At 34.8% G+C, this 131,146-nt stretch overlaps 3 protein-coding genes across 18 annotated transcripts; 2 read left to right on the top strand and 1 right to left on the bottom strand.

Moving 5' to 3' along the window:
* The first annotated feature begins 12,829 nt into the window (after nucleotides 1–12,829).
* On the top strand, nucleotides 12,830–120,041 carry LOC128228352 (uncharacterized). 16 transcript variants are annotated; one of them, XM_052939620.1, is made up of 10 exons: nucleotides 24,342–24,356; nucleotides 34,403–34,467; nucleotides 65,292–65,319; nucleotides 73,410–74,810; nucleotides 108,253–108,434; nucleotides 111,294–111,513; nucleotides 113,355–113,444; nucleotides 116,830–117,129; nucleotides 118,017–118,043; nucleotides 119,283–120,041. In XM_052939620.1, exons 4-10 carry the CDS (start codon nucleotides 74,726–74,728, stop codon nucleotides 119,402–119,404), a joined length of 1,026 nt encoding a protein of 341 aa, XP_052795580.1. In that variant the 5' UTR covers nucleotides 24,342–24,356; nucleotides 34,403–34,467; nucleotides 65,292–65,319; nucleotides 73,410–74,725; the 3' UTR covers nucleotides 119,405–120,041. The 16 variants fall into 16 exon arrangements, with proteins under 16 accessions (XP_052795583.1, XP_052795579.1, XP_052795582.1 ...); XM_052939619.1 differs by lacking the exons at nucleotides 24,342–24,356; nucleotides 65,292–65,319 and adding an exon at nucleotides 12,849–12,906; XM_052939615.1 differs by lacking the exon at nucleotides 65,292–65,319 and having other exon boundaries at nucleotides 24,280–24,356.
* LOC128226417 (uncharacterized protein DDB_G0287625-like) lies at nucleotides 56,848–57,840 on the top strand. The gene has a single exon (XM_052936294.1). The coding sequence runs from the start codon at nucleotides 56,848–56,850 to the stop codon at nucleotides 57,838–57,840; it is 993 nt and encodes a 330-aa protein (XP_052792254.1).
* A 488-nt stretch (nucleotides 120,042–120,529) lies between the features above and the next one.
* On the bottom strand, nucleotides 120,530–121,354 carry LOC128226416 (histidine-rich glycoprotein-like). The gene has a single exon (XM_052936293.1). The coding sequence runs from the start codon at nucleotides 121,352–121,354 to the stop codon at nucleotides 120,530–120,532; it is 825 nt and encodes a 274-aa protein (XP_052792253.1).
* Between the last annotated feature and the right edge of the window lie 9,792 nt (nucleotides 121,355–131,146).

The raw sequence follows: 131,146 nt of genomic DNA, 5'->3' as shown, positions 1-131,146 counted from the left end.
CATTATCCATTGGCGTTGTGCCATTTCCATAATATCTCCTTATTACAAGCTGCGATTTGAAGCTGTTATATTGAGAAGGGATTACATTATCATCATTTCAAGAATGTTTGTCCATTGTTTGTCATTATTTTGAACGGCAGCTCAGAAAGCACCATACCAAGATTCCAAGTTACCAAGTTTATTTAATATCACCCATGTCATCAGTACATAACAATAAGAGCATGAGTACATATACAATACAACATAATGAGACATTACAAACTATATTAGATATAATAATACAGATTTTCTAAATATGAATATGTTTTATGTTATTGAAATATTAATATTAAGCATATATGAATATATGTGGTGGAGAACATAGTGTTACAGTCTTATACTTAATATGGTAACAATACACTTGTGGAATTTGCATAATTTTATGACATTTATATCATAATTGGGATTGATATTCATAATTTCAAAATATTAGGAGATCGGTATAATTGTCTGTCAATAATTATTATTCTATATTCGGCAAAATAGCTACATTCTAATTAATAATGAAATTCATCACCAATACAGTTTTTAACACAAAGTTCGCATTTTCTATCATTCAGTTCTATATTGTACCTGCTGCCCTGAGTTCAGTAAAGGGTTTTCTTTTAGAATTTTTATGAGTGTTTTTGCGCAAAAGTAGATAAAAAGTTAATATCCAAAGAAAAACTGTTCTTCATATCAGCATGTACTAAAGACTTATAAAGTTTGTCAAAAGAGAGGTCAGACCTTTTTGAGGTACTAGGGCCTTTAGATTTATCTAATTATGTATCCTTTCTTTTCGCACTACTATCATTTGAACTGAATGATACTTAAGATCAAGTTGTTCGATTTATTATGTCAATCTGCACAACCAACAAGGCTGTAAACGCCACAGGAATGGCAGTAACGGTAAAATGTCCTGCAAATACATGAATTACATCGCCTTACAATACTGTAGACATAAGTAAATAACTTATTATTTTTAAGAACAATAAACAATGACATCAATGTTAAAATAGTTATGGAATCATTAGGAGTGTTAAAACTAAGAAAACAAAAGCTTGAACCCTTCAATAAATGTTGATATTTGCTCAATTATCGTCTTAAGACCACACTTTTAGTTAGCGTTAACAGCGCTAATAATCATTTACTTACAGCTTGTTGTTTCGTGATTGGTTGATAGCCATTATCACGTGATGTTATCAATGCATTGTTAAGAGGTCAAAATATCTACTGTGTTTGTAAAAGTCCCCGGTGTCCTTTAAGCGTAGGTTTTCTAAAAAAAATCTTGACTTTACCGGCGTGGGTCCAAACCCCACTAAAATCAAAGAACTTTTTTAAACTATAAGTGTATTTGTTTCTGCAATTTCGATAACATAGAGCAAACTAATGATAAAATTAGTGCTTTCAGATGCAATTCCGGAATAACTTATTTTCAGTCCAAAACATGGGCGAGTATCTTTAAACAGTGGTATTTTTATAACAACACATGTGAATGTAACACAAAATAAAATTAACGCGTCCTTAAGGGAAACCCACAGAGCAAAAGTCGTTTGAAGGAAGACAACCAAAAATGTTTAAAAAACAATTTTTATTTCGTTTAGTGGTCCAATATTTAGCTACATAATTCAAATGACCTATGGAGAATGTGTAGCTGTAATAAGGATGTAATGTATGTTTTGCTCCCGAAAAAGATTGCTCCTCAAAACTAAATAAAACATAAACTAATGAAAGACATGAAACGTTTTAATTTTTGGCCTCCACACCAAATTTTGTACTGTGGAAGACCCTTGATGTAGTCGAAAATCTTGTCTAGACATTAAGTCAGACATTTTATACTGTATTTATCTTTTGTTTCTGATTCTGTTTCCTCCATTTCTGAAGAGTTTAACATGCGCTATATACACATTATACAGTGAAATTCCTACCTACTAATTAATATCACTTATTTACAATTTTCTGGCATAAGTTACCTTCTAATCATGTGACAAATAAACTTATGGCGATTTTTGAGCAAATATTCTCTCGGTTTTCATAAATGTTCTGATAAAGAATGCCATGCAAAGACACAACTTGAACAGATTTGACAAAGGTATACATCATATAGTGATTATTCTAACGCCATAGATGAAGTAAATAACTATATATTCTATTTAAATTTCAAACCTTTAGCCAATGCGGGACCGACCTTGCACGAACACGACACACAAGACAGATATATGGCGGAAAACAAGGCATTTCTATTGCGTTATAATATATTATTGGAAAATCATGTAGCACCATTGTTGACATAACAAATAAAATAATACTGGCAAATTTACAATCCACTATATTAAATGTACAACATCCATAGAAATATGTAACTAACCAACCTAGAAAAACGACCCTAACATTACATAAACAAATCACATACGGATTCCATCAATTAATAGTAATAGTTGTAGTGTGTACTATGTTTTGTAACTGCAACTGCATGCGATATCAGACTTTTACTTTTACGACCCTTACATAACAAGAACACATCACATATGGATTTCATCAAATAATAATTGCAGAGTGTACTATGTTCCGTAACTGCAACTGCATGTGGTACCAGCCTTTTACTCTTTTCTACAAACTGACAAAATGTATGTAATGACCTCAACTAGCACGCCAATGCCCTTTATCCGGGCCTTCTCCGATTTATTACAATACCAGATTCTAAGCTGTCTGTATACTGTCCGCTTTTGTTACATGACTGACAGACTGCTTGTAATGGTCCAGCTAAATAATCTCAAAACCTTTGACAGATCGGAAATAATACGGGCGAGGTTCTAGCCCTCTTCCATATAGGGCAAGGTTTTTCAGACTCAATTTTTGGAGGCAATGTTACGCCCATTTGCTCCTGCACCCGGGCTGAACGAATTTGTTTGTTAAGTCTCTTAACATTCTTTGGTTCAAAGACCTGAAAATATAACACTGCTCCTATACTCATTAAATACATGAGCATAGCTGTATTTTTTCAGTAACCTAAATAAATCCAGTTCAAAGCCAAACATTGTGCTTTTTTACCAAAGCGCACCAGTCTTTGAACGAATATTTTCCGGGCAAGGAACTTAATTAGTGGCCTGCATTATAGACCTTATAACTGTAATTTATTATAGTCTACAATTTCTTGAACAGATTCAATATTCAAGCAGGCCAAGGCAAAGTCAGTGTTTGTGGTTGCACTTATCTGTTAAATTTGTTCAATACATTCTCTGTGTGCAATTCCAATAAAAGAATGCCCGTTCTCGAATTATTGGACCAAAGCAGTGAATCATAAAACGCCTTTGACATTACAATATTTCATGAATTGTTCTAGTGACTTCGTTATGAGCGATCCAGTTGACTTGCGCTTATCGCACACTAACCCGAGGTGTGTGTATGTCTCGACCTCTTTTATGCGTTTTGGTCCTAGCGCCATCAATCGTTTCGGTGCATTGCGACGCCTTTATTTAAACAATTAGCACATATATTGATTATTTGTAATCGAAGCGCCACATATAGCAATACTGGAAGCATATTTGCAACATTGTCTGTAACGTGTTCCTTGATGAAGCAATCAGAATCCTATCGTCCGCAACTGAGTTCTGAGGCTCGTCCATGCATGACGAAACCAAGTCGTGACTGTTCAAGGTTTTTTGCGAGCCTGTTTATGTATACAAGAAAGCACTGCGGGGAACTTTTTGCCACCCCGATTCCCCTGTCGCACCGGGAACCAGTTCGATGTCATACCACGATTTTTCACACAACCGGTCATGTTTGAGTAAAGTTTCATGAATGCCAGCAACGACTTTCTGTCAATTTCGGAATAAAGTTTGTAGAAGAGACCATAATATAACACTCGATCAAATGCCTGCATACCATCCAATTGCATTCGTACTTTGTTCAACTGATAAGCGATCATATTTCGCTAGTTTATTTGAATTTCCCGAAACAGCTTATATGTCTTATAACCGGATAAAGCTAAGCTTGCTTTTTCTTTTCGGGATAATTTATGTAATATATACATTTTCAGATTTTTTTTCGACTTTAAAAGGAAATTAAAGACTCGAAAATACACTTAAGAAGGTTCGAGCTATTGGGGCCAGTGTCACGATGTGGGATCGATCGTACAATTCACGAACAATCGGATTGAAAATCGTTCGCTTTGAGAGGAAAAAGGTGCATTTCTATTGAAATCTTTTGCCATTAAACAAATTATGTTGCGCACGGAATGCGCGTTAATGAAAGCTTTCATCTTATACCGCGTTTGCTGTCAGGACTTGTTTAGTGAGGTCCTGCAAATCGAAAACAAAATACCCGATTTCGACAAATAAGACGAATACAATTCACAAACCTTTGTTGTTTTTCTTCAATTTATTTAATTAAGGCAAATCGATATACTGCAAAGCCAATATCAAATAACAATAACATTGCGATTTGTTTCCGATTTGTATTGGAGACTGAACATTGAGCATGCCAAGGTTGTAACATCATGAGGCCGCAATGTTTTGGTTTGTTTAACCAAAGATCTGATTTCTGTTTTCTCATTCTAAAATTGGAAAGGAAAAAGAAAACATAATTTGTATTAATTAACTTATGATTCAATCAACTATTTAAATAAGCTCGACGAAATCAACAATGATCTGCATATGAAGCTAAATTGAAAATACTCTTCAAGAGAAACAACCGTATGCGAAAAAATAGTTGCAACTTAAATCCATGTAAAGTAGACTGCCGGCAGGTAGATTGAAAACTATTGTTTTTTAGCAATTTATTTTCTATCCGTTAGCCGTACTTACTGTAAAACATTTTTGTGTTTGGATATATTGAAAAACTGTTTCAACAGACAACACAATGGCGAACGGAATAAATACTGCAATATTCGAACAAGACGTGTTTCAAATCAAACTGTTCGCATACATGAACGGAAAACGCATATATCAACGACGAGTGATCACTGTTGGATACGGAAAAGGGAGTTGTAAGACGTACTCGTACTTCAACACGCCGTCTTGTAAACACCATACCACGCAACCCCGTACTCTGCTAATGCCGTTTGTTCAGTGCTACCCTTTTACTTCTGATATATATTTTCACGATATTTTCATTAAATCAGGGACTGGTCTTGCTAAAAACATTCCAATAGAATTTTACTACTGATTTATATTTACGTATCCGGAAAGAACATTCCGAGAAATGTCATGTAAAAGCTAAGTGCAGTTTTATTAGTTAAAACCACGGACAGTGCATTAAAACATGGAATAAAAGAATGCATATAATAAAAGATCTATTGGGATTTAACGCTTTTATGACGACCTGTTCGTTGTATAAACATGCCCGACCACTACGAGACTTTGAAGGATGCACTGGTTCATAGAAATTATTAATGTAATAGAATTGAAATCAGCATTAAATCAATGACATCATCTTCGACATAACATGACGTTGACAATACAATTAGGTGCGGGTTTTTTTTCAGATTAAATACTATTGGATGCTTTATTAAATACATAAGCATATTCAAAATAAAAGTTGATTATATTTATATATTATTTTTATTTAAGTTGATTTTTTCACGAATCGCTTTCTCGAAAATATACATGTCGGTGTTCACTCGATGAAATATAATCGATATCTCATGAAAACTAGCAATTATCCTGCACATCTTACACTGAAACAAACAAGAATCCTCTATATGTTTCTGATGTAAATATCAATCAAATATATTTTTTGTATGTTTTCTTTATTCAATAAATGACCGTTGAAAATGTTTTTATCTTTTGATAAAGGATCATGAATATTTATGTATTCGATTAAAATAATTTAGTCATCTAAATACTAAAATAAAAAGCTAATGTTGAAAAGAGCGACACTTTCCTTTGGACGTTAACATTTAGCTTTGTTTATAGCCCTTTAAATTTCAAATATGGATATATGTTCATTAAATTCTAACACAAACATATCGCTTTCACTAGTCGATATATCGTATTTACCATTACCAACATCATCATAACAAATATTTTCAAAACTATTTTTCAAAAATGTTCTTAGGATTGGTATCAACAGAGTCGTCATTCTCCATTATTATATGACATTATTTATTTGTCGAATGAATAATTACATTTCCAAAATTGTTAAAAAATGTATTTTGGTAATGTTTTTGCAAACGAAGTGTGCCGGGTGATGGCATGGTGAATGTGACAACGCATTTAGTACTTCCAAGTATTGGTCATATCCTTTTCGTACCAGAATGATATTTTAATCAATGATTACAATTCATATTACACTGCTTACATTACATGTATTTAAATGTAGTTAAATGCACGCGATTTCAAGCTCATCCTAATCACCTAATGATTTCTAGACTTTAATTTTACATGTGCTTATAGAAAAGCAACGTACATAAGTTTGTTCCCAATTTGGGTCTTTTTATTATTTTTTAGCTATATAACCATAGTCTATATATTTCTTATTTAAAATTCTTTCAATCCGCTGATTGCAAAACATGTTCATTCAATAAAATGGTTGCTTTTAAAAAGTGTTTAAGTCACTTGTTTCCAATACAGGATTTCAGCATCAGACATGTCTCCATATACAGGACATCATCATCACACATGCCTCCACTTGCAAAGCCTCATCATCACACCTGTCTCCACATACATGGCATCACCCTCACACATGTATCCACATATATGGCCTCATCCTCACACATGTCTCCACATACAAGGCCCCACCCTCACACATGTCTCCACATACATGGCCTCACACATGTCACCACATACAAGGCATCACCCTCACACATGTCTCCACAAACATGGCCTCATCATCACACATGTCCCAACATACACGGCCTCACCCTCACACATGTCTCCACATACATGGCCTCACACATGTCTCCACATTCAAGGCCTCACCCTCACACATGTCTCCACATACATGGCATCACCCTCACACATGTCTCCACCAACAAAGCATCACCCTCACACATGTCTCCAACTACAAGGCCTCATCCTCACACATGTCCCCACCTACAAGGCCTCACCCTCACCCATGTCTCCACATACATGACCTCGCACATGTCTCCACATACAAGACCTCACCCTCACACATGTCTCCACATACATGGCCTCACCCTCACACATGTCACCACATACATGGCCTCACACATGTCTCCACATACATGACCTCACCCTCACACATGTCACCACATACATGACCTCACCCTCACACATGTCTCCACATACATGGCCTCACACATGTCACCACATACATGGCCTCACCCTCACACATGTCTCCACATACAAGGCCTCACACATGTCACCACATACATGGCCTCACCCTCACACATGTCACCACATACATGACCTCATTCTCACACATGTCACCACATACATGGCCTCACCCTCATACATGTAACAACATACATGGCTCACCCTCACACATGTCACCACATACATGGCCTCACCCTCACACATGTCACCACATACATGGTCTCACCCTCACACATGCCTCCACATACATGGCCTCACCCTCTCACATGTCTCCACATACATGGCCTCACCCTCACACATGTCACCACACACATGGCCTCACCCTCACACATGTCACCACATACATGGTCTCACACATGTCACCACATACATGGCCTCACCCTCACACATGTCTCCACATACATGGCCTCACACATGTCTCCACATACATGGCCTCACCCTCACACATGTCACCACATACATGGCCTCACCCTCACACATGTCTCCACATACATGGCCTCACCCTCACACATGTCACCACATACATGGCCTCACCCTCACACATGTCTCCACATACATGGCCTCACCCTCACACATGTCACCACATAAATGGCCTCATCATCACACATGCCTCCACCTTCAAGGCCTCATCATCACATATGTCTCCACATACATGCCTCACCCTCACACATGTCTCCACATACAAGGCCTCATCCTCACACATGTCTCCACATACAAGGCCTCAGCATCACACAGTCCTCCACATACAAGGCCTCATCCTCACACATGTCTCCACATACTTGGCCTCATCCTCAGACATGCCTCCACATACATGGCCTCATCATCACACATGCCTCCACATACATGGCCTCAGCCTCACACATGTCTCCACATACATGGCCTCATCCTCACACATGTCTCCACATACAAGGCCTCATCATCACACATGTCTCCACATACATGGCCTCATCCTCACACATGTCAACACATACAAAGCCTCATCCTCAAACATGTCTCCACATACAGGACCTCAGCATCACACATGTCTCCACCTACAAGGCATCACGCATGTCCCCACATACAAGGCTTCATCCTCACACATGTCTCTACCTACATGGCATCACCCTCACACATGTCTCCACATACATGACCTCAGCATCGCACATGTCTACATGTCTCCACATACATGCCTCACCCTCACACATGTCTCCACATACAAGGCCTCATCCTCACACATGTCTCCACATACATGGCCTCATCCTCACACATGTCTCCACACACAAGGCCTCAGCCTCACACATGTCTCGACATACAAAGCATCACCCTCACACATGGCTCCACATACATGGCCTCATCATCACACATGTCTCCACATACATGGCCTCATCCTCACACATGTTTCTACCTACAAAACCTTTACCTTACTCATTACAAGTCTCCAAATTTATAAAGACAAAACTAACCTTCAAATTAGAGCAGATGAATATTATATTTATAGTATCGAAGTTCAAAGTTAATAAATGAATAACAATTAATCTTACACATATAGAAAATATAACCAATCTTTTGTTAGACAATTGCTTACAAGAAACAAAGGCGCTGGTAAAATTGTGCAATGCCTTTCATAAAATTTAAAAGCAGATCGCAGTCGTAAACGATTTGGACCCATTTGCAATGCAGGAGTAAATGTTTTATGCCTGATGCGATTTATGTGTTTACATCATGTGATTGCTTTGCGCTCGTCTGCACATATCATTTGTCATGCTTGGACCTCACAGATGTACCTGTTTTTATGTCAAGTAAATAATGTAGTACTTTGTCATTTCGCCCAAATAAGCTTGTAAAACGTATTGTAGTAAATGAAACTGTCATACTTTTGTCTAAACGTTAAATTATAAAAAAAGAAGTTATTTTACAGATTGGGTATTTAAGATATCAGATTAACATATAAGCTTGTAATTATATTGAGCCATTTATATCAATTTGAGAAGTTGATACCCGGTGACCCTATACAATTTTGATATCATGTGAAAAGTAATTGCTTACTGATCACTTTTACAAGAAAACACTTTATAGAAAGAGTTATCGTTTTCCACCTATATTTTAATTGGAATCGGGCGTGAAATGTCCTGTTTTGTTTGATGGCCAAAACAACATAAAATATATAGAATATTTGTTGTTTTCAGTACTACATTGTATTTTATTTTACGAGTGTCAAAGAAAAACATATTAAACTTTGTTTTTTCTACAGTCACGAATCTTACACTATAATCAATAATTTTCTCTTTCTTTTATGTTTATTTTTGGAGTTTTTATTTTTTTAAATACTCCATTTTTGAAAAAGAGAGTTTTTATGGCACTACCCGTGGGACCGCCCTTACGCATTTTTATTATTAATTATAGCTGATGACGTGATCGCAATTTTCTGTTTCCGAAAATAGAGGATATCATTTTAATAGCTTATTATTCACTTGTTTTAACATACATATTATGAATCTTTGTTCCAAACAATGGCGAAAACACTTTTAAGATAAACAGAGACTGAAAACATGACCAAATTACTACCCCGATATTTAATGAATGGAAATTTAAAAGGTAGATCGTGTTAGCAAAACGGTTGCGGATCATCATTTGATAAAAATATTTTTCTTAGTTTTAGATTCTGTTTCATGGTACATGGGAATTCAGTCCTCCCTCACAATGTTCGAGCAGTTTGTTTTCATCAGTAATTTGTTTTGTATGAAAGCAAATGTTCGAACACTTGGCTTCAAAATTCCAGAAAACGTTTTAAAAACAGGGCTACATTTTTGTAATAATTTTGTTAAAAACGGTATGTTGCATATTTCCAAATATATATTTATTTTAATTCAGCAACATTTTTTTTTTTATTTCAATTATTACTTCAAAAGTTTTCCTTTCAAATTGATATTTTAAATTCTTATTTTGCAGTGAAAATATTTTCACTTTTGTTTTTTCACTGATACTGAGTCCATATTTCATCGAAAAGCATTTATTCAGCATTAAATGTTAAAACATTCATAGCCATGAGACATAACATATGAAACAAATCATATACAGCAAATCATCGTGAAGAGCAAAGACACAGTCAATAGAGAAGTAAATTATTTAGTATCAAATTATTCTTAACATTATTAAGTTCTCAATCGCAATAAAATGCATGAAATAAAAAAAATAATTACATTTCGCACAGTTCTTCTGCTGCCTGATGACATTAGTGTTATATGTGTGTTTGTGTTAAATAGCCATGGCAAACATATGGTTTTAGGTATTATTTTCGTAAATATTTTATCTTGGACATACCAAGAGCAAATGATATCCATTTTCGAGGACATTCATGTTGCAAAATGTACATTGCCTATTTGTCCTTTATATTATGGTGTCTTCCTTTTTCGATTAAAAAGTCACTTAAGACACTCTAAATTTCGTGAGGGCAATTCTAAAATCATCATTGTGTATAATATCTAGATATTTTTCTTGCTTAAGTTCAATTTTGAAACCAACTTTATGTGTCTAGTCTGTTCGATTCATTAATATCTGTATTCCATGACTGTTTATAGATATCATTATTCTTTGTTTTATTTTTTTAGATCGGAATGGTTTGTTTATCTTGATTCAACCAGATCTCTGACATTCCAATTTTCATCTAATATTTTCTTTATCTGATGCATTGTATGTATTATTGTTTTCAACGTTACTTCTTAACATTGCATATGTATTTTTAATTAGTGATATATTATGAGATTTTATTTTTTTATCCAAAATATAATTGTTTGCTCAATGGGTGCCTACCTAATTTACTGTATAGAGCGGATAGATTGGTATTTTCTGACGTTCTGAATTTTTATCATGATAAGTTTGCATTTAATCTTTGACAATGTCTTTTGTTGGATGATATCCAATGATTTCTGATCTGTTATTTAGAATTGATCCAATGAGACTGTCAAAAAGATTCGCCTTCTATTTGATATTTAAGGTTTAGTTGATTATAAACAAAACACACATTGTGAAAAGCATAAAGGGAATGTTGTGCTATGTGTCCCTGTGTCCTGTTCCAGTTTGAATTCTTGAATAACGTTATACCCAAATATATTTAAATGTTTCAATTATTTCTGGAGTTGTGTTATTTAAGTTGAATGTGTACTTATTTCTCCCTCTTACGAATATCATTATTTTAGGTTTCGATGTATTCACTTTTAGGTCCCATACTCAACAATAGACCATTGAGTATTGATTGTAAGGCTTGTAGTGTATGAGCAAATATGACAGTGTCATCGGCAAATAGAAACATACGTAATGGCTCATTGACATCATTGATGGCGCAAATACCTTCAATAGTATGATTCATATTTGATAATACATAGTTCACGAAAAAATAAAATACACACTTGCTTACTCTTCGAAAACCTTTTGGTTTGAAAATATTACGAGCTACAAATACTTTTAAGTGGTAAATTGCATGTACGAACTACTTCACAGTGCTAACCAATAAAACCAAATCAATCAAATTAATTACACAACGTCCCATAACATTGCAAAGAATTAACTTGTTCATGCCAAGCTTTTTATTAAGGGTGTTCTCAGTGTAACCAGAGAGTCGTTGATTGATACAAAGCATACTCAAATGATAAGGTACCCCACATGCCCTGTAGAAACCTAATTAATGTTTTTCAAAAGCTCAAGCAACTGTGTGTTTAAACATTAACATTTTTCATTAGTTGGAAAGGCGAAATAGCAAGAGTAAAGCCTATGTGTACAGAGTAATTAAGTTCGACAAAAAAGAGGTCATTGCTTATTTATAACAACATTTGGACATTTATGTGAGCTGTGTCTGTCATATGGCGGTGAATGTATGTTGTCTTGTGGCGATGGATGCCTGTTATCTTGCGGCGGTGTATGTCTGTTGTAATGTGGTGGTGTATGTCTGTTGTCTTGTGACGGTGTGTGTCTGTTGTCTTGTGACGATGGATGTCTTTTGTCTTGTGACGGTGGATGTCTGTTGTCTTGTGACGGTGTACATCTGTTATCTTGTGACGGTGGATATCTGTTGTCATGTGACACTGTCTCGTTAAGTGTCTGTCTAGCTTTCAGCCTTATGCCTTGAAAGAAGCTAGTTTCTATTATATTATTTCAATAATATTACCTAAATTTGCTTGTTTTTACATTTCATACTCTTATCCAAGACCCCATGTCAATAATAAAAGAACATCTTCAGTTTAAGTGATTTAAATTAGATATTGACCCTGGTCGTGTTTGCACTTCTTCAACTGAACTAAATTGAACTGGCATTGAATGATTGACTCAACAATCCCGAAATAAAACATTTCCATAATTGGTTTAATTGTTTACTGACATGTTTGTTGAAAATCTTAGTAGTAGGTTCTTTCTTTTACAACTGCACAAAACGTAATGAAAATATGTATACAATTAATTGGATCGTTAAAAGCACATCCATTATTCATGACATTAATCTTCTTAACAAAGGCGTTAATTATCAAGACATTTAAAGTTAATGCTGTTGAAATTCAAAGCTGTGTTTCGGGTGAAGCTCTACGGTAGATATAAAATATTATTTCGACTAAATGTGTATGTGATGTAGAATTAAATTTACAAGGTAAGTTAATGTTGTCATATTTTACTCATTTTGGTTTTGTTCGTGCGTATGTGTGTGCGGGCTTCCGTGTGAGTGCGCGAGTGTTCGTGCGTGCGTGCGTATGTTTGTGTGCATTCGTTCTTGCATTTTTTCAACACATTATTTTCATCATTTGTGTACACTTAGCATTAAACAAGATCATGATAATTATTAACCAAAACATGCGTCTAGATTTACGAGGATATTTTAAAATATAATGTTATATGGTAAATAACATAAAAACCACAACATCATTATATCGTTTTGTTTTCACCGACAATAGATTTAAATAAACTCAACAGTACTTTTAAAAACCATCAACGAGTAATTAAGAGTGGTCTGACCCCAATATTACTTAAGTCAAATCTCAATCTTATCGCATTTTACCATAATACATGAAAAGTTATTAAAACTTATGTATGTTTTTAGACTATTATAAGAGCGCATTGTATCATAGAATATGTTGATTTAAACCATCGGTCAAGATTCCAATTGAAGAAAATCAATAGCCAAAACAGTTTTTGAGTACAAATCATTATTTTTAACAATTGCTGAGGTATTTTTTGCCCTTAATTCATTTTTTCTTTGGAAAATTTACACCTATTTATCAACACATTCCATTAAAAAAGAACGGATAAAAACATGCAAGATTTTGAATCATACTATGCCTATATGTATTAAAATTAGATGAGTCTGAGATTAGGCATTTTCGTGATTTTGTGGTCTGTACGAGGTATCCGTTTAAGGCCTTGGCACATTGTGTTCCAAATGGCATTTCTCCATTAACTTCTACAAAAACTTAACATTATAAATCAATCAACGTATTTATCGTAAACGATAGTTTTCAAACATAACGATTGTACATATAAACCATGGTAATTTACACTATTTATGGAAGTATCCATAACGCTGAACCCACTTTATTAACAGCGTTTAAAATATTTAGTTACATTCGGTCGTTGTTCTTGTTGTTGGCTTCCAACACGAAAATCTGATACTTGTGATACGAGAAAAGCTGAACGTTAGGTACAATCGCCACAATTTCTAACATAACTTTATTCATGTATTGATTGATCTTGATATTTAAATCAGTTTTATTCCTACCTTGTTTCATTCATTTAAAGCGACTGCATTGTAGTTGTCATACATTTAACGTATTGAATGACATACGGTCGTTTGTCTTGTGGTTTGCTTGCAAAACGAAAATTTGATACTTGTGTTACGAGAAAAACTGAAAAACAACGCTATATTTAGTCGCCACCATTTACAACATAACTTTATTCATGTATTGATTGATCTTGATTTTTAAAATCATTTTCATTCATTTCTTTTTTCATTCGTTGAAAGTAACTGCATTATGCCACTTCCTGAAAGGATTGCTAGCTACGATTCGTAGACGCCATATTGAGAAGGGGTTATGTCATAATTTCTATAAAGTTGGTACTGTAGTTTCCATGAATTTGAATTTCAGAAGTTGCGTTCATGAAGCATAATACCTGCTGATCTGAGTTCAGTAAAGGTTTCTTTAGCTAGCGTCCCCCCCCGAAATGTATTTGCTACAATACATAGGGAATATAAAACAAACAGTTTGATAAGGCTAGATAACGTTAGCCCTAACTTAACTCAGGGCAGCGATTATATGTTGCTCGCGTCATTTTGCAAACTGAAATTATGCGTTTGTAATTCTTTATCCTTTCTCATGTGTTTGGGACGTGGGACAATACTCGTCAGTGTTCACAGGTCGACACAAATAAACAGAATGTGTGTTGCTAGTGTATCCAAATGATATATATTAATACGCTTTAAGAAACACACTTAACGAAAAGCTCATGTACATTGAAAGTTAAAACGTGTATAGAATGAAAAAATATAGGGTCTTATCTTACCAAATTACACCTATCATTACTTTTGTTCGACGCAATATATTGGCATTTTAGTTTGAGCGATTAAGCCTTTTCATATATTCAGAGTATAAGTATATTATAAGTTCATCTAAGGCATTACACTGTTGTCAAAATATAGTACAACCTTTTTAAATTAGTCTTCCTTACGTAATTTGAGGCGAAAAGGTATTATCTTCCAGTTTTAGGATCAAATCCAGAAACTTTACAATGAATCTAGTTGCCTGATATATCGCGTCATAGTATATCGAGTAATGGTAATGGAAAAAGGATCAAATCCCGAAGTTGTACAATGAATCTAGCTCCATGATATTTCCAGTAATGGAATATCGCGTAATTGTATATCAGATGCTATTCTAGGTTGAAGAGCTTTTAGATTTTTAAAATATGCATCTTGTTTAGTAGAGCTGCACTTGTGTTTTTACCTTTTGGGATTGCCAGCGGAGTTCTGCAGTCAATATTCTGGACAAAGAATTAATACTGCGTCATTCATAAAATATATGTATTTTTGTGATGACTTTATGATATGTATTTCGATTAAAACGAAATTCAGTAGCAACTGTAGGTATGTTAAGGAAAACGTGGTGTACCTACCTTATATTTTAATAATGATTCTGTTTGAACATGATTTCGCCTGTCACCATTTTAAAAGCGATAATAAATTCACTTGCAAACGTTCCGCAGGCAGACACAACGATAATCGCATTCGGCCCTGGCAGCAAAATTGATAATCTTCGATTCATTCAAATAATAGCGCAAACCCTGAACAAAGTTGTTACTAAACAAGAAGTCAACATCTTTAGTATATGATTTATACATTCAAAAATACACTTAACCATTAAAGCGATTGATTTAAGACCGCCCTTCCGTATACATTCTGGGAAATGTCGTGTAAAAGCTTAGTGCAGTTTTATTGGTTATGACCACGAACAGTGCATTAAAACATGGCATTAATTAAAACAAGCATTTACTCACTCAATGTACTGTAACGACTGAAGCCTTTTCTAACGACCTGCATCACGTCTGTAATACAGTATAGTTGTTGTTTTTTTTCAATGGAATATCGATTAAATTTCATTTTGTGAGTTGCCGAAAGTTGCTATTTTCACGAGTGGCTATCTGAAAATATACATGTTGATGCTCCCTCGATGAAATATAATCGATAACTCATTAAACTTGCAATAATTCTGCATATCTTACACTGAACACACACTATCCTTTTAGTCTGCTGTTTATAACATCAAGCAAATATCTTTGGTGAATAAGTTTTGTTCTTTACTTGATAAATGATTTTACAACCCCGTTAAAAGCTTTCTCAATTCTAATTTCAAAGATCATGAGTACATGTGGAATCGATCAAATACTTAATTTAAAGATGAAAATGGTATTTCGAAAAAAACATACTGTAACCTACCTGAAAACATGTCAATAACAGGTCTGGTTACATTAAATCAACATGATTCCCACACCTACGATCTTCATCATCTTGTCTATTGCGTGTTTAATTTGAACTTATACAAAGATGAGGCTTTTGAATAGATGGATAGATGTTCTGGAATTTATTAATTAAAACAAATAAACATTGGGAAATGTGTTTGCTTGATAATCTTTCCAATTGCGATTTGTATTCCGCAGAGGCGGTTTTTTCAAAGGGCGTGTGCCGAGAATAAACAGTGTTTAAACTCGAACGCACCTCAATAGCGGCATAACCCCTTTTGTACTTGAAATTATTGATACTATCCATTTGTTTATTCATCTTAAAATAGCACAATGCTATTTGAATGAATGGTTACACTTCATATATTTCCTGGAATCAAATGCTCGTAGTTTCATGCATATCGAAATTATGTTGATTTTTTAAATCTTTATTTTACATGTCAGTAAATAAGACTATGTATTTCTTGTTTTACTTTAATTCACTCCTCCGATTGCAAAATGAGTCTTATGTTATAACTCTCAGTCATGGAAAAGTCGAATTGTTAATTAAAGGGACATGTTTGAATTGTGTTTGTTTCAGCCTTTTTGTTCTTATCCAGAAAGAGACTATGACTATCTCCCTCTTCGAACAAATACTTCATAAGATCTATATTTTGTCATGTATCTGTGACATGAGTATTGGTAACAAGTAAGAAAAAATACAGGCATATTTTTAGTCTTTCTTTTAGCCATGTCAACTACATCAAACTGAATTTGTAAATACAAGAATATTTTATTTTTGTATGTATCATGTTGTGACCTTTTACCGCATATTATGAAAAGGGTACCATAAAGTCTAAGGCATTGATTATACATGTATTTAATAAAGGACTGAATCTGGACAAGTGCTTAATTTTAAATAAACTAAAAAAATGTTACAGAAACTGTATTACAGTTGAATACAGTTGCAATAATTACTGAATTACTATATAGTTCTTATATAGCTCGTTTATTTCTCTAGCAAGGCCCATAGCTTTATTATTGGCTTCAACTGAAAAAGCAACAACAACACAATAAAAGACGAGTGGTCGGGTTCACTCCGCGGCGCTCTTGGCTAGTTTGTGATCTTTATGTGTAAAATATAAACAATCTTTTATTAAACATTTGCTTCCAAGATACAAAGCTCTTGTAAATCTTTACAATGACCTTTATACTTTTTAAAAACAGATTTGTACTCATTAGCAATGAATGAGTAAATGTTTATGCCTAAAGTGATTTATGTGTTAACATCATGTTATTACTTTACGCTCGTCTGCACATATCATTTGTCATGCTTGGACCTCACAGATGTACTTGTTTTTTATGTCAAGTAAATAATGTAGCACTTTGTCATACTATCTGATCACATATTCCAAATTATAGAAAAAGTTATTGTTTTACCCGTTTTATTTAGTATCTCTTTTGTAATTGTTTTACGACGAAAGCAAATTGTTTGTATTATTTTCCTGCATAGTTTTCTATATTCCATCAATACAACACGGACACCCCCAGTGGTGAAAATGTCAAATATTAAGCATGTATTGAGGCACAATATAAAGGCGGTCCAAGCGACCCTGAACGAGAGACACAAACGTACCAATACCCCAAGCACACCACACACGCGCCAAAAAAGCTTTATCAAGTCTCCGCATGAAATCCTTTTAAATGATACCAAAATAATATGGGGTCCCTCGGCATCAAACATTTTCATTATTATTACGCATATTATTATTATATACCCTTCACAATTGCAACTAAGTAAATGTAATACATCCAATTTAAAAGCATCCTTTTTTGATCTGAAACTCTAAGTAAGGGAAGATAAATTGAATATCAATCTTTATGATTAACGTGATTATTTTAATTTCATAATATTTAGTTACCCTTCTTTAGATGGAGATGTTCCTAGTTCACCATCATATTGTGTTTTTATCGCAAAGTTGATACGATGCGCTAGTATATGTACAGATGTCAAAAATTTCAGCTCTCGCAGTAAACGTATGACGGAAAAACTTTTAAAACAGGGTTTCAGAAATCATAAATTAAGGAAAACGTTCTCAAAATATTAGATCAAAGTACAATAGTAGTCTTAAATCGCTTATTGCTTAAAGTATTGCTCAACCCGATTTTTATGGTGATGCTTTAAAGAAAATTGGTAAAATTAAAATGTTTTCAGCAGCTTCTTGTACAGATAGACTCAATGAATGGCTTAGATTTTATTTAAACCTTTGATATAGCGGCAATACTTTGATGAGTACTTGCCTTCTAGTTTTTGATAATGAATTCGTCTTTCAAAATATAAGGTTGAATATGACGACCTTACATAACTTTCAGTGCTTTGATTTCATGGAAATTTTGCAGATTTTTTATATCTTTAAAATTGTTTTTGTCTTGCTAAGAATGTTCCAGCGTGTGGCGTCTCTGTCTTTTAAAACTTTACTAAGGTAATCACTGGAAGAAAGTTTTAGCAAATATATGTCGTGTTTTTATTTTTAATAGTGTTTTCTTTGATTGTTCCCAGTTTTAGTATAATGATGATTTTTTTTTATGAAACTCTTATAATCAAACAGTTTTAAACCTTTTGTTTGCTAAGACAAACTGTGTGTGATGTTCATAGTTTAAAACAATAACAGCATCGTATCTATGAATTATATTCCTTCGTTTGCAGAAAGAGTTGGGATCCCTAATCATTGAAGTACTTGGGGTTCACCGATTAGTTTAGTTTTATTTGCTTTATTATGAATGTTCCTCAAGTTAATGCAAACTTTATGATGGTTTCCTTTTAAGTTTGTTTCTTTAATCGGGATTTTTGGGATAAGTGTGAGGTTGTGCACACTATCTGGTTTAAACCACCAGTAAGTTTACATTTTACTGACCGTTCCATTTACCCTGTGCCATTAAATGGGGTTTATGTTTAAACTTTTAGCTTGTTACCTTGTTTCTGTAGTTTTTCACATACAAATTGATAATATTACGGGCTACAAATCTTTGCCAAGTGGTAAATAGCATGTTCACATTACATCAAAGTGTTAATCAATAAAAGCAAGTCAATCAAATTAATTACATGATATTGCGAAAAATACATTGTTCATGCCAAGCTCTTTATTAAGGGTGTTCTCAGTGTAACAAAGCAGTCGTTGATTCATACAAAGCAAACTCCATTGATTAGGTACCTTATATGCCTTGTAGAGACCTTAATTAATGTGTTCTGTAAGCACAGGCAACTGTGTTTTTTAAGGAAGAAAGTCAACATAGCATGTTCCATTCGTTGGAAAGGGGAAATAGCAAGAGAAAACCCTACATATACAGGGTATTCAGTTCAACCAAAAGAGGTCATTGCTTAGCTATAACAATATTTAGACATTTATGTGAGCTGTGTCTCTTATGTCGCGGTGTATGTCTGTTATCACGTGACACGGTCTCGGTAAGTGTCTGCCGAGATTTCAGCCTTATGTCTATAAATAAGTTAATTTCTATTATGTTATTTCGATGATATAACTCAATTTTGTTTAGATTTCTTACTCTTATACCATGGCAATAATAAAAGTATATTGCTGAACACCGTCAACTTGTGTGATTTTATTAACAACCTTAAAATTAAAACATTCCCATATTCGATTTTAAAGTTATCTGACGGGTTTGTTGAAAATCTTAGTAGTAAGTTCTTTCTTTTACAACTCTACAAATCATAATGAAAATATATGTTCTGTTCATGGGATCGTTTAAAGCACATCTATTATTCATGACATTAATCTTCTCAACACAGGCGTTAATTATTAAGACATTTAAAGTTAATGCTGTTGAAATTCAAAGTTAGTATTGCGGGTGAAACTCAACGGTAAATATTAAATATTATTTCGACTAAATGTGTTTGTGATGTGGAATTAAATTTGCAAGGTAAGTAAATGTTATTTTTGTTTCATTGATACTGTTTCTCTGCGTGCGTATGTGAGGGCGGGCGTCCGTTTCAGTGCGTGCGTAGTTGCGTGCGTGCGTGCGTGCGTGCGTGCGTGTGTGCATGTGTTCGTGCGTGCATTTTTCAACTCATTAACTTAATCATTTGCTTACCTTAAGCATTATACGTGATCATGAGTATTATTGACCAAAACATGCGTCTAGATTTACGAGGGTTTTTCAAAATATCAAATGATATTGTAAATAAGTTAAAATAAAAGACAAACCACAACATGATTATATTGTTATGTTTTCACCCACAATAGATGCACATATACTCAACAGTATTTTGATAAAAAAAATACTCAACGAGTAAGAGTGGTCTGTACTCGGTGTACGTTTAAAGCATCTGCAGATTGTGCTCCAAATGACATTTCTCCATTAGCGAAAACAAAACATTACAAATCAATCAAAGTCTTTATCGTAAACGATACTTTTCAAATATAACGATTGTACATATAAAGCATGGTAACATAAGAAGAGACGTTGACTATTTATGTGGGTATCCATAACGCTGAACCCACTTTATCAACAGCCAGCGTTTAACGTATTGAGTTACATTCGGTCGTTGGTCTTGTTTGTTTGCTTCCAAAACGAAAACGTTGATACTTGTGTAACGAGCAAAACTGATTTGAAAACAACGTTATGTTTAGTCGCCGCCATTTCTAACATAACTTTATTCATTTATTGATTGATCTTGATATTTAAATCAGTTTCATTCATATCTTGTTTCATTATTTAAAGCAACTGCATTATGCCATTTCCTGAAAGGATTTTTAGCTTTGATTTGTTGACGTCATATTAAAAAGGGGTTATGTTGTCATCCATTTCTAGAATGTCGGTTCTGTAGTTGTTATGGTTTTGAAGAGCAGTTACGCTCATTAAGCACCATTACCTGGTTATCTGAGTTCCGGAAAGATTTGTTTGGCTAGCGGTTGCGATTTGGTTCCCCGCTACAATAGATAAGGGATATAAAACAACGTTAGCAAACGTTAGCCTCAACTTATCTAAGGGCAGCTTTTATATGTTTTCCGGTCATTTTGCATATTGCAACAATGTGTTTGTAGAGCTTTGTCCATTCTCATGTTTAGGACAATGCTCGTCAGTTTTCCTTCCACAATTCAACACGAATAGGCAGATTTTGTGTTTCTATTGTATTAAATAAACGCCGCATTCCCTCTGTTCGACACAATATATTGGCATTTAAAATTTAGTGATTTACCCTCTTCTTTGCATTAAAGGTAAAAGTGGATTTAAACTAAATTTAAGTTATTTAAATGTTGTCAAAAGATAGTACAGCTTTCATTTAGGCAGGAGGTCTGTTTTAAATTAGTTATTCGTACGCTTTTCTGCACTAAATTATCAAATATATTGGCGTGGGGGGTGTATAGGATGAAATCAAGACGCTGTCCAATGAATCTAGTTGCTTGATATTTCAAGTAATGTTATATCTAGTAACTGTACATCAGATTTTAATTTTTATTTATGTTGATTTTTTTTAATTATGTATCTGGTTTGGTAGTATTGTGTTTTAATTGTGTTTATATTCTGATATTGGAGTCCTGGTTTATTTTGAATTGTTTGCCTAGATCGTTTTTGGTTTTAAGTACCGATTTTTTTTCTTTGGATTCTTAGTTATATGCTATAAGATTGATTGAGCAGACTTGTGATTACAAAATAATGTGATTTTCTTAAAGAAAGTGTGTTTGTGTGTGTTGTTCCTTTTGAAAGAATGTTTACGTTCAAAACAGGTAATGTTATCAGTTTCACGCGTTCATAATAAATTTAGATTTTATTGTATACAAACAGTATAACAGTTTATACAGAAATATCTATTTTCATGATCACTAAATTATGAAATGAAATTCGATCTTAAAGAGCGAAATTCAACAGCATTTATAGACATTTAAAATGAATTGTTGTGTCCCTCCCTTTAAATATTTAACCCTTTTTGCTTAAACATGAATTAGCAATTTAAAGGCGAAAATTGAATTCACCTGCGAACGTTCCGCAGACAGGCAAAACGATTATCGACAATCGGTCTGGCCGCAAAGCTTTTAATCGCCGAGTCATTCAAATAATAGCGGAAACTCTGTACGCATGTGTGATTATATTAGAATTCAACATCTTATTTGTGTTTATATATTCTAAAGTGTAATTAATCAGTCAAGCGACTGATTTAAAACCGCACTTCCGGAATGAACATTCTGGGAAATGTCGTGTAAGAGCTTAGTGCAGTTTCATTGGTTATGACCACGAACAGTGCATTAAAACGTGACATTAATTAAAACAGGCATAAATGTTGTTTGTCTCAATAAAATATCGACCATATTTCATTTCGTGAATGCCGAGAGGTGATACTTTTACGTGTGGCTATCTGAAAATATACCTTAAAGTGCTCACTTAAATATAATCGATATCTCATTAAATCTAACAGTTATTGTGCAAATCTTACACAGAAACAAACTAGTATCCTTAAAGTTTCCATTAAGAATCTTTGGTTATTAAGTTTTGTTCTTTACTTATTAAATGAACGTTCAACCCCATAAAAAGCTTTCTTAAATCTAATTATAAAGCTCATGCATATTTTGCTAAATCGTTGAAATCCTTAATTTGTCTAAAACCTGAAATAAATAGTTTATATACTAAAAACTAGACAAGACATTGATTATACTTAAAAAGGACTGAATCTAGAAAAATGCTTAATTTTAAATAAACTGGAATAAATGTTACAGAAACAGTAATACAGTTGAATGAGTTAACAAACATATCTAAAATTTATATATATAAAGCATGTTTTGAGGCGCAATGTAAAGGCGGTCCAAACGATACTGAACGAGAGACACAAACGTACAAACACCAAAAGCAGACCACACACGCATGGAAATATCTTTATCAAATCTCCTCATGAAATCCCATCAAATAATACCAAAATAGTATGGGTTCACCAGCCATCCAACATTCACATTTTTGCGTATATAGGATACCTTAAAGCAAGATTAAAACACAAACCGTTAATTATTTTAATGTCTTAGTCACTTTTTAATTCACACCGATAACAAATACACACTTGCTGGCCCTTCGAAAACCTTTGGTTGGAAAATATTACGAGCTACAAATACTTCTAAGTGGAAAATAACATCTTCGCATTACATCAAAGTGATAATCAATAAAAGTAAATCAATCAAATTAATTACACAACGTCCCATGATATTGCAAAGCATTAACTTGTTCATGCCAAGCTTTTTATTAAGGGTGTTCTCAGTGTAACAATAGAGTCGTTGATTGATACAAAGCATACTCCATTGATTAGTTAACTCTCATGCCTTCTAGACACATTATTAAATGTTTTCCGAAAGCTCCTTCAACTGCGTCTTAAAGCAGAAAGCCAACATAACAATTTCCATTAGTTAGAAAGGGAAAATAGCAAGAGAAAATCCTATATGTAAAGAGTATTCAGTTGGACAAAAAGAGGTCATTGATTGTTTATAACTATATTTTGACATTTATGTGAGCTGTGTCTGTTATGTGACGGTGTATGTCTGTTGTCTTGTGACACGGTCTCGGTAAGTGTCTGCCGAGCTTTCGGCCTTATGCCTTTAAATATATTTTTCTATTATGTTATTTGAATGATATAACTCAATCTTGCTTAGATTTCACACTCTTATCCCATGGCAATAATAAAAGTATTTTGCTTAACACCGCCAGTTTGAGTAGATTGTATTAAGGTCCTGACCCTGGTCATATATATACAATTAATAGTTGTTCAACTGAGCTTAATTGAATTGGCATTGAATGATTAACTCAACAACCTCAGAATTAAAACATTCCCATATGATGTATAATATAGTAAACTGACGTGTTTGTTGAAAATCTTAGTAGTAAGTTCTTCCTTTTACAACTTTACAAAACGTAATAAAAATATGTATACAAAATTAATGGGATCGTTAAAAGCACATCTATTATTCATGACATTAATCTCCTGAACACAGGCGTTAACCATTAATACATTTAAAGTAAATGTTGTTGACACTCAATGCTTTATTTTGGGTGAAACTCTAAGGTAGACACAACAAACTATTTCGACTAAATGTGTTTGTGATGTAGAATTAAACTGGCAAGGTAAGTAAATATTATCATGTTTTATTGATATTGGTTTTGTGCGTGTGTATGTCTGTGCGGGCTTCCGTGCGCGTGCGTGCATGAGTGCGTGCGTTAGAGTAAGCGTAAAAGTGGTTTGTACTTGTTATACGTTATAGGCATTGGCACATTGTGTTTCAAAAAAATCTCCATTAACCTCTATGAAAACTAACCATTATAAATCAATCAAAGTATTTTTCGTAAACGATACTTTTCAAACATACCGAACATTCTTCACCATTTTAAATGAAACAAATGGCATTCAATGCTTCTTAAATAGCCCCTCCTTCGTTTCATTACCAGACTTTGATTGGGTGATAAGTTTCATCAAACACTTCGACAAACCGAAAATAATACTTTAACAGTGCTCCGTTAGGCGGCCGTTTTGTGCAAAGGTTTGTCAAAGTGTTTTAAAGAACTTAACTCTCAATCAAACTCTAGTAGAGGACAGAATGTGGGGCTCTGTAAGCGGCATAGACAGTGCTATGTTTCATACAAAATGGTGAAGAAATAGTGAAGTTATTTTTGTTTTTTTAAAGTCTTGATTAGAATGAAAATATTGTCTTCCGAAGTAGCATTTATGATGTAATAAATCACGTGGTAAACACGCACTGTCATGTGTGGGACAATAGTCGTTAGAGATCCACACGAATAGGCAGAGTGTGTGTTGCTATGGTATTAAAAAGAGAGCCTTTAGTATTAAGACCGCTTTTGGAAAAAAACACTTAACTGTGCGCTCAAGTGGCAGTGAAAGTAAAAAATACGGTGTTATTTAACCACACACACGCCAAATTTTTCCCATCATTCCCTCTTCTCGACACGATATATTGATATTTTTTCAAATTTAGTGATTTACCCTCTTCTTTGCATTTTAGGCACCAGCAGATTAAAAGTAAATTTCCGACTCAAAAGGTTCTCAAAAGATAGTACAGCCCTCATTTAGATAGGTCTTCTGTTTTAAAATAGTCATTCTTACGTATTTTGAGGCAAACACGTCTTTTCTTCCTGATGTTTTTGCACTAAATTATCAAACAAATTGAGAGGGGGGGGGGGGGTATAGGAATATATATCTATTTTAGGTTGATGGCCTTTTAGATTTATTTAAAAAAACAACACATTTTGGTTGGTAGAATTGTGTTTTAAGTGTGGTTACATTCTGGTATTGGAGTTCTGGTATTGAATTGTTTGCTTACGTATTTTTTCGTTTTAAATACGGATTCTTGTGTTTTTTGGGGGGATTCATAGTTATATGCTTTAAGATTGATTGAGCAGACTTGTGATTACAAAATAATGTTATTTTATTTAAAAAATGTGTTTGTGTGTGTGTGTTATTCCTTTAGCAAGATTTCTTAAGTACAATAAAGGTAATATGATCAGTTTCACGCGTTCATAATGACGTTTTAGATTTATTCTGTACACATAGTATGACAATCAGTAATATATCCATTTTCATGATCTCTTTCTGAAATGAAAATCGATCTTAAAGAGCAATTATGCAGCATCTGTAGCTATGTAAAATGAATTGTGGTGTTCCTCCCTCTTTTTCTGCTTGAACATGATTCTGCCGGTCACCGATTTATAAGCGAAAATTGAATTCACTTGCAAACGTTCCGCAGGCAGGCACAACGATAATCGGCCCTGGTCGCAAAACTGATAATCACCGAGTCATTCAAATAAGAGCGGAAACCCTGTGCAGATATATGATGATACTATAATTCAACATTATTATTTGTATTTATATATTCAAAAGTGCACTTAATCATTAAAGCGATTGATTTTAGACCGCATTTCCGTAATTAACATTCTGGGAAATGTCGTGTAAAAGCTAAGTTCAGTTTTACTGGTTATCACCACGAACAGTGCATTTAAACATGGATTGAATTAAAACAGGCATATACTCAAAGTACTGCTACGAATAAACGCTTTCTAACGAACTGTATTACGTCTAGTTCTATGTACGACCACTGTGTGGCTTTGATGGATACGTATTTACACTTGTTTATAGAAATTATTAATGATAAATATTTGAAATTATCATTCAAATTATTACGTCATCTGCGAAAGGACTTTGCGTTGGCAAATCATTTTGGCGGCCCACTTTTCAGATTAAATACGCATTTATGTTATTTTAAATGAGATTTTAGTATATCATAAACAAAGTAATTGTTTGTCTCAATGAGATATTGATCATATTTCCTTTCGTGAATGCCGAAAGTTGATATTTTCATCTGTAAATATAGATTTTAGTTCGCACTCGATGAAATATTATCGATATCTCATTAAAACTAGCAGTTATTCTGCATATCTGACATTGAAACAAACAATTATCCTTATAACTTATAACACTCACTATCTGTGGTTAGTAATTTTGTTTTTTTACTAAATTAATGACCGTTCAACCCCATGAAAAGAGTTCTTAAATCTAATAATAAAGGTCAAGCGTATTTGTGAAATGGATTAATTTGTCTTAATAGTAAATATGAATAGTTTATATACTTGAAACTACCTTTATAACGTCTCAATAACAGTTCTGATAAAATTAAATCAACATGATTCCTACAACTACTATCTTGATATTCTTGTCTATTGCGTGTTCTATGTGAAATTATACAAAGATGAGGCTTTTGATTAGATGGATGGCTGCTCTAGAATCTATTAATTAAACAAATAAACTTTGAGAAATGTGATTGCTTGATAATCTTTGCAATTGCGAATTGAATTCCGCAGAGGCTGTTTTTGCAAACGGCGTGTGCCGAGAATAAACAGTGTTTAAACTCAAACGCACCTCAGTAGTGACATAACGCTTTTAGTTCTTAAGAGTATTGATAATATTCCTTCGTTTATTCATCTTTATATACCACAATGATATTTTAATGTATGGTATAACATGCATGGAATCAAATGCTAGTGTTTTTATGCTTATCAAAAACGGTGTTTTTTTAGTTTTTATATAACATGTTAGTGAAGAAAATAATGAACATAAGTTTTTGTTTTTTGATCTGTAATATTTATGCGTAAAGCTACAGAAACAAGCTTAGTAGCAAAAAGTTTAAACATAAACCCGATTTAATGGCACTGGGTAAACGCCAGAGACATAGAACATAAAATCACAAACAAGAAACATGGAAGAACAGCACAAAACTCCACAAACAGCACAGTGCATACATACTATATATAAAAAGCAAGGTATGTTTATCAATGATTGTTAGGTACCGCCTTGGAACAGTCAGTAAAATGTAAATTTACTGGGGGTTTAAACCAGTTTATTTGCACAAACCTCACTCTTATCCCAACAATCCTTAATAAAGATAAAACGCAAAAGGTAAATCTTATCAAAGTATGCATTAACTTAAGGAAACAGGAAACAATAAAACAAATAATATTTAACTTATAGGTAAACCCCAAGTACTTCTATGATTAGAGATCCCAACTCTATCTGCAGACGAAGGAATACAATTCAGAGCACCTAATGCAAAAACTTTTCAAAGATACGATGCAGTCATTGTTTGAAACTATCAACATCAAACACAGTCTGCCTTATAAAATAAAAGGTTTAAAACTGTGTGAGCATAGAGTTTCATAATAAAAAGCATCAATGTACTAAAACTGGTAACAAATAAAGAAACCATTATTAAAAATAAAAGCGACATGTATTAGCTAATCTTTCCTTCCAAATGATTTGAAAATCTAAAATATTTGAAGAAAATGAAGTCATATGCCAAAACACTCCGAGTCAGCAAAAAACGTGTTCGCCAAAAAAAAAGTTTTAAAGATGAATTAGCAAAATCTTCATAAAATCAAAGGACTGAAAGCTTAGTTATGTAAGGATACTATATTCAACCTATATTTTGTTTCAGGTATTCATCTTCAAAAACTAGAAGGCAAGTGCTTTTCAAAATATTGCATTTATATCCACGGTTTAAATAAAATCCAAGTAATTCATTCAACTACCTGCTGGAAAAAATTTAATTACGAATTTTCATTAAAACATCACCATAAAAATCGGGATAAGCAATACTATTAGCAATCAGTGGTTTAAGACTACTATTGACTTTGATACGAGATTATAATGACTATTAACAATTTTTGAGAAAGTTTTCCTTAATTTATAAAATCTGAAACCTTGTTTCAGAGGTTTTTCCGTCATAAGTTTACTGCGATAGCTGTATTTTTTTTTACATCTGTACATATTCTAGCAAATATTATCAACTGTGCAATAAAAACACCATTTGGTGGTGAACTAGGAACATCTCCATCTAAAGAAGGGTAATTAATTATTTTAAAATTAAAATCATCTCGTTTATCATAAAGATTGATACTCAATATATCTTCCTTTACTTCCAGTTGCAGATCTAAATAGGATGTTTTTAAAACGGATGTATAAGATTTATTAAGTTGCAATTTTGAAAGGTATATCGAATGAATATTATCTGTAAACACAGGATTATCTAAACTTGGAATATCATCAATATATCTAAAAGTGCTATTAAATTTATCAACAAGAGCCAGATCTCCAGATTTAGATATTTTCAACATATATTCACTTTCATAGCAAAAAGAGGTCTGCAAGTAAAGGTGCATAATTGGCACCCATTGGAATTCCAATTGTTTGCTTATATAAACATTTAACGAATTTTAGAAAAGAATTATTAAGTACAAAGTTTAAAACTTCAATGACATCTGTGCATGTTCAATAGATATATTTATCTGAGCGATCATTAGTGAAAAAAAGCTTTTTTAACATTAACTGCCACGTAAGTAGTTTTCTCCCTCGCAAATGTTTTTTCGATAAGCGGAGTCAATTTGTTTGTTACTAAAGATTGTGGAATAGATGTACAGAGCGTTGAAAAGTATTAAGCAATTAGACCTTATACCGTCTATTTTCAAAATCATGAACTAAATCTAAAGAATTATGAATAGACCAAAAGAGATTAATTCCAGAATTCTCATAAACTTTACTACATTATTTTTTCACATGAAACTTTATAGCAGTTAAGCAGGATGTTAGTAAAATTGAAACTTAATTTAGTAGAACAAGAAATGGAATTAACAATAAATCGTGATTTATACGGATTTTTATGCATTTTAGGCTAACCCTATAAACCAAAGGTGTCAGTATCTAGGACTGTAATTACTTCTTTTTTAACTCCATTTCCATCCTCCGATTCGAAAATGAGTTTTAGTATAAAACTCTCTGACTATAACTGTCTTCCTCTTCGAACAAATACTTCCTATGATATATTTTTTTTCATGCATCTAAGAAATAAGTATTGGCAACAAAGACTTGAAACCAAACATATAAAACTAGGTTATTTATCATACTCCACAAGATTGTAATATTTCTTTTTGTTAACTAAGAAAAAGTAAAGGCCTAGTTTTTATAAAATTTTCATTGCCATTTCAACTTAATCGAACTAAAATTATAAATACAAGCATACTTTATTTTTGTATGTATAAGTTATAACCTTTAAAGCATGTTATGATAAAGTTCCCATAAAGCCTCATGGCATTTGTCATACTTAAAAAGGACAGAACATGGTAAACTACTTGATTTTAAATAACCTGGACATTTTGTTACAAAAACTGTACTACAGTTGTATGAATCTAGAAGTAAGAACTGATACATTATAAATAATTGAAGAAATAATATAAACACCTTTCGTGCATAGATATATTTTCTGAACAATAATTAAAGAAATAATATACAGTTTTAGCTCGTCAATTTTCGAAGAACCAAAACACACTTGTATATCAAGGCCCATAACTCTGACTTCCAATATTGTTTTTTTTTTTTTTTTTTCACATAAACTAACACAACAATAGACGAGCGTTTGGCGATCAGTCCGCGGCGCTCTTGGCTAATCTGTAAGTTGTATGTGCATGCGGAACATAACAATACTAGAAATGAACCCACATTTACAATACAGATTATATATTTTACATAAATATTCATGACATTTCAATAAAAAAGCGATAGTTTAGGACTTTTAAATGCTGATTGAGAGGTTGATTGAAAGGATTTGAGTGTCATTTTGGTATATGGTATGCATTGGTAAGAATGTATAGAAATTAAAAAAGATGCCTTAATAATATATCTTAAAATCTTAAAAAAGGAATTCATCAGTACGCATTTGTTAAGGCAACCTCGATGTTTACTCAGGATATAAAATCTGCACTAAAAACCCACACCTGATCTTGTCTGCAGCTATGAAATTGATTGTTTACACCAATATCTATAATTCTGCAGCCAATCGACACAATTTTAGTAAGAGAGCGGGAAGTCGACTATACTTCACATTAAACAAAACCAAGAGAAGAATAATAAAGCATCTATAACTTATGCATAAATTACACTACCTGTTGTAATACTTATCTTTTTTTTTTCGAGAAAAGCTAAAATAACAAGACCTTAATCGAAATTCCGCCAAAATGAAGCAACGTTGCCTCTTATGAGAACATTACGAGGAAGAGTTATTGTTTGAGTCTTTCAAAGTACCTGGCAGAAAATTTAAACAGTTCCCTACCTCGGTTTTCCGCTTGATGACTGGGCATCGCATTCAGTCTGAGTAAAAACAATGACTTTAAAGAAGAAAACTCAAAATTCATGTCATAATTTGAACCAGGGGTCAATGTTTGTCTGGATGCGTCTGTGAAAATCAGTGGTTTAAGTGCTTGGCCCCAGCGAACATGACTCACGTTTCAATATTAAGCGCCACCTGTTGTAATTGACACCTTTATGTTCGTTTAAAACTAGATATCAACTTATTTAAGAAATGTGTTTTTAGGCTGTTATGCGGTTAATATGGTTTGGAAACGCTGCGTTTTTTGTAATATAACGCAGTTGTTATATATGTTGATATCGGCGAGTTACAGAAAGCCATATAGAAAAGCATAATCCGCAAATAGTTGCAAAATGAACACGTACTGAATCCAATAAATACATGTATTGTATACCTGTGTTTAGATTTTGCTTCGGCCGGGGACCGATCATATCTACATGTACAATGTAGTTATGAATAGAATGTGGGTCATCGCATTCAGAGAGGTTTATTCCCCGGAAAAAAAACTCTGAGAAGTCGTTAAAAGACGGAAAAATGTGGATCGTATTATGATGCTATAAATAAATTAGGCGTAAGATATCAAACCATAATGTTTTAAATGAAATTATCATACTTCGTTTTAACCTACAATCAGTTTTTTCATAAGTATAATTTCTTCGTTTTAAATTGCCTAAATCGGCTATTACTTGACATTTTTATTGAGATTGTTAGTTTTTAATTGTGTTTGTAAAATTTTTGTCGCATAAAACCATTCTCTTACAAGTGTAAGTACATACTAACAACCTTTTAACCATTTACTAAATAAATATCAATATATATGCAAAAAGCTACAAAAATAAATATTATACACTTTTACAATTCAAATCAAACCGCGTAAAGCGTTGACAAGCTATCGACCTGCTACAATTTTTGTCATAGTCATGTATTGCCGAAATAAACGGAAAGTATGTGAATATTTCTAAGTTTGTCTCAGTTATTTCAGTCCAATATCTTGAGCATGTAGCATAATGCATATGCATATTTAAAAACAAAACTGATATAGATCTGTTCATTTCGTCCACGAGTGACATATGATGAGGGCATTATTAAGATACATGTACATAAAGCATACAGGGAAGAAATAGTATGTGGGTGATTCGACCCAGAGGTATTTGGCGTTGTAAAAAGAAGTCTTAAATATAAACCTAATTAATATGTCCAATGAATTTTGTTAAGCCTGCATACCCTGTAAGTAAATTAAATACGCCTCAAGTCAAGTTTGAAGTGTAGAGTAGATTTGACTAAAAATCCCTTAATGCTGTATCCGTGTCAGTGCATTGTTTATGAAACAAAAGCTCCAGATAAGGTTTTATATGATTTTGAGTAATACTCCATACCTTATAAGTAACTATTTGACGTATTCGACATTTCAAGTGACTTATACTTCATGATCTTATTGAGAATCAACATTAAACATAAAGGTTTTTGCGAAGGAAATTATTAGCGAGCATATACTATCTTTAGATGTTTATGTTAATACATATGTTTTACAATAACATGACTATACTCAAAACATGTTGCAGGCCGAAAGCCATTCAACGCTTTAAACGCTTTGATTATAGTTCATCATTGCATGTACTAATTAAGTAAAAAGGTTTTCCCAAGTAATGGAAACATAGTTTTATATCCCTTAGAATAAAAGTTAAAACAACTGGTTCGTATTTACTTAGTAATGTAGTTGAAACCGAGGTAACTTTTATCTTGTATCCCAGTTAAGTATATTGCTATCACGACAAAAACGCCATATTAGAGTTCACATATTGAGGGGAGATAAATGTGCCTTGCATTTTCTTCAGTATTGTTCAAATGTGATGATCCTTATCGTTTGAATTGTTTTAATTTTTACACTTATTGGATTAAATCTATCAACGATGAGGCAACAATGTTAATTAAACATCAACCCATTTATTTTTACACAATACATAGTGTGTAATTTGAGCTCTTTGAACAAAGATTGATTGGCCTTGAGGGGGACAGTGCATCTCGTCAACCCTCGGCAATCTCCATCGACCTCTGCTAAAGCCTCAGTTGACATTGTTCCCTTGGGTTGAGAAGATGCACTGTCTCCCTCCAGGAAGTAAATAATTATATAGTAATTTCCCTTGACTAAAGACGTATTGGAAGGTTGTCACGCACATAAAACAATGTACGGTACAATCTTTAACGCATATGGTTCTGTTACTGCCATATTTTGATCACACTTGCATACACGTTGAAACACTTAAACATTCTGGGTGCTGTTTGCATAAAAGCGTTGGCACAGTCAATACTAATACTTGATGGAAAACACATTGCAAAATGAACTGCTCAGTGTGTTCGTGGCCATGAGAAAGAATCCTTGCTTTAGCAGTTTTAATAGCAGTCATTAATTTGCTACGGTTATTCCTACCATAAAGATGTTTTTCAGGTCCTCTGCATTAGAGAAAACACCTTTGATGTATTCTTTGGGCATAAACACATATGCACTGACACTAAGCTGGGAATACACATTAAATTGTCAGCAGACCTTGGATGTTTTGTATGGTTGATGCATAAAACATTTATTTTACTTTGTCCGAGTTTTTGTCTTATTCCTCCGTAAATTTCTTTCTTTGTCTTTTTGACTTTTAGGACATATATACATATATACCAAACCAGTATAAATACGCATGCAGCAAACACGTAGAGAAACGACAACGTTTCTAAACTATTATCACTGAGGAAATAATCAGATATATTTAAAGAAAAACATACCTCTGTAACATTATTTCTCTGTAACGATATCCATATCGTGAATACAGCAGTGGTGAATATTCTTATAGTTGCTTGCACTTATGATATGGTAGTGTTGAGTATAAAAAGGGTAAAATAATTTCTCAACAAGCCATTAATGAGTTTTTAATAATCGGAATGACGATGGACCATTATTCCTTCCACTGAGGCAAATAACAAAATGCTATGGTCAACCATGTATTATTCTATAAAAGACACATCAGAAAACAGTAAGATTTATTTTCTGTACCATTTATTCCTCAGTCACAACTGTAATATCGCATATATAGACAGGATGCACAATTTCTGATTCCAGATTTGTGTTATCAACACACTGTACTGTAATATATATAGCCAATGCACATTGTTTCAACTATGCAATGATCATTTCACTAATTTAAAGAGTAGAGTGTTGTTTGCTATTCTACAATTTGAATTAACATGTATATACAATGTTACCTTATTCAGTTTTAATATTAGGTCAATTATCGCTGGAGAAAGGGCTATACACTATGATTGTAAATTGTCAGTGATTTCCTCCGTAGCGGGTGATTGACTGTTGCTAAATACGGACCCATAGTTAGTTTACTCCCAGAATGTTGTGAGCCATATATAAATATTAGGTTAGGGAAACATGTTTCATTACTAATTTAAAGGTATGAACGCCTCTTGTTTCAGATGTTTTCAACTGTTGTGATGCCACATAATGACCAACACTCGCGACATGACGGGACATGACAAACGTAAATATAACCCTGAATATAATACCAATTTACATACCTGTATGCAAACACTCAAGACTTTATTACAAATCACAGCTTAATCACTTTAATCACATGCTTAAGCTTGTTTACGATAAAATACAACCAATACGCCTTTTTTATAGTTCACATGTGTAATGACTCTTAGCTATTTCTATTGGCCAGGGAATATATTACTCCGCATATTCGTAAACATTTTAATTGGAAATAAACAGTTGCTTAATTGGTAACATTCAAGCAATTTGTATGTTAATATGTCATTATTTTAAGATTAAGGTTTATTTGAAGTAGTTTAATTAACATCCGAATGATAGTAGGAAAACGTAATAGTTCCTCCTGCGTCGCTGGTAATGATTTTTAAGGCTCAGTACTTAATGAATTTATGAAGAAATGGTGACATGAACATTACATAATGTTACTTTGACGTAGAAAACGAATTTATCACGATTTAAAAAAAATCACTTGAATGCTTTACTGTTAATGTTGTGATTCTTACAAATATCATCTCAGTGTGTTTCGACTTATAACGTGGAATTAAATTGATCTGATATATCATTTGTTTTAAAAGATTTTCGGTGCCACATTTCTGCCATGCACGGCATTTTTTGTAGTGTTAGGCTCATAAGCAGCACAGGTGAAACAGGTACGTATGTTTCTTTTTTTGAAGGCAAACTCATATGATAACAGAATCTGACACTCGTCATCATAAAAATACACAATTGCACCAAAAGTTCGCTTACTCAAATATTTTTCAAACTTGTTGAATAAAATTGTCTGTAATACGACTACTCCAGACAGATCCTATTTTTGGGCCTCGCTTAATGCTGGGAATCAAATTGAATTATTGTCGACAATGGATACATTTCAATTGATATATCTGACATCTTTCGGAATATGTTTTCTCAGGAGAGGATTTTCTTGAATTTATGATACGCTGTAGCGCGGATTTCATTTTTGATGGAGTCGTTTGTAATTGATTTAGCACATCTAAAATCTCCTCATCAATTATGGCTTGCAAAGAACAATTTAACACGCAGCTACGTAGTTGTTCTATGATAATCGTATAAACTGAAACGCGCTATTTGACCGGTTTTAGGTATCTATGGAGCATAATTTTGACATCATCATAACTAGATCGTATATGTGGCAAATTATATATTTGTATTTTTGTTAATTATTAAAAAAAAAACTTAGTGTGATTTTACATGTATTTAAATGAACTGTCAGGGTATTTTTTCATTGAAGATACTGGTTGCAATTTCCAATAGAAAAAAAAACACAATTAAATTTACAATGACAGGTTTGTAAATTTGCTAAATTAAACAAAAATTCAAAAGCATATGCTTACTGTATATGATGCTTGAAGGTATTTAGTTTTCAAATAAATTGAATGATAACGTTCGATTTCTTTTTTAGCGGCATTTGTTGTAAAGGGACGATTGGTATGCCTACAAAGATACCTTGTTTATGTTTTAGGAAACACTGATTAAAAAACGGGCTTCTGTATTCTACGTAAGTCGCTTTTCACACATTTATAGTGTTATCAAAAAGTATTCACTTTCCTGACAATCTCATTGTCTTTCGGGCCGCGCCTTAAACTAATAGTTAACAAGAGACACTCATTACTGCAAACACAGACAATGAACAAGAGACAAACACGACTCCAAACACAGGCAATGGACGAGAGACAAACACGACTCCAAACACAGGCAATGGACAAGAGACAAACACGACTACAAACACAAACAGTGAACGGAAGACATACAATACTACAAACACGGACAATGAACGAGATACACAATAAACTACAAACATGGCAATGAACAACAGGCAGACAGGACTGCAAACACAAATAATGGACGAGAGGCACACAAGACTACAAACACAGAAAATGAACGAATTACACACTATACTACATACACAGGCAATGAACGAAAGACACATACGGATACAGACACAGCAACGGACAAGAGTTAATGAATGATAAAAACAAAGCAATGAACGAGACACCCATTCGACAACAAACACAGCTAAGATTTATATTAAAACATCGTTATGAGTAAATGTTTTAAACTAAGGATTCTGAGGAATTCACACTGGGACAAAAGTATTCACAAACATATTCGCTTTTTGTATGTATACCCATGATAAAATGTCATAAATGCTTTATTCCTGTAAATGAAAACCGCACAAGTGCACTTATGTGCTATATTTTATCTACTTATTTCACACGTTTTATTGTTTATAATTATATTTTCATCAAGATATATATTGGTCTCACAGTGACATATAATGTATAGTCAGTGATACAATGACGAAATAATAGTTGTTGACAATTACAAGGTGCGATAAAAACATCCAGATCTTACCCTTCGCAATGGTTTATAACTAGGCCTTCTAGATCGCTAAACTCATCTGCATCAATAAGCAAAACATACTGGAAAATTATTATTATTATATTATTATGCACAAGTCTATTTACTTAGGTTGTTACATGAACTCCAAAGATTGGGACTTTGTTGAAATTTCCGTTCTCAACATTTTTTTCATTCTTTATAGACGAAATGGAGCGAACACAACGAATATGCACCATACATACGTTCATAAGACTCTCCTCATACCAGTGTTAACGAAAGACTTGCCTCAAACTTGCTTTGACGATGGCATTACCTACCCCGCACTTACGGTTGCATTGACGTTGTTGGTAAAACGTGCCTCATACCAGCATTGACACTTGTAATACTTACCTCATACCAGCATTGACAACTGTAATACTTACCTCATACCGGCATTGACACCTGTAATACTTACTACCGGCATTGACACCGGTAATACTTACCTCATACCGGCATTGACACCTGTAATACTTACCTCATACCAGCATTGTCACCTGTAATACTTACCTCATACCGGCATTGACACCTGTAATACTTACCTAATACCCGCATTGACAACTGTAATACTTACCTCACACCAGCATTGACACCAGTAAAACTTACCTCATACCGGCGTTGACACCTGTAATACTTACCTCATACCAGCATCTTCGTTGGTTATACTTTCCAGAATCAGTTAATGTCATACAAAAACGGACAAAAAGTGTTCATGATTTCACATTCTCGTTGCAATAAAAACACAAATTTGTCTACTGAAAATTGGTGAAAGCGTGATTTTTATGATCGAACGTATGTCGCCTCGATGGGAAATAACTCCATGAAGAGATAATCAATTAACTTTGTGTTGGATAATCTAGATAAATCGGATCTGCTCAGTTACATAAGCATTCAGTGAGGCGTTACTTGAACTAACTTATTAGAAGTCGATAGAAAACAAAGGTTATACATAAAATAGTGTAGCACATGTTGTCGAAGAAGTCTTTAGATTCTCTTTCTTTATCTTTGATTGGAATTCTTACAAAATGTACGTAAACACCGTGAGCGTTGTAATTGTGCTTTGTTGACTCTTCGTCATTTTACGTGACTGAAATACTATGTTACAAACGCGTGTTGTCATTGTGTGGTAAAACACGTCATGTTTTGTTTCTATCCTATAACAATGCACAATTGTCCTCATTTGTTCAAATATGATGTGAAATTCGGCGTCGTAATACGTTTCAAGATAAACTAGATGATCAAAGAAGTGCACCTTATCTATCTCAAGCACGTATTCGAAATCATTTTCAAAAATAAATAGAAAATCATGACTGCTGCACATTGTATATATATCCCGATCAAATAGCCTCTAATTGATCTCACACAAGATATGCTCAGAAAATGTTTGAAATGCCAACGAAATAACACTCTTAAAACGGAACACATCAGTCAGCTAAACCCAAATCATGTTCACACTTCCTGCTAAATACGCATGTTGTGGACGCTGGTAAAGAACACAGATTTGGTTGATGTGGCCGTGCTACAGGTAAAATGTCTTAACCATTTTGCATTCGCGCTTTTCTTAAACAAAGCTATTTGACTTTAACAGGAAAACCTTTGAGGTTATTTTTAACGCTTTCTCCGAATTTTTTTTTTAAAGAAAAGGACAATATTTATTTAGACATGCTATTGGTCATCATGATAACAAATGTTGTTGTTGTGGTCCACTACTGTGATTTCCCGATCAAGAAAAAATGCTGTTGTTGTTTTTACCATAAAATTGCCCAGTGCATAAGGATGTGTAACAGAAGCATAAAGCTTAAATCCTACCGCTCAGATTTATTCTTAAATTTCACTATATTTTAGATATCCAGATTTTTTTCGAATTACTTATTACGCAATCGGGAAGCAGACCAAATCAGGCAGTGAAAAAAAAATATTCAGTGTTTCAGGAAAGGTAGCAAGTTTCCACTCCAAATTAGCAAAAATGCGTTATGTTTCTCGAACAGGCAATACATTAAAATAAGTTAGCCGATCCATAAACACTGAAACGCCACCCAACTTGTTTCCAGATCAGGCGATTTCCTACACTACGTTAAGTAGAAATAATATATCATGAGTGTCTTCAAACTATATGTCTGCCACATGTATACTCACCATTGTCTTATTTTACAATAGTATTTGGAATTTAACAGTGCTACTTTATTTTGTCCATTTCTTCTTGTCGATCGAAATGGTTGGTTGTCTTCCATGTATGGTTTAGGCCACACCAAATTAATAACTTGTTCATCGGATTTCCCGCACCTATTTCTTCAGAAAAGCAAAAAAATTTTTTTTATTTTTTTATCACTTGCGCCCACACCATCTTACGAGCGCTAATTTGTTTAGTAGAATGTAGCATTTTCCCTCGCGTGTTTCAATAATTACAATTATCCAAAGTGAATTTGGTTCGGACATGTTTGACGGGAATTCGGATGAACCTTACAGTGAAAAGACAGTTTCCAATCTGTCATCTATACCTACTACACCTGTTCAGGTAAAAACTTCAGATGTGTATTTTAACTTCTTTGCTGTTAGTATAGCAAATATGATGTAGTTTTTGCATTATTTGTTTCCTTCAAAAATACAATATACATTTGATGATTTATGCATGTTTGTTTTTATTTTGCTACAGATTTGAGTATAGTGTTTATTTAATTCATATGCAATGCATGTAAAGTAATAGAAAAATAAAGTTTGGTCAAGAAGCGAGCACCACCTTTCTTGTGTTATCATCAAATTGTTTCAGTAATGCATACTACATTATACTACAATGAACATTTATGTATAATATTGCTTATTAAAATTTCAGATTCCTCCGACGCAGCGGATCATGAAATTCCTGTCCCCATGAGGCAACGACGGCATGCTTGGGTAGGAGGCCCTGGTCACCAATGAGTCAATGTTCGTGGACAGTAGGATGACCCTAAAAATAATCTGACTGACATTCATATGTGCTTCATACAATCCCATGAGTGTTACCATTCACACAAAAACATCAAACAAGCCAGATTGTGTATATTTTGTAATTATTAGTCAAATAGGAAAAAAAATGGTGTCAGACTGTGTGATTGGAAAAGGTATTAATCACACTTTGTGTTGCTGCGAATAAATGTTTGTAGATTTTTAGATGTTCATTTGTATATTTAAACTATATATGGAAATCATTCAAGTGTTAAATATTTATGCTGATTGTTTTTTTTTCTATTAAAAAATATTGCATATTCTTGTATTTTCTTGAAATATTTTTTTGCTTTATATGGAAATTGACACAATCAGTATTTGCAGTACAACAGAAGTAAAAGTGTCTTTAAATTTTATATATATGTTTATGTTTTCTTAAAAAATAAGGAAAATAAGGAAAATCCGCAAGTTTAAAAAAGATAGGCGTTAAATTCTGAAAAAGCCTAATATCAATCTGGCGCTGGCTGGAATTTTCTGTGACATATTTTCAGTTGAAATAATTTACAATACAGTGTAGGTTTTTTGTAAATTCTCTTCCAGAACTTAGATGGCTACCAAGGCCAATCATGTAGTCAATGCAAGAATGATAGCTGTAGTTTTTATTTAATTGCAAATGCCTATATTCATTTTGTGAGTTATTTTTCAAGTCACCTTGTCTAGTCATTTCCATGGCATGAGGTATGAAAATGTATTTTAATAGAGAATTATTTGTAACCAAGTTTTCCTAAGGAAAAGTGGAAAACCTAGTTAATAGATTTGGATATGCCATTGGGCAGGCAGGTGGCTGTGACCATTGGTGTTTGTGTCCAGGCTTCAACTTCGCCATGCATAGGGTATTTTGAAAAAAAAACTTTTAAAAAAGGTTTAAAAAACTGGAAAACTGGTTTTAAGTTCTCTCATTTATGAAATAGTTTAAAGAAATACATTTGCTTGATCTCAAGTAGCATTTGTTTGATATCAAAACTAATATTTGTATAGAATTATCTTTTAGTGTTATCATTCTTTCACTGGATGTTATCCATTTACTATTTAAAATATCATTGTTTAGTTAATAAGTGAATAAAATGTGAGCAAAAGTGAGTTAAATGACTATATATATTTGTTCGCTCTTCACTCGCTCCTCTTTTTTGCAAAATGCAAAACAAATATTTTTATTATTATTTCGCTCGCTCGCCCCACTAATTTTCGGAAAAATTCCGATGAACAAGTTATCAATTTGGTGTGGCCTTATGCTAGAACTTAAAATGATCTTTTTCTTTATAATATGCTGTTTTGTTGTCGCATAAAACTTCATCTGTAAATGGTGCGATCTTAATACTTGGCGATCTTGCTCAATTACGTATGACGAGACATTTGAGTTGTTAAAGTTTATAGGAGTATAACTCCCCGAACATATCCCCAGAAGCAAGACGTATGATCCTAACTGTTGGACATCCGAACAAAAGTTGAAGCCACTGGTCGTAATATCTTCCAAACAGTATGTGATTATTGTTCAGTAACAATCAGAACACTACAGGGACAAGCCCAGTAGCTTTTAATGTAAATATAAACCCTGTTTAAAGGTTCGAGGTAAGGTCCAAATTGACACTGAATAAGAGAAACACGTGACCTATTTTATATTGCCATTACCTTACGGCTGTCCCTTCATTTATCAATAATTACCAATTTAACAATAAAAGCCTCATCAGAGGCAACATCAACTTGAACAAAATGAAAACAAAACGTACTCAACAACTGGATACGAATGGGCCAAGTTGGAGCAAATGTGCTAGTTCTTTATGGGTAAAGTCTTTCAAAAACAGCCATCCGTCATATCCCGTTCTAGGAAGGTTTAAATCTATGTCTTTATATATATGAAAGTATCATTGTCCAAACGAGGAGAAGGAACACAATGAAAATATAATAAAATGATTCAAATATATACATATAAATGGTTTGCAATTACGATTGAAACTTATCGAAAACAGCCTTGTTATTTGTGGAGTTTTGTGCTGTTGTTCAATGTTTCTGGTTAGTGATGGTTTGTTTTTGTGTTCTATGTATTTGGCGTTTACTCTGTGCCATTAAACTGGGTTAATATTTAACCTTTCGACTACTGTACTTGTTTCTGTATTTTTGTCATGTTTATATTTTTATTTGAGACGACGGACATCAGAAAACGGTTTTAAAGATAACTCTATATTCCAAATGCTTTCCCTCAGTTAAAAACGGCGGTGAAGAAATAGTTTAAAATCGGAAAAAATAATTTGAAGCAAAAGTTAAAAAGGATATTTTAATCCAGAGTAGGGGCTTTGGAGTTCCAACTTAACTCTTTCGGAAAATGGTAAAACAGATTTGGATTCAGATCTTTGATATTCTTTTTCAAACACTGACGATCATCGGTTGAAATAAGGTTATTTAGTCAATCAGTAAGATTTATTGGAGGATGCAATTTAACTTTATATAGCTTTTTGAGTGTATGGTCTATAAATAAGGATGAGAAATATCATTAGTGATCAGGGATTTACGACTGTAATCATATTAAGAGAGAACGTCGGAATGCGTAATGAAGAACTTGGAAAAGGTTTTCCTTATTTTGTAAGATCTAAATCCTTAGCAGTCATTAATTTACTTCAGTAATTCCCCTCCCATAATGATCTTTATCGGGTCCTAACACCTCGGGGTTGTCATTAACAATAGAAACAGTTGCACTGACACTAAAATCAATTGAAATACACAGGAAATTGTCAGCAGAACTTGCATGTTTTGTATTGTTAATGCATTAAACACTTTTGTTTGTCGAGTTATTTTCAAATTTCTCCGTTACGCTTTCCTTTCTTTGACTTCATGATAATTCATATACTAAACCAATGTGCAGCAGCTATAGACGAAACGACACCCTTTCTAAAATTTTAAAAGGCAAAAAATAAAAAAAAAAATCTAATCTAACATTATTCCCCTGTTACGATATCCATATCGCCAACACAGCAGTGTGGTAAATATGTTAATATAAATATACAGTAGTGTCGGTATTGTATAAGATTTTGTCTTTGTGTTTTTGTTTAAATGCACTGTACATGTGATTTTTATACTTAATTTCTTATGGACAATCCAAAGGCATCTTCGTAATGTGTGAGTTTCAAATAGTTTTTGCAAATGATCTGGATGCCAATCTGGATGATCGGGATGCCAATCGGCTGTATTAATTGCATCACACATGAGATAACATTAAACATTATTTGCTATATTCCTCAGTCCCTTTGGTAATATTTAATATTAAGACAAGATGCACAATTTCCAGATTTAAGATTTGTGTTATCATGTCTGTACTGTAATATTCATAGCCAATGACACATAAATTGAACTTTCCAAAGCAGATAACTCAATCAAAAAGCCGAGCTAGTCTACACATTGAACAAATATGTACAAAAACTCCACAAACAGCACAGTGTATACATACTATATATAAAAAAACTAGGTATGTTTATCATGTTTATCAAGGATTGTTAGGTACTGCCTTGGAACGGTCAGTAAAATGTAAATTTACTGGGTTATGTTGTCTTGTCAATTAAATAAAAAATGAAGAAAAATATCATTACTGCATATAATATTCAATGATATTGTTTCAATCAATTGAATTAAAACGTTCAATTTCTCTGGGGACGATTGTTGTTTTAAAGAGACACTATTTATATTTTAAAAAAAACAACATTGATTAAAAAAACGGGCGTCTGTATTCGCTGAGTTCGATGTTCACACTTTAATTCAGAACTATCGATGATTCCTGAACGATGACTGTGTTTCGTTGTTACAAATGCAATATGCAGCAGCCTGATTGTATTATGAGCAGATTCAATCTGAAATGGTTTAACTATTTGACGCAAATCAAGACAAAGTCATGAGTAAGGTAATTATTCATTTCGTATGCGTCATATTAAAGTTACTATAAACACGTATGTCACAAAACACAAGCACACAGCAGAATATAAACTTCGAGAACTCCATTCAAAACATCCTAAAGATTACTGGAACCACTTGAACAAGGTTAGCAACGTATCTAAACATAAGTCACCCCCTATAGACGAATTTTATCATTATTTCAAAAATATCAATGATGTCGTTGATGCGAATGATCATATATCAGATAATAACCACCCTGGCTTCTCTAGCGCCGAAACCGATATGTTAAATAGGCCTATAGAACATGACGAAGTTAACAAAATGATACTGAAAAGTAAGAATGGTAAAACATCGTTGCAGTTGGATAATAGTATCAATGAATACATATAAATCATGCGTTTCCATCAATGGGCATCTGTCTCCTATGTTCCCAAGCTTTTAAGGTGTTTGTCAGGGAGAAAACCTTTCTCCGATTTTATTTTCTATTTACCTTAACGATTTAGACGAATTCCTTAAAAGAACATGTTCTAGTGTTTCTATAGAAGTAGATGCAAATGAGACAATTATGTACCTTCAGTTACTTATTCTCTTGTATGCTGATGACAATGTACTCTTTGCAGACAATGAACGTGCTTTTCAAAAAAGTCTTAACTGTTTCCAAGACTACTGTTTGCAATGGAAACTAAATATTAACCTCTCAAAGACTAAAATAATTGTCTTTGGTTCCAGAAATCTGAAGAAAGTTTGCATTGCTAACCAAGCGCTAGAGATAGTTAAGGAATACAAATACCTAAATGTATATTTCTCGTCCACCGGTAGCTTTTTATACTGCCGTAAATATTTAATAAGCCAGACTAACAAAGCAATGTATGCTCTATTTCTTAGAATTAATAATCCAGACTTGCCTTTGGACATACAACTGAAACTTTTTGATTCCAAAACTGTCCCGATTCTAACGTACGGATGTGAAGTATGAAGTTTTGAAAAACCTCGATCTTTTGGAGCAACTTCACTGTAATTTTTTTGCGGCGAATTACATATACTTGAAAGAGTACTCCAAGTTACGTGCTCTACTCGGCACTTGGTAGATACCCCCTTAATATCATAGTTAAAACCAGAATGATAAGTTACTGGAGTAAACTCGTTTCATCCCATGACTCGAAAATAAGTTTCTTGATATATAAAGACATTTTACATAGAAATAATTCTGTCTGGGCCAGTTACATCAAGTCAACACTTGATTCAACGGGTTATTCATACGTTTGGCTTATTCAAACAAGAGTACATGTAAATCATGTCAGTAAACTTGTGAAATCTAACCTTGTAGACCAATTTCCGCAAACTTGTTTTGAACAATTTAATCTTTCGTCTAACGGTAAAATGTATTCTCTGTTTAAGTCCGCTGTTAAAGTTGAGAAGTACCTTAATATCTTACCGAAATCTCTGCGTTTTACATTCTTGCATTTCCGCACTAGCAATCATAAATTCCCTATTGAAGTCGGTAGATGGAGACAGAATGCTGTACCACATGTCAATAGAAAGTGTACGTTTTGTAATCTAAACGATATCGGTGACGAAGTGCACTATAAACTTAAATGTCCATTTTCAATCCTACCAGAACAAAATACATACAAAGTCGTTTTTACTCAAGACCTAATGTCTTATATTTAAGTGAGGTTTTAAATTGAACCCGGATACCTTAAGCAAAAGAGCATTTTTTGTTAAAATCTTAGTTAATCACTTTAAACGAATGTGACTATGTATTTAATAGTTTTTCATTTGTTATCTCATAACTGTATCGATTATATTGTATCCTTATTAAAATAAATGATTTTTTGTCATAAAAATAATACTATTTAAACTAACCAATTTCCCTTACTAATTATATTTGTTTTGTATAATGATAAACTCCAAACTTGTTGTGAAGTCGCCATTAACCCACCTCTTTATACCTGTGTTTACATATATATATATATATTGCGTTTTCACATGCTTTTACTGAAATGTAAACTGTGATATAATAGAAGAATATTAAGTTGAGTTGAGTTGATTAACTTTAATGCCCAGTGATGACAAAAAACTTTTAAAATCGAAACCATATCAGAATTCCAAACATCAGATTTGCTTAAGAAAACAGATTGATTATCTTCATACAAAATCATGATTTACAATATCTACCGCCTTCATGGCCACTTGAACTGCCCCTACTAAAACCACAACAATCACAACAACTACTACTACCACCAGCAGCACCACAACCACCATCACCACTAACAGCACAACCACCACGAACACTTCCAACATTGCCACTTCCACCAACAATATCTCCAAGTCTACAACAGTCACTACCACCACCATCACCACTAAAACGTCCATCACCATTTCCTTTACCACCACCAAAAAAAACTAACACCACAACCACCACTTCCTATTCCGCAGACGATGACCGAAATACTCACAAGACCCTAAACGCAGATAATGAACGAGATATACACAAGAATACAAACGTAAACAATGAACGAGATACACACAAGACTACCACCACAGATAATGAACGAATTTCACACAATACTTCACACATAGACAATGAACGAAAGACACACCACAGGATAACAAACACAGAATATGAACGAAAAACACACAAGATTACAAACACAGACAATGAAAGAGAGACAAACAAGTCAGCAGACACGGACAATACATGAGAAACTCACAATGCTACAAACACGGGCAATGAAAGAGTTACACACAAGGCTACATACACGTACAATGGACGAGATACACACACGACTTCAAGCACAGAAAAAAAACGAGAGACACACATGACTACAAACACAGACAATGAACGAGAGACACACACGGCTACAAACACAGGCAATGAACGAGTTACACACAAGGCTACATACACGTTCAATGGACGAGATACACACACGACTTCAAGCACAGAAAATAAACGAGAGACACACCGGACTACAAACACAGACAATGAACGAAAGAAACACAAGGCTACAAACACAGACAATGAACGAGAGACACGTAGGGCTACAAACACGGACAATAAACGAGAGACACACACACAAGACTACACGCACGGACAATGAACGAGAGACACGCAAGACTAGAAACACGGACAATGTACGACAGACTCACAATGCTTCTAACACTGACAATGAACGAGAGACACACAAGGCTACAAATACAGACCATAGACGAGAAACACACAATACTACAAACACAGACAATGATCGAGAGTCACACAAGGCTACCAACGTTACAGTGAAGGAAAGTCTCACACGACTTCAAACACAGCAATGGACGTGAGACTCATATGACTTCAAACACAACTAACATTTATATTTAAACATTGCTATCAGTAAATTTAGAGTTCCCCGCAAACTGTGCCCCATAATAGGCACATATTTGACATGCTTCATAGTTTAAAATTAGTTTTCATCAATCAGTTCATTGGTATCATTGTTTTAATGTAGTCAGTGAAGCAATGGGGAAATTAAAGTTGTAGTAATTAACATGGCACGATGAAAACAGCCAGAGTTTACCCTTCGCAAGGGATTACATCTAGGCCTTCCAGATGGCTAATATTATCCGCATCAATGCACAAAACAGGCTGGAAAAGTAGAAATACTTAACAAAAGTCCATCTTAATTGGTTGTTACATGAGGCTATGTTTGGATTTCGATTCACGATATGAATGCACTTGTTTATACATTGTATTTAAAAAACGCAATGGAACGAACCAAACCAATGTGCGCGATACTACCATTGACGATGGTAATACCTGCCTCATACCAACCTTGACAATGGTAATACTTGCCTCATACCGGCATTGACGATGGTAATTCTTGCCTTATACCAACCTTGACAATGGTAATACTTGCCTCATACCGGCATTTACGATGGTAATACATGCCTCATACAAGCATTAATGATGGTATTACTAGCCTCATATTAGCATTGGCAATGGTTATACCTGCCTTATAATTGGAGATGGTAATACTTGCCTTATAACGGCATTGACGATGGTAATACTTGCCTTATACCAGCCTAGATGATGGTAATACTTGCCTAATACAAGCATAAATGATGGTATTACTAGCCTCTTATAAGCATTGGCAATGGTTAAACATGCCTCATACCGGCATTGAAGATGGTAATACTTGCCTTACACCAGCATTGACGATGGTTATATTTTCTTCATACCAGCATTTACCACAATAGAACTTGAAAATTAGACTACTGAAAATTGTTGGAAGTGATGTTTTTTTATGATCGAGTGTATGTCTTCAAGATGGCATAATAACTACATGGAGAGATATATAATCGCTTCTGTATTGTACAATCAGGATAAATCGGATTTGTTCATTTCCATATGCGTTTAGTGGAGCGTTGCTTGAGCTAATTTATTAGAAGTCGATATCTCCTGAAACGAAGGTAATACATATAATGTTGTAGCGCATGTTGTCGAAGAAGTCTCTTGATTTTCTTTCTTTATCAAACATATTTGGTTGAGATTCTTACAAAATGAACGTAAACAGCTTGAGCGTTGTGATTGTGCTTTGCTGACTGTTCTTCATATACATGACTTAACTGCTTACGAGTTGGCAATGTGTGGTAAAAAAAAGTTTTGTTTCTGTCCTATTACAAATACACCATGGTCCTTATTTATACCATAATTATGAAATATGGCGTCGTATTACGTCGCAAGAAAACTTGATGATCAAGCACGTACTCTTTTATGTATCATAAGCACGTTTTTGAAATCACTTTGTAAAATAAAACATTGTATATATCCCCGACCAAATAGGCCCTAATTGATCACAGGCAAGATGGCGGCTGCACATTGTATATATCCCCGACCAAATAGGCCCTAATTGATCGCAGAAAAGATGTGCTCAGATCATTCTTGAGAAAAAATCAAAATCGGGAAACAAGAGTGTTCTGCTTCATTGATTTCCTGATCAGGGACCATATGCTGTTTTATTGTTTCTAAAATTGCCAAGTGCATATGGATACTAACGATACGGACAATTGTGTACCAGAAACATAGTTATAAAATCCTACTGTTCAGATTTTTTATATTTTTTCATTTCACTTTTCTTGTGATATCCAGATTTGAGCCAGATGTTTCCCGTTTTCGAATTATTTATTACGCAATCAGGAAGAACAACCTACTAGGCAGTGAAAAAAAATCTATTCGGTATGTCCCGATCAGCTTCAAATTGCTAGTGTTTCCACTGTAACATCCGAAAAATTAGCAACCCAAATTTGGGTTAGGACACAAGTTATGACAACATTAGAACATGGCCCATCCCGAAATGTGTCCGATAATCGTTAAAATTGAAAGGTTATGGCAATATCGATTTGCATGTGAATAAATAGATAAGTAACTCATCATGGTAAAATACTTTAGGCTCGAATAAGTACGATTTGACTTAAGAACTTAATAAATGGATGAAAGAGAGAGAGCGAGAGAGGGAGAAAGAAGGTGTCTGAAACTTATCTGTTGATGCAATATTATATGTATGCACTCTTTGATGTATGTATTATGTTCGTCGCTCAGATAACTGTAGCCGTCTAGTAATGTATGGGCATTCAGAGGGTGATATTACCTAGTCTGTAGGAATAACTGACACCTTTGTATAGTAAAACGATCACATTTGAAAAGGAAGTGTTCAGCATCTTCGATTTCTAGACCACAAACATAGTTAGGGGATGTCACGATATGATTATTCTAAAGAACTAAACTAGAGGTAATATTACAAGTTCTACAAACTATATGTCTGCCACATTATACTCACCATTGTGCTGTTATATAGTGGTATTTAGACTTGATATCAACAGTGTTACTATTTTCGTCCATTTTTCTGGTCGACTGGGTGGTTGTCTCCCATGTGTGGTTTAAACTAAAAATTTAATTGATCTTTATCCTTATGATATGTTGTTTTGTGTTTGCATAAAACATATTCTGTAAATGGTGCGATCTTAAGACTTGTAAATGTTTGGAAAAATATTACTCCCCGAACACATCACCAGAAGCAATACGTCAGATCCTTACTGTTGGACATCCGAAGAAAAGCTCCAAGCCACTTTCCGTAATACCTTTCAAACAGTATGCGCTGTTCAGTCATACACTGAAAAGTACAGGGACAAGCCCGGTAGCCACCAATCTAAATATAAACCATGTTTAAAGACACGAGGATACGGCCTTAACGACATTGCACGAGAGAGATACACGTACAAAAACCTACACTATATTATATGGCCTTAACGACATTGCACGAGAGAGATACACGTACAAAAACCTACACTATATTATATGGCCTTAACGACATTGCACGAGAGAGATACACGTACAAATACCTACACTATATGATATGGCCTTAACGACATTGCACGAGAGAGATACACGTACAAATACCTACACTATATGATATGGCCTTAACGACATTGCACGAGAGAGATACACGTACAAATACCTACACTATATTATATGGCCTTAACGACATTGCACGAGAGAGATACACGTACAAATACCTACACTATATTATATGGCCTTAACGACATTGCACGAGAGAGATACACGTACAAATACCTACACTATATTATATGGCCTTAGCGACATTGCACGAGAGAGATACACGTACAAATACCTACACTATATTATACGGCCATAACGACATTGCACGAAAGAGATACACGTACAAAAACCTACACTATATTATATGGCCTTAACGACATTGCACGAGAGAGATACACGTACAAATACCTACACTATATTATATGGCCTTAACGACATTGCACGAGAGAGATACACGTACAAATACCTACACTATATTATATGGCCTTAACGACATTGCACGAGAGAGATACACGTACAAATACCTACACTATATTATATGGCCTTAACGACATTGCACGAGAGAGATACACGTACAAATACCTACATTATATTATATGGCCTTAACGACATTGCACGAGAGAGATACACGTACAAATACCTACACTATATTATATGGCCTTAACGACATTGCACGAGAGAGATACACCTACAAATACCTACACTATATTATATGGCCTTAACGACATTGCACGAGAGAGATACACGTACAAATACCTACACTATATGATATGGCCATAACGACATTGCACGAGAGAGATACACGTACAAATACCTACATTATATTATATGGCCTTAACGACATTGCACGAGAGAGATACACGTACAAATACCTACATTATATTATATGGCCTTAACGACATTGCACGAGAGAGATACACGTACAAATACCTACACTATATTATATGGCCTTAACGACATTGCACGAGAGAGATACACGTACAAATACCTACACTATATGATATGGCCTTAACGACATTGCACGAGAGAGATACACGTACAAATACCTACACTATATGATATGGCCTTAACGACATTGCACGAGAGAGATACACGTACAAATACCTACACTATATTATATGGCCTTAACGACATTGCACGAGAGAGATACACGTACAAATACCTACACTATATTATATGGCCTTAACGACATTGCACGAGAGAGATACACGTACAAATACCTACACTATATGATATGGCCTTAACGACATTGCACGAGAGAGATACACGTACAAATACCTACACTATATGATATGGCCTTAACGACATTGCACGAGAGAGATACACGTACAAATACCTACACTATATTATATGGCCTTAACGACATTGCACGAGAGAGATACACGTACAAATACCTACACTATATGATACGGCCATAACGACATTGCACGAGAGAGATACACGTACAAATACCTACACTATATGATATGGCCTTAACGACATTGCACGAGAGAGATACACGTACAAATACCTACACTATATTATATGGCCTTAACGACATTGCACGAGAGAGATACACGTACAAATACCTACACTATATTATATGGCCTTAACGACATTGCACGAGAGAGATACACGTACAAATACCTACACTATATTATATGGCCTTAACGACATTGCACGAGAGAGATACACGTACAAATACCTACACTATATGATATGGCCTTAACGACATTGCACGAGAGAGATACACCTACAAATACCTACACTATATTATACGGCCTTAACGACATTGCAAGAGAGAGATACACGTACAAATACCTACACTATATTATATGGCCTTAACGACATTGCACGAGAGAGATACACCTACAAGTACCTACACTATATTATATGGCCTTAACGACATTGCACGAGAGAGATACACGTACAAATACCTACACTATATTATATGGCCTTAACGACATTGCACGAGAGAGATACACGTACAAATACCTACATTATATTATATGGCCTTAACGACATTGCACGAGAGAGATACACGTACAAATACCTACACTATATTATATGGCCTTAACGACATTGCACGAGAGAGATACACGTACAAATACCTACACTATATTATATGGCCTTAACGACATTGCACGAGAGAGATACACGTACAAATACCTACACTATATGATATGGCCATAACGACATTGCACGAGAGAGATACACGTACAAATACCTACACTATATGATATGGCCTTAACGACATTGCACGAGAGAGATACACCTACAAATACCTACACTATATTATATGGCCTTAACGACATTGCACGAGAGAGATACACGTACAAATACCTACACTATATTATATGGCCTTAACGACATTGCACGAGAGAGATACACGTACAAATACCTACACTATATGATATGGCCTTAACGACATTGCACGAGAGAGATACACGTACAAATACCTACACTATATTATATGGCCTTAACGACATTGCACGAGAGAGATACACGTACAAATACCTACACTATATGATATGGCCATAACGACATTGCACGAGAGAGATACACGTACAAATACCTACACTATATGATATGGCCTTAACGACATTGCACGAGAGAGATACACGTACAAATACCTACACTATATTATATGGCCTTAACGACATTGCACGAGAGAGATACACGTACAAATACCTACACTATATTATATGGCCTTAACGACATTGCACGAGAGAGATACACGTACAAATACCTACACTATATTATATGGCCTTAACGACATTGCACGAGAGAGATACACGTACAAATACCTACACTATATGATATGGCCTTAACGACATTGCACGAGAGAGATACACGTACAAATACCTACACTATATTATACGGCCTTAACGACATTGCAAGAGAGAGATACACGTACAAATACCTACACTATATTATATGGCCTTAACGACATTGCACGAGAGAGATACACCTACAAATACCTACACTATATTATATGGCCTTCAAATACCTACACTATATTATATGGCCTTAACGACATTGCACGAGAGAGATACACGTACAAATACCTACACTATATTATATGGCCTTAACGACATTGCACGAGAGAGATACACGTACAAATACCTACACTATATGATATGGCCATAACGACATTGCACGAGAGAGATACACGTACAAATACCTACACTATATTATATGGCCTTAACCTCACGCTTGTCCCATCAACTATAAAAATGATTAAATAATAACAATATAAACCCAATAAGAGGCCGCATTAACTTGAAAACAATAAAAGCAACACATACAAAATACCCAATAACCGAATACAGCACCTGTAAACGAGTGAGTCAAGTCGGAACAAAAGTGCTAGCTCTTAAAAGATATGATTAAGACGATCAAAGACAGCCATCCGACATCGCCCGCCTTAGGAAGGTCTTAATCTATGTAATAAATTTTAATGAAAGTATCATTGCACAAACAAGGAGAATGAACACAATGTAAAGATAATAAAACGATACAGTCCTAACATCTCGGGGTTTTCATTAACAATAGAAGCATTTGCACTGACACTTAAGTTAATTAAAAATAAAAACACAGGAAATTGTCAGCAGTACTTATTCTTAACGTATAAACGTATTCTTTTGTATGGTTAATGCATTAAACACTTTTTTGTTTGTCGAGTTTTTTCTTGTTTCTCAGTAATGCTTTTTTGTCTTATTTCAAAATGCAGAAAATAAAAAATAAATACGATAAATTTAAAGAAAAACGTTCCTCCTGGAAAATTATTCCCCTGTAACGGTATCCATATAGTCAACATAGCGGTGGTGTACATATGTTCAAATACTCTTACAGCAGCTTGCAGTTATACTATATAAGTTAAGATATTGTATGATGTTTCGTCTTGTGTGATAATGTATTTGTTGAAATGCACTGTACATTTGATTTTTATACCTTATTCCTTATGGACAATCCAAAAGTATCTACGAAATGAATGAGTATAACAGGTTTTATTGCAAAAGATGTGGATGACAATCGGGTGTATGAATAGGATATAACATATGAGAAAGCACTTACTATTCTTTTTTGTAACATTTAATCTTTAGTCACGGTTGTAATACTGAATATGTAGACAGGATGCACAATTTCTGCTTTCATGTCTGTGTTATCATGTCTGCACTGTTATAGCTATAGCTAATGGCACAAGAATCACAGAATGCAGGAAACTAGATTAGAGATTCGAGCTAGTTCACAATATGAATAAATATGTACAAAAAGAGTTTCTATGTTAAGTCAATTATCATTTGGGCAAGGGCCGTATATTGTGATTGTAAATTGTATATGTGGTAGCGTAGGATATATCATTTGTTTAAAACTATTTCGGATACTACATTTCTGCAATGCATGTATAGAGTGATATTTGGCATCTATTATAAGTGTTCGGCTCATTAGCAGTACAGGTGGAATAGCTAGGCATGTCTCGCTAGTTTTAACAGCAAAATTATGTGATAAAAATGATCAGACACCCGTCTGTGATTTTTGTGCATCGCTTTAAAGCAGGGAATCAAATGAATTATTGTCGACAATGGATACATTTCGGTTGATACATCTGACATATCTCAGAATATGTTTTCTCAAGAGAGGATTTTTCGTCAATTTATGAGACACTGCAACGCCAATTTCATTCTTCACGGGGTCGTTTGGAATTGATTTAGCACATTTAAATCTGTTTATCTTTCAATTATAGCTTGCATAGAACAATTTTAAACGAAGCTTTACCGTTGTTCTACGATCAAATTTGTAAGCTTATAAGCATTTGGGAGCATAATTTTGCTTTTAAATCAACATAGCTTTATTAAATATTTGCCAAATTATTCATGGTGTTTTTTTCTGTTAACCATTTGGAAAAGTGATAATTTTATTATACAAATAATTTTTCAACGTCTTATTATTAAAGTGACACTCTTATCCAAATTCAATACATACACATGTATAACCAACATCAATTTTGACTGATATACCTTTTACTACTTACTAAATACTGCATCTACGGAAAATATTAATTACTGATAACAAGATTGTAAACGCGTTTTAATAGCAGGGAGCGCAAAAAGATTGGTGAATTCTAAAAGATTTACTGTGGTCTACTATAGTCGCATAAGGTAGAAATACCGTGTTTTCTGCTTATTTCTTTCAAATTAAACTCGGTATCCTTCATAAGGACCATTGATTTCGACATTAATTCATTTTTTTTTTGAATATTAAAACAATATCATTAATTGTGGTAAATCTTATTTGGGAGCAATAGTGCGTCATTAAAGAAACAGGTTGTAATTTACTATAATCTTGGTAATAATACATTGAAAACTTCAGGGACAATTTTGTTATGTTGTCTTGTCAATAAATTAAAAAAAAGAAAAGGATCATTACTGTATATAATGGTTAAATATATTGTTTGAATTAATTCAATGAAAACGTTCAATTTCTTTTTTAAAGCGATATTTGTTCTCAAGGGACGATTTGTATTCCTACAAAGGGACACTGATCGTATTTATAGAAAACATTGATTAAAAACGGGCATCTGTATTCTAATGATGTCGCTGTCATACGTTAATTCAGAAACATCGAATATTTCTGAACGATGACTGTGTTTCTCGATGTTACAAATTAACGCGATATGTAGCAGCCTGATTGTATTATGAGCAGAATCCATCTAAATGGTTAAATTATTTGATGCCAACAGAAAGACAAAGTCATGAGTCAGGTCATTATTCATTGTATATGCGTCATCTTAACTATAATGCCCAGTGATGACAAGAACACTTTTAAAATCGAAACCGATTCGAACTTTTCAGACATCAGATTTGCTTATGAAAACAAATTGATTATCTTTCTACAAAATAATGATTTACAATATCTACCGCTTCCGTCGCCACTTCAACCGCCACAACTACAACCACCACACTCATAACCACTACTACTACAACCACCAGTCGCACCACCACAACCATCACCACTAACACCACCACCACCACGACCACTTCCACCATTGCCACTTCCACCAACAATATCACCAAGTCTCCTAGAACCACTACCACCACCATCACCATTAAGACTACCATCATCAATTCCACTACCACCACTAAGAAACTACCGCCACAACCACCACTTCCTATACCGCAGACAATGACCTAAATACACACAAGACAATAAACGCAGACAATGTACGAGATACACACAAGACTTCAATCACAGATAATGAACGAATTCCACACAAGACTTCACACAAAGACAATGAACGAAAGACACACCACAAGATAACAAACACAGACAATGAACGATAACCATACAAGACTACAAACACAGACAATGAACGAGAGACAAACAAGTCAGCAGACACGGACAATACATGAGAAACTCACAATGCTATGAACACATGCAATTAACTAGTTACAAACACAAGGCTACAAACACGTACAATGGACGAGATACACACAAGACTTCAAGCACAGAAAATAAACGAGAGACACACAAGACTACAAACACAGCCAATGAACGAGAGACAAGCACGGCTACAAACACAGACAATGAACGAGAGCCATGCAAGACTATGGACACGGACAAAGTACGACAGAAAAACAATGCTACAATTACAGACAATGAACAAGAGCCATGCAAGACTATGAACACGGACAAAGAACGACAGACAAACAATGCTACAAACACAGACAGTGAAGGAAGACATGCACGACTATGAACACGGACAATGTACGACAGACAAACAATGCTACAAACACAGACAATGAACGAGAGACATACAAGACTATGAACACGGACAATGTTCGACAGAAAAACAATGCTACAAACACAGACAATGAACGAGAGACAAGCAAGACTACAAACACAGCCAATGAACGAGAGACAAGCACGGCTACAAACACAGACAATGAACGAGAGACATGCAAGACTATGAACACGGACATTGTTCGACAGAAAAACAATGCTACAAACACAGACAATGAACGAGAGACATGCACGACTATGAACACGGACAATGTTCGACAGAAAAACAATGCTACAAACACAGACAATGAACGAGAGACATGCAAGACTATGGACACGGACAATGTACGACAGACAAACAATGCTACAAACCCAGACAATGAACGAGAGACATGCATGACTATGAACACGGACAATGTTCGACAGAAAAACAATGCTACAAACACAGACAATGAACGAGAGACATGCAAGACTATGAACACGGACAATGTTCGACAGAAAAACAATGCTACAAACACAGACAATGAACGAGAGACATGCAAGACTATGAACACGGACAATGTTCGACAGACAAACAATGCTACAAACACAGACAATGAACGAGAGACATGCACGACTATGAACACGGACAATGTACGACAGACAAACAATGCTACAAACACAGACAATGTACGACAGACAAACAATGCTTCAAACACAGACAATGAACGAGAACCATGCAAGACTATTGACACGGACAATGTACGACAGAAAAACAATGCTACAAACACAGACAGTGAACGAGAACCATGCAAGACTGTGAACACGGACAATGTACGACATACAACCAATGCTACAAACACAGACAATAAACGAGAGACATGCACGACTATGAACAAGGACAATGTAAGACAGACAAACAATGCTTCAAACACAGACAATGAACGAGAAACATACAATTGTACAAACACGGGCAATGAATGAGAGACACATAAGGCTACAAATACAAACAGTGAACGAAAGACAAACATTACTACAAACACGGACAATGAACGAGAGTCACACAATGCTACAAACGCTACAGTAACAGAGACCTCTCACACGTCTTCACAACAATGGACGTGAGACTCATATGACTTCAAACACAGGTAACATTTCTATTAAACCATCGTTATCAGTAAATGTAGGGTTACCGGCTAACTGTGCCAAATACTATTTGACATGTGTTTTTCGTTAATAATTAGTTTTTCATCAAAAAATATATTGGTATCTTCGTTTTAATACAATCAGTGAAGCAATGAGGAAATTAAAGTTGTAGTAATTTACATGGCACGATGAAAACAGCCAGAGTTTGCCCTTCGCAAGGGTTTACAACTAGATCATCGAAATGGCTAAAAACATCGGCATCAATACACAAAATGGACTGGAAAAGTAGAAATACTCAACAAGGTCTATCTTACTAGGTTGTTACATGTGGCTATGTTTGGATTTCGATTCACGACATGAACGCAATTGTTTATACATTGTATTTCAAAAACGCAATGAAACGAACAAAACCAATGTGCGCGATACTAGCATTGACAATAGCAATACCTGCCTCATACCAACCTTGATGAAGGTAATACTTGCCTCATACCGGCATTGACGCTGGTAATACTTGCCTCATACCAACCTTGATTATGGTAATACATGCCTTATACAAGCACTAATGATGGTTTTACTAGCCCCATATTAGCATTGGCAATGGTTATACCTGCCTCATTATTGGAGATGGCAATACTGGCCTTATACCAGCATTGACGATGGAAATAATATCCTTAAACCGGCATTGACGATGGTAATACTTGCCTTATACCAACCTAGATGATGGTAATACTTGCATAATACAAGTATAAATGATGGTATTACTAGCCTCATATTTTCATTGGCAATGGTTAAACCTGCCTCATACCGGCATTGAAGATGGTAATACTTGCCTTATACTAGCATTGACGATAGTAATATTTTCCTCATATCAGAATTTACCACAATAGCACTTGAAAATTAGACTACTGAAAATTGTTGGAAGTGATGTTTTTATGATCGAATGTATGTCTTCACGATGGCAAAATAACTGCATGGAGAGATATATAATCACTTCCGTATTGTACAATCTGGATAAATCGGATTTGTTCATTTCCATATGCGTTCAGTGGAGCGTTGCTTGAGCTAATTTATGAGAAGTCGATAGTTCCTGAAACGAAGATTATACATAAAATATTGTTAAGCGCAAGTTGTCGAAGTAGTCTTTAGATTTTCTTTCTTTATAAAAGGCATTTGATTGGAATTGGTACAAAATATACGTGGACAGTGAACGTTGAGATTGTGCTTTGCTGACTGTCTTCTTTTACCTGACTGAACTTGTGTTGCCATTGTGTGGTAAAACACATCCTCTTATGTTTCTCTCCTATAACAAGTACGCCATGGTCCTCATTTATACGAGTATTATGTATAATACGGTGTCCTATTGCGAAGTGCTCTTTTGTCTATCATTAGCACGTTTTTGAAATCATTTTCAAGAAGAAAGATGAAACTATGACTGCTGCACATTGTATTTATCTTCTATCAAATAGCCTCTAATTGATCTCACACAAGATGTGCTTGGATCATGTTTGAAATGCCAACGAAATAAATAAACATTTTTATAATGGAACACGTCCGTCAGCTGAACCTAGATCTTATTAACACTGCCTGCTAAATACGGATGTTGTGGACTCTGATTAAGAACACACATATGGTTGATTTGTCCGTGCTACAGGTAAAATGTTTAGATCCATTCTATATCTACGCATTTCCTTTGACTTTAAAAGGTAAAACTTCAAAAGGTTATCTTAAACGTTTTTTTTAAAAAAAAATCAAAGAGAAAATACAAATTTGTTCAGAAAATCATATATCCTTTGAGTCATCATGAAAACTCCTTTTTTGCTTTTTCAAATACCATAACATCGCCTGTAATAAGATAAAGTGTATATACTCGTTTCTATACACTGTTTGTTATTATGCATACTCGTTGACATTGATCATTATAAAGTATAAACATATGTGTTGATGACGATGTACACTGTTCAAGACGAAATAAACTGTCAGTCAGTCATTCTGTCTGTCTGTCTGTCTGTCTGTCTGTCTGTCTGTCTGTCCGTCCGTCCGTCCGTCCGTCCGTCCGTCCGTCTGTCTGTCTTAATCCTTGTTCGTTTATATGAGTGCACATGACAAAATTGACTGTATCGGGAAACAATGCTGTGCCACTTCACTGATTCCAGATCGGGAACTATTGTCAACCTATTGACTGATCGTGAAAAAAACGCCAAATGTCCTTAGAATTGTTCTCTTCATTAGGACACTTCGTCTACGGACAATCTAAAACAATGATGTTTGTGTACTAGAACGATATAGCTTAAATCCTACCGTTCAGAATATTCCCCATTCTTACGATATCCAGATCTTTTCGAGATGTTTCCCGATTTAAAATTACTTATTTCGTTATCTGGAAGCAAGACCAACCAGTAAAAAAAAATCCTGATCAGGAAACGTAGTATATTTATGTTCGGGCGGTTTCATCCACTGTGTAATTTTAAATGATGTTTCTACACACTATATTTCTTTCACATGCATATTGAACATTGTGTTTTCAAATAGAAGTATTTAGACTTGAAATCAACAATATTTGCATTTACGTCCATTTCTTCTTGTCGATCATATTGGGTGGATGTCTTCCATGTCTAGTTTATGCCAGAACTTAGAATGGTCTGTATCTTAATGATAATCTTAATGGTAATGGCTCATTTATGGCTGTTTTGTTTTCACAAAAGCCTCTCCTATATAAAAAATCTAATATCGCTGCTATTGGTAGAAATAGGAGGCCCGGGTCTGCACGCGGGCCTGCACCAAATCTTTAGGTGATCATTGCTCAGCAACGTATGAGAGGCATTCAAGTAATAAGAGCTTGGATGATTATGACTACGAACATATCACTATAGCCTAACTGTCGGACATCCGAACCAAAACATCAAAGCCACTTGCCGTTATACCTTTCAAACAATTTGTAAATGATGAACCAAGGTGCCATTCAGACTTGATTAGTATATTTATTTTTAATAGTTTTTCTTTATTTGTTCCCAGATCGAGTATAATATCATCAGTTTAATTATGAAACTCTATGATCACACAGTTTTAAACCCATTATTTTCTAAGGCAGACTGTGTGGGATTCTAATATATAGTTGTAAACAATAACTGCATCATATCTTTGAAAAGTTTTTGTGTTAGGTACTCTGAATGTATTGCTTCGTCTGCAGATAGAGTCGGGATCCGTAATCATAGAAGTACTTCGGGTTTACCTATTAGTTTATAAGGTTTTTGCTTTATTATTAAGTTTCCATGAGTTAATGCATACATTAATAAGATTTACCATTTACGTCTTTACTTTACTCAGGATTGTTGGGATAAGAGTGAGGTTGCGCACACCAACTAAACCCCCAGTGAGCTTACATGTTACTGACCGTTCCAATGCGGTCCCTAGCAATCATTGATACACACCCCTAGTTATTTATATATTATATATCATGTAGTGTGTTGGTTGTGAAGTTTGTGCTGTTGCTCCATGTTTCTGTTTAAACTATCGACTACTGTACTTGTTTCTGTAGATTTTCATAAAATACTTATATAATATATGAAAAAACAAACAGTTGTACAAACCTTTTTCCTGTAACAGTTTAAGAAGAGGCCTATACGATGTAAATTTACAAAACAGTGCTTGTTCAACAAATAAAACATTATATTTTAAACCTCGGAACACCCTCACTGATTGCATAACCGTTTAGAGCGAGATTGTAAGAAGCCGAGCACTTGGGAAAACATAACTGATTATTTTGATTGGCAGCAAAGAACAGATCAAGATTTTAATACAATCAAAACGGATTTAATGTTACATTGATGATGTGAACAAACACTTCATGTCATGTGAGGATAACACTGCTGATATGAGAAATTTGGATTCATTTTGACGTGAATTTTTTTAATCTTTTGATTTATGAATCTTTTCCTTAAAGTACATAAAATCAGGACCACAATGTTCGTTACATCAAGTCTGCACTTTAAAAAACCAATATGAAATATTATTTCATGTTCATTAAGTAACGTAAAATTGTTACATGATATAATGATATGCAATCAACATTGTTGTTTCACATAACACAAACATCATTTCTAAAAATAAATAAATAAATACTTTGAGTATATTAGTGAATGGGAAACGTATATAATAACCATACTTACCACATACCATATGATTACAAATAACAGTTACTAAGACAACGTGTGATCATGAGGCCATACTATTCAGAAATAAAATTATCCACGATTAAAGTGGAATGAGGTAATTATTTGAAATAGGCATATTCCGATAGATGGACATAATATAGACATATTGAGTATATATATGTTTCACGACAAACCGTCGTATATCACATGTCACGTTGATTTTTAAATATGTTGCTGTTTCCCGTACCACTGTGTACAGCTTACGATCAACATAGCTAGTTCATTTTACAATTGTATAAGATATACAGTTGTTCTAAACATGTTGATGCTAGAGCATATTGGCTTAATGTCGACAATTCGGCATTATATCGATTATATGGACAGTGAAATGTTGAACTCGTTTTAAATGTTTGCACTTTCGAAGTGCAGCCATAAATGACCGTATCGTAAATGGTGAAAGATGACTGTTTATGTATATGAATAAAAATATATAAAAAGGTATCCAATATCGTTTTCAACTTTTGTCTGATAAACCTGAAATATTTAAGTAATATTTTTTTTTTTACTTTAATTGACAAAGTTGTTGCGTTTTATTGGTTGGTAGTACACATAGCTCGTGCAGGAATTTATAAATGGTGCGGATTATCTTGGACCTATAACTCCCAGTGAGTATGTAGAATGTATGAGTTATGAATAATGGACATTGTGAAGCATTGAGATTCAATATATAGCAGTCTCATTACTCCTGTAATTGCTCAGGGATGGCTTTGACATTTTACACGAAACATTACTTTTTGATGTCAAACACTTGTTCATTGATGGTTCGCCACCGTCGGAGTTCCAGAGGGGTTAGTATAATGTTGCTTTTTGATACTTTTCCAATAAATCATGAAATCTAAAAATCTGTGCCAATTTCTTTTGGCCCGTATTTATGTCGCCCTCAAGTGGTAAAGGTTTTTTCGAAATAAAATTAAATTTGATAAAAGTTACAGAACGGAACAGAACAGAACAAACATTTTATACAGACTTGTAAAATGTACATCATCAACATATACGTTTTCATATATGCATACATGTTTTCATATGTAATGTCAACGTGTATATACAACGTGCAATGTTCAATTTTACTTGATGTTATAATTAGTCACACGAAAGTGTTCACATACTTAAAACATCATACTAATTGTAACAATAATTAGAAGCTGAAATGAACATTTATCTTTCAGCATTCAATAAACTATTCCAAATAACAAGAGCTTCTTTGATATAAAATGTTATTTTAATTAAGTCATTTTTGTCACTCAATTTCAATAACTTGTACACAGAAGGGTGCATAAGTAAATACGTTTAAGATTTATTTTTCTAACATCAGAATAACATGGACATACTCAAATAAAATGAAACTCATCTTTAAAATTATTTATATTACAAATTAAACAATATGGGTCCTCTCTAGGAGTTCTGTTTTTAGCATACCTACCAGATGGGAATACTTATAGTCTTAGTCTGGAAAAGTATAAACATAGTCTTTTGGGCGAAACATCAAAATGGTTCTTATATTCTAATGAAGTTTTAAATTCATTATATATAGTTAAAACTGAACTTTTATTTCGCATACCGAGACCATTATGTTTAAAAGTATGTAAAAGTCCAGTTAAAGTTACCGCTATTACAGTCTGACAGAGCTTGCTCATATATAGTTTTTATAATTATATTATCAGTTGTAATTACTTTAAGCCACTATTTTATATTGCTTATCTACCTATGCATATAAGGAGGATATCTTCCTAGTTTACCATAGATACAAGCATAACATGTATTTTTCCTAACCCTCAAATTAATTGAGTAACACAAACAATACCTAACCCTCAACAATCTCTTGCAACATTTTAGGTGCATTCTCTTTATATCTTTTGATTTAGAATTTCCCCAAAGCTCACAAGTATTTGTAAAACAGACAAAACAAAAGCGTCAAACAATTAAGATAGCGTTTGCATAGTGAGTTCATACCCTTGATATTTACATAATAAGACATTAATGGCCTTAAAAGCTTTACCAAACAAGTGTTCTTGGTTCAGAGTAAAGTTACCGGTGTAATTGAATATATTTCCAAGGTAAATGAAATCCTTGACAACGTCAATGAAGTTACCATTGTAGGTCCAATGTGCAGTGTCTAATAATTCACCACGCCTACGATAAACCATAATTTTACTTTTAAAAGTGTTGACTTTAAGCCCCTATCTACTACAATACTCATACAAAGCGTCTAAATGATGTTGTAGTTCGGTAGGCGTTTTTCCGACAATGGCCATATCATCTGCAAACAGTAATAAAATTAATACTATATCATCTTTTTGCAAACCTGAATTAATTTTATTTTTTAAATGCAACTCAAGATCTTCAACAATGATAGAAAACAGAGATGAAATTACCTCCCCTTGGTGTAAGCCAACAGCATCATTAAAATATTCAAAATAATGAGAGCATAATTTAACATTTAGGAATTACTTTTTAGTACATGTTACGAACAATTCTAAGAACTTTGCCTTGGATATCACATTTACACATTTTCAGCCATAATGCAATTTTATAAATAGAATCAAAACATTTTATCATATCAACAAATATAACATACAGACGTTTGTTTTTATTTAGGTTCTTTTGCACTATTGACATAAGTATAAATATCGCATCAATAGTAGACTTTCCCTAGTGAAATCCGAATTTTGCGTCCAAAACAATGTTATAATCGTCATAAGTACGCAGATAATATATCTATACTTTCTATGAAATATTCATTCAATAAACTATCATAACAGCGTGCGTTTTCTCGTTTAAGACAGTTTACATCATTTAAAAGTTCATTAGCATCAATAGGTTGATCTAGTTCTGGGAAAGTAATATTAGGCTTATGAAAGTCGTTATTTTCACAAAAGTCATCCGCTTCATCATTAAAACAATAAAAAACACCACTTCCACGGCTTTCAAAATATTCACGAAAAGCGTCCACTGTGGTTTTATTTGTAGTAGCTTTACTGTTAGTCTTAAAATATTTCCAAATTTCTTTAAGTTTACTTTTCGTAAACGCATCTATTTCACACATTTTGTGTTTATAACAAACCTTTTTTTTCTTTTTAGAACATGCTTCTTCTTGTGATCACAGAAGGTAATTCGATTTAGATCAGTTTTCTAACAATTAAACAAATTCAGGCTTCTAAATAAGTTTTTTTTTTAATATTTATACATTCTTTATCGAACCAGTTTGCTCTTTTCATCTATTATTCTGTTTCGAAAGTAGGAGATTACTAAAAGCATTTTTTTTAATAAAGGGTCAGCTACTCTGCTAACAGTATCAGTCAACTGATTAAATGTGTCGTTTGCAGACTGATTCGTACAATTTTCCAAATCATTATTTATGATATTACTAAAAGGTGGTATTTTAGCTTTAAGGCCAGACCGAAATTGGTCTCTATACATATCATTCCGCTTATACCGTACATCAGTTAAACACCAGTTTAGATTTAATCTGCTAGACTAATTTGTCCAAGATTGAAAAAAAATCATGCTATTAACTAACACTATTTACAAAACTATCAGTATCACGTTTCTCGCTTGTAAGCCCATGCCCATTCCATGCCAGCACGGACAGTTCACCCTCGGCGTGTCCCTAGTCCCGGACTGGGCGGCCGTCGACGTATAACGTGTCGTAGGCAATCCTCAAAACGGAAAAATGGTTATTATAAACCTACAGACTTGGAATTCAATCGCAGCACATAACATTTCCTGTAGTGAAAGGTTTTTACAAGTTTTCAAACAGACAATAAATTTTTAACGGAAGGAATCGAGCAAAATTTCATTTTCCAAACCAATTGACGTTCGAAAAACGACACAATGTGCCTTGCACCGTTTCCCTTTAACAAAGAGCTAAGCATGTCCATCAAATATCCAGTTGCAATTTCCATTGCTCGTTTGCCACAATGGCCTTGTCAACAGAAATGGTGATTAATTGCTAATCAAACTGGCGAGTGTTTGAGTAATTGACCGCTCAAATTCAATTATTAAGAGTTGCAGTGGGCCATGAAGAACTATCGGGTGATAATTATGGGATTTAATCAAAGATTTCCCCTCTAAATTAGTTTTAGCCATGAACATGCAATTGCTATCTCAAGTACAATTATTAAGAATTCATAGCGTTAGCTAAATGTCAAAACAAGAACTTGGTGGCAGAATTTAAAATTTACGTTCTGCAGACTAGCGAGATTGCACGCCGACAAGTACTATGTACGACGTATAAACTCCAGATGATGCGCGAATAAGTTGCAACAACTACAACAGTTACCTTTATTGCATTGACGATCAAAATATCGCAACAATGTGCATTTATACACACAAACGAACAGCAACAGCATAACATTGGCAGTAAGCATGATTTAACCCTTTTATAATTACCTTTTTATGAACTTGGCTGACAACATGGAAACGCCTGGTACAAAACTATGTAGCAAGTTAAAACAAGTATTTGTAGTGCAGAAGTTTTTCGTATGTGCTGTTATGTGTGTTATCAAACCATGTTCAATTTAAAACACTTAAAGCAATGGTATAATACCTGTATGCATTAAACTTGGATTTCTTTAATAAGCAAGTGCTTGTATATCATTGTAATTTTAACGACAAAATAAACAGTATTTCTAGACTTAATTTGTTTACAGTTTATTGCAAATTGTGATAATACTTGGAGGAACTGTGTTTCGTGGATAACAGTGTATTGTTTCACAACGGTGGTGTTTAATGAAAAGTGGGTACATATTTGTATAGATACAGCAAAATTGTTAAAGTCAAAACTAAACTACAGCCATCTAACACATAATCAGCCTTATTTTAACTTCAGATATGATATAAAAGTAGAGTTATATCAACAAATAGTAAACATAGTGGAATGGATAATGATAAGGGAATCACGCTGCTGGGTCAAAATCAATCGTTTTTGGAACAGTATTACAAATCTATATATAAGCAAACAAAACAAGCTGTTGTTGCTTGTTTTAACTAGGCCCGAAGGGGGCTGTATTAGTTGACTTTTCCCGTCTTAAGAAACATTATTGTATTGCCTGCAACTATGTGGCATGCTTTTATTTCCTGCTTTTATTACCATGTCTAATTTAAAGAACACAAGTGAGTATACTGGTAATCTGATCATGTGCTCGAAACTGTTAAGTAACTTTCACTGACATTATACCTGTTAAGTCTTACTTGAGTGTATATATGGCAAACATGCTAAATTTCAGAAATCCACAGAGATCTTATGTATTGTTAAATTGTACCAAAGCTTTTAAAATAAGAGACTTGAATGTATAAATCACTCCTAAAGACCTCCTCACATTCACTTCTGCTAAATTAGTATTTTTAAGTTTGCTTTTTCTCTCTCGTGGTATTGTGTAACTCGATTGTAAGTAATAGAATGCAAATTATTCTTTTTTGTTTTTTCATGCATGCAATATTGATTTGATTATGAATATTGAACTGATTAGGTGTATTTATTTTTGTGTTTATAACGATGAGCTGTATATGCTTAAGTTAAATAAACATTTTGTTCTGTTCTGTTAAATTTTGTTTTCGTGTTAACACTATAAATAATTAGATATTGCACTATGGGTTCGTCTACTTCCGGGTTCATGTTCTAACCTTGACTCTAAACATGAGAATGTCTTCTTCTTTCTTGTTGTTGCTTTCTTTCAAATAGTTGACAATAAATTTGTAATATTTATATTAATGTTACAGCATTTAACTGGTTGTATCATACATATCTTCAAAAAGTGGAGGGAATAATGAATCAAACAATAAAACAATTTTAAAATTACGGTTTCGGTAATAATGTGTCTTGGCCGTCTTGGTCTATCGCCAAATACCAACATTTTCGTTTGATGAAAAGAGTCCATGTATCAAAACTGTTAAACAAATAATACAAGACAGGAGAGAAGATTGCCCTTGTCATACTACATAATTGCAAAATAAATATGTAGTAGTCTTATTATTTAAACTAACAAAGTCTTTGTACAGATTTTTCATAACATTTCACAGGCTAACAAAGGCATTGTACTTCATACATTCAGATTATAGACCAGTCGCATCAAAGGCCTTTACTCTGAAAATATGTATACAACACAGATACCATCAACAGTATTTTGTTTTTAAGTTTCCTTTTTAACAGAAGCTCATTGTCCGAACACTATCATTAGTCATGCTGCTCTCGCCGCGCCTTCGGCGTTTGTATTTGAATATCTCATATAAAGACCCGATTTCAGTCTGTCTTCCACTAGCACTTTGTTCAAATGTGTCTAATAGACCGGCTAATTACCATGTTAAAAATCCCACAGAATACTTTGCAATGGGTGGTGCTTTTCTCATTCCTTCTTATGCTTATTATTTTGTCAGCATAAGCATGAGACATTACACACTCAACAAGGCAATGTAACAGAGTGATGCTATGCCACCAACAGTTATCACACACAACAATATGTTTGCACAGATATTGCAATGGGTTAAGCCCAACAGCAGAATGTTTCGTGTGAAATTGTTGAAAGAACGAAGCAAGCAGACCAAACAAATTATTATCAAGAGACACACAAGTCAACAGTTACAAAATATACAGTTGAATTGTCGAAATTAAAACGGTCAGCGAAACCGCAAAGGAATTTATTGACGGGAGAGTGCAACCTGGATTACCAGAACTCAACCACACTAATGCCAAAGATTAATCAGATTTAATACAACTAATATACATAAACGAAGCAAATTTGCACTGATTCAAAAACGAGTATAATGAATACAAACAAGTAATCTCCCTTGATAAAATACCAGTCATTGTCCTCGGCTAAGAATGAACGGATCCAGGTGTAGAAATACAATTACGTCGACAGAAGAAGCAATACACTAAGTTTGGCTCTTTAATTACCCTCGCATAAAGACTGAAATATGTGTTGTTAAGAATATTACATCTTAGCAAACAGCATATTGTTCCCATAAAACTGAACTATTCTGAACGGACATCATAATTATTATACAAAGTATACATAATTAAACTGATGTATACCAGATAGTATAAAATGAACGGAATAAGCAGTGATCACCAACTATCAATGGAAATAACTTAATGAAAATGTCCATAATACAAGCAGAGAAATACGGACAATAAAACTTCACAAACTATAGATATATGGTCAGTATAAGACAGATGATGCGTTCCATACATTGTAACGTTGATTATCTAGATGTCCGACTTCTTACTTGGTCATGTTTAGTACACGGTTTCAAATGTGTTAAAATTGTTTCTACACACTATATTATTTCCACATTTTTATTAAATAGTGTGTTGTTTTACTAGCAGTAGTACTTAATCTTAAAAACAACAGTGTTCGCATGTTCGTTCATTTCTTCTGTGTCATAGTGTGCGGTTATCTGGCATTTATGTTGTATGTCGGAACTTAACATGATCTTTATCTGAATAGTAATGGTCCTCGGTTTTTTTCGTATTTACAAAAGCTTCCTCTTTACGAGGTTTTCATGACAGACAGAGACAGACAGACGCACAGACGCACAGACAGACGCACAGACAGACAGACATTAGTATTTGGTCGACGTGTACATATTACATCGTCAATACACAACATGCATAGTACATTATATACAAATTTTATAACACATGTTACAACACTAACACTAATGAAATATATACTACAATAATATATAACTAACCAAATGATCAAAGCCACAATACCTTCTAAGACTTGGTATCAAGAGATATTAAGTGGCCACTCAGACTGGATATTACATAATCGTATCAATAAACTCTGTTTTAGTATTGACAACTGAAGAATTCATATTGCATTTATTCAAGCTAATTTTTGTAAAATCTATTTTATTGTAACACATTTTAAGCAGAAGCCTATAATACGATGTAAGTTTACAATACAGTGTTTGTTCAACTGATAAAAGCAGATAGCTTAAACCTCGGAACACGCACTCTGATTGCAAAACCGTTTAGAGCGAGATCGTAACAAGCTGAGAGCTTGAGAAAACATCACTGATTATTTTGATTGGCAGCAAAGGAATATATCAAGAATTTTATACAATCAAAACGGATTTACTGTGAACTGTAACATTGATTATGTGAATAAACGCTACATGTCATGTGAGGATTCCACAACTGATGTGAGAAAATTGGGTTCCGTTTGACGTGTGATTAATTAAACTTTTGATTGATGGATCTTATCCTTAAAGAACATCCAATCAGAATCAAATAGTCTACGCTTTATAGTTATAATACCATTCAGAAATAAACATTTGTTAGAAAACAGTAAAACAATGGTACCGTTTGCAATAGGCATCTCCCGGCGGATATTGATTGACCTTATTATTGTGTTTGTATCGAGTTGATGAACAATGAAAAAATGCAAATCGTCGTACATTTCGTTTACTTTTAAATCTGCAGTGCTTTCACTTTCCGTTGTGCACCATTCGGAACTCCTCGGCCATTTTCCATCGAAAACTACGTCGGACGTATATGAACGGTTTACAATGTCAAAATTATATACAGTTTAAATACGCTGTAAGTAGATCGCGTAGTAATTTCAATTTAGCAAATAAACTTTATGACTTGACTCTTGGGAATCTTTATTATTTATGCAATTATACACCTAACTTGCAATAGATTTAAACTTATTAATAAAAACAACACGTTGATAACTACCATTATTTAAAACTGTTATTTAAAAGTTTACGAACTACTTCTACCTATGTACTGGCATACATTCGGGGCTGTTTTCGATGGAAAATGACCGAGGAGTTCCGAATGGTGGTGAACAGCTAACCATTTAATCAGCTAGTGTTTTTTATGCATTTAAAGCTACACTCTCACAGATTTACCATTTTTACCACTTTTATATTTTTTGTCTTGGAAAGTGCAAATTTTGGCGTAAATATCTGCAAACCAGTAAAATAAGATTGCTGACAAAATATCAGATCGTAGATTTTCACATTTCCGTTCGAAAATCAATGTTTTGTGGCCTAAACTAACGGTTTAAGAAAAATGCATAAAACTTCAATTTTTTTACTTAAATACAAAAATCTGCTATCTAACTTTTTGTCAGCAGTCCTTTTTTACTAGTTTGCAAGACTTTTCGCAAAAATTGACTCGTTCCAAAACAAAAAATAAAAAAAGTTGTCAAAACGTTTAATCTGTGAGAGTGCAGCTTTAAAAATACAATCTAAAATATTCTTAACATGTTTACCACGTTGATTGATATTGGCCTAATGTAGACAATTTGACATTATCTCGATATAAGTGGAATCCAGTCATTGTTAATGTTTCTATTGTAGGTTTCAGTTTTAATCCGATGGATATTTCCAAACTGCTGTTTTCATCAGTATCTGTCGTGTTACGACGCTGCTTACCAATAACGCTCGGTATCTTTCGAATGTTTAAATGACTGTCCGTTAAAAAATATTGTTCGTACTTTCAGGATCTATGTTTATTTTACAAACCAAATAGGGTCTAAAGTCAAGTGAGTACCTTACACTGAAAATAGCTTATATCAAATGTTAAACTTAATTGTGATTCAGTCCCTCCTTTAAACCTGCCGTGTGACATAACTCTCGGTAGTGTTTGAACGCTGTCCGTAAACGACTTTTATATTTTAACTGACCCTTAAAGAGCTGTTGGGGCGTTTGGAGTTATGATGTGTGCACGCTATCATTAATTTAGCAATCAAATTTGGTTTAAGTATCTTAAAAGCATTTTAAAGATTGCTCAATATAACTATTTATAAAGTTCACATTTTGAGGGATCCAACAGTAATATTCATCCATCGCAATAAATTTTGAACTAACATGCTACAATGTTATAAAAAAACATAAAGCGCCCCATCGGGACTCGATCTTCTAATTAACAAAGCGGCACATATATCCTCTAATAATTCCTCCAGTCGGCATTCCAAGGCAATATACCTTCATAACATCATTCAAGATTAAATATGTGCGGTTCAGTCTTGACAGAAGTTGCATTCACTGAGTCACTGATACAAAAAGCATTCATTATGCACAACCTTTTATACATTACATTACATGTAAATTCATCCACAAGAGAGTTGGTTTCCAATTTAACTTAGAGATAAGTTAAATTGAAAGAAAATAAACGTGGACGAAATCAGAAATCTTTTCACTTAAATTTCAAATGCTAAAAGCAGCTATAGAAAAGTGATTTGTCTTTCGTAATTTTTTTTATCTGAAATATATGTAACAATTAAGTTGTTCTGATAGCTAGCGTTATCATATTCTTGAATAGTTAAGAAATATTAATCCCTTGATGAATGATGGTGTTTTAGGGATATAGATTTTGTCTAGAATGATTTCCAGAGACCAAGCATTATGTACATATTTGCATGAGGACGTACTCATTATTGTTTGTATTGAATACCACCGGTTAAGAGCTCGTAATTTTCTCTTTAAACTCGGAATGGTTTACATATATCATGATGAAGGCTTACTTATTCCTATTCCCCAACTAAGACTACAAAAACATCAAGTTATCTACTTTGATATGAAAACCTTTTTTATTCATTGCATTTTATAAATACAGTTCGGTCATTAACGTAATAACTGTCATTAGAAACGGATGTTTCAAGATACTTTCGTGGATTTAAATATTGTATACGTATGAAGGTAATGACGACAGTGTGTTCGAAATAACTTAAAGCGTCCCACCGGGATTCGATATTCTGATTAACAAAACTGTAGACAAATCCTCTAATAATTCCCCCAGTCGGCGTCCCAAGACGTTCAAGAAAATGCAGTTTGCCTTCATAACATCATTCAATATAATTATATTTAAAACGGCATTTAATTATTCTACAATTAAAACAGTTTCCCGGCAGCAAAATTTATTACTAAAAAGTTTGAATTGGTAGTTTAACGGCTAGTCTCACCACGTGACAGTCTGCTAGAGTTAACAAGGACGTGCCAGAGAAACGGTCAAGTTAAACTAATAAAGATGCACGAGCATTTAATTTGAATAACACACATTTATAAATACAGTACTTGAACATCAAGATTTATAACGAATTATACTTATAACGGCCCTTATTGATATTGCAGATGGTTGCGGTACAAAACATGCGATATTCTGTTTTGAAGTCGGTTTTGCATCATTGATTGACGTTGCTGATGAAGTTCATTATACTCAATTTCCCTATTCAATTCCAGACTCAACAGACGGTGGCGTGCGCGCATGGAAACCCGCTCATTGAAAGACAAATTGTGCTATCCTGTCAACAGATGCGGGGAATTGATCTTGGAGCCCAAACTGGCCCCTAGACGCGCGCTTACAGGGAATTGGAACATGAATGTCGTCGCGATATAATCCGATATTCGTTTTAAATCCTTTTAATGATTCGAATTGTTGAATAATTTATTATCTCATTGTGAATCATAGAATTTGTCATCAGCAAATGTGTTAGTTATAGAAATAAAACTTCATTCCTCAGAACTTAAATTGGAAGAATTTGTTAGTTAAAAACCAATTAATGACGTTATGAGTTAATATACATATCCTTGCACATTAAACGCTTATCAAGATGGTGGTCTAGATTAAATCATGAAAGCATTAAGAAAATTATTGGAAAAAGTCGCCCATGCCTAGAAAGTGTTAGAACCCATCGTGTATGCCTGATTTCCCTGACATTGGATGGAAGCTACAGTAATGGACAAGTCAGTGGAGAGTTTAAAGAGTGGAAATCTAATTGTTTCAAGATAATAAAGCAGCAATTTGTACTTCGTTGAAAGAACGGATAATTGATAAGCATCCACTGATAGATAATGAAACAACATATAAAATGCATTACAGTTGAGAAAAGGAAACAATAACAGCCTTACTTAAAACACAAATGCAGTTGTTGATTAGTTTCAACAGATATTTTACTGTTTGCGGCGGTGAGGGGGAGAGGCTTTGTGAAGGACCTGGTTACAAAATGAGATGCAAGCTCTGGCACAGGAATGTGGCTGGCGGGAGTTTGTGCTATTAAGCAGGCATAAACATTCTCTATTGTGGTTTAACGCGTCAGTAGCGTAAAGACACGGGCGTTTTACATGTTATATAGTGTTTTGAACTCAGTAAAAATGAGATTATATGAATAAGAACTATCAATAAGTTCAATATCATTCTACATTCGCTAGAACTTGGATATGTTTTTGTAGCTTCCTGGATAAAACTCGATGGGAATTTCCGAATACCGGAGACAATAATGCCGGTAATCGTAAGGATTTGTTCAATAAAACATTGAAACATTTTGACAGTTATATTTGAAAGTTCTGAAGATGTAATATCACATTTGCCGAACAATATCGATTAAAGCATGGAATAAAAATTCGTCTATCATAAATTCTAGTTTTAATAACTGTGGATGAAGGAAGTCTTGGAAATACATTGTCGTAAAATGACAAAACTGGCAGTTTAAATGTCTTGATACTTGTAAAAGTGATATTACAATGTGACAGTGTGGATACTAACGGATGGAACTATTATGTTTATGGTGTGGATTCCAGTTCCTTACAGGATGAGACCGGGAACTCTCCTCCCTCTCTTCCTTATATGCATTCTACATGGTGGTAAGTACCAGATTGGCAATCTTAGTTTAAGCGAGTTCTTATACATAATAATACGAATTTTCGCGATTTCAAATTTTTACGAATGATGTATGCACGTGCAAATTTAAATCGCCATAGTGACACAATACGAAAACCTTTTGATCTAATATCAAAATAAATTGCGTCTTTAGAATGATCTTTGTTTGTAAACGGACCGCTTAAGAATCTTTCCTGCATATTTTGTGAGTTAATAATGTTCATATAAATAAACTTTAAAATGAGTTCAATTGGTGTAAAACAGTATAATTTGAATAAAAAATGAGTTTCGATTACAATTGTGTTTTAAGAAATATAAATGAGTTATGAATATGATGAAAATATGGGACGTTCAATGCCACTAACAACCAACCATTAAGTTACTAACATTGACCGAAATATTACCATAGTTACCATATGGGCACATTCGTTTCAGTATGTATGTGCAGATGGCTCTGTTGTTGTTGTTGTTTTAATGTTGTGCAAGACATTTTCTAATCATTGAATATTTTTATATAATGTTAACGCTATTGATCATATCGATACAAACATGGCATTTGTATTCATTTGCAGCATGTGCTTGAACTATACCAAAAGCAGTTATTTTATTTTATTAAATAGAAACTTCAGCAATGTTGAATACAATTATACAATCGAAATTACAGGGGCAAGCCTACTAGAATAACAATAATTATAAACCACTGACTGACATGGTAATGCCATTTAACTAGCATCTTGTAATCTATTACACAAGTGGTAAATTGATAAAGCATGCGCTGGATATAACCGCAGGGATTAAACTTCAAAATACAAATGAAGGAAAGCGCCGCTCTGTTATGTATAAGATTGTAACTTGTGAATGAAAGCTGTGTTATCAAAATATCTCATCGCAGACATGATATATTAATTAAAGCACGAATGGAATAAATGGCATATGTTTTTTTTTGTTTGTTGCTTTTATCTTATCGAGTTTTTATGTTTCCGTTTTATAAAGAGAAGTTAAGAGAAACCTAAGAATAAAATGAAATTATCAAGTTTCTACTCAAATTATCCGCTCAGCTTGAGATTTTGTCAGCCATGTTTCCGTTTTGACTCATTTTCATCAAAAACCTCGGAAATGTTGTGGTTGAAGAGGAACATGTCAGTATAATAGTTTATCCTGTCACTTGCATGCCATTCGAACCGGTAACAGAGTGCCTCAAAACCTTTGCTTTAGTACGTTAGTTGACCATGTGATTTCTATATACCGTCAGTTGGTCAGGTGAACTAATTTATAAATAAACAGAGAAAGTTTGTAGTTTCTACTTCCGGTAAATAACGGTACCTAGCAATAAGATTCAAGAGTTTTATATAACCCATGTTCTATTTTTTAATTTTACATTGAATTAATAGGTCAATGTCGTCATTTAGATGACGCAAGAGTATCAGAGGTTATCTAGAAAAAAATCATTCGGAAAATGATAATTAATTGCGTTAACTATACGAACGACCCTTTTTTATTGATAATGTACGTATGTGTATGTATAAGTAATACGTCTATGCTTTTCCGCCACGTAGAAATTGTCTATAGAAGGTCATTTTGTTAAAATACAATGTCAGTTCGTTGAGAGATTACACTGGGCGGTGAAGCGAAATCAGCAGTGACCATATAGTGTCATAGCACAGCCATATAATGGAAGCCGAAAACGACGACATTAAACATTAAAGTAAAAAACACCTCTGTACATGTTCTATCCTAGTTTAACTGTTTCTCGCGTCGCCCATTCCCTCTACCTTGTCCTCGGGGCTGGTATCCCTTTGATCGGATGTACCGTAGTTACACGCACATACAATAAACAGGCTTATAAATATTGTATCAAACAGTCAAAGAGAAAAGCCTACCTCTGTGAGTCCATTTTAATTAGTTTTAACATGTATATAATTACAGATCGATTATATTGTCTTTTAGTGAGTTGCATACAGTTGTTCCCAGCCTCATGTATTCCACTGTCCTGTAACTAGAACATTTGAAAGTGTGTCTTACTGACGAAAATGTGCATTACGTATAGGATATGCCACGAATCGTCAGATATTGCACATACTATGACGACCAGTGTTTCATTCTTTCTATCATCGTCGGCAACCACGGTACTTTCTTCCGTTACACTTCATACTAACCGTGGAACAATTGACTGACAAAATCTCGTTTTAATTAATATGCATTAAGTATGAGAGACAACTCTTCTTCCGACAAATTCACGTGTAGAAGTGTCCGTTGCCGTGTGGTGTTGACTATTGTCAAATCTTATTGTAGAGTGAGGGCGGACCCGGTATAACTCCGGCAGTCGCCAGAATATTTTTTAACCGTAAAGCGTTTGGTACTTTGCGGAACCAATGAAACTGCCTCATTAATTACGAGATTTCCCTAGCCAAATTGCCCAAGGTACACAACGAAGCATAGCGTAGTGTGTATCGGTTTTTTTCCGACGATATCTTTCTATCAGATGTATTTTCCTATCAAAATTAACGAAACAGCCTACGTTTCTTAAAATCCTTAAATAACAAAGCAGATCCTGCTATAATTCATTTAATTTTCAAGTTATTTTGTTCAATACTAAATTAATTTACTAATCTGATACAAGAAAGATTTATCATGTACCCATAATGAGAAATTAACGAATAACTTGCACGAATGTTACAAATAATTATTAGTTGCGAAATTAGATTGTTTATAAATATTCGGAGAACAATGTATTTTGACTTAAAGAAATACGAGAATGTACGATATTATGCAGGAATCGAAATGGTTGTTTTCAACTCGGAATAGCGCATTCAAACTGATAGAACTATTATTTGATAATTTACGCAAAAAGCCTACCGGACAGATGAAACATTGTCGAGGAGAAGTTTTAAAATGCTTTCGCAGGCTGGATTCTGGTTTTCCCATCATTAAATGATTTCAATACGCTGAATAAATCGTTGCCGAAGAACATAATAACATTTAAAGCCATGGAAGAGAGTGATTAAGTATCAGGCTCTGTATGCTATTCCTCATCAGAATGATAAGGTAATGCCAACCGCTGGTAGACTAAACCTTGTTGAAATGATGAGATAATGTCAACCGCATGTAAGCTAAATCTTGATGCAATGGTGAGGTAATGTCAACCGCTGGTAGGCGAAATCTTGTTGCAATGGTGAGGTAATGTCAACCGCTGGTAGGCGAAATCTTGTTGCAATGGTGAGGTAATGTCAACCGCTGGTAGGCGAAATCTTCTTGCAATGGTGAGGTAATGTCAACTTTTGGCAGACGAAATCTTGTTGCAATGGTGAGGTAATGTCAACCGCTGGTAGGCGAAATCTTGTTGCAATGGTGAGGTAATGTCAACCGCTGGTAGGCGAAATCTTGTTGCAATTTGAGGTAATACCAACCGCTGGTAGGCGAAATCTTGTTGTAATGGTGAGGTAATGTCAACCGCTGGTAGGCGAAATCTTGTTGCAATGGTGAGGTAATATCAACCGCTGATAGGCGAAATGTTGTTGTAATGGTGAGGTAATGTCAACCGCTGATAGGCGAAATCTTGTTGTAATGGTGAAGTTATGTCAACTGCTGATAGGCGAAATATTTTTGTAATGGTGAGATAATACCAACCGCTGGTAGGCGAAATCTTGTCGCAATGGTGAGTTAATGTCAACCGCTGATAGGCGAAATCTTGTTGCAATGTTGAGGTAATACCAACCGGTGATAGGCGAAATCTTGTTGTAATGGTGAGGTAATACCAACCGCTGGTAGGCGAAATCTTGTTGTAATTATGAGGAAATTTCAACCACTGATAGGCGAAATCTTGTTGTAATGTTGAGGTACAGTCAACCGCTGGTAGGCGAAATCTTGTTGTAATGGTGAGGTAATTTTCACTGCTTGAGTGTTAAATCTTGTTGTAATGGTGAGGTAAGGTCAACTGCTTGAGAGTTAAATCTTGTTGTAATGGTGAGGTAATGTCAACTGCCTAAGTGTTAAGCATTGTTGTAATGGTGAGGTAATGTCAACTGCTTGAGAGTTAAATCTTGTTGTAATGGTGAGGTAATATCAACTGCTTGAGAGTTAAATCTTGTTGTAATGGTGAGGTAATGTCAACTGCTTGAGTGTTAAACATTGTTGTAATGGTGAAGTTATGTCAACTGCTTGAGAGTTAAGCATTGTTGTAATGGTGAGGTAATGTCAATTGCTTGAGAATTAAACATTGTTATATGTTGAGGTAATGTCAACTGCTTGAGTGTTAAACATTGTTGTAATGGTGAGGTAATGTCAACTGCTTGAGTGTTAAACATTGTTGTAATGGTGAGATAATGTCAACTGCTTGAGAGTTAAGCATTGTTGTAATGGTGAGGTAATGTTAACTGCTGGTAGGCGAAACCTTGTTGCAATGCTGAGGTAATGTCAACTGCCTGAGAGTTAAATCTTGTTGTAATGGTGAAGTTATGTCAACTGCTGGTAGGCGAAACATTGTTGTAATGGTGAGGTAATGTCAACCGCTGGTAGGCGAAACCTTGTTGCAATGCTGAGGTAATGTCAACTGCTTGAGAGTTAAACATTGTTGTAATGATGAGGTAATGTCAACTGCTTGAGAGTCAAACATTGTTGTAATGGTGAGGTAATGTCAACTGCTTGAGAGTCAAACATTGTTGTAATGGTGAGGTAATGTCAACTGCTGGTAGGCGAAACCTTGTTGTAATGGTGAGGTAATATCAACTGCTGGTAGGCGAAACCTTGTTGTAATGGTGAGGTAATGTCAACTGCTGGTAGGCGAAACCTTGTTGTAATGGTGAGGTAATGTCAACTGCTGGTAGGCGAAACCTTGTTGTAATGGTGAGGTAATATCAACCGCTGATAGGCGAAACTTTGTTGCAATGCTGAGGTAATGTCAACTGCTTGAGAGTTAAACCTTGTTGCAATGGTGAGGTAATGTCAACTGCTGGTAGGCGAAACCTTGTTGCAATAGTGAGGTAATGTCAACCGCTTGTAAGCTAATACTTGTAGCAATGGTGAGGTAATGTCAACCGCTTGTAAGCTAATACTTGTAGCAATGCTGAGGTAATGTCAACCGCTTGTAAGCTACTACTTGTTGCAATGTTGAGGTAATATCAACCGCTTGTAAGCTAATACTTGTTGCAATGGTGAGGTAATGTCAACCGCTTGTAAGCTAATACTTGTAGCAATGTTGAGGTAATGACAACCGCTTGTAAGCTAATACTTGTTGCAATGTTGAGGTAATATCAACCGCTTGTAAGCTAATACTTGTTGCAATGGTGAGGTAATGTCAACCGCTTGTAAGCTAATACTTGTTGCAATGCTGAGGTAATGACAACCGCTTGTAAGCTACTATTTGTTGCAATGGCGAGTTAATGTCATCTGCTGGCGTGCTTGTTGCAATTAGTTCGTTGTGTGAAACAGGTTGTGCCTCATGTGTTGACTCGCCTGCCTTGGCAGACAGCTTTGGATTTGCCCTCATTGTTTGTCGGAGATCCGAAACCCCTCCGGTAACTGCGGATTAGACAAGGCCAGAAATTCCAATTTCCCATCCAGTTCATTAACCACGAAACAGTCTCTCGAGGATTAGCCCTAATCTAATGACTGATCCTATGAAGACGGCTAGCCTTCCATGGATACTACCAAGAAAACTGTCAAGTGCCCCCATAAGTCGTTCTGTAGCTACTTAAAGCTTGTTGCTGATGATAGATTATCTTTCAAAAGAGTCCCCTCATTTGTGTCTTTTATTACTTGAGGGATTTTGAACAGCAGCTTTCAACATTCAAACACAGACGACTTTTTTAAACAAAACATATCCTAATCGTAAAGAATAAGAAAACCGTATTGTCTCGCAAGAGTTCAGAAAAGCACTATATTTTGTTAATTAGAAATGGTACTTGACGATCCATTCGTTTTTCTTGGTATCATTATCCTTGTTATAAGTTAATAACATACTAATTTGCTTAGTGAAACGGACGTACACCCGTGATGTTAACACCTATACAAACCACTCGATCTCAAAGAATCGTAATTAAATGAACTAAGAACTTTGGCAACAAACTGTCTTATGTGACTCGTTTTATTGAAATATACGGTGTGGTTGTTGCTGGGAGGCATGACGTGAATGCAGCCAACCTAGGCCTAAAAAAATACATTTGGTTCGGGTTACCCGACCCTACCTACGGAATAGGCTCCGACCCTACTGTTTTTATAGTCAGTTTAAAAAAAAAATGAAAAACTATGAAAAATGATTTTTTTTTCGTTTTTTTTTTTTAATTGGTTTTCAATATGTAGTTTAAACCTTAAATGCTTATACAGGAGATAACTTTAACACCATTCTCCAATGATGAAAATGAAATTCTTATATAAAGCATAATAAAAAAAAATAAAAAGCCTACCTACCCTACCTATTTTTGAAAAGGATGTAACTCTAACCAAACAATTTTTTTAGGCCCTATTTACATTGTTGCGTTGGTGAAGTCACCGTCATGTGCGAGCGCGAGAATGCGTTTTATTATAATGTCTGTCATTCCGTTCTGTCATCAGCACATGTGCTTAACATAGAAAGTTATGCACGGAGTTGAACAAAGTGTAGGAAAATAACAGATTTAACAACAGCAATTGTTCACTGGTAGAATAATGATCATTGCGTGAAATTGATCATAAACGGGTTGTTGTACAGTGTGTAGTGCAAAAAGCTGACATTCCGAATAAATGTGACGAAATCACGCTCTTGTAGAATGGTGTAATGGTCAATTATGTACAACACTTAATTGGGGTCGTTCACGAGGTTTATGTGTATAAAAATGTGGACAATTAATTAAAAACACTCGATTACCTTAAATTTATTTTTCTGTATAAAAACCTGACATCTATTTTTTTTTGATTATCGAAATATGAATATCCGCTGTTCAATCACATGCCTGGCAGAGAATTTAGACGTCACGGCAGAGCAAAGAGATCACGTGGTGTATATAGAAGATGACAATCTGACTTCTCATTTAAACAGTGGTGTTCGATTCATTATAAGAACAACGACTGGTGGTACATTTGCGCTCTTGCCTCGCAAAACAATAATATCCAACATATTGAAAATGCAGCTAAGGCGTTGTATTTTCTTAATTTATCAAATTACAAATTCGCTGGTTCAGATATCTATATAGATATTGTATATTTAGCATATTTTATTTATCTTGTTTTAGTTTTTTTCGCATATTTTCCCACTGGAGTTGCCTTATCTTTATCATATCACATAATCACCTGCAGGATTTTTATGTAATTGGTGGCAGATTCGTTTTAGATATTTATCAAGCTTTGCCGGTTTAATACTCCATGAACGCACCTTCAATGCTTCTGTCAGATAACATCATATAAATGCTTGCAATTCAAGTGACAAAAAGTGTAACATTCTGTCATAAAATATTCAATAATACTTAGACACGTAAACGACTATCAGGAGATTTCCGTTTCGGTTAGATGTATGCAGCTGCGTAAGACAAAACTCTTTTATTTTCCCATTCAAGCCAAAAACTAACCAGTACAAGAAGCCAAATCGATCTTCTTTGAACAGCGCTCAACTTTGGCAGAGCTCATGACGAATGTATACATTTTTACGGACCCATTGTTATCTGTATAATTGACTCAGTGTCTCTGGCAACAAAAAGATAAGGTCTTGTCAATTTTCATCACGGTTTTGCCAACCTCTTGTGATATGAGGTGTTATTAATGCTGACACTTTGCTGCCACTAACGGCACCTTTTGGCTCGAGTTTCCCGTCGTTCTGTTTGTAATTATTGTTAACGTCGTGTATGCTGTTGGACAAGCAGATACCATTGGCGCGAACAGTAACATATATATCCCTTCCTTGTCAATTCCACATCCATTAACAACTGTGCCTGCAACTTAAGTTTGTTCTGATATGTCTGCATTTCAACAGTATATTGGTTATGTTTTAGACTACTTGAAGTCTGTCACTTTTTTGTTCATTTTTTTAAATGTTTTATAATATGCTTTTTGTTGGTATATAGATATTTATCAGTAAACTAACAATCACATTCCACTGGTTTATACAACAATATATAAAGTTATAACAAAGAGAATAATTGTTGGTTTTAGTTTAAGATGGTAATAATTATATTTCACAAAGTGACCACCAAAAATATATTCACGAGTGGCGTAGCAACGAATGAAATATTTAGTTTTAGTGTTCACGAGAATTATCCTCATTTCGTCATTATTGGTTTTTGGACTTTCAAGAACGTTATCATTAATATTCACCTTAGTTCCAACTACGTGGACACTTGACAATTTAAACATGAATGATGACACGAAGTTCGACCATTATATGACCGATGGCAACATGATTGGGCAACTGTGTGGTGGACCACGAAATAATGCTAGTAGACGATATAGCAACTCACTGGCCATGCTGGCATGAACATAGATTTGTTTTAATGATGATGATGATGATTTTTATTATTATTATTTTTTTATTATTATTATTATTATTATTATTATTATTATTATTATTATTATTATTATTTTGGTAGGTCGCTCTTTATTCCGCGGGGAAACCCGGCACCATTATGTCACATAATAGAAATAATATTTGAAAGTTGTTTGTATCAATTTCCATGCAAACTTGAACTCTTCATAGACTACTAACAAATGAATGCCTTTCAAAGAATGGTAATTCATATAAAGTAAGAGAGAAATAAGCTGAGTGATTCCGGAAGAAAATGTTATTGAAGCACAACGCACGAAAGGACTTCTCGGCCGGATTAAAAAGTGATACAACGTGTTGTAAAAAGTAGAAAATGAGCTCACACAGCTGACATTCATACCATTGAACTGATATTGTACCATATTTCCCGAACACTATAAAACAGTTGGGCTCACAACATTCACGGAGAAAAGTTTTGCAGTCCATTCTCAAGTGATAATTGAGTAAAACCTATGGTTAAGAAATAATTAATACACATGCAATTAGGGTAGCATACTGCTTATACTTCAACACGCTGTACTCGCTATAAGTAATAGTAAGATTACATGAAGTAAATTCTTACTGAATAATAATGGGCGGAGTGAGCGTAGCGAACGGGCCCTTATTTTTCATTAAGAAATTACTTCATGGCATCTAACTGACCTAATATACAAACTCATTGGCTGACATATTGCCAACGCAAAATCTGACACAGGGATTGTGTATCGGACGAGTGGCTGTCGGTGGACCTTTAAACACCCGGGAAAGCTGAAATTTTTAACGATCAAGCCTAGTACTTAATCATTGCCTATCTGCAATCTCTGTCTGAAAATGTAGTTTGTATTCTAACCATGTTAACATGATTTAATGGTGTAAAGTTTATTAATTAATTAGTTCGTTTGGAACCGACATGTGTGCTTTAAGGTAAAATGTAATGTCCTTATAACATGTATACCCGTCAATTCAACTGTAATCTTAACAGTGGTTTACAACAAAAACGCATAGAATAACCTAACAAATGTGCGTGTACACGATCAAGCATACAACCACAGAAAACATTTACATACAAAATGATTACTGTAATAAATTGCTTATATAGAAGCTCAGTTTTCGTTTTATGCCAGATGCATTCAATATGCACTGTACTTTCGCTTGTGTTTAAATACTACTGAAACATTGGCATTAGTGCATGCATTACGTTAGCTGATTATGTTTATATTATATGTTCATACAATCGTCCTTACTATGTCACCAATATTGTGTTTGACTTGAGCTCACTGTATACATGTGTGTATTATTCTCATGTTTCTTCATGCATGAAATATCTATTACTTCTAACATAATGATTAATGATTATATATATATATATTATATTGTGTTTAAATTCCCCTCGCGGAGGATGTGTTGAAATAAATGAAATGAATGAATGGACCATACCCAGTTCCGGGGGGAAATAATGTGGCCTGTTATCAATCAAAGTTTTGAAGAAATAATGCCAAATAACGTTCACCAGCAGCCATGTGCAACAATGGCAATACTTGATTAACTTGGTCAGGCAGTCTTTAATTAAATTCTTTCAAAATTATTTCTCAACATTGTATGCATATATAAAAATTTAAATGATACTACACAAATACACGACATTCGAGCCTTTAATTTAGTTATGTAGTCATTGAAAAGTTAAATCAATGTGCCATTGGCTGTACATAATAGAGTACAGTGTTTATAAAACCATATCTGGAGACGGAAATTTTGCGTCGTGTCTAAATGTGCAATATTACAACATTCACGGAGGAAAACATAATACAGAAGAGAACGCTTAATGCTTTCCTCATGTTTAATATCCTATAAATGCAGACGATCGTCATTTACTGTATTTGCTAAAGTCATTAATAGCATGTTTCACCTTTTTATACTCATTCATTACGAAGTTTCTTTTTGATTATCTAAGAACTTTGGTATTCAACTGAAATCTGCAGTGAGTGTTAGCTAACATTCAATCACATGAAGGCGAAACTAATCAACACTATAATATCATATCTGCAATCTACTGTCAGAAGGTACATTTTAACATTTTTACACCGATTCTTTGCCGATGATATGTATATTATTACGGAGAAATAAGTTACGGAGGAATAATTTCCTTTAAATTAATCCGATTTATTTGTAATGTTTGCATTATTGTATTTTATAAAGTGAATCTTTTGATTGTTAAGTGTCTGTTGCATGTATATCAATTCTGGTTTGGTGTCTGTATGTACTAAAAGTCAAAGAAAATACCGTAACAGAGGAGTACGAACAAACTGGGACAAACGGAAATGTAATTGATGCATTAGCCATTCAAATCTACATATTCTGGTGAGACGTCAAGTGTATCACCATTCCCTTTGGTGTCAGGGCTTGTGTTTCAAATCCTAAGGGAATCCCAAGAATGTGGTCTGTGTAAAGAAACTGCTTAGCACTGTTATTGGAGGAATATCCATTTTGAGCGGCAATGGGGAATGTGATTTGACCAAGTATGTTAAAATAATAATAAACTTGTTTACTGATTAATTTACAATTTAGAACCACATGTATTATATTAACAAACATTTTATCTGTGGTATGATAATTATTTGTTAAATTGAACAGCGTATCAATTTTATAATTATCAAACCTTTAAGTCACTTTAAATATATTTAGTATTTTGCTGATGCCAGATATATAAATGGCGTTACTGTATTTTCAAATGTGTGTTATATTTTTTAATCTGCCTGTTCACTGGGCGGGTACATCGTGCTTACTTGAGCTTATAACTGGCAAGGATATATGCATGATAATGTGCATCTAATCATAGTTAAAAGTAATATACAATCAATTGTGTTCCTAACCGAATTTTCCCGTATGTAAACTCAGCCTTCATGTAAAAAAGAAAAAAATGAAGTACACATTTCTATTGAATGAACTGGCCTTCCTTTCAAGATATTTTGTTGTGGACATATAAAGCATTACGTTCTTTTATAAAAAAATAAATGATTTAGTATTTAAGAATATTTCCATTTTTAAAAGAAACAAAAAATGAAGCAGAAAAGAAAACTCAAGTTTTCGGTTTAAAACCTTGTGTTCAATACCATATTACATTGTTTACAGCGTCAAGTGACAATCTAACCCTTGAAGTCGGAATAACAGAGGAGCAAATAGAAAACAACATAATTCATTGTTGCATAGTAAAAGAAAATCTTAGTGTACACTATATAACTATTGTTTTGAATAGATATGTTTCCGTTCATAATTCTCGTAATTACTAAAGCAATTTTACACCACACAGTGCTGCTAGATATAAGCAGTATTTATATATAGCCGTAACGTGTCATAAGTAACTTTTGAATGCTAAGCTTATTCAATTCGTAATTATGACTAATCCATAGACTATCTTAATTGCTACTTACATAATATTTTCAAAATCGGAACATTTTAATGAAAGGCACCTGTTAATGTTCAAGCATTCTTACCTTAATTATGTCGGAAAACAATATAATACAGTTTTATTTGCATTTCGATATAATTGATCTCTCCAGATATATTGGCTGAAAACGTTTAACATTCAGAATACAACTCTTAAAAATACAGATCACGCTACATCAAGATGTGTTTGAGATGTTATCCTATGAAACTACGATAAAATAACATTGTATCAAAAATGCTAGATTAAAACTTTAACAAATCTATCGTATTTGTCTATCGTTCTTAGCGTTTGTTGAAGGAATTTGTAGAGTATGAATATAACTGAAGTAAATCTCAACTCTAACAAAACCTTCACAAAATGTATCATTTTATAAAGGACAAGACAATATCCTACCAATTGCGTCGTCTCTTAATCGAATAAAAGTCATTTCACTGATTATTGACAGTTGTTACCAGGAATACACACTCAGAACGCCAAGAACAAAATTTCTGGTCATTCGGGATAATACATTATTAATTAGTGATTCTTAAAAATTGACGGTGTTCAATTACTAGTGCTTTCAATCAACTGTCTCAATTAAATTGTATGCTTCAGATTGATTTTGAGGTTTAAAAGGATATCCCTTCATGAACATACTTAGTATATAACTTGACGTCCCTGTCAACTGTCAGCGCAAGTGGACACACTGTAGTAATCCTCGGACTCTGTCTAATTGTATTTCCAATATGGAGTTTTGGCCTATGCTTATTCGATTACCTCTCATTACGTACCGTGGTTGATCAATTTCTCGTAATTTGCCGGGTTCGCTGAGATCACCAAGTACATTTCAACTTTGACAAGAAAAGACTCCGTAATTTATGACAATTTGGTTCAGAAACATTCCGTTTGTAAAACAAAGGTATTTAAGAGAGAAACGCCAGTTCTGTTGATTGAGTGCTTACACCCATGATGTAGAATTCGTTAAAACAAAAGCTTTGACTGTTAGTCAATTTGGCAGCGGAACAAACATTGTTTCACAAAAGTTTCCCTTCCAAAATGTCTGGATTGTGCATGTTCCAAACTTTCACCAATTAAACCATGTGTATTTCGTTTGTTCTAATTAGAAACAATTTAATGAATATTTAAAGTACTACTCATTTTGTTAAACTGTTTCTTTGAGTATGCTGGTTCAAACCTTAATATTAAAGTAATACTTAACTTAGCTCAACTAGTTTTATTCAAGTAAACAAAGGCTACCGGCCAAAATACACAGAATAAACATACATTGCAAGATTTGAACATGCATGCACGCACTATATATAAAATGTTATTTAAATAAGTTGAACAAAAACTTTGATGTGTATCATATTCAATAGAAGATATGTATAATTATATCGTTAATTTAAATATAGTACCATCATTGTCAGAATCTATTAAAGTAAAGAACTCAGTTATATTGCTTCCAGATGTATACCTATTAAAAACATATTGTCTAGGAATACAATTGAATTTATTACATTGACAAAATGCATGATATTTACAATCAATAACTGTCATGCTGTTTTGATGCAGACAAAAATTATAAAGTCTTATCTTGCGGAGTATTTAAATGTTGCCAAGTTCAATGTTTAATTTGCGGTTTAAGCATCTAAATTTAGCAAAAGCAATCTATATCTTAATGAAATTTTCAAATGTAGGTATCTTTCTGTATTCAATAAAGTTTTGTTACATTTTGATATGAACAGTCTAGGATGTTATCGTTTAGGCAAATCGCTTAGGTGGAAAACGCTTGAGTAGTTTCACATTTCTGCCATTCAGAACATCTTTGATAAGATCGGGTGAGAACTGTTTTGAATTGTGCATCAAGTACCTTTTAATTTATATAATATCATAATATAACTATAAATAAAGAAAAGGACTTACAACCGAGGATTCACTTTATGTTAAAAACAAAGAATCGGTTTTAGTGAAATCACCAACATACCTTATTAATATTGACAGAAATTGACAACAGTACGAGTATCACTGAAGTACACAAACTTCAGCGCAAAAAGGTTGATCACTACAATGTTCACTCAAATAGATAAAACTAATCAGCAACTGCTAAACGGATCCAAGGTTTATTTAGTAACAGCCAACTGGATTTAGTCTAAATGTACTTAATGTACAATGCAAAACAGTTCTAGGAACCAATTATCGTCCCGATCTGATCAATTATGAACTGAATGGCAGCAAAAATGTGAACAAAATACAATTTGGAATTGATATGGTAAGAAAATGTGCATTTTTTTGCGATAACAAACCGTTCTTTTCTATTGATTCCTTAAACAGGTATTGGTATTTTTTATACGCAGGTGTGGTAAGGTGAAAATCGGTAAAGACCTGTACGATTTTGCTTTAAGCACAGTATATAAGATAATCAGGAAGTGCATAAACAATGCACTGGTCAAAAACGTTTAAGGGCAATGTTTACTGAGAATTGTGTGCCTTTTACGTTGATTGAACATTCTGTATCATAGTTTTCTGTTTTTATATGCACAAGTCCCATGAACATAATTGTGGCACACTTCGTAACCATCTTGTTCAGTATGTCCATACCAATCGGTCGAAATCTGACTTAAATAATTATGTAAAAACAATGTAAGATGGACAGATATTTACAATAAGCTAAGAAGTTAAATATAATATTTTCTTTCATGCCTTTCGATGAAATATAGAGTTCTATCAGTGAAATAACAACAGTGAAAATATCAATTTGATACTTTCACTGCAAAATGAGGTACTATATAAGGCAACACAAATTTATAAATATTTGTTTGGAAATAAATAAACTTACCGTTTATGAGAAAAATTGTAATCCCGTTTTTCAAATGTTTTCTTGAACTTTGAAGCTGAATGTTCTAACAGTTGCTTTCATACCAAACAAATTACAGACGAAAACAACTGCTCGAACATAAATAGAATGTTATATCATCGTTCAAATGTATTTTGAACTGTTTGTCGTTGTGATACATGACACGAACTTCCAGGAAAATTCACACAACAACAATTAACAGATTTTTTTACCCCACCCACGCCTCCAAATTTGTCAACAACCTAGTGTGTTCGTCACTCTTTACCTTAAAAACGACTGTCTTCAAGCGAAACAGACTGATCTCTGGTTTAGTGACATAACTGAATATCCATGTATCTCAACACACATTCCTAAACTAAGCAAAATGTTTTATATAAAATGATTGTCCACAATTGCGTTGCGAACACATTCGACCATTTAAATTTGCATTCAATGATTGGCGGCGTAGTAATTTGGTTATGTTATAATGCCCTGTTTAATATAACAGTGCTTTCGTTATTTATTTGGATCATAGATCATTTTTAGATGCTCTAATTAAACTTCATTGATTAATGTTCATATAATCTTTGCACTTAAAACGAGCGAATAATGAACTATAAAAAAAGAATATCAGAGAACTTTTTCTCAACAAACCCGAAAAAGAAAATTGACAGCTGCCTCATCAGCTATAATTTTGCGTGAGGGGCGTCCCACGGGTAGCGGCGTGAGGGGTGTCCCACGGGTAGCCGCGTAAATAACACTCTTTCGCAAAAAGGGGGTAATTAAAAAAATAAATTCAAATACTCATAAAACTCAGAAAATAAACATAAATGAAATAGAAAAATTATTTATTTCAGTATAAGATCGTATTTTATTTCACTCGTGGTCATAGAAAAACTATATTTTCACTTTTGGCTTAGCCAAATATCCTCTATGTCTCTACTACCAATTTCGCATAGAGCCGTTTTGGCTAAAATCAGATGCGGCCATGCTACTTTACCATTAGGAACTGATATGAGCATTCGCTGGAACAAGAAATAATGTATTCACTTTGTACTAATACAGTGAAAACAAATATGAACTATTTCTTAAAGGACTCAATGTCTCTGAATATACAAACACATTTACTAGTAACACCCGCCCGTTGACATGTATGCATGTGAATATACAATACAATTTATTATTCGCATTCAAACATAACATCAATAAATATATGATTGAGTAAACATCTACATGTTCTTCTAGAAATTGTATGTTATTTCAAGAAGCAAACACTATTTGCTTACACTAATTAAGATATCGCTTTCACATATTTAAATGAAGAAATAATGTTCCATATCTGAATAAAACTAATAGGTAAATGTTAAAAAACCCACTTTAATTGTGATTTGTCTTTCATATTTGTTTACTTTATCGTTATTTTCTAAACATAATACGTATACTTTACATAAATTTCTCTTATTCATTTTAGTAGTCTTTACGTATTTACTACGCGATTTTTGTAGCAACCGTACTAGACTATTTGGTAACAAATGAACTATTTAGCGAGGTCTGAATGCTAGTAAAGTTTTATAAAAAAATGACATATGGTTTTAGTTTATATACATGTTGTACTTTCTATGACTTATAAACAAATAGTAATGTTCGTTTGTTCTTGAAGGTTTTAAATAGAATGGTTATGTACACTTCGATTGTGAAAAAAATCAAAGTGGGCCTCATCCAAATGTATACATATTTTCAATACTTTTAAAAATGGTAAAGTCCAGGAATAGTGTGCATCGCCTCAGACCATTGAACATTAATTCTACACATAACAATATAACCCGTCCTGACAGGGGTGGCGTTGGAGAATCAGTGTTTTGTGGGAAACAGAAAATATTTCTATCTATATCATCAATATATCAATTTGCTTTTTCTTCTATACAGGAAACCCTGTACGAGGTTTGGGGAATACATCTGCTGACCTACCGTTACTTGAGTCGGTTCATGTCAGGGACTTTCCAAGTAACACTATGGCACCGTGCTATCCTTTAATACCTGTATGCACGTTTGACCGTGTGTTTGAAAATCTTTACTGCCATACAAATTCCCCTATCTTTTCAATCTGTATTGCCAAGTAAATAACTGATATTTACGTTGACTGTGTTCCATGTTATGTCTGTATCTTGTGTTTGGTCTATTTGATCTTTATGCAACAAGACAATATAACTAGGAGTGTGCGTGCAGTTCAACTGCATAACTCAGAAATGCCTTTACCATATGCAGATTATGCGGCTTTCAATGTATTGACATTTACCAGACACTACTGATGAAAAGATATAATGAATTTCACTTCGTACTATTGTTATATCATAAAGTGCCAAAGTTACAAAATCGAATGAGTATAACCCGATCTGGCTAGTGAAACAAATCGTTATAACATCACTACCAACGTAGCAGGTTCGAAAAATCCATTAAAGTTTCAACTTCAGTTTTATTCAATAAACTCATGTTGTATACATATATGACAAACTGAGCATTGCAAGGAACATATCATACATTGAAAAGGAATTAACCAATGGTTATACGATACGCTCGTCGATAAAACGGAACATTACTTCAATGGTTATTCCTATCTTGAATAACATAAAGCATGATATTAAGTTCATTGGTGTTCTGGGTGGGCTATAACTACTTTTGGTCTGCGCCGTGCGTCATTTTCAATTGCTTACAACGACGCCTCCTGGTAAACGGCTTTGCCAATTACAGCCCATCCTCGCAGGCAAAATAATCCAAACAATGGAAACGACGGTTATAGAAAGTACAGGGACAAGCGCAGTAGCCAAAAGTACATGATATTGTTTAGAGGCTCAAAAGCAAAGAAACACTGGTTTCCATGGTGACGGATTGCGAGAAACTAATGGTCCCATTTTAAAATAATTTCACAGAAAAACCATCTCCAGTCGTAAAAATATATTACATAGTCATAGGCGATGCTAATATTCGTTGTGCTGCTACGAGTACAGTTATTTTAAGATATCTTACAATATATTGAAATCAATATACAAAAATATGTTACCTGGATTGCCCTGTACCAAACCGCGTATGTATTTTATATCTTCACTTTAGTTCGATAATAAAAAAATCTGATGGAGGCCGGTCTTTGGTAGGAAAACATGCCAGGGTGTGGGACGCAAGCTTATGGTCCAGGGTGAAAGGCGAAACTTATGGCATCAAATCTTTCAGTTTCAATACCAAAGTTCCTAACCCGTCTTTCTTCTTTCAACCATATGTCTGCCACGGTACTGTCTGGTCTCTCGGTACATGTAATATCTTGAAAATGTAGCATTTTAGATGCGAAAAACATTACGACCGGAAGCTCATATCCATAAACAGACGAACGAGAAACAACTTGCATACATATATCAAAGGGCAATATTAAAGGACATGATATCATCTTTTTTCTTTCTTCCGCATGTTCATATTTTTCCCAGCATATTTGTGTAACTCCTTTATCACTGACAATACATATCTATAAAACTTCTTCCATTTTATTTTTTTACGAACTGATCTAAGATAGAAAACATTTTTACAAAGACGGTGACTTTTAAGGTATCCGATGTGCACAATAGCTTGTCATTTCATCCCGCCATAGGCAGTATTGCTAATTATTGATGCCTGTTGTCCACATGTATTTTATATACATAATTTGAACTGCTACTGCTTGGTGATTGCTAAAATATTTGAACAAAATGACAGATTTGTTCTTTGCCAATAAAGCATTTTTGTGATAATAGGAACTCGGTGTGATTTTTACGTATTTTTTCTCGATACATTGAAACCTTTTCAAATGACGCCAAGTAAACCAGGGATCCAAAAATACATACAACATACTAGTTCATTGGACGCCTTATTATATTGACTTTGATAAAGTAATCGTAATGTCTGAGAACTCAGAGCAGTGTTTTTGCACAATCATTACACAAGTACGTAAACTCCGACAGCAATGGTAAAGGTGTATGATTGATAGATCATCACGTCACGAAACAGCATGTGCTGGCGCGGTTTCACCGTCTTAGATTTTCAATTATCTTGTATGTATATACTTAATGATGCAAAACATCTACACAATAACATCATGACGATTTCAACATTCAAAAAGGAATCCATTATAGCCGTGAATCATGAGAATTCAAACCTTTTCAAATGAACCACAATTGAAGTTTGACATTCATGAACACATGTACGTACATAATACTCTAAAAAGAATAAAAAAAATATCAAAATAAATTCATGGAAGTTAACACAATAGTAACATGAACAAGTACACAAAAGTAACATGTACAATTCAAAATGTATGCAAGTTAGCATAATAACAGCATTGCAATTGAAAATCCAAAGTTGTAAAGACAAAAGTAGCATGACAAATACAAGGTAATACAAGAAGAATACAAGACGAATGTCATAAACTGTGAGGAAAAGCGAGACTCCCCAAGTGGTACATGGACAGCCTGGGGAGGTATATTATACGACGATATATAACGTGGATAATCGTATTATTGAACTCTGTCCAAAGTTTTGTCAGATGCATCAATTAGGCAGAAGGTTTTTATTATGTTTAATGATTCGTATTTGATGTTCTTTAAAATAATGCAAACTTACTGTAACAATAGCCTGAATAATACGTATATGAAAAGGCCCGAGAAAGCTTGCACCAATTTCTGTAGAATGGAAAATAAACACTAACTTATTATCGTTAATTTTGCCATTCATAATAATTTTATTCTCTTTTCAAATATGCTTTTCTGACCACTTTTCGCATGAGGTTTTGGTACAGAATGGTGCTTGCTTGGCTGTACATTAGAAAGAAAATATTAAAAGAAGTAGATGATCTAACGTATATGCATAATTTATATATGAAAATTGTCCCATAAATATCATAATTGTGATAATTATTGTCAATACGATTCGATAGCCGATTACACATATCTTATAAATACGGGGTCATGCGTAAGCTTCAACAGCCTCCAGACTACGACACCCTTAGCTGTCAATCATAGTTACTTCATGCATGTGAAGAGACAACAGGAAACCATGGAGACGAGTGTACCAAATCATGTAGACGGACAAAAAGGAGTTACTGTAATGGGGTAAATCCTCTATTGTCATTAGCACAGACATATGTGCGAACACAATTTTGATATTCATCGAAGTATGAACAATTTTATCAGCTTGTGATCATTCTTTCTTTGCATATTCTTGCACAACATCTTAATTTCACTGATTGTTAACCATTGTTACAAGACCGGTCTGTCGTAAAACTTACAGGTATACGATCGGGAAACTGATGAAAATGTTTGTCTTGGTCTGCTTCATGGCAGTTCACCAGTACATCACCGTCGGTAATTCTGATATATTAATGTACGGTTTAAGGAAACTATTGAAGAAGAAGTCTAATGTAAATGTCATAAAAATTCAATACCCAGTCGAAACATTACCAATTAGTTGTTACAGAATGTAATGAACTAAAACAGTCCAAAGATCTGCAATACTATCATCTATAACTTCATTAACAGTTTCTCAGTTTACATCATAATTGCCACTGTTTACCTCACACGTTTGTAAGAAACATGTGTACATCCTCTGGGGTGTCATTAAAATGACATATGACCCATAGATAATTAACGCCGGTTTATTGAGATTACCAGAACATACGAGCGAGCATACTAGATTTGATACTTAATTTACTGATAGAATGAATGGATCTTTGTTTCCTCCAATTAATGAAGGAGTTAAACAAAGTTTTACTTTACTTGAAACTAATAATTATGTCTGCGGTACAAAAACGCACATTGAATTAAGAGAACCTGTATATTGATGTGTTCTTCAAATCCATTATTAATTTGAATAACCTTCTTTGATTTAAGGTAAAATGTAGATGTATACTATATAGGGAGATGAATAATCCATTATTATGTCCGCACACTTAATTATTTCTTCAAATAATAAAATAATAATACCAAATAACTGTCGGAGCATGTTACAACAATTGCAATAAATAAATATTTATATATTTCAACTGCGTGAGGGACAGCATGTGATATAACGTTCACCAAAAGGACATTAAATAAAGAAACGAGGGACATCATAACAGCACCAGAACAAATGCCACAAATGGAGCAATTGTCTCAAATAAGATACGTACGTAAACGATATACGAATCCATTGAATGGAAAAGAATAATCACCCATAATATTTGACATAGTTTTTACTGTCTCGTTGTATTCAGTCAGAACAAGGTAATGACTGCATGGCGTGTGCGCATTTTCCCCCGCATACATAACAAATAGAATATGATTAGAAATACACCACTGCCTACAGTAACAATGTTAATGTTTGAAACAGAAATTAGCCCTTGCATCAAATTCCTCCTGGGAAATGGAGGTAATTTCAGGGTTCAAAACCTCAATCATGGTACAAACAGATAGAAAAACGTGCTTCCTGAAATTGGTTGTAAAAAAACACGGTTTAACAAGAAGCGCTATTTTTCAAATGGGTTAATTACATCACACACTCAAAATACATCAATGTCGTATTTCAGAGATTGCAGTTCAATGGGAATAGATAAAAAAATCTCTGAATACAAGTTTGCAACATATTGCATGTTAGCCATTTATAGAATACTTTCACAGAAAAACTTCAACTTGATAGTATTGAATGACTTAATTCTAAGGCAAACAGATTCTAAAACATCGCGCTAAAAATGTTTTGTTCATTTCGTGTACAATTGTAATGTGACGTCACAATCTGCATTAAACTACTTTTGTTTGAAAAAATTGTTCCATATAATAGTTCTAAATGTTTGTCTTCCGACTTAACCATCTTCGAGTACATGCTTATCGAAGTGGCCTTTCTCATTTTACACACTCCGATCTCAGATTAGAACATTATTATGACGCGTTTTATTTAGGTAAAATGTTGGCTATCCATCATTAGGAATCAGCAGTCTGCAGGACTGTAGAACTGAGTTGCAGTGTATAGTGCTTTCTTTAAATGTCGAGATAAAGGATCGAAAATATGCCATATAACATATATACGTTTTCGTAAATTATATAAAATTATATTAAATATTATATATATATATAGGCTTGAAATACTCTTCAATAAGTCCTTACAAATGCCGTCAAAGTGAAGAGGACTTGTGCGTGTGAGAGAATAACGCTTAATAACAATGCGAAGAACTTTCTTTGAAGCACGACTTTTCGAGAATGAGGTTATGTATCCGGGCGCGGAAACAAATTTGCTATACTATTAATCGATACGAATCTTCAGCAAACGATAGTTTTCTGTTCTTGCAATGGCTATTTCATATTATTAATGCAAAAGAACAATCCTTTCAGACACAATAGCATCTTAACATGCATCCGTCTTGGAAACATTTTCAATGCGTTGGATACAGCTCATACGTTAATGAAACGCAAATTAAAATTTTGTACTTGTGAACATATTTATAACCCAACAAAAAACTATCATGCGTTATGAAATATTGGTGTCTTTAATCTTTCCCTAGTCAAGTGGCAACATCAGTTCCAGGAGACACGCATATTTGATGCATATATTTCTAAAGTTTTAATACAATGCTATTTGAATACGTATGTGGTTTGTTTCTAGTGTTAGTACATTTGTGTTTTTGTTCAATGTCGTTTTGGGCCCCTATCTTGTGTCTGTTAACATGGTATATACTTGAAAAGTTGACTACTTGGCTAACCCCTGTAGTTTTCATTTTATTACATTGAAATGATAAACACTCTTTCATTCCACTATTACGTCATGTTGTAACATGAAAGGGGCATTCATCATGTAATGCAAATGATATATTGGCTGTAAAAACTTTGTGAAAAGTTGTTCTTTATTCCGTTTTAGTAACGTTTTGGACATTTCTTTTAAAGAATTGACCGACATGTATTTGTATTTGTTTGTCAAAAACTTCTCATTTCAAAACGAATACCAGATAAAATTCCCAAACGTTTATTTAGATATATTGATATAAATATTCATCCGATGCGTCAACTAGCAATACTTTGATTTTTCTGAGGTTTTTACTATTTTAACTGTCGGTAACTAAAACATGTTTTGATATTTATTTTGACAAAGGAAAATGCGCTCTTAATTTCCCATGCCTGAAAACATTGAACACAAAGTCGACGACAAAATATTTAATTTTTTTATGTTGAAACATATTTTCTTTAAATTTAAGAATTCTCATAAAGAAAGAATCCCTTGCAAAAACACATGCTCTTGAAAGTCTGCAAAAGTAGTTAGATTTCCAAAAGAACATTTGACAAAATGCCCCAGATATTTAGGAACATCATACCGAACCAATATTTCTGTTTGAAGGCAATATAAAAAATGTCCGAGATTATCTCTATCGCTGTATTTTATTGTTTGAACACTTAAATAGATATTTTTATTGTCATTGAAATGTTCCGTTTTGCAGTGGCTTTTGGTAGGTACAGATGGGTTCAGAAAAAGATTGGAATTTTATTCGTTTATGAAGTGATATATTTAATAGAGATATGTATCCGTAACATACAGGAAATGGAAGTCATTACCTCAAATATTAATCCTAACTGAGCCTCAGTTGGATTACATATAGAATACCCCATTTTACTAATTACGGGATTTTACGCAATGTTTTCCCGCAAACATGGGCCATATTATCTGATTAGAAACACACAAATACCTACGGTAACCATGCTAATCTGTGAAACAGAAATTAGTCCTTCTTCAATCATTTTCCTCTAGGGAAGGTGTTTTCTAGGTTTAAAAAAGCTCAAGTAGGAAAACATGCTCTCTGAAATTGGTTGTAACAATACACGGTTTGACAGATAGTGGTATTTTACAGGGGGTTAATGACCGTACACACGGAAAACGTTTACTGATTGTAGTTCTATTGGATAAAGATAAGAGAACGTACAATATACTCGTCTTACATAAAACATGTGAACTATTCATGGTTCATTAAACTTGTTTATTAGAAAGTAATTAGTTAGTATGTATTTCCGATATAACTTCGGGTACTAATACCATTTGTTTAAGCTTGTAACTAAGTTCGGCGGTGAGTTATTTTTAAATATATGTCCATGCCGCATATTAAAAACACTTATGTTTGATTAGTTATAGCTTGACACCCAACACACTTATGTAACCATAGGATGCTCGCTCTGTGACCGCGGTATACTCATTAAGACGTAAAACTCAACATGATAAATATAAAGCTGATAGTACATCGTTAGGACTCGTTAATTCATAACCAGAGATCTACAACCAAAGAATACACTTCATTTTAGTATTCATTGTCAGGAATGATTATTCGTTTCATAAGATCTTGAATTCACTAGAAATAGCCCTTTATAAACACACTACAAATGCCCCCAATGTTTAGGAGACTCGTGTGCGTGCAAAGGAATAACACTTTATGTAAATTCTTACATATTTTTTTGAAGCATGATGTATTCTCATTTTTCAAGATTGAAGTTTAGTACCCCGGCACGGAAACAAATTTACTATGCTATTGATTGATAAGAGTTTCCTGCAAACGATGCGTTTCTGTTCTGGCAATGTCTATATCATGGTCGTATTGTTTACAGACACAATGATTTCTTAACCTGTAATGTCGACAATCCTTTCAATGCGTTGGTTACAGAGTGAAAAAATAATCATGGGAAATACATAGTTTACGGCATATAAAACATTTTTACTCATAACATTTTAACTTAATCCAACTGAAGTGAGCAGATGCTGATCATTGTGTATCAGTATACCGGTTTACAATACAATTGCCGTATACCCCTCCCCCACCCCCACGTAGCAACAGCGGTGACAGGAGACATGTATGTGCTGTAATAATGCATCAACTATAAGAAAACTTAAATTTACGATTAATTACTTGCGCATCCATTGTTATACGTGAATTTAAAACAATATATGATGTGATAAATAGCATACTTTCATTACATCCTGAAGTCATGTTGGATTTACAATAGAAGTCCCTACTTTATATTCCTCTGGAGAACTGATTTCATGGTTCAAAACCTAGGAATAACGAATCTGATTGTAACAGCACTTGACTTTACAGGCAGTGGTATTTTCAAAGGGATTATGAACTCGTACACAAAATCTGATTTTGGTTCAATTGAAATTGAGAACAGCTGTTCCTAAAGTTATGCAATATAAAATACATAAACCATTTTTGAGTACATTAAAAGTATTTACTGGAAACTGTACTCCACCACTTGTCCTAAATATTAATATTATAAAATTTCGTGAACAAATCATGATTGTGCTAGAGTGTATATATATATTTGGCTATATTTACGTTTAAGATTACTATTAAGTAAAAAAAAAAAGTTGTTGGAGGCATTATTCTTTCAAATATATGGATGAAAAAAAAAACTGTCTTAAACAAATTCTATAATGAAATGTATGTAATCCGCATACATGAATGGGTATTTATTGGGTACTCCATTCCTTAATAAATTTGTTATGTAGCGCTTGTTGGTTAGGGTGAGTTAGGGTTAGTAGGGCATTAGTGGGTATATTTTTTATATGAGTAATGGGAAAGGTTGATATGTGAAAACGTCCGCTCGGATAGATTTCGAGAAATTGCGGATTTTTAAGAAAGGATATGTTATTGCATGTGAAATGTCTAAACGATGACATTTGAGCACGAGTTGTAAAGTTTGAGGTAATATAACCAAGCACACATCTAAAATTGACACAATCATTTTTTTTCTTTTATTAATCGAATTTCGAAATTATCGGACACACGAGATTTGAACAAAGAAAGTGGGGAGTATCATGACATCGAATGGTACAAAGAAGTGTCTAAGCCTCATTAGTAAAGATCACATGATTTGGGAAAATGGCAAGGTAAATGGGCTTTGTTTAACTGATTTGGCTTATTTTCAAACATTCAATATGAGGAACGCGCATTTCTCGGTAAACATATTACAGAAGTTTTAAGATGTTGGAGACTTGTGAGACTGACGGAGTGATGTTCAATGACAGTTCGTAAAATGTGTTGTCATTAGGTTTATTATCGCGACACTGAAACTTTGATCGATACGAATCTTCAGCAAACAATGGTTTTCTGTTCTGGCATGTCTATATTATATCACGATACTTAAAGGCAAAATAGCTCCTTAACATGCAATCTCGGTTCATTCGTTCATTTAATCTGTGGAATCGTGGGCGAACATTTATTTCAAATGGTGTAATCCAATACAGTTGGTAAGTTCAGCCTGTGTCAAATAATCAGAAAGTTGTGTTGTTTTGAAAAATAGCAACATTTTGTCATAAACCATTTGCTCAAAGAAATGAACTGTTTTACAGTTAGTAATATATGAGTACATGTATATGTATATATTAATATATATATATAGGTGTCTTCCTGAAAGTTAAACATTACGTTTAGTCTGAATTAAAAATACATTGTATTACAAGTTACTCTCCTTTCGCTGTATCTAACTACATGTACATACTATTTATCGCCAACCATATGAATGTATTAACCACTGCATTTTGAATACTTTACTCATGGGCTTATGCCTACTATATATGTTTTCCACATTAAAATTATAAATAGTATATATTGAATGTAGAATATTTGCTAAGCACTATTTATGAAAGTGACGCGTAGGTGTTTATTTACATTTCTGAAGAAACTTTGGAATGTTTGAGTTGGCTTTTGCAATTGACATTTTGTAAATTATCTATTATTTTTGCAATTTACATTTTGTAAATTATCTTGCGAATTCGTTTTTCAAAGTAGTTTTAATTTGATATTTATGCAAAAAGGTACAGAAACACGCTCAGTAGCAAAAAGTTTACGGTTTAATGGCACTGGGTAAACGCCAAAGACATATAACATAAAATCACAAACAAGAAACATGGAAGAACCGCACAAAACTCCACAAGCATCACAATGCATACATACTATATAAAAAAACTAGGTATGTTTATCAACGATTGTTAGGTTCCGCCTTGGGACGGTCAGTTAAATGTAAATTTACTGGGGGTTTAAACAAGTTTGTGTGCTCAATCTCACTCTTATCCCAACAATCCTGAATAAAGTAAAAACGTAAAAGGTAAATCTGATCAAAATTTGCATAAATTTGAGGAAACATAAAATCCGTATAATTGCACATGGTAAACGCCAAAGACAAAGAACACTAAAACAAGAAATCACAAACCCGAAACATGGACCAACAGCACTCAACTCCACAAACAACTTAGTACATATATTCAAACCTCATTCTTATCCCAACACGCCTAAATATAGATAAAACGCAAAAGGTAAATCTTATCAAAGTATGCATTAACTTGAGGAACCTTAACAAGTAAACAAATAATAATAAATTTATAGGTAAACCCCAAGTACTTCTATGATAAGAGATCCCAACTCTATCTGCAGACGGAGGAATACAATTCAAAGCACCTAATGCAAAAACTTTTCAAAGATACGATGCAGTCATTGTTTGAAACTATAAATATCCCAGACAGTCTGCCTTATTAAATAAAAGGTTTAAAACTGTGTGACCATTAAGTTCCATCATTGTACAAAAACTGGGAACAAATAAAGAAAACATTATTTAAAATAAAAGCGACATGCATTAGCTAATCTTTCCTTTCAAATGATTTGAAAATCTATTGCCATTTCTTTAAGGACACGTTATCATTCTAAAGTTCTCACTTTCACGGATGTAAAAGGAAGTTACTTTTTCACATGGAAATTCTAGTGAACATCATAATGAGCACGAATTAAGGAGAAGTGGTTAAAATTTCTGGGGAATTTGGGCTCAGTATTAATTCCTCACTCGCCCGGGGGTCGGCCCAAACAAATAAAACACTGTCGTTAAAATTGCATTTCTTTGTCGTAACTCAGTCTGAATGATTACTCGTATTTTCTACGAACATATTCATCAGAGCAAATCATCAGACACAGCAATTTCTTTGTCTTGGTTAGAATGCAGGATACGAGCTTTTGGGAAAACAGTTTTTCTTGACCTTGGTTGTTTTCACATTTTGATGTCATTTTGTAGACACAGAACTGATCTGCCGTTTATTTTTGAAAGTAAGACAGCAGACATAAAATCAATTCCTTTCTCTGGATAATATGAATACCGGAATATATTCTTAGAGAATAACCTATTTACTTCCATTGATAAAGCAGTTTTCAATAGCATACTATACATATGTAAGGTTATTCAATTTTTGAACACACTTGTGTTACTTTCGGGATTAAATCAACACCCATCTTTGAGGGTGTCGCCACACCCACCACTCGGAATGCAGATTACTGCTTGCATTTGGACCGGAATCCGAAATACGGCTTTATTTTTAACTGCAATCCAGAGAACCATAAAATCAGCATATATATATTGAATAAAACGTCCCTATACTGATAGATTTTTTATGATCTATTTAGTTATTGGCTTATCTTGTCATTTCTTGTATAATTCACTTTCAACGCACGCTTAGCGAAACGAAAATAGAGGCAAGTCATGGTAATATTTTCCGGTGTCAATCCTATTTCCTTGCTATATTGGTAGACATCAGGACAAACATATTTTACCTACACATACAAACATATTTTACCTACACATACAAACATATTTTACCTACACATACAAACATATTTTACCTACACATACAAACATATTTTACCTACACATACAAACATATTTTACCTACACATACAAAAAAATATACATACACATACAAACATATTGGTTTTGCGAGAAAACAGCAAATAATGTTAATACTAAGTGACAAACTATATAAGTGATAAGCGTGCGTATGGAGCACGAACAAAATTGAAATGCGAACGTAATTTAAGCCAACACACACTAAAATGTTGTGACAATTAAGTTGTTATTGCATTATGTTATAATTATCATTATTATACACTTCAGTCATATTCTAGTCTTTGAATAACACGAGCCTACATACCGTATAAGGCTACATATATCTACACTAAACTGGGAAAACTGAGGCAATAAAATTAAGGAATTATGTCTTTTTCTTTATATAGATGTTTATATTTAATTCATAAAAAAGCAGTAAATGGAAGTAAATATTATAACCTTCATTTATATTTGACCGTTTTCATATGGACTCCGAATCAAGCTTGCTCTGTCCGGCGTACTCGACATCTGAAATATGCTCTGTCCGGCGTACTCGACATCTGAAATATGCTCTGTCCGGCGTACTCGACATCTGAAATATGCTCTGTCCGGCGTACTCGACATCTGAAATATGCTCTGTCCGGCGTACTCGACATCTGAAATATGCTCTGTCCGGCGTACTCGACATCTGAAATAACTTTTAATGTTGTCTTGTTTAACGTTTGAATAGGTATATCTTCCTGGTACAAAACAAAAAAACTTCAACTTAATTTAAATATACACAAAACTATAAATCCTTAAGTGCCATGAAAAGTTCTTAATGCGTGAAAAAAAGGCATTTCCTGTAAAAGAAAGGACTAGTCAATTTAACGTATTAGTGTTTGCCTAGACAAATGTCAAACTTGAAATAGACACATAAAAAACAAAACAGTAATTTGAATTTTACTTCAAACATGATGCTATGGCTTTTAACAAAAGCGAATGTAACATTAGCATCTTAGAAGAAAGAGTGTTCCTTTTTATATAGAAACAGGCGATATACTATGGCAGTGATCGAACACACACTCTGGCATGAAAGTAGGAATAAGTACTGTCTGCCACTAATGTAATTGAATTTCTCTGTGACATATTTCCTATGCTATCCAATTACAATACCTCTATGGTATTTACCGTACCCATTTGACCATACTGGAATGGATTTTATTCATTAATCACCGGTCCAACAAACGGTCCACGCCAGTTCTGGTTCCGGCGTTGCGGAGGACGAAAGGCGTCACACTAATGTTTTTACAGAAGATATCGACACAGCAGCGCCTTGTCTATTCCACTTAATGCACCACTGAGATGCCCCTGATCGAGTTAGGATACTTCGTGAGGTAATTTTTGGTAAATTAGATGACAATTGTTAGTGATTCGTCCGAAGTAATTCCGTTAATCCGGACACCATATGTGATAAATTTACGATCTTTTCATCAATGCATGTCTTAGGGGAAATTGGAATAAAGAAGTTGTCGCTGCTTGCATAACTGTCTAGGGAGACATGACAGCGAAATATCAGATCTCTTCAAAAACGGTAACCGTATGTTATCGCACGACGTTGAAAATGGTGATTACAAGCCGTATTTGGAGTGGATAGTGCGTGGTCTGTTGAAGTTTATCTGCACTTCTTTGCATTGAAACTTGTTTGTGTTTAAAAACTTTATTTTTTCTGACTGTTAGAAGTCATAATTAAAGATGTTGGGACAGGTGTGGGTTGACCCATCGTTCCTTAGCCCCGTAGAACATGTGTTCTGAGTTAGCCTTCCAAATCATAAAACCAAGCATGTGTCAATAAGAAACTATTAATTTGACCCTACATATCTTTGTGCTGGAATTTATAACTCGCTGCTTGATGTTCTTACACAATGGCCTCTGTGTGCCATTAAACTTGACTAGTCTTTGTAATTTAATTTGAATAAGTTTCAATAAGACATACACATGCCAGACTCCCGAAAGAGAATTAACATCCTGTCCTTAGAAAGAATGGTAATTTGAAGAAACGAGCAGACTTTTTTCGTGCCAATACCAGTTGTCTGTTTCCCGTGCGTGTGAATGTTTAGAGATGGAAACGCATGCATACCCGATGCACACGCTTCCGGATTCTCGCTTTTGCGTAGGATAGGCGGTTGTTTAATCAATTATTTAACAAAACGTTTAATATTTCTTCGCATGGCATGGGAGTTAAACAAATATCAAATATCTAAATGAAAACCATTGAGATGGGTTATGGTACAATTCAGATCTAGTTCGTCTAAATCACATTCAGTAATTATTTTGTCCATTAACAGCAATGCTTTGGCCACGTAAGGGGAGTTCATATAAGTTATATTTTGCTTTATGTTCTTCCTGGTAACTACACAGCTGATTTACAGTTAGCACAACTGCGAATACTCACTTAGAAATTCAACCAAACGGCTGTATAAACCCTGTCTTGTCAGTGCGGTGACCCCAATTTAGTAATACCAGGGGCTAATCTTACGAACAATCGATGACAAAAATGTTTTCCAGCCTAAAAGAAACGATACTGCAATTAGACAGAATATATAAAACCCCAATTAGATAGCCAAATGGTTCTTGCTTAGCCCATTTTGCGATTTAAGTTCTCAGTGAAACTACGTCCAGTTTTCCATTGGAGTTGAACCAGTGCTCTTGTTTTGATTCAGTTAGCCTTGTCCGATATATTGATGTAATATTAATGCCATCTCCTTAGGCTCATACAGGTTTGTGCTGAGATCACTAGTCCTAGAAGTAAAATCTTGAATATTAAAGGGGACATACGTCCTTCGCTCATTTTGACCATAAAACATACTTAACACTCACATACATACGATGTTATACATATTTTGAAATGTTCTGAAATTCTCGACATTTAATATATATTTAGTTACTTGTTTATTTTACACCAATTGTGAAAAATGTATTAAAACATTGTATTTATCGTTGGCACGATGTTACGCGAGAGTGTGATGTTGTGTTGTGTTGTGGGGGAACCGGAGTACCCGGAAACCCACTTGTCAGGCTTGGTGACCACAAACCAAAGTAATAGTGAGAATTGTGTGATCCAGGTAGTCATGTGATTTGTGTCGACAACATATTTTGCGTTGCGGTACATTCTGCAAGAAAGAGTGTTCCCGACATTGATTTTCTGAATGTTTGTATGGCTATTTGTTGACAGGTCGTCAAATCCCCGCTCTGCGGTTCGCCGTGATATCTTCATCAAGCATTTTGTTACCTTTTCGGGTAACCTGAAAGCGTAGCAAAAACGACTTGCGTAAAGCTTGTTATGTACATTTTACAGTTTGTACATAAAAAAACTTTTTTTTTATTATTAGCATTTCTGTATTACGGTGGCAACTTACTACAGTCCTTTAAATAACATTGGCGCCGTCCGTTTATGGTTATTTTACAATTATACCAGATAGTGCCTGTCATCAGCAACCTTAACGACCGCATATGATCTTCTGTCGGTTACATAATAAAGGGTCTTCTTAGAAACATAAGACGATAAAGGCTTTCTGGCGCTCCTTGGGAAGGTAGAAGCAGTATTTATGCAGACATATCGTATTGCCCATTAAGTACCCTTCGTGTCTGGTCCTTCCATTATCGAGGCGTATTTATGCAAATTTGTTTTTCATTACTATGAGAGCGAAATAATCGAATGTTCATCGTCAATGACCAATGCATATTCCGTCAAAAGTCATATCTTTAGGGCGTTCATTGTTCTACTTGCGGGTGCGATCGGTATGTAATGCCAAGCGAAACGAAACATGATATTAACTCACCAAAGCTCTATCGCAACAATTTGAACTATGCCATAGTTCCGTCAGCACTTCCGTCTTTCTAAAACGAATCTTTTTTTATTTCAAATCGGAGATTAAGCAGTCATCCGGAGTTCACGATGTTCACGTGTTCCCCGTATTAGGGATCTAATACGTTGGGATCAAAATCAGTAAAACAAATGTACATGTATGCAGTATATGATGATCTGCAGTTAACATTACTCTATGACTTCGAATTTTTCTCGGTTTGATTCGTAAACCTTCATAAAGATTCCTATAAAAGCATCGTCATGTGTATCGAATGCTTGATTTCTGAATTATTGAAGTGTTGTAATTAACAATAATATGAACATAATATATAATGTCCTATGGCAAAACTACGTTAGACAGATATGCTGGGAGAGCCCTATTTCAGGCTCGCAACATTAATGGTTTTGTGTAGATTGCTCACATGAAAAGAAAATGTTTACTTTAGTTCTTTCAGCTTGTGACTTAATGTTGACATACCACGGTACTGGCAAGCATAGATATTGTGGAATGTCTATTTGCCACCACAATCCAGTTACTCGCAGCTATAATAATGTCTTTTTCTCTATTTACGTCAATCGGGAATTTGGCAATTTTCTCACAGGGGGGATTTTTATCATGCTAGCGTTACTGCTTTTAGTGATGATTATATTAGCCTCCTTAAATATTAATGCCAGTTATTTTAAGACATCTTTTTGATGCAGTGTGAGATGACAATAACTTGCTAATTTTCACCAAAAAATAACACCACACATTCTCAATACACATGTTTCCGGTTGAAATCACATCTTCATCATATCTTGATACAGTAATTTAAGTTTAGTTTTTGATTAAGTAAACGGTGAGATGTTGTTGGCCCACTTATTCGAACGCCGAATTTGAATATATATATATATATATATATATATATATATATATATATATATGGTGTTCAATTAACACCCAAATGGCACGGATAGTTGATGCTCTGTATGAATACGTATTCAACAGGAAACAGCTATAATAGTTGGACTTCTTTTGTGGGGATACGTATAGTAACGAAAAACAGCTATTATTTATAGGATGTTTTGTGTGGATACGTTTTGTGCGGGAAACAGCTATGGCATATTATTTATGGTGCTACGTATAGTACAGAAACAGCTATATAATACATGTTTTTGATTGGTTTTCAGGGGCAACGTACAAACTCCGGGATGAGGCAGATGACGGTGAACCATACTTCCTCAAGTCCCCGACAAACATTTCTGTCGTGGAGGGCGAAATGGCCGTCCTTAAATGCATTATTTCCAACCTGGGCCCGAAAATGGTAAACGTGGTAGGCTACATATTGTCTTGTGTCTTACAGTATAGCAAGGTTTGTCCATGGTTTACGACTTATTTCTCTTTTAACTTTTCTTGGTGAACAGCTCTGCCATGTCAACTTCAAATGAATTAAATTTGAGTGCTAATTTAGGAGACATAAGCGTGTTGACCTGTGTGGTATTTTATTGTTTCTCCACCTTATATTTTTATTTTCTGTACCATTATTGGTTTACTGATTTAAGTATTGTATTGCATATTCAACGCGACACTGCATGGCAGGGTTTTCACGATCTGGACATATTTATGCGTGCATTTATTCATTATAAATACTTTTTTTGATATTTAACACACTAACATCCTGGAAATAAGGACATTAATAATGTATGGTTTTGGGGCAACGTTTCTTACATAGTAATGATATGATACCTGATTCTTTTTTTTCTTTTCAGATAGTAATGGCGATGTGTCGTAAATTTTGGGCAAAACTTTTATTTTCAATTGATATATCTTTTTTATTTGTACACAATGTAGTATTTAAGTACATGTTTATTTAGTTTAAAAGAGAATAACTTAGTTTCACTTTATAAATGTTTATAGATCAAACGTCCAAGTTCTGAAACGTTCGTAATACGTAAACATGGGTCTTATTGTGGCGCTAACAAATAGTAGAGTGGACACATATTTATGCATGACTCACTGATATGGGAGTACGCATGGCATTCACATTTGATTCAGATGGCTAACAAAGATCTGACAGATTATTGCCAACGATCCATTTGATTAAGCACAAACTATCAATTCTTTCTGCCGTCCAAGTGCCACCGATTGTATAAATAATTCAAATCAAGTATCATACTTTCACTTTAATTGCGATTTCCACCTATTTGTATTCCCTTGATATGAGTTTTCATCGTGTATTCATTACTGTTTTCTTCCACTTCATTAATCAAATCAAGTTTTTTATTTCACAAGTTGCTAGCGCATGCTGAGACATAGCCAGCACATGTCGTCCCTTTGCATATTTGACTACAGAGTACTGTTACACTTTGTACTTGGTCCCTGTTTGTCAAGTATGGTGCAGCCCTTATGATGTAGGTGTTCTTGTATGTATGTATGTATGGAATGTTTAATGCTTCACAGCGAATAGTGCTTGCCATAAGTACAGCCTTGCATTGGGCATTATGAACACCATTGTTCTGAATTAACAAATACCATGGAAAATGATCACACAATTCCTACATTTGTCGTTAAAGGTTAGTTGGTCTGTTGTATCGGTGAGTAATGGATTACCATTTGTCTCTAATGTCACGACAATAACTTCAATGGAAACTCATTGGCATTGCGCGAAAATAGCTTTGGGGACACTTTCTGAAATACCATATTCTCGTTGTAAAATATACTGTATTATACATTATACCGCTGTAGAGATTTTAAAACTGATTAAGACACATAAACCTAGTTCATATTCCGTTGGTAAATTTACCATAAGTTAAATCTTTGGCCGTATGCAATATAAACATGTAAAGACAGCTTTAACCCAAAATGCTTGTCAATAAATAAAAAAAAATGGAACTATACAGATATTTTAGGGCAAACGTGCTATGATATGCATTTATTATTCTACAGTGTATAGTTCCCTTTATCTTATTTATTAGTCAATTTATTGATAGTTAATTGATACTGTGTTGGTTTAAATGAATTGATATTCACACACTGTTAGAATCAGGCACCGGAAACAGCTAGAGGGACATGTACAGCAGACAAAACCTGCTGGGTAAAAGTATTATTTAGAGCAACGGATACTGGCAGTGCCAAACTAAACAGTGAAGCGGATTATTACACACTCGTTAATAATATTTACTTTGCAAATGAAGAGTTTGACGTAGACAAATGACTGCGTATACCAAATATTGACGATGCTTAATGCGCGTCAACGTGATTAATGGAAATCAAACATTACGTCATTACCGTAGAAATCTAGTTCCTTAGTTCTAACATCTTGGATGAGGTTCAGTAAATTTCCACTGATTTCAACATACAATGTTACGTATAAATATGAATTATTCGTAAAACTTGAACGTCAAGATTATTGGAGAACTAGATTACTTATTTTCATTTCTTCAGGCTCAAATGTATCGTAGATAAATAACCACAAATATACAATGTTCTTATGTTCTTTTCGCCGTGTGTATCTAAAATATAAGGTCGTTTCGGCAACAATGCCACATAGACGTCATGTTTAGACATCAGTTCTCCCTTAATGACCTCAGGGCATCTCAGACACTGTAATATTTCCAACGTTAGTGCCATCATTGCCGGCATACAGGCCGACACGATCCAATTATCGTGTTTACCAAGACGGATTTCTCGAATATAAAGAATGATTACTGTAACGTTTTGATTTATTGCTAGTTCTAAGAACAGTCTGAACCTTCCGACATCGCATGATGTTACGTTGGTAATTTTCGATAATCATAAAAAATATGCATACTATGCCGTAATTGACATACGTATCTGATTATACACATCTAAACTTCGAGATTAGTAAATATCAAAGACAGCATCGCTCGTCGTAATGCTGCATATTTAACTGACATAGTTTTGTATCTTAACATCAGTTGTTTTATTACGGTTGTTTTGATGCGCCTTTGATGACATAGTTCTTATCGGTCATATATGTGTACCACGAGTTTAAGTAGGAAAACGAGTGTAAATCAGTACACGTCAAATTATTTGGTTTTCCGAAACATTTAACATTCAATAAGTTACCAAATCACACATTCCGTAAAGACAATAAAGACAATGTACGAACGCAAGGATAAAGTTGTTTGACACAAGTTCCGCTCTGCTTAAAGGCTCGTATGCGCGATAATGAGGCAATCTTGTGATGGAACACTTGTCCCTACTTCAGGTGGTGTGGCGACGGATGAACGAGGACTTCCCACTCACGATCGGCAAGGTTACCTTCTCCCAGGTGGACGACATGTCCGTGCAGCACACAGAGCTCACTGCTACCACAAGCGCCTGGGACCTCCTTATCAAAAACGTGAAACCCAGCCATGCCGGTCTGTACGAGTGCCAGGTCTCCGCCAACCATCTTATTGCTCAATATGTTACTCTCAATGTTATTGGTGAGTAGTATGTTGTTGCTTAGCTGTTGTGGGTAATTAGTCCTTATACCGCTGTCACACAGTCACAATTTGTGCTAAGCGTAACGGTCAATTCACAACTCGTCATGTCACGGGGAAGTCGTAGAAATATCGCTTTATCTCGTATGAACTAGTGCAATCGTCTCTTACATGTTATTGCGGAGTACGTCGTTTTTTAACTGTAAAACAATTCTCGCAGTCCAGAAACGTATCAATTGAATATTGCAACTCACTCGCATGTATTTTGTACCAGGGTCAGAAAAGGCGATTCCTCGTCTACATTTCTTCGGGTATTTTCGAAATCTGCTCGACTCTGCGCGGGTATAAAAGGTTATAGTACTTGTCTTTGGCGTTGTTTCTTGGCTTTTTTTTTTCAACGCAAACCGTGATAACTTATAATAAAAACATTTATTTGTTTTTTTCTAGTATACCATTGTTTGTAATTATACAGTGGAAACTACATGGGCAATACGAGCAGCCAAAACATATCGAAAACTCTCTTCAAAGCCACACAACTAAGGCTTAACGAGAGAGACACACAAGGTACGAAACAACACAGACACAACACGTATACATCAACATATATTGTGTTGTTATAAATTAGGTGATTTCATATTGGCCGAGTTATTTGTCCGAGGTAAGCTGTATTTGCCTGAGCCCGAATTAATAAGTATTTTATTAATCAACTATTACCATTTTCATTTAATCATTTACCTTAAGTTCACATTGAAGACGTATTTATCCCAATCATGCTGTCTGCTTTTCTTAACTTGACATTGCACATAGATGTAAATAAAGCACTGTACAGTGTGAGAAAGCATGTCTTTTCGTCTTAATTTCGTAAAATCGTTGCCGAAACGTTAAATGTTTCACCTTCGTCCTCCATTTTGTTTGTGTACAAAATCATAGGAGTCGTAAAAGTGGTTCAAGTATTTAATAGGTTCAAGAATTCCAAATAGGTTTATACGAAGCAGAAAATTTTCAAAACAGTCGGAAAACGAAAAACATAATGGCAACCTTTTAAAATATTTTCCAGCATATTTCTCATATTAGGCGAGTGTCTACAGCCAATGAAAATGGTCCATTTCTCTTAAACTATATTAGGCGAGTTTTGTAGACAATCAAAACGAAGGACACTCATTTTAGCCAGTTTCGTTGAAATTGGCAGAGTTTGGTCGATATTGAGCGAGTTTTGACATATATTGTCTCCAGTTGTCTGGTATTGGTACCGCGATTGTCCCCGTATCTCGTCAAATACGTAATAGTTGATTAATAAACATGAATAAATGTTGGTGGTTACCGTCTTGGCACGGTCATAGAAACAACAGGTTTCCGTCGATACTCGGTATCCAACCACGTCCGCGTTCAAACATTGAACAACCAAGTGTTTACAATACTTCATACAGAACTTCCATTTTCGTTATAGGTCATACTTAGTCTATGTTCATGTATGCATATGCAATTTATCGAACCATATCGTACAAGTTCTTACATACTAATCTCGGAGAAGTGCAAAATGGTATTATTTCGTATCTGTATCCCAAATGTATTCAAGAGATGTCGTAGAACAACCGAACAAAATTTTAAGAACTAATGGCTCAGTCAACTCCATGTGACGTAAAATTAGGTGACAGTGTGGCAGAGGTAAAGGTTTACATTGGAGCAAAGTTCAATGTTACACAATTATTGTAATACTAATTACTTTGCTATTTCTATTATTTGGTACTGTTGAAATGTGCTATTGATTTTAAAAGTAGACAGAGTGTATTTCGTGTTTATTTTGTGAAATGTTGTAATAAACGAAGCATCATATTTTTTTTCAGAAAAGTCTAGTATGCAGCCAGGTAAAAAGTCTTCTAAGATATCAGGCGTTGCGACATATTCTGAGACAGGTACAATACACGTTGTGCCAGGTTCGTTAAAGGGGAGATTAGAAAGTGTTAGATATTTAGATACTTGTTGATATTTGAATGACCTGTCGCACGAATGACCTGTCTCACGAATAGTTCGCATGAATGTAAGTGTTTTACTTTTCTTTAAATGTGTTATACTTATTTCTTATTTAATTTTAATGCTATTGTTTGTCGGTGTAGTTTGGTTTAATCGTGTGAAGTGCGTATGTATATATTCAAGGGTATATGGAACATTTCATCAATTATTTTAATATATGTTTACCAAGTCAACTTCTATTGGCTAATGCGTGTTCTGTATTTTGCTATTAACGATTAGACACATAATTCACCAAGACAAATCAACATTGTTTCTATATAAAATGTAAACAGATCAATCAATTATAAATTTAACGCGAATAATGTTTAATACTTACTACATATTTTGGTGAAATGTCGTTTAAATATCACTGTGGTGGTGGTAATGGAACTTATTTTAATAAGAAGGTATTGAAAAATAATGTTTTAAATGATAATTAAAGCGTTTTAGTTTTTTGTCAATGTAACTATTTTCTCTTATTTGAAATACGTTAGAAGTACGAACATAGTAAAGCAATTGTTTAACTTTTATTATTGATAAACCCTTGAAAGCCTGGTCCCATAATAACTATCCTTTGAAATCTAGGTTTGAACTAAGACTCAGAAACGGAAACTTTTGTTGAAAAACGTCTTTCAAGAGCAAAGAGGGCAACAACTGTTGTTTAACAAATTACCTGTTCTACAGTCAGGCTCACATTGTATGTCAATACAAGTTTCATCAAAGATTACTTTAAACTTTCAAGAATTAAGTTTTCTGAGCATGAGTGTGAAGCTCAGACTCAAGATGTTTGTGTATGCGGACCCTGTCTTTATACTTTCAAAGTATTTAGTAGAACTCACTCTCCAGAGATCCTGATTTGAACCAAGTATTCTAACAGCTCATAACAATACCATTCATGAAAGCTAATCTGGTTAGATGGTATAGCCGTAAACTTATGGGGAAGAAAGCTCCTGGTGCTGGGGTCGTGCGAACGTTGGTGTCGACCATCGGTATATTAGCACGGGGCGCTGCAGACTGGTCCAACTTGTCTACAATAGTTACACCAAAAACTTGTCATTTTAGTAATCGGTGTGAAAAGAAGCCAAAAATGCACCTACTAAATCAGGATTCTTTTCACGTCTGGTGAAATACCAGAACTTCAATACCCGCAAGGTACCTTAAAATGATATTTTAACAACACTATTTGCTGCAACCAATCTGAACTAAATAAAACAATCCATGTCAACAAACTCATCCCAAACTAACAAGATATAGAATTGCTACAGCTATGCTGGTTTATTGACCACAGAATAAGATATATAATTATGAGAAAGAAGGCCGAAAGTTAATAACAATGCAATAATTTGCCCATGAATAATTCACGTCAGGGAATAGGGCTTTGACACGCTCAATAGAAACATTCTAGAGCAAGAATGGAGGTTTTAACATTAATTGGCACTCAACAACAGGTTTACATGAAAAAGGAAGGCTTTTTCTTTAATTAGTGTTTATAAAGTCCACGAAAAATACACACAAAAAACACATTATTATTAATTAATAAATTAGGTTTTTGAATGGTGACTCTACAAGTAATACATGCAAGATCGATATCACAAACTACTTTTACATGCTACCGCATAATCCACGTGTACGTCCAATTGTTTGTCCAACTGTGTACGTACTGCGTACACAAACGCCCACAAGAAGTACATTGAAACCCCCTTCTTCACTCAAACTTATTTTCATGCTGATTATATGAAAAAACCCACTTCAACAATGGTTGAAGTTTAACTCAACCTTTATATGGTAGTTGTTTATTTAAGTTTTCTCATAGGATTTAAGTCTTCGGGAAAATGGGCATTGACTAGATTTGCTTGTGCAATTCTTCGTTTGAGATTTTAGTTGAAACAACCAATTTGATAAGAAACCAATGAAAACTCCTCTGGAAGCCAATACCGTTGACATAAATAGGCGCAATCGAGCCGGAAGAGTCTTGTAATCAAACGCCAAAATGTCATCAAAGCGACCTCTGGGAGATTAAACGTACATTGGAGTGAAGATATCTCCTTATCTCTCAGGAAAAAGTGACAAACGCTTTGCGCAGGCAATTTTCCGCAATGTCAATTTCATTTCTTCTATCATTTTTGATAAACGACTCTTTTCCAATCCGCGTCCTAGTTGCATAATGCTATATCTATCTCTAGTTAGATAGCGATCCTAATTCGCACGGAAGTGGGGAAGATAATTTGGTGGGTAAATAGTACACGAACAGCAACGACCTTGAGTTTAGTATTTACACCGTTCTATTCTTGATTAACCTGTTTTCAATGGGGTTGCCTAAAATTTAAAATACAATTTATATTTCTTAATAATTTTGTAAAAATACAGCGGTACACTGCTATACATGTAGGTGTAGGTTGTGTACTGTATTAAATTTTAAGGAAATAGCTTAAAAATTGTATCTTTGTTATGTACATTCAAAGATACAATAATGTAATTATCAATTTACAGTTTTGTCTTCTCAGTATAAAATGTCAATTATGTGTCAGAATGCAATAATGCGTTTGAAACTATCGAACACCTAATAGCATTAGCGAAATAGTTTAATGGCATTAATAAAAAAGAACTTAAGTTTATAAATATCAAGAAATCTAATTGTGCAAAAAACATACATGTACTTGTAGTTCAGTCATTACTGAATGTAGCCGGAACTGTTGCCCAGCTTAGCATTCCGTGACAACTTTGACAACAATATATCAGTTAGGTAGCGTTAGCACGTGTTTACATATAGCATGTACACAGTACCTCTTGTTATCACGTGTACACAATCTGTACGGCTATAATATCATACAACGGTTATTTAAATCAATCTTATACAAATATTTTCGAGTCCTCAATACTTCGATGGACATCAAAAAAACACACATCATGTAGAACTTCAAATGAAACCACAGGAATGAATTATTAGATGAGCAAATCGGGGAGTTGTGAGTGACACATAATAGAGAAACAGGGAGAACTTTTTCATTACCACCCCTCAAACTGCATTGACGTTTAATTGAACTGTGATGCCCTCTCTTGTGGCTATATAGTCCACACGGTGGTATTTTTTTGCCATAAAGTTTGGTAACTTCAGCAAAGTAAAACAAGTATGCTTCACTATCCTATTATATTATATATATATATATATATATATATATATATATATATATATATATATATATATATATATATATATATATATGCATGATACCAACTGTAAAATATTGATTTCTATGTCATTATATGGTTATTATGTGTATTCTTATGTATTAAAGTATACATTTCCAGAGTTACGCATCATCGGAAATAACTACGTTAACATGGGAAGTCTTCTGCACCTGATCTGTAACGCGACAGGAGCCCTGCGGACCCCAGAGGCTGTGGACTGGTTCTACGAGGGAAACAGAATAGACCAATCAGATAGCAGGTGGCAAGGGCGGGTGGAAATACTCAAACATGAATCATTCGAGGGGAGGTACTACGTCAGTGAGCTTATAGTTGACAAGACTGACATGGGTGATAACGGTGACTATGTCTGCCGGAGCTCTGATTTAGCTGTCAACAGTGTCAAAGTGCACATTCTAAATGGTAAGCCGATAGTGAGACCGGTGTTTGTCATTCAGGCAATCTTCAGAACCTGGCGTCCTCTTCATTAATGCACCAGTCAATTGTAACCACGGCCCCCCAGGTCCGGTGGTATTCCGGGGATAGCCGGGTAAATGGGCCGTGTTTTTACCTTTCAGATGGCCACGCAGTGTCGGGTGAATGCGGTGGTTTTGTCTTCGCTTTAAATATAGCGGGGAATGGGCCTTACCTAGGGTCCCTGGGGTGCGGGGGCATTGGCGGGGATTTTACCATCTGTTCGTCCCCGCATGGTGGGGATTTTAGCCGGGGTTGGCTGGACAAAAAGTCAAAGTCCCCGCTATTCCCCGGACCTTCGTGGTTACAATTGACTGGTGCATAATGGATCTTAGTTGTTACTTCAATAATCGTAATTTCATCTCACTAATGGCAACACGCTAATTTCTTATATTTCCTCAACTTCGTGTTCATTTTTAATACTGGCTAAGTGTTAAATTCACCCAAAATATGAAGAAAATAATGAAACAATGACCCTAAAATAATTTCCATTTACATCTTTATTGAAACGGTCTCCATACTCGTGAAATTTATATCTTATATATTGTTAGTGAAGGCAATGTACTACGATGATTGCTTAAGATCTTTTTTATATTTATGACTGGCAAATTCATGTAACGTATGGTTTAAGCATAGAAGTGACAAGTTGACATGTGAGCTCAGTAACAAGGGGACGTATAGCTAGTTACCCGACGCATTTTCCCTTTCATAATTACTGTTATAAGAAATTTAAGATCAAGATTCAAGATAATAATATGGAAGTTGTATACAAATGCTGTTACCAAGGAATTCTATACCTATAAGCATCGGATAACTCATCAATATTTCTTTTTCAGCGGTGAAAGATAATCTTACAATCCGAGGTAAAGTAATTTATTTTTCGAATCTCAAAATTAAGATTCATAAATAGGTTCTTTATTCCATTATCTATGAGGTAGATGTGGAATATATTTTGGCAGTTGCTTAAGTTAGGGGTTCAACAGCTGATTATTTTCAAAACCTAAAAAAAGCCAGGATTCTGTTTGAGTTTTAGGGATTTTTGCCCAAAGCAGGGTAAAGAGAAGTTATTTCCAAAGCCATTGGCAATTTATATCATTTCGGAGGTACTTCCTAGTGTTTTAAATGCCCACACTTATGTGGAGATACATATTCTCCCTTGTCCATCCGTGCATTCGTCCGTCCATGCGTCCTTCCGTGATTCCGTCCGTAAGGTTTAGGCGAAATTGTGTCATTTGAAACTCCCAAACTATTTGATCTAGAGTCTTGAAACCTTAAGGGAATGTTGTTGAGATGATGAAGATGCATAAAGTAGAGTTATGGCGTTTGGATTATCAAGAATTGGCATTTCTGTACTTGTGTCGCTCAATACTCCAAACTGTTTGACAAAGCGTCATTAAAGCTTAAAAGGGAATGTTGTTGGTGTGATGACGTCGTTTCCCGCTGCATTTAGTAAAACCAGAGTTATGACCATTGAAGAAGCAAAAAATGGCATTTCTGGACTTGTGTTTATCAAATCTACAAAATTATTTCCCCTAAAGTCATGACACTTGAGAGAATTGTTTTCATCTGTTGACGTTGTGCACCCGGGTTTTTGTTTCCCGCTGCACAATCTTGAACCAGAGTTTCGGCCCTTGAGTTAGCAAAAATTGGCATTTTTGGACTTGTTCAACATAAAGCGCTATTAACTTCAAATTCTTAGTCATGCATTCATCAACTCTTTCAGGAAGGTATTTATGTTATTTAGTTGTGGAACTCATAATGTTGATGCACTTGTATTGGGAATGGACACAATGATGGCCCTTGCTTTTGGTTCAAACGCGGCATGAGAGGGCATCCGTGTCCTATGAACACATTTCTAGTTATGATACAAGATACCAGATACAAGAATCTTTATCGGGTGTATGATTTCATAAATCATTTGCTCAATGAGCATTTTCTCCACAAAGTGCAGTCGCCTAAGCAAATAAAGCAATATTTACATCTGTACAATAGTATGTTAAATGCTCTTATACCTGTTTATGAATTTAGCATGAACTTAAGAACCCATGTACAATATATCACCGATAGATGTATGCTCATATGAATACTTGTTTATTTTAAAGGTTCAGGAAAAGATGCACAGAGTGAATCAATACGAACGAATCCAGCAAGTTCTGCATTTCCGGTTTATATTGAGCCACTTCCGGTGTTGACGTACGCAATTATAGCGCTTGTATGGAGTTGAAATATGGAAACAGAATAAGCGGTGATAGATTGTGCCTTCCCTCTCATCCGTGAATGTACAACTCAATGTCTTGATTTGCAATTCTAATTGTTATCAGACTTAGTGATGAGGAACGAAATTGACTGTACATTCAGGTATCAAAGTGCAAAACGACTTTTACACACATGTAGTGAAACCATTTCGCGTTCGTGAATAAAACAGATTGAATAAACTGAATGTTATGAGGTAACGTGTGGCATAACTGTGATCATGGTCTGGCCATGCTGTTGAACTAATTTGTAAATATGTTGCTGTTCATTCATAGCAATGAAGTTATACGTACTGTTGCCACGTACTCTGATATTTATTATCTATTATACGTGTTGTTGCCACATTTTCTTATGACCATTATTCATTCTTTGTATTGAACAGTTATAACAAAATAAGAACCGGTAACAATGTTCGAATATTTTCCTTAAAACATTCGTTTCATGTGATATTGTATGTGAAATTGTGCAATATCTTTGGGTTTCCTAGCATTTCCAGTTCCAATACCTCAATCCACTCCTTCATCATTCGTGTCCTACGTATAACTGTTTATATATTATATAATGATTGTGGTATGTCGTGGAAATAAATCATTTTATTTCATTGAAAATGGTTTACAAATTACTTAAATCACGTTCTGGAATTTCAGACTGTATTTGATCGTGTGTTTTTGTGTATATTTAATTTTTTTCAATACTGAGAGCTATTTCATATCTTAGCATACTGGTTCGCTGAAAAGTAGGAACTGATCTATATAAACTTTATTATTATGTTAACCAGGAATCTGTCTGGAATAAAACAAATATCTATACACTAGGATGATTTCCTCGTTTTCGATATGGAAAGAAAACTATAAATAAAGTATATAAGAAATAAATAAAGGTGTGATGTTGTTATCCAGATTGCAAAATAATTTAATTTACCAAAGTATCCTTGGTAATAATGTGTGTTGCCAAAATGTTTAAACACTCCGGTACCTTATTACCGTTACTTTCTGATGTTAAAACTTTGTACTACAGTGATTTGGGAAAGTGCATTTGAACAAGCAGCTTTATTGCGATAATATGTAGATCAGCTTTGAATACTCATGAAAAGGTATTATGGTATGATATTGTATGGTACGCTACGGTACTGTACAGTACGGTACGGTATGGTATGGAAGTGTGGTGTGGTGTGGTTTGGCGTGGCATGGCGTGGTGTGGTGTGGCGTGACATGGCGTGGTATGGTGTGGTGTGGCGTGACATGGCGTAGTTTGGCTTGGCATGGCGTGGTGTGGTGTGGTGTAGCGTGACATGGCGTGGTATGGTGTGGTGTGGCGTGACATGGCATAGTTTGGCTTGGCATGGCGTGGTGTGGTGTGGTGTGGCGTGATGTGGTGTGGCGTGGTGTGGTGTTGCGTGGCGAGGTTTTGCGTGACATGGTGTGGCATGGCATTGCATGGTGTGGCGTGGCGTGACATGACGTGGCGTGGCGTGACGTGACGTGGCGTGGCGTGGTGTGGTGTGGTGTGGCGTGACATGGCGTGGTGTGGTGTGGTGTGGCTTGACATGGCGTAGGTTGGCTAGGCATGGCGTGGTTTGGTGTGGTGTGGCGTGATGTGGTGTTGCGTGGCGTGGTGTTGCGTGGCGAGGTTTGGCGTGACATGGTGTGGCATGGCATTGCATGGCATGGCGTGCGATGCGTGGCGTGACATGACGTAGCGTGACGTGACGTGACGTGGCGTGGGGTGGGGTGGGGTGGGGTGGGGTTGGGTGGTGTGGCATGGCATGGCATGGCATGGTGTGGTGTGGCGTGACGTGGCGTGGTGTGGTGTGTGTTGGGGTGGTGTGGGGTTGGGTGGGGTGGCATTGCATGGCATGGTGTGGTGTGGCATGGCGGGATGTGATGTGGTGTGGTTGGTGTGTTTTGGCGTGGCACGACATGGCACAGAGGTATTGTGAGGTACGGTGTAGAATTGTACGGTACGGTACGATATCATATGGTGTTGCATAAATGTTTGTATGCAGACAGATCTAGCGATCATGGATATTTACTTTCTAGAATGCAGTTTGAGATACAGCATGGTGCAGGAAGCAAAGAGTAAGATACTGGGAAGTGCTGAGTGAGATAAGGGGTGGTGCAGAAGACACAAAATGAGATACAGGGTGGTGCAGAGTGGGAAACAGGGTGACCAATGAGTGAGATACAGGGTGACACAGAGTGAGATACAGGGTGGTGCAGAGTGACAAACAGGGTGACAAAGAGTGAGATACAGGGTGACACAGAGTGAGATACAGGGTGACAAAGAGTGAGATACAGGGCGGAACAGAGTGATATAAAGAGTGGTACAGAGTGATATAAAGGGTGGTACAGAGTGATATAAAGGACGGTACAGAGTGAGATACAGGATGGCAATTAGTGGGATACAAAAGACAAAGAGTGAAATACAGGGTGGTGCAGAGAAAGCTACATGGTGACACAGAATGAGATACATTCTGACAAAGAGTTAGAAACTGGGTGACACAAAGCGAGACACGGGGCGGTACAGATAGAGATACTTGGTAACAAAGAGCGAGACACAGGGTGGTACAGAAGACACAGAGTCAGATACGAGGTGGTGCTGAGTGAGATAAAGGGTGGTACGGAGTGAGATACAGAGTGGAACGAGAGAGATACAGGACGACACTTAATGATATGCATAGGACACAGAGTGAGACACAGGATGCTTCTAAGTGAGATGCAGAGGACAAAGAGTGATATACAGAGTGTCACAGGGTGGTACACACAAGTGGATTAAAATAAAAGAAAAAAATACGCCCAATGTGCACTATAAATTGTTAACACGTCCTTTGGAGAGTACCCCCAAATAACCTGCCAACACTATAAACCATATAAAGTTCTTTTCAGAGGGAGGAGCACTGGTCAAAAGGTTATGCTCTTGCTACAAATCCTGCACCCGCCCCTGGTGCTGTGGTGCAAATGCGATACCATACCTTGTTTCGATTTATTGAACAATTTTAGTTGTATAATTTTTCAACAAGCGGTAGCATTTAACTGACAAATACGAACAGCTGTTTTACTAAGACTAATTACATAATGGACACGGTTCTTCTTATTATAAACATATAGTGAACACCAACTCTATGATGGAATAAGCATGTATATTTAACACATTCTACCTAAGGGAAGTGTAAGGCATTTAAATGTCTATTTCGAGGTCCTTCCGAACCAAAATACGATTCGTGATTAGCAATAGTAATTTTCCAATTTTGTTTTTGTATAGCTGCTTAAGGGAAAGTCTCGCTTGTTAGACAGGTGGCTCTTGGTAAGTATTTTAAGTATTGTCCAGGGTATTACATTCACTATTTCAGCACAGTAGGTCAACTTGTATTGTTTATCATTCAGACAAGTGTTTTTGTATTAAATAAATGAAGAAAAAAGGTGAAAACTATACACAATGAAGGTTTGCTTTAGAACAATAGTCATTCTTATCCATTGAAGTCGCTAAGCATTCGAAAAATCACTGACTTACATGCATATGTCGCGTTTATATGATGTTGGGGTTGAATCCCCACCCCAACCCCAAGTATAACCCTATCGGCAAATATATGCATATAAACAAAAATATCCCGAGGGGAAGGGGCGGGTCGAATAACTCGGGGGGTAAATCGTCCCAAGTCTGGAGATAGGGTAAATTTGGCCTCGTGGGTATTTTAGTCAAATAAACGCCACAATTGATTTTCGCCCGGTTATGTTTTGATTTTCGACAGGTTTGACAGTAAATATCTGACAAATAAAACAAAACTATGGGACGTCTTGATAAAAGCTTATTGTGTTTTTTGAAACCCATTTGCGTATCAAAATGATACCCTTTCACTTATGCGATGCATGCATTTAAAACCTATCGCGCTATGCGGTGCGGTGTGGTGTGATGTGGTGTGGGGCGGTGTTGTGTGGTGTGGTGTGGTGTGGTGAGGTGTGGTACGGTACGGTATGGAACAATACGGAACGATACGGTTCGGTACGCTACAGTACGGCAAGGTACTACACGGTATGAAAGTATGGTGTGGTGTGGTGTGGTTTGGTATGGTATGGTTTGGTACGGTATGGAACAATACGGAACGATACGGTTCGGTACGCTACAGTACGGCAAGGTACTACACGGTATGAAAGTATGGTGTGGTGTGGTATGGTGTGGTATGGTGTGGTGTGGCATGGCGTGGCGTGGTGTTGTGTGGCGTGACGTGACTTGGGACGAAACGTTGAGGTGCGGTGTCGTTGGGTGTGGAATGTTATGGTGAGGTGTTGTGTGGTGCGGTGTAGAATATTACGGTACGGTACGATATCATGAACGAATGCATGTATGTTTGTATGCATTCAATTCTTGCGATCAAGGATATTTACTTTCTGGAAGAGGATTCTTGGAATGAAGCTTGAGATAAAATGTGGTGAAAAAGACTTAGAGTGAGATACTTGGTCATGAAAAGTGAGATACAGGGTGGTGCAGAAGACACAGAGTGAGATACAGGGTGGTGCAGAAGACACAGAGTGAGATACAGGGTGGGGCAGAGTGATATAGAGGGTGGCAAATAGTGAGAGACAGGGTAGTGCAGAAGACACAGAGTGAGATACAGGGTGGGGCAGAGTGATATAAAGGCTGACAAATAGTGAGATACAGGGCGGGCAGAGTGATATAAGGGTGACAAATAGTGAGATACAGGATGGTGCAGAGTGAGATACAGGGTTACACAGAGTGAGATACAGGGTGGTGCAGAGGACAAAGAGTGAGATTCAGGGTGGTGCAGAGTGGGATACAGGGTGGTGCAGAGGACAAAGAGTGAGATACAGTGTGGTGCAGAGTGAGATACAGTGTGATATAGAGTGAGATACAGGTTGGTGCAGAGTGAGAAACAAGGTGGTGCAGATTGAGGTACAGGGCGACATAGAGGAGAAACAGGTCGACTTAGAGTGAGACACGGGATGAAAAAGAGTGAGAAACAGTGGGGTGCAGAGTGAGACATAGGGTGACATAGAGTGAGATACAGGGAGGTGCAGAGTGAGATACAGGGTGGTGCAGATTGAGGTACAGGGTTGTGCAGGGTGAGATGCAGTGTGACATAGAGTGAGATACAGGGTGACATAGAGTGAGACACAGGGTGGCACAGAGTGAGATACACGGTGACTTAGAGTGAGACACAGGGTGGCACAGAGTGAGATGCAGTGTGAGACTGATTTTGACACAGGGTAGCACAGAGTGAGATGCAGGGTGACACAGAGCGAGATACAGGGTGGTGCAGAGTTTGATACGGGGGACAAAGAGTGAGATATAGGTTGACATAGAATGAGATACATGGTGGTGCAGAAGACACAACAAGAGATACAGACAGGATTGTGCAAACAGAGATACTGGATGACATAGATGGAGATGCAGGGTAACACAAATTGAGAAACAAGGTGGTGCAAAAGACACATTGTGAGATACAGTGTGATGCAGACGGAACAACAGGATGACACAGAGTGAGATACAGGGTGACATTTAGTGAGGTAAAGGATGACACAGAGTGAGATACAGTGTACCACGGAGTGAGATACAGTTTGACATACAGGAGATACAGAGTAACAAACAAACCGTGGTACAGGGTGGTGCAGTGTGAGATACATGATGACACAGAGTGTGATACAGTGTGAGAAACAGTGAGATACATGGTGGACCGGACTGAGATACATGGTGACAAACAGTGAGATACATGGTAACGAAGAGTGAGACACAGGGTCGTGCTGAATGAGATAAAGGGTGTACTGAGTGTGATTAAGGTGGAACAGAGTGAGTTACAGGGTAGCACAGAGTGAGACATAGGATGACATTGCGGGAGATACAGGATGACACTTAGTGCATAGGACAGAGAGAGAGAGATAAAGGATGATACCAAGTGAGATGCAGAGTGACACAGGGTGGAGAACACTAGCGGATCCAGAAAAGGGAATACAATGCACTATTTGGGGCTTAAAATTATTAAGTTTCTTTGGAGAGAACACCCCCCCCCCCCCCAAACAAAGGGCACCACTATAAACCATGAAAAGTTCTTTTCAGAGGGAGGGTCCCTGGTCAAAAAGTAATGCTCTTGCTACAAATCCTGGACCCGCCCCTGGTGCAGTGGTGCAAATGCAATACCCTAGCGTGTTTCGAATTATTGAACAGTTTTAGTTATATAATATATAAACAAGCGGTAACATTTAAAAAAATAATAAACTGACAAAGTAAACGAACAGTTGTTTACTAGTACTAAGGGACACGGGACGTCTTGATAAAAACCAGTGAACACCAACCCTGTGATGGGATGAACATGTATATAAAACACATTCTAAGGGAAGTGTTTGACAATTAAATGTCTACTACGAACCCTGATTAGCTGTAATAATTCTCCTGTTCTGTTAATTTATAGCTGCTTGAGGGAAAGTCTCGCTTGTTAGACAGGCGGCTCCTAGTAAGTACTGTCTAGGGGTATTACAGTCACTAATATAGAACATTAAGTCAACTTGTATTGTATATAACGCAGACTAATGTTTTTGTCTTGAACAAAAAAAAATCAAAACCATGATGAATGATGGTTTGCTTTAGAACAATAATTATCCTTAAACATTTAAGTCGCTAAATATTAGTTTTCTCCAACCTCCGATAAGTAGATCCAAATATTTAACCATGCTAGAAATTCTTTTCTTGCTCACGGTCAAAGATAAAACAAGAACCCGTATGGAACTCCTTTTCACATGGCCATCACATTGTAATTACCTCCCTTGCCGAAGACAGTCATTTGTAGCATCATAGAAACCGTGTCTTGTGGCAATATTTAGAATGCTAATTAATCATTTCTCGCATTAAATGTCACCATAAAAACGTTTTCACGCACTTTTAAAGAAATAATTCTTCACTCTCCGCAGAAATATATAAAGACCGATTTAACAATTAACATAATCTGAATCACTGTGCGCATATCCATGATTACCACGAATTATCACGTATCAATTCGCATTTATTTTCACTACGCACAAAAGAGTTCCAGGAAAAATACATTTTCACTTAATTTTGTTTAACTGAGGTGGGATAAAAAGCATCTACCATAGTCTCTCGTGTAAGATAGGTTCATCCCAACCCCTACGTTCGGTTCGGGATGAACCTATCTTAAACTCGCAGCCATGGAAGTGACTTATAATCGTTCATGTTCTTAGATAGTTTAATGTGTTATACTCGAACAATAAACGACTTACATGCCTATGTCGCGTTTATATGATGTTGGGGTTGAATCCCCCATCCCAACCCCATCGGCAAATATAACCCTAGCGACTAATGTGTGTATATTTATAAACAAAAATAACACGAAGGTGAGGGTTAGGGGGGTGATTGGGAATTATTTAAGTCTGGAGATGGGGTACATTGGCCCCGTTGGTATTTTAAGCATTATAAACGTCACTATTAAGTTACGCCCGGTTATGTTTTGATTTTCAACTTTAACAGTAAATATTTGACAAATAAAACTAACCTATTTGTCAAACTTTTGTGGAAGTTTTTCTTCAAACCGTTTCTCAAAAGTACTGAAATGTTTTAATAGCATATTTCTATATCAGATTACACTATAATTATGGTTTTTAGGCTAAGCTATTTGGTCTTTCTTTGAGACTCATATGTTTATCAAAGTGCTGCGTTTTCACATTTGAAATGCATAAATTTAATTGCTATCGCGGTACGTCTGACCCGAAATGACAAGAGCTTAATATCGGTGTAAAATACATACAGCTCTATCAGTTTTTGATACTTTAAAAACGCACTGTTAATACCTAATAAGATATACCACAATTATCACAACTGTTTTAATGTACAAAAAAGATGAATAAATGTCGTAAACAATGGTCCTTATGAATAATACCAAGTTTGATTCAAGAGAAATATGCAGAATACACGGTATCTCTACCATATTGGGAGAAAGTTTTAATATTTTTGCGTTTTCAGCTATGAAATACACGGTTACAATCTTGTTATCAGTTATTAATATTTTCCATAAATGTATTATTTAGTAAGCAGTTAAAGGTTTAGCACTCAAACCGTATGTTTGTTACACATGTGTATGTATTGATTTTGAATAAGAGTGTCACTTTAATACAAAAAAAAAAATCATAATTCTGTGCCAAATGATTTGCATGATTTTTTTAAGTTTCACTCAAAACAAAAATAATCACCTCTCTGTTTTAAATAATGTTAACGAGCTGACGTATTAAGAGGCTTGGATTTAAACAACTCAATTTCAATAAAGTTAAAAAAAAACCAATCGTGTCCATCATAGAATCAGTGAGTGAGTCGCTTTAAGAATTTGGTTCTTATTCTTACGTTAACCATTACTGTTCACGAAGCTGTCACCGCTGTTTATGCTAATGTATGGTCTCAATAACATTGCAACAATACATCCAAACGACCAACACCGGTGTCATCTTTTGTAGTTGTTCGGAAAGCCGTTGCATCTTTTTTCAAACAGCGGTATAACAAAGACCTCATTTAGTTCGCCTTCACTGAGATTTATTTATGCATCAGGAACGTGGGAGCGCATTGAGTGCTGTTCAGAAAATAAATCATTCGTTTTGCAGAAGCATGGTTTTGCAAATAAATGGCTTTTTCATTTAATTGTTTGCTGCCTTAAATCTTAATTGACCTTATTAATGTCGCATTTTAGTCCTTTGGATTGGTTGTGATTGGTACTGAATTGTTCCATTTCAAATAATCAAACTCGAAACAGGTCGAGATGGGACTTGATGGGATCAAAGTAAAAATTCATGAATGGAATAAAAACATAATTGAAGAAATAAATTATGATCTGATTTGCACAAATAGGTATGTTTACAAATGTTGCAGCACTATCTGGGTAAAAGAGAAATCTTAATAATTTGCTTAAGATATGGTTGAAAATTTAGCATGGAATTAAATACAAAACTGACCTTGATAAAAATGTAACCTTGTTTATCAATGCTTGTATCTTGCTTGGTGTCGTCATTAATTTTCGCTACGAGGTTTGTCTCAGCAATTGTTAACAACATAATTGCAGGGTTGTTCAAATTCTTGCAGGTTGTACTCAATGCTTGCAAGGATTACCAAATGCTTGCAGGGATTACCAAATGCTTGCAGAGATTGTCAAATACTTGCAGGGTTTACCAATTACTTGCATGTTTAACTACATACTTGCAGGGTTTACCAATTACTTGCATGTTTAACTACATACTTGCAGGGTTTACCAATTACTTGCATGTTCCACTACATACTTGCAGGGTTTACCAATTACTTGCATGTTTAACTACATACTTGCAGGGTTTACCAATTACTTGCATGTTTAACTACATACTTGCAGGGTTTACCAATTACTTGCATGTTTAACTACATACTTGCAGGGTTTACCAATTACTTGCATGTTTAACCACATACTTGCAGGGTTTACCAATTAATTACAGGTCTAACCACTTACTTGCACGGTATCCTATATGCTTGCAAGGTTTACCAATTGCAATATTTGCCAAATACGTGCAGGGTTTACTATTTATGAGAATTACCAACTGCAGGGTATCCCTAATACTTGTAGAGTTTACAAAATACCGACAGGGTTTCTCAAATGCTTGCAGGGTTTACCAAAATGCTTGTATGGTTTACTAATTACCAAATGCTACCAGGGTTTTCCACAAGCCAGCAAAGTTTTCCAAACGCCTGCTGGGTTAACTAATTAACATATGCCAGCAGGGTTTACCAAGTGCCTGCTTGGTTTATTAATTACCAAAGGCCAGAAGGGTTTACCAAATGCACATTTTAGTGCCAGTCCAACAACCAATAAAACAGCGAAGTGAAGTGTGATTTATATTGCAATGAATATTATGTAGCTGGAGAGTTGTAGAAGATTGCTTTGAATCAGGATCAAATTAAATTGCAGAGACATTCATGGAAGTGGAAACATCTGCCTATGTCTAATTGTGTTTACGATAAGGTCATAGGATTACAAGCAAATGACGGCACAGGTACGGAATTCCGTTAGGGCCATCGCCTGTGAATGTGTTGATCTGAAACGCAATACTCGATAGTACGATAATGAAAACGCGAAATCACAAAAAAACTACGATGACGATAACTCGACAGTATGACAATGAAAACGCGATAATACGACAGTACAATGATGATAATTCGATAAACTTTCGTGTTTTCAGTATCGCACTGTCGCGTTTTCACCATCGTTATATCGTGATATCGCGTTTTCGTCGTAGTAATGTACATGAGACGTCATGTTTTCATTGTTCAGTAGCTGTTGACAGTTTAATCAAACCTATTTTCTTGCGGTTTTGTTCGTACAATTACCTTGATATTTAAACATTAATGTCAAGCTAGCTTGACAAGCTACGTTGACCTGTCTTGGCAATGTATAGTTGACATGAATGTCATGATGACTTTTTAAATAACGTAAATATTAACAAATGAATCATAAGAATAATGGATGTTGTGCTGGCTCTCTAAACGACATTGAGTTTCAAGCTGGCTCAACAAACTTCATTCGACAGTCCAAAAATAACTGTTGAGCCGGCATGACACAAGGCATATGGCATTCATTTTCTTAAGAAAGTTCAAGTAAGAATTATTTGACCCTAGAAAATGCGGCATGTAGTTATAGTGTAGCTTTGACCATATTTCCAAGACAGCTACAGCTTTGAAATACCGCCAATGTTATTACTTGCCAAGGGTGGCCGGGATTAAAGGGATTCTCACATGGGCCATCACTGGTTACAACCGATGTAAATTCACAAATAAGTGACGTAAACAACTTTTTTTGACAGAAAAGCTATGTGTACATTTCTTAGTATATAAAAAAACTATGCAAAATCTGCTTCTACACGTGTACAATATTTTAGCTGTGCTTGTATTCTAATAATGCAATCCTTGGCCAAAATTTCAGCGTTGCAACTTTCTGCAAAATTCCGTCATGTTGAAATTTCGGCCAAGGATTACATCACTAAAACTAAGCAAATTTAAAATAAAATAAAACCTTTTATAAAAAATAGTTTCAAAGCTTTTCTTTCAAAAACGTTATTCAGGATTAAACGTCACTTAATGGTTTGTTCACATTTGTTGTGCCCCGTGGTGACTCATGTGAGAACCCCTTTAAGTCATGTAATTCCTCACCCTGCATATATCAACTGATAATTGTAATATATTGAATGGTTTGGGTAATATAATAATGTACGTTTATATAAATGAAGCTGAAAATGTAACGGTATACGTGACATCGTTTCAGCAGACTATTCGTTTAATGACGCTGTATGGAGGGACGACTTTGTTTACCATATACTTCAAGTTTTCGTTAACACATTGTTTTATAGCATTAGAAAATGTGCCATCGTGCCAGGTTTTGTAACATAAATCATGATTTATTTCTTCAATTATATCTTTATTCCCTTCAAGAATTGTATTTCAATCCTATCCAGTCCCATTTTGACTTGTTTTGAGTTTGATTATTTGAAAAGGAACAATTCAGTACGAATCACAACCAATCCAAAGGACTTAAATGCGACATAAATAAGGTCAATAAAGATTTAATGCAGCAGAGAATCATATGAAAAGCGATTTGCAAAGCCTTGCTTCTACGAAACGAATGCTTAGTTTTCTGAACAGCACTCAATGCGCTCCCAAGTTCCTGATTAATTAGAAAATGTTCACGACT

Source organism: Mya arenaria, chromosome 3, assembly GCF_026914265.1.
Source record: "Mya arenaria isolate MELC-2E11 chromosome 3, ASM2691426v1".
Taxonomy (NCBI): Eukaryota; Metazoa; Mollusca; class Bivalvia; order Myida; family Myidae; genus Mya; species Mya arenaria.
This window is presented reverse-complemented; position numbering and strand designations above follow the sequence as displayed.

Coding starts and splice junctions, on each gene's coding strand:
- LOC128226417 (XM_052936294.1), top strand. CDS start 56,848: ATGAACACGGACAATGTACGACAGACAAACAATGCTACAAACACAGAC.
- LOC128228352 (XM_052939623.1), top strand. CDS start 74,726: ATGTTTATGGTGTGGATTCCAGTTCCTTACAGGATGAGACCGGGAACT. Junction 111,514..113,354: donor TGTTACTCTCAATGTTATTG/GTGAGTAGTATG, acceptor ATTTTTTTTCAG/AAAAGTCTAGTATGCAGCCA. Junction 118,044..119,282: donor AGATAATCTTACAATCCGAG/GTAAAGTAATTT, acceptor TTTATTTTAAAG/GTTCAGGAAAAGATGCACAG.
- LOC128226416 (XM_052936293.1), bottom strand. CDS start 121,354: ATGTCGTGCCACGCCAAAACACACCAACCACACCACATCACATCCCGC.